We start from the raw sequence: 137,533 nt of genomic DNA on the forward strand, positions 1-137,533 counted from the left end.
AAGCATTCAGACCCTTTGCTATGAGACTCGAAATTGAGCTCCGGTACATCCTGTTTCCATTGATCATCCTTGATGTTTCTACAACTTCATTAGAGTCCATCTGTGGTAAATTCAATTGATTGGACATGATTTGGAATTGCACACACCTGTCTATATAAGGTCCCACAGTTGACAGTGCATGTCAGAGCAAAACCAAGCCATGAGGTCGAAGGAATTGTCTGTAGAGTCCGAGACATGATTGTGCTGAGGCACAGATCTGGGGAAGAGTACCAAAACCTTTCTGCAGCACTGTAGGTCCCCAAGAACACAGTGGCCTCCATCATTCTTAAATGGAAGAAATGTGGAACCACCAAGACTATTCCTAGAGCTGGCCGCCCGGCCAAACTGAGCAATCGAGGGAGAAGGGCCTTGGTCAGGGAGCTCCAGAGTTCCTCTGTGGAGATGGGAGAACCTTCCAGAAGGACAATACGTCTCCAGGCTATAATCGCTGCCAAAAGTGTTCAATAAAGTACTGAATAAAGGGTCTGAATACTTATGTAAATGTGGTGTTTTTTGTTTTTTTTACATACATTTGCAAAAATGTCTAAAAACCTGGTTTTGCTTTGTCATTATGGGGTATTGTGTGTAGATTGATGAGGGGAAAAAAACAATTTAATTAATTTTAGAATAAGGCTGTAACTTAACAAAATGTGGAAAAAGTGAATGCACTGTATATACAAAAGTATGTGGATTCAGCTATTTCAGACACACCCGTTGCTGACAGGTGTATAAAATCGAGCACACAGCCATGCAATCACCATAGACAAACATTGTCAGTTGAATGGCCTTACTGAAGAGCTCAGTGACTTTCAACGTGGCACCGTCATAGGATGCCACCTTTCCAACAAGTCAGTATGTCACATTTCTGCCCTGCTAGAGATGCCCCGGTCAACTGTAAGTTCTGTAATTGTGAAGTGGAAATGTCTAGGAGCAACAACGGCTCAGCAGCAAAGTGGTAGGCCACACAAGCTCACTGAACAGGACCGCCGAGTGCTGAAGCACGTAGCGCGTAAAAATCGCCTGTCCTCAGTTGCAACACTCGCTACCGAGTTGCAAACTGCCTCTGGAAGCAACGTCAGCACAATAACTGTTCGTCGGGAGCTTCATGAAATGGGTTTCCATGGCCGAGCAGCCGCACACAAGCCAAAGATCACCATGTGCAATGCCAAGCGTCAGCTGGTGTGGTGTAAAGCTTGCCGCCAGTGGAAACGCGTTCTCTGGAGTGATGAATCGCGCTTCACCATCTGATAGTCCGATGAACTAATCTGGGTTTGGCGAATGCCAGGAGAATGCTACCTGCCCTAATGCATAGTGCCAACTTGTAAAGTTTGGTGGAGGAGAAATTATGGTCTGGGACGGTTTTTCATGGTTCGGGCTAGGCCTCTTAGTTCCAGTGAAGAGAAATCTTAACGCCTCAGCATACAATGGCATATTAGATGATTCTGTGCTTCCAACTTTGTGGCAACAGTTTGGGGAAGGGCCTTTCCTGTTTCAGCATGACAATGCCCCTGTGCACAATGCGAAGTCCATACAGAAATGGTTTGTCGAGAACGGTGTGGAAGAACTTGACTGGCCTGCACAGCGCCCTGACCTCAACCCCATCAAACACCTTTGAGATTAATTGGAACGCCGACTGCGAGCCAGACCTAATCGCCCAACGTCAGTGCCCGACCTCACTAATGCTCTTGTGGCTGAATGGAAGCAAGTCCCCTCAGCAATGTTCCAACATCTAGTGGCAAGCATTCCCAGAAGAGTGGAGGCTGTTATAGCAGCAAAGGGGAGACCAACTCCATATTAATGCCCATGATTGTGGAATGAGATGTCCACATACTTTTGGTAATGTAGTGTAAGTATTCACACCCCTGAGTCAATACTTTGTAGAAGCACCTTTGGCAACGATTACAGCTGCCTTTCTGAGTATGTCTCTAAGAGCTTTCCACACCTGGATTGTGCAACATTTACCCATTTCTTATTTTCAAAATTCTTCAAGCTCTGTCAAATTTGTTGTTGATCATTGCTAGACAACCATTTTCAGGTCTTGCCATAGATATTCAAGTAGATTAAAGTCAAAACTGTAACTCGGCCACTCTGGAACATTCACCGTCTTCTTGGTAAGCAACTCCAGTGTAGATTTGGCCTTGTGTTTTAGGTTATTGTCCTGCTGAAAGCGAACTCAACCAGGTTTTCCTCTAGGATTTTGCCTGTGTTTAGTTCCATTCCGTTAATTTTTTATCCTGAAGAACTCCCAGGTCCTTAGCGATTACAAGCATACCCATACCCCTAACATTGAAAATATAGAGAGTGGTACTCAGTAATGTTTTGGATTGGATTTGCCCCAAACATCACAAAATATTACTTTAGTGCCTTGTTGCAAAGAAAATGCATATTCATATTCTGTACAGGTTTCCTTCTTTTCACTCTGTCAAATAGGTGAGTATTGTGGAGTAACTACAATGTTGTTGATCCATCCTCAGTTATCTCCTATTACAGCCATTAAACTCTGTTTTAAAGTCACCATTGGCCTCATGGTGAAATCCCTGAGTGGTTTCCTTCCTCTCCGGCAACAGAGTTAGTAAATGGACACCTCTATATTTGTAGTAACTGGGTGTATTTTAAATTTTTTACATTTTACGTCATTTAGCAGACGCTCTTATCCAGAGCGACTTACAGTTAGTGCATACATTATTCTTCTTTATTTTCATACCCCATGGGAATCGAACCCACAACCCTGGCGTTGCAAATGCCATGCTCTACCAACTGAGCTACCTCCCTGCCGGCCATTCCCTCCCCTACCCTGGACGACGCTGGGCCAATTGTGCGCCGCCCCATTGCGCCGCCCCTCCCGGTTGCCGCCGGCTACAGCAGAGCCTGTATTCGAACCAGGATCTAGTGGCACAGCTAGCACTGCAATGCAGTGCCTTGGACCACTGGGCCACTCGGGAGACTTGATTGATACGCCATCCAAAGTGTAATTAATAACTTCACTATGCTCAAAGGGATATTAAATGTCATCTTTTTTTTTACCCATCTACCAATAGGTACCCTTCTTTGCGAGGCATTGGAAAACCTCCCTGGTCTTTGTGGTTGAATCTGTGTTTGAAATTCACCGCTCGACTGAGGTACAATTATCTGTATGTGTGGGGTACAGAGATGAGGTTGTCATTTAAAAATCATGTTAAACACTATTATTGCACACAGAGTGAGTCCATGCAACTTATTATGTGACTTACTCCTCAACTTATTTAGGCTTGCCATAAAAGGGGTTGAAAACTTATTGAATCAAGACATTTCAACATACAGTGTAATTCCACTTTGACATTATGAGGTATTGTGTGTAGGCCGGTGACAAAAAATCTCAATTTAATCTTTTTTAAATTTAGGCTGTAACACAACAAAATATGGAAAAAGTCAAGGGGGGTGAATACTTTCTGAAGGCACTGTAATATAGCTGTGTGCAATTATAGTTTTCTCATATGAATATCACACTCTCATTGCTTTTCACAAAGTAGTTCCACAGTATGTCAAGGGGTGCTGAAGGTGGGTGTGGTGCATGAATCAAGCGCAGGACGCAGAAGCTCAGTCCAAAAGACTTTAGTGCAATATTCACGTAGAAAATAAGCACAATAAGCCCGAAGGCTAAATAACGGCGCACACAGGCGTCAAACAAACGGCGCACTAACATGTGCGAAAAACCTCTCCAAAACACTGGAGGGAAGTACGTAGCTCCAACACGAAACAGAAGAGCAATCACACACAAAGACAAACACACACAACGAGAACTAAATAGGACACTAACAAGACACAGGTGTACAACATCAAGACAAAACCAAACGAACATGAAACATAGATCGGTGGCAGCTAGTACTCCGGGGACGACGACCGCCGAAGCCTGCCCGAACCAGGAGGAGGAGCAGCCTCGGCCGAAACCGTGACAGTACCCCCCCCTTGACGCACGGCCCGCCGACCCCGGCCTCGGGGACGACCAGGAGGACGCGGAGCAGGGCGCGCGGGATGGTCCCGGTGGAACTCCGACAGGAGAGATGGGTCTAGGATGTCCCTCCGCGGCACCCAACACCACTCCTCCGGGCCGTACCCCTCCCACTCCACGAGATACTGGAGACCCCCCATCCGGCGTCTTGAGTCCAAGATGGACCGAACGGTGTACGCCGGAGCCCCCTCGATGTCCAGTGGGGGCGGAGGAGTCTCCCCTATCTCATTGTCCTGGAGTGGACCAGCTACCACCGGCCTGAGAAGAGACACATGGAACGAGGGGTTAATATTCTTATACTCAACAGGTAGATGTAACCTATAACACACCTCGTTCAATCTTCTCAGGACTTTAAAGGGCCCCACAAACCGCCGACCCAGCTTCCGGCAGGGCAGGCGGAGGGGTAGGTTTCTGGTAGAGAGCCAGACTCGATCTCCGGGTGCGTACACCGGCCCCTCACTGCGGTGGAGATCGGCGCTCGCCTTGTGACGAGGACGGCCCGCTGCAGGTGGACGTGGGCAGCGTTCCACGTCTCTTCCGAGCGCCTCATCCAATCATCCACCGCAGGGGCCTCGATCTGGCTCTGCTGCCAAGGTGCCAGAACCGGCTGGTAACCTAACACACATTGGAAGGGGGTTAGGTTGGTGGAGGAGTGGCGGAGAGAGTTCTGGGCCATCTCGGCCCAGGGAATGTACCGTGCCCACTCCTCCGGCCGGCCCTGGCAATACGACCTCAGAAACCTACCCACATCCTGGTTGACACGTTCTACCTGCCCGTTACTCTCCGGGTGGTACCCTGAGGTAAGGCTAACCGAGACCCCCAAACGCTCCAAGAACGCTCTCCAAACACGGGAAGTAAACTGGGGGCCTCGATCAGACACTATATCCTCGGGTACCCCGTAATGCCGGAAGACGTGGGTAAATAGGGCCTCAGCGGTCTGTAGGGCAGTAGGAAGACCCGACATAGGGAGAAGACGACAGGCCTTAGAGAACCGGTCCACAACGACCAGGATGGTGGTATTCCCCTGAGAGAGAGGAAGGTCTGTCACAAAATCCACCGAGAGGTCCTGGTCGTTGTGGAACGGGCAGGGGTTGTAACTTACCCCTGGGCAGATGTCGGGGCGCCTTACACTGGGCGCACACCGAGCAGGAGGAGACATAAACCCTCACATCCCTAGCCAAAGTGGGCCACCAGTATTTAGTGCTAAGGCAATGCACTGTCCGGCCAATACCCGGATGTCCAGAGGAGGGTGACGTGTGAGCCCAGTAAATATGTCGATCCCGAATCTCGAGCGGAACGTACTTCCGACCCTCAGGACACTGTGGAGGGCTGGGGTCGGTACGCAACGCTCGCTCGATTTCGGCATCGACCTCCCACACTACCGGTGCCACAAGGCAAGACTCCGGTAGTATGGGACTAGGCTCAACGGACCTCTCCTCCGTGTCATACCGCCGGGACAGCGCATCTGCCTTACCATTCTGGGACCCAGGGATGTACGTGATTTTAAATACGAACCTGGTGAGAAACATACTCCATCGAGCCTGGCGAGGGTTCAGTCTCCTCGCTGCCCGGATGTACTCCAGGTTCCGATGGTCAGTCAAAATGAGGAAAGGGTGTTAAGCCCCCTCAAGCCAATGCCTCCACACCTTAAGGGCTTGAACTACAGCTAACAGCTCCCTGTCCCCAACGTCATAGTTACGCTCCGCCGGGCTGAGCTTTTTTGAGTAAAAGGCACAGGGGCGGAGTTTAGGTGGCGTGCCGGACCGTTGAGAGAGAACGGCCCCTATACCAGCCTCAGACGTGTCTACCTCAACCTGAAAGGGTAATGCGGGATCCGGATGCGCCAGCACCGGAGCCGACGTAAACAGGTCCTTCAGTCTCCTAAAGGCCCTGTCCGCATCAGCTGACCACTGCAGGCGCACGGACCCCCTTTCAGAAGGGACGTGATGGGAGCTGCCACCTGTCCAAAACCCCGGATAAACCTCCGGTAGTAATTCGCAAAGCCCAAGAACTGCTGCACCTCTTTTACAGTGGTTGGAGTTTGCCAATTACGCACAGCGGACACACGATCCACCTCCATTCTCACCCCCTGACGCGGACAACTGATAACCCAAAAAGGAGACCGACTCCTGGAAAAACAGACATTTCTGTGCCTTGACATATAGGTCGTGCTCCAACAGCCTCCTCAATACACGACGCACCAGGGTTATATGCTCGGCTCGGGTAGACGAGTACACCAGAATGTCATCAATGTACACGACCACCCCTTGTCCCTGCATATCCCGGAAAATGTCATCTACAAAGGATTGGAAGACTGATGGAGCATTCATCAACCCATATGGCATGACGAGATATTCGAAATGACCTGACGTGGTACTAAACGCTGTCTTCCATTCGTCGCCCTCCCTAATGCGCACCAAGTTATACGCGCTCCTGAGATCCAATTTTGTGAAAAACCGCGCTCCATGCAATGACTCTGTCATGGTCGCAATCAGAGGGAGTGGATAACTGTATTTCACAGTAATCTGATTGAGACCACGGTAATCAATGCACGGGCGCAAACCTCCATCTTTCTTCTTCACAAAAGAAACTCGAGGAGGCGGGAGAAGTGGAGGGCCGAATGTATCCCTGTCTCAAAGATTCGGCTATGTAAGTCTCCATAGCTTTTCTCTCCTCTTGAGACAAAGGATACACGTGGCTCCGTGGGAGCGCTGCTCCTGCCTGGAGATCAATCGCACAATCCCCCTGTCTATGAGGAGGCAACTGCGTCGCCCTAGTTTTACTAAACACGAGAGCTAAATCCCCATATTCAGGCGGAATGTGCAGTGCGGGCACTTGGTTTGGACTTTCCACCGAAGTCGCCCCCACGGAAACACCCAGACATCGCCCCTCGCACTGAGCAGACCACCCATCGAGAGCCCTCTGTTGCCACGAAATGGCAGGGTTATGGGTGCTTAACCAGGGAATTCCCAGCACCACTGGGTACGCAGGAGAGTCGATCAGATACAGCTGTATAGTCTCTTCATGACCCCCCTGCGCACACATCCTAAGTGGTGCTGTGATCTCCCTAATCAACCCCGACCCCAACGGGCGGCTATCTAAGGCATGAATGGGAAAAGGTTTGTCAACAGGTAGGAGAGGGATCCCTAAATCTAACCAAAACTTCCGATCAACAAAATTCCCAGCTGCGCCTGAATCTACTAGCGCCTTATGCTGGGAATGAGGTGCAACCTGTGGAAAACACACAGGTATACAAAAGTGCGCAACAGAGAGCTCTGGGTAAGTGGGACGTCTACTCACCTGGGAGGCCCCCCCAGTGCGTGGCCTGTTGTCTTCTCCCCCGGAGAACCCTCCCCAGCTCCTGGCCGCAGTGTGCCCTCCACGACCGCACTTGGTGCAGGAGACAGGCCCCCTCGGGCTCCTCCTCCTCCTTTCTCTAGCGCCGGCACCCCCGAGCTCCATAGGGCTCGGCTCGGAGGTGCCGGAGGGCGGAATGGACGGACCCCCCTCGGGACGTCCACGGGTGGCCAGCAGGGTGTCCAGAAAGATGGACATATCGACCAACTGGTCGAAGGTGAGATGGGTATCCTTGCAGGCCAACTCACGTTGAATGTCCCCCCGTAGGCTACATCGAAAATGGTCGATGAGGGCCCGTTCATTCCACCCTGCGTCCGCCGCTAGAGTCCGGAACTCTAGAGCAAACGCCTGTGCGCTCCTCCTCCCCTGTCTCAGGTGGACTAGACGCTCCCCCGCCGCTTTGCCCTCAGCGTAGGAGATGGTGTTGGCGTCCATCTTCCTCCACTCGGCGTTAGCCCACTCCAACGCCTTGCCCGTGAGACAGGAGATGAGGGCGGAAACGCTCTCGTGTCCCGAGGGCACCGGGTGTACAGTGGCCAGGTAGAGCTCCACCTGCAGGAGGAACCCCTGACACCCGGCAGCTGTTCCGTCATACGCCCTCGGGAGCGAGAGCCGAATCCCCCTGGGTTCCGGACCTGGGACTGGTGGACCGGCCGATGGGGTTGGCAGGGTAGGTGGAGGTGTGGGTACCCCGCTGGCCTCCCATCGGTGCAGGGTGTTGATGACGTCCTGTAGAGCGGTCCCCAGTTGTCGTATCTGGTCATCTTGGCCGCGAACATGCTCCTCGAGCGACTCAGGCGTAACTGCAGATCCTGCTGATTCCATTTTGGTGTGTGATTCTGTCAAGGGGTGCTGAAGGTGGGTGTGGTGCATGACTCAAGCGCAGGACACAGAAGCTCAGTCCAAAAGACTTTAGTGCAATATTCACGTAGAAAATAAGCACAATAAGCCCGAAGGCGAAATAACGGCGCACACAGGCGTCAAACAAACGGCACACTAACATGTGCGAAAAACCTCTCCAAAACACTGGAGGGAAGTACGTAGCTCCAACACGAAACAGAAGAGCAATCACACACAAAGACAAATACACACAACGAGAACTAAATAGGACACTAACGAGGACTAACAAGACACAGGTGTACAACATCAAGACAAAACCAAACGAACATGAAACATAGATCGGTGGCAGCTAGTACTCCGGGGACGACGACCGCCGAAGCCTGCCCGAACCAGGAGGAGGAGCAGCCTCGGCCGAAACTGTGACACAGTATCTGTAGTCTTCTGGACCATAGACCAGGGTTTCTCAACCTTTTCTCTTCCGTGGCCCACTGAAACATAGATGTTTATAAAAAATATACAGTACCAGTCAAAAGTTTGGACACACCTATTCAGGGTTTATCTTTATTTTTACTATTTTTACTATTTTCTACATTGTAGAATAATAGTGAAGACATCAGAACTATGCAATAACACATATGGAATCATGTAGTAACCAACAAAGTGTTAAACAAATCAAAATATATTTTATATTTGAGATTCTTCAAATAGCCACCCTTTGCCTTGATGACAGCTTTGCACACTCTTGGCATTCTCTCAACCAGCTTCACCTGGAATGCTTTTCCAACAGTGTTGAAAGAGTTGCGTTTGAGCCAATTAGTTGTGTTGTGCCAAGTTAGGGTTGGTATACAGAAGTTAGCCCTATTTGGTAAAAGACCAAGTCCATATTATGGCAAGAACAGCTCGAATAAGCAAAGAGAAACGACAGTCCGTCCTCACTTTAATACATGAAGGTCAGTCAATCCGGAAAATTTCAAGAACTTCGAAAGTTTCTTCAAGTGCAGTCGCAAAAACCATCAAGCGCTATGATGAAACTGGCTCTCATTAGGACCGCCACAGGAAAGGAAGACCCAGAGTTACCTCTGCTGCAGAGGATAAGTTCATTAGAGTTACCAGACTCAGAAATTGCAATATTTACCTGGAGCTAACCCTGCAGATAGCACTACTGGGTGATCTGAAAAGTCATAGTCAATCAATCAATAATTTCATAATACTTTTAGCAAAACTGTTTATTTTCAATTTACAATCTGTAGAAACAATGAGAATAGATGGGTTCAGAACTTTTGTGAAACATCACAGTACAGTTGAAAAATATATGGCAAATAGAAATATAATATGGATGGTGTTAAGAGATAGATGGGATGTGTTGAATTTAGTTGAAGAATGGGACTAATACAACTAACAACAACTAATAACAACAAGATAACTAATGTAAAGCATACTGTGTCCATAATAAGTATATAGGTTATAGGGGTTAAGAACTTTTGTGAAAGAGCACAGTTACCGGATGGACATCATGAAAATGATCGGAGAGGTTGAGGGTAGAGGAAGTTCAGGATTAAAAACAAACGAAATATAATTATAGTGAAATTGACTGTGTCCATAAAATGTATATAGTATGTATAAGCTGGAAGTAGAGGCCTAAGTGTTGTTGTTCACTAGTTTACTCCAATTAGGGAAGGGGTGGTGGGGTTGGAAAGTAATAAAGGGAATAATATTTTTTAAAGGATATGTGTATATGTACAGTGGGGAGAACAAGTGGGGAGAACAAGTATTTGATACACTGCCGATTTTGCAGTTTTTCCTACTTACAAAGCATGTAGAGGTCTGTAATTTTTATCATAGGTACACTTCAACTGTGAGAGACGGAATCTAAAACAAAAATCCAGAAAATCACATTGTATGATTTTTAAGTAATTAATTAGCATTTTATTGCATGACATAAGTATTTGATACATCAGAAAAGCAGAACTTAATATTTGGTACAGAAACCTTTGTTTGCAATTACAGAGATCATACGTTTCCTGTAGGTCTTGACCAGGTTTGCACACACTGCAGCAGGGATTTTGGCCCACTCCTCCATACAGACCTTCTCCAGATCCTTCAGGTTTCGGGGCTGTCACTGGGCAATACGGACTTTCAGCTCCCTCCAAAGATTTTCTATTGGGTTCAGTTCTGGAGACTGGCTAGGCCACTCCAGGACCTTGAGATGCTTCTTACGGAGCCACTCCTTAGTTGCCCTGGCTGTGTGTTTCGGGTCGTTGTCATGCTGGAAGACCCAGCCACGACCCATCTTACTGAGGGAAGGAGGTTGTTGGCCAAGATCTCGCGATACATGGCCCCATCCATCCTCCCCTCAATACGGTGTAGTCGTCCTGTCCCCTTTGCAGAAAAGCATCCCCAAAGAATGATGTTTCCACCTCCATGCTTCACGGTTGGGATGGTGTTCTTGGTGTTGTACTAATCCTTCTTCTTCCTCCAAACACGGCGAGTGGAGTTTAGACCAAAAACCTCTATTTTTGTCTCATCAGACCACATGACCTTCTCCCATTCCTCCTCTGGATCATCCAGATGGTCATTGGCAAACTTCAGACGGGCCTGGACATGCGCTGGCTTGAGCAGGGGGACCTTGCGTGCGCTGCAGGATTTTAATCCATGACGGCGTAGTGTGTTACTACTTTGAGACTGTGGTCCCAGCTCTCTTCAGGTCATTGACCAGGTCCTGCCGTGTAGTTCTGGGCTGATCCCTCACCTTCCTCATGATCATTGATGCCCCACGAGGTGAGATCTTGCATGGAGCCCCAGACCGAGGGTGATTGACCGTCATCTTGAACTTCTTCCATTTTCTAATAATTGCGCCAACAGTTGTTGCCTTCTCACCAAGCTGCTTGCCTATTGTCCTGTAGCCCATCCCAGCCTTGTGCAGGTCTACAATTTTATCCCTGATGTCCTTACACAGCTCTCTGGTCTTGGCCATTGTGGAGAGGTTGGAATCTGTTTGATTGAGTGTGTGGACAGGTGTCTTTTATACAGGTAACAAGTTCAAACAGGTGCAGTTAATACAGGTAATGAGTGGAGAACAGGAGGGCTTCTTAAAGAAAAACTAACAGGTCTGTGAGAGCCGGAATTCTTACTGGTTGGTAGGTGATCAAATACTTATGTCATGCAATAAAATGCAAATTAATTACTTAAAAATCATACAATGTGATTTTCTGGATTTTACATATGGGGTAAAAAAACATAAAGTCAAAAATACAACAGAAAATATATATACAGTGGTGCAAATGTAGCAAGTTATGGAGGTAAGGCAATAAATAGGCTATAGTGCAAAATAATTACAATAGTATTAACACTGGAATGCTAGATGTGCAAGAGATTATGTGCAAATAGAGATACTGGGATGCAAAAGAGCAAAATAAATAACAATATAGGGATGAGGTAGTTGGGTGGGCTAATTTCAGATGGGCTGTGTACAGGTGCAGTGATCGGTAAGGTGCTCTGACAACTGATGCTTAAAGTTAGTGAGGGAGATAAGAGTCTCCAGCTTCAGAGATTTTTGCAATTCGTTCCAGTCATTGGCAGCAGAGAACTGGAAGGAATGGCGGCCAAAGGAGGTGTTGGCTTTGGGAATGACCAGTGAGATATACCTGCTGGAGCGCAGACTACGGGTGGGTGCTGCTATGGTGACCAATGAGCTAAGATAAGGCGGGGATTTGCCTAGCAGTGATTTATAGATGGCCTGGAGCCAGTGGGTTTGACGACGAACATGTAGTGAGGACCAGCCAACAAGAGCGTACAGGTCACAGTGGTGGGTAGTGTATGGGGCTTTGGAGACAAAACGGATGGCACTGTGATAGACTACATCCAGTTTGCTGAGTAGAGTGTTGGAGGCTATTTTGTAAATGACATCGCCGAAGTCAAGGATCGGTAGGATAGTCAGTTTTACGAGGGCATGTTTGGCAGCATGAGTGAAGGAGGCTTTGTTGCGAAATAGGAAGCCGATTCTAGATTTAACTTTGGATTGGAGATTCTTAATGTGAGTCTGGAAGGAGAGTTTACAGTCTAACCAGACACCTAGGTATTTGTAGTTGTCCACATACTCTAGGTCAGACCCGTCGAGAGTGGTGATTCTAGTCGGGTGGGCGGGTGCCAGCAGCGTTCGATTGAAAAGCATGCATTTAGTTTTACTAGTGTTTAAGAGCAGTTGGAGGCTACTGAAGGAACCTGTGTGTGTGTGTATATATATATATATATACTGTGTATATATATATATATATATATATATATATATATATATATATATACTGTATATTTGCGGGGGAAAAACATATGGGGGATTGGAAGTGATGCAGACAATTACATTGATGGAAGTTACAATCTATCTGCTAAATTAAAGCTCATCTACCCCATACATTTTTTTTTTAAACGTTACTTTTGTATGAATTATGTTTTATACAATATTTGTATCTAGTTGTCATGTATTCATTATCTTTAACAGGTTAAATGTTTGTAGTTTGCATGTTTCAGTAATGATTAAATAGTCATACATCTCTGCTTGATTTAGCTTTTGGTATATTTGCCATTTCTATACATATTCTGTATTTTCACTGAAGAAAGCAATAATTAATCAACTGTGATGAGTGTGATGAAAGGAGTCAGGCGCAGGAGGGTAATCACCGAATACAGAGTTTATTCCATTGTTGACACACAAATGCGCTCAAATAGCGATCAACGAAACAGGCGCAGGGGAAACTCTCATCCCTGGCAAGTACACTATAACGGTAGAATCCAATAATACATAGGCACAGGGGAAAATCTACCCTGGCAACAAAATGTACGAGTAGCTCCACCGAGCTATACTACTCTCACAACTAACAATCACCCACAAGGACAAGGGGGCAGAGGGAACTCTTATACACAGACTAATGAGGGGATTAGAACCAGGTGTGTGTGATTGACAAGACAAGACAAATGTGATGATGATTGGGACGGCAGTGGTTAGTAAGCCGGTGACGACGAATGCCGAAGCCTGCCCGAACAAGGAGGGGAGGCAGCCGAAGTCGTGACAGTACCCCCCCCCCCCTTGATGCGCAGCTCCAGCAGCGCGCCGACCCCGGCCTCAGGGACGGCCAGGAGGACGCGGAGCAGGGCGAGCCGGATGGCGATGGTGGAAATCCTGCAACAGTGAGGGATTGAGGATATCCCTCACCGGGACCCAGCACCGTTACTCTGGACCGTACCCCTTGATGTCCAGAGGAGGTGGAGGAACCTCCCGCACCTCAAACTCCTGGATCGGACCAACCACCACCAGCCTGAGGAGAGAGACATGAAATGATGGGTTAATATGGTAATCAGGGGGAAGTAATAACCTATACGTGACCTCGTTGATGCTCCTCAGGACTTTGAACGGCCCCACAAACCGCGGGCTCAGCTTCCGGCAGGGCAGGCGGAGGGGCAGATTCCGGGTCGAGAGCCAGACCTGATCCCCCAGTACGAAGACCGGGGCCTCACTGCGGTGACGGTCAGCGTTGGCCTTCTGACGATGCACAGCGCGCTGGAGGTGAACGGGGGCAGCGTCCCACGTCTCCTCCGCGCGCCGAAACCAGTCATCCACCGCAGGAGCCTCGGTCTGGCTCTGTTGCCACAGTGCCAGAACCGGTTGGTAACCTAAAACACATTGGAATGGTGTTAGGTTAGTAGAGGAGTGGCGGAGAGAGTTCTGCGCACATTCTGCCCATGGCAAGAACACCGACCACTCCCCCGGCCGGTTCTGGCAGTAGGATCGCAGGAACCTACCCACATCCTGATTTACCCGTTCCACCTGTCCATTTGCTTGATATATGATATATGATGATACATATGATTGGGGTGGCAGTGGTTAGTAAGCCGGAGATGACGAAAGCCGAAGCCTGCCCGAACAAGGAGGGGAGGCAGCCTCGGCCGAAGTCGTGACATCAACACACTACTGTCAAATACATGGACACTACCTGAATAAAACGGAAATTGCTGTCCGTTAAATGGTGAGAAATGCTCAGTCTGAAGCCATTCAGATTTTTTTTTACAACCTATGGGGTATAGGATTTGGGGAATAAAGGTATAGGAGAGTCTGAAATGAATGAAATACCCTAACCCTAAGCTATGTTCAATGTCAGCAGCAATTTCCAGTGAGAAATGCTCAGTATGAAGCCATTCGGCAATGGGTTTCACAGCCCTATAATAATTATACAAGTTATATCACCTTAAAAAGGGTTTATTTACAACCTCTGGGGTATAACATGTTGGGCAAAGTGGTATTGGAGAGTCTGACATATAACACCTATCTTGAGTTCACTCTAAGCCAATGAGAACCAAGAGTGGCCTAGCTTCGTCCTTCATGACTGGGAAAGGCCTTGATTCTAGGCCATAGGAAATCCTACATCCATCTCATTAGATCAGAACAGGATGGATCAACAGTGATTCAATTACTGGTTTGCCTCCTAAAAAAAGGATAGTTGTGTTTTGCTGCATAACACACTTACATTATTTGTCTACCTATATGATGTGGATCATTGTCAGGTTATTTGATATATAAGCTTCAGTAGCAAAAGAACACCATGGTTGTAATAACACTTTAATTTATAAATAGTTTGTAAAATTGTAGAATGTTTGTTTTGGGTCCACACTGGTAAGTTAACTTATCTAAATTAGACAGTCACAGAGGATTTTCTTCTGAATAACTGGTCAGGGCATAGCACTTTCCATTCAGCTTCAGGCAACTTTGATGTAAGGCTTGATCACACCTGTAGTGATTACTTCTATCCGTCATGCCCATTGTTGCTTATCCAGTGTTCACTAGATATATCAATGTAATTACACCCAACGCATTGTTGAAAAACAGAATGCTTCCCACCACTAGATCACATAGCTAGACGTGAGCTGGATGTGATCCCAACGCTGCCACCAATGTAGCGGAAGAAAGTGAAGGCTGCAACAGGGACTCCAACCAGGGCTCATACGTGGCAAAGTGAGCTCTAACGGCTATTGCCATGAAAGCCTAGTAGGCCTCTGGGACGAGGCAGTAGGTCTACAGTCCTTGTAACAATAGCCTAAGTATATAACATAATTGACATTACCGTAATAGTCATAATGAAACGGCCTTGGAAGTGCCATATATTTAAGCCAACACAATTCATTATTTTACATTAACCTGTCTAACTGCATTGATATGCCTTAATTGATCATAGGTCTTCTGTTTCCCCACATTTATTTATGAATTAATTTCCAAACATGAAAATGTCTCCCCATTCCCCTATAAAATACCTTCATCGATACGACACAAGACACAGACAAATACAGCTTTTTACTCCAATCTGGCAACCCTCATAAAATCCAACATAGCACCAGTATCCCAAAGTATTAAATGAAAACAAGCATAGAAAACAGCATTGGCTTTAATAAAAGTAAAACAATTAACGTAAGTCTACTATTATATCATAAGTAATTCGGTGACAACCTGGTTGATTAACAATATTGGGTTGTTAACACGTTTGTTTTTTTATATAAATAAATGTGGGACAAAAAAAAGGAAAAGTCGAACACCATTGCCCAAAATGCATTGCTCCAATAACTTTCAAAAGATTGTTCCGAAGTTTGCCCCGGAAAAATATATTTCCCTTTGAATGAAGTCGCATTAAAATGCACAATATCTGCTGAAATACTTTTTGCACATATTTGCACTAATTGAGTGTGAGATTGTGTTTTTATCACTACTCTCAAGAAAAAAGGTACTTTCAGGGACTCTGTAACTCCCTGAAAGTTCCTCGAGGGGCCCCAAAATCCCAATTTCTGGCCAATTCTGGTCTGGCTCACACGTGGTGGGATACAAATCCGACTTCAACGGGGCTTGATGTTGTGTAGGCCTATATTAAGATAGCCACAATAAGGATTAGCCACAATAGGGAATAACCACAAAAATAAAAGTCCTTCATTGAAAATGAACCAAATGGTTACAAATAGTGGAATCATGCCCTACTGTGAAGCATGGTGGTGGCAGCATTATTTATTTCAGCGGCAGGGACTGGGAGACTCTTCAGGATCAAGTGAAAGATAAACGGAGCAAAGTACAGAGAGATCCTTGATGAAAACCTGCTCCAGAGGGTTCAGGACCTCAGACTGGGGCGAAGGTTCACCTTCCAACAGGACAATGACCCTAAGCACACAGCCAAGACAACACAGGAGTGGCATCGGGACAAGTCTCTGAATGTCCTTGAGTGGCCCAGCCAGAGCCCGGACTTGAACCCGATCTAACATCTTTGGAGAGACCTGAAAATAGCTGTGCAGCGACGCTCCCCATCCAACTTGACAGAGCTTGAGAGGATCTGCAGAGAAGAATGGGAGAAACTCCCCAAATACAGGAGTGCCAAGCTTGTAGCGTCATACCCAAGAAGACTCGAGGCTGTAATCGCTGCCAAGGGTGCTTCAACAAAGTACTGAGTAAAGGGTCTGAATGCTTGTGTAAATGTGATATTTCCTGGGGGTTTTTAAAAATACATTTGCTAAAATTTCAAATAAACTGGTTTTGCTTTGTCTATTATGGGGTATTGTTTGTAGATTAATAAGAAAAAAAGCAATTTAATCCATTTTAGAATAAGGCTTTAACGTAACAAAATGTGGAAAAGTCAAGGGATCTGAATACTTTCTGAATGCACTGTATAATGTGAATGTGTAGAAGTATAGTGATAGGTTTTTTTAACCTGAGACATTTAATTTTTTGGGATACTGGAATATGGAATGGGAAGATTTAAAGCTACAATAGAATTGTAATGCATAATTTATTTTGACAACAAAAAAATATGAAGAAAATATAATATTTTAATCAATCTTGGAGAATGCCTACTACTGAACACCACTAACGTTTCTCCGTCTCATCATTTTATCCTGTTAATTCAGGTTTATTATCTGCTGACCACGTCTCAGTCCGAGGCATGTAACATTTGTTACATAGACCACTGCGCCACTCCGGAGACGAAGGCACTGCATCGCAGTGTTAGCTGTGCCACTAGATCCTGGTTCGAATCCAGGCTCTGTCGTAGCCGGCCGCGACCGGGAGACCCATGGAGCGGCGCACAATTAGCCAGCGTCGTCCAGAGTAGGGAAGGGAATGGCCGGCAGGGATGTAGCTCAGTTGGTAGAGCATGGCGTTTGCAATGCCAGGGTTGTGGGTTCAATTCCCACGGGGGGCCAGTATGAAAATTAAAATAATGTATGCACTCACTAACTGTAAGTCGCTCTGGATAAGAGCGTCTGCTAAATGACTAAAATGTAAATGTAAAATTTGTCAGCTAGCTAGCCAGCCAGCTTCAGAGGAATGATTCCATACATTTTTCAAATTAACTGCCTAAATGCCAACATTCCATTCAAACAATGCAGTCAATCCACAGCCATACACTGGCTGAAATCAGTAGATGATAGGACTTGGAGAAGTTGTAAATGCAACAAGTACTGATATTGTATCATATAATAGCACTCTCAGCTTTCCAAGTAAACTAAAAAAAATTGAGACATGGTCTGTTACATATATTTTAGAGGCTATTTTTTTTTTTACAGAAAATCGGTATAAAACCTGTATAAATTGTGTTTATAGACTGGTTTGGAATTCTCCCTGACCAATATGGCTGCCATTTTCAGCCCATTCTGGTACTTTGAGGGTTTATGACACAGCCCCTGCAGTAATTTAATAAGATCTCTAACTTTAAAACAGCTACATTTTCTCTCAACCTCATCGCAAAATGTGTAGAATAGCATGAGATTAGCTATAAAACTGAACATTTTTCTCTTTGCCCCATGGCAAAATGTGTAGAATTGTAGTAAGTTAGCTATTTCCCCAGAAAATAGTAGGTTGACTGGTAAGACTGGTAAGATTGTGATTTATTTCACAGTGGTTTCAGAGTCCCGCAATAAGAGCTACGACGCTAATATTTGTGTAAACTCTTAACAGTTGTGTTCTGTAGGTGTCACTGAGTAGACTGATACCCCATTTCATTGAGCCACAATCCATAGGTAAGGCTGTACAGTGAAATATAAGTATGCCACCAATGCAATTCTGAAGTCTAATACAGCCACAGTGCGATTTGTTTTGTCAAATTGACTAATCATCTTTTTTTTATTGACATAACAACACTCCAACCTTGTTTAGCATATTCTAGTCCAATTATGGCATGATTCCACTTTTTGTAAACATTTGCATGACGTTCAATTAGTGACTTTTACTTTGAAGGAAAACCGCAAATTCCACTATTGTGGCCAGTCCTTATTGTGACTAGCTCACATAGGTGTCTCGACTCCCACACGGCTGTTGCGTTTGGTGTTCCTACTAGCTGTCATTTCCATAAAGACAGAGGGCAACGCGACAGAGTAGAGGTGGGTGAGCCGCTGAATTAGCGTCATTCACGGCAGTGATTTAAATCTTTAAACGACTGGATATTGAAAGTAAGTGCTTTTGTGGAGTTTATACAATACTTCTTGTTGCTTGAACGAGGAACATTGTAGGTCCAGTACAGTAGTCGCAGCCAAAAAGTACGTTAGCTTAACTAGGGTTTCTCGAGGAGTTGGCTAGCTAGCTAACGTTAGCCTCGTGTTTGCTAGCTATAGCTAAACTAGCTAGACATATTTTTTTCCCCACTGTCCAATTATATCTTTTAATTAGAAACATTCACACGTTGTGTTTTGTGGTCAGTAATAGAAGATAACTTACTAATAGGTAGTGGCTAAAGTTAGCTAGGTAACGACTTTGGTTAGCTAGCGTAGTAGCTGGATAGCTAGCTATCTGGTGTGAGTGAGAATGTCATTGAAGCAGGTCCATCGCCTTTGTTAGATAACTTAAACTATTATATAGTAGACTATGTAACTTGACTAACGTTAACTCATATGAAGGTACAGACCAACAGTTGTGAGAATTCAACATTTGCTAGCTTGTTAGTTAGCTAGAAAATTGTGTTTTGCCAGTCAGGAAATGTTTCTGGAAACCCATGTCTATTAAAGGATAAAATGATTGACATTTTGCAGGACGACTGGTTCATCGTCTGATCCTATTTTTAACCGGGATTTCGTTTAGAGAACCAGTGGGCTCCTTAGAAAAGCATTCTTGGGCGGGTTCGCATTGGGCAGTGAAGGGGAGTGTAGAATGTTTCAAGTGTGGTAGGCTATGCGGTCGCCACAAAAACGCTAACATCCGGTTTTCAGGGTTACTGTCAGAGATACCTTTGAGGAGATGGGAAACTCAATTGGAATGGTATTACCGCCCATTGTGTACTTTGCCAATGCGTCTTCAATGGGTCGAGCGGTACATTATGGGAGATTACGAGACAAGGAGAGCTCTCCTTCAAGGAGTAAATTGGGTGTGACATCACGTACTTTTGAGGAAAATGGGCAGGTTTCTCGATTCATACCCTGACTTTGAGAAGGGATTGCGTGACGATTATTTTAGCAACCTAGTGACGCTGGTTGAGGAGTTTAATGTTCCTCCATTCATTGCCCAATGTGATTTCTATCTCCTTTCTTTATATTTCTGAAACAGTATTTATCAACGTAACTTCCGTTTCCCCTGAAAAACGGAAGTAGGGACTCTGCTTAGGCGTCATTCTATGACCTCTGAGAAGCAAGCAAGACCTAGCAAGAATAAGGCTCTGACCTCGGCGATTTCGCTTCAAATTAAAAGTCTTGCAATGAAGATGGTAATAATAATACAAATGGTCGAAATTCGTAACTTTTTTATTAGGAAATGTTAGCAGACTTGGAATGTTGTTTAACAATATCGAAGTGAATAGCCTTAATAGCACAAATAATATTATAGCATTGACAATATTTTTTAACAGCATTAAAAGTAATGATTACTAGATAGTTATAGTAACAACAGTAATACTAATAACAAAACATGATTTATAATGCTACTTTTAATAATAATATTGATATTATAATCAACTTTAGACACATTTAAATCCATATTATTATTTAGCCCATTTGTATTACACTATATCCTTTAGTAGGGGTTTCTTTGCAGCAATTCGACCATGAAGGCCTGATTCACGTAGTACCCACTGAACAGTTGATGTTGAGATGTGTCTGTGACTTGAACTCTGAAGCAATTATTTGGGCTGCAATTTATGAGGCTGGTAACACTAATGAACTTATCCTCTGCAACAGAGGTAACTCTGGGTCTTCCATTCCTGTGGTGGTCCTCATGAGAGGCAGTTTAATCAAAGCGCTTAATGGGTTTTGAGACTGCACTTGAACAAACTTTCAACGTTTTTGAAATGTTCCGAACTGACTGACCTTCATGTCTTAAAGTAATGGTGGACTGTCGTTTCTCTTTGCTTATTTGAGCAGTTATTGCCATAATATGGACTTGGTCTTTTACCAAATAGGGCTATCAAAAGTTTGGACACACCTTCTAATTCAAGGGTTTTCTTTATTTTTACAATTTTCTACATTGTAGAATAATAGTGAAGACATCAAAACTATGAAAGAACACATATGGAATGATGTATTAACCAAAAAAGTGTTAAACAAATCAAAACATATTTTATATTTGAGGTTCTTCAAAATAGCCACCCTTTGCCTTGACTGCTTTGCACACTATTGGCATTCTCTCAACCAGCTTCATGAGGTAGTCACCTGGAATGCTTTTCCAACAGTCTTTAAGGAGTTCCCACATATGCTGAGCACTTGTTGGCTGCTCTTCCTTCACTCTGCGGTCCAACTCATCCCAAACCATCTCAGTTGGGTTGAGGTCGGAGGATTGTGGAGGCCAGGTAATCTGATGCAGCACTCCATCACTCTCCTTCTTGGTCAAATAGCCCTTACACAGCCTGGAGGTGTGTTGGGTCATTGTCCTGTTGAAAAACAAATGATAGTCCCGCTAAGCACAAACCAGATGGGATGGTGTATTGCTGTGGTAGGCATGCTGGTTAAGTGTGCCTTGAATTCTAAATAAATCCTTGCAGCAATTCGACCATGAAGTCCTGATTCACAGTCTCTTCTGAGCAGTTGATGTTGAGATGTGTCTGTTACTTGAACTCTGTGAAGCATTTATTTGGGCTATAATCTGAGGTGCAGTTCATTGCCAATTTCTGAGGCTGTAACTCTAATGAACTTATCCTCTGCAGCAGAGGTAACTCTGGTTCTTCCTTTCCTGTGGCGGTCCTCATGAGAGCCAGTTTCATCATAGCGCTTGATGGATTTTGCGACTTAGTGATAAACGCAAGGAAATGAAGATGGCAGTGGCAGCTGTACAAATAACTCATGCAAAGGGCTTTGACTTCTCAAACACGTCAGAAAGCTAACACTGTGATGCCCCTTCACCTTATTAATTCAGCCACTTACTTATTAGATAGCAAGTCAATTTGTTTTAATTTTTTGAAATATATTTTTTATTGAATATTATAACATACCATCTACCTGCAGTGACGCCGCTCAACATTTACATTACATTCAGTCATCTAACAGACTCCCATCCAGAGCGACCCACAGAAGCAACCAGGATCAAGGGCACGTCAGCAGATCTCCCACCAAGTCAAAACAGGGACCCAAACCAGCGACCTACCGGCCCATGCTCCCAACCGCCAGGCCACCAACCCTCCAAGATCCCCCCACAGTTCCCTGAGAGCTGTCCCTCAACCATCCTATTTATTTGTGCTATTTTATATTCCTCTGCCAGTTTTGATCATTTATAATTGGCAGACAGACCAGTTCCCTACCTCCTCCCGCTGCCACCTCCATTTTTGTGGTAATGTTGTAATCAATTGGTTATCTTGGATTGAGCAGACCTTCCTACACAACTCTAAAATTCCAATTTACAATATCGTTTAAAAAGAGAATACCCTTTTCAAACATGTTTTCCATAAATACAGGTATTATTTCAACCAGCATTTGAGTTCATCCATAATATTTGTTCTATCTTTTCAGGGGGATGAAATTGGAATTGTAACCAGCTCTGCAATACATACTTTGAAAAAGGTTTCATTTTCAATTAATCGAAAATGAGACGTGGCAATCTTGGCAAAAGGGCAGTTTTTAAACAATGGATGAGCTTTTCTTAGTAATGTACTTGAGAACCATTTTGGGTTCAAGTAAGACTTTTGTATAAATGAAGCTTTTAGAGAGAGGTTTAGTGCTTTTATATTTAATAATCTCAACCCACCCAGTTCATATTCATTAGATAGATAGGCAAGCTTTATCTTGTCTGGTTTGCTCATGTGATTTGAAAAACGAATCATTAGGAGTAAGCAGCGTCATAAGTAAGTGAGTAAACTGAGATATGACTAAGGAGTTAATCTATGTAATTTTTCCATAAATAGACAGGTATTTACCTCTTCATGGTTGCAGGATCTTGTCTATTTTTACACGTTTTCTATTGAAAATCATTGTGGAGAGCTCATTTCTATATTTTGTGATATGAATACCAAGTATGTTTACTTCACCGTCAGCCCATTTTTAAAGGTAAACTGCAGGTTAATGTAGATATAAAAAAAATGTAACAATCCAATATGTAATATGGTACGCTTATCATAATTAGGTTTTAGTCCAGAGAGTGCAGAAAAGTTATCTTCAATGAGACATTGCAGGGGTCTAGCTTGCGGACTTAATATAAAACTTGAGTCATCGGCATACATGGACACCTTTTTGTTTTTAGGCCTTGGATTTCTAATCCTCTACAGTTATTTGATCTGATTTTAATAGCTAACATTTCGATTGCCATAAAGAATAGATATGGTGACAACGGACACCCTTGTTTAACTCCTCTTGACAATTCAAAACTCGCTGAGAAGTAGCCGCTATTTACTATTTTACACCTGGGGTTGCTATACATTACTTTTACCCATTGAATAAGAAACTCACCGAAATTGAAAAAATCCAGGCACTTATTTATAAAATCCAGTCTTACTTTATCAAAGGCCTTTTCAAAATCCGCTATAAATACCAGGCCTGGCTTCCTAGATGTTTCATGTTCTATTATTTCTAGTTGTTGTCGTATATTATATTCAATGTATCGTCCATGTAAAAAACCTGTCTGATCAGGATGAACAATACCTGCTAAAACCTTTTTAATTCTAAGTGCTATGCATTTCGCTAGTATTTTTGCATCACAACATTGAAGTGTAAGAGGCCTCCAGTTTTTTAAATGGACTGGATCTTTATATTTGCCATTTAGGTCTTGTTTTAATAATAGTGAAATCAGAGCTTCCTGCGGAGTACCTGACAGACTACCATTTCTATAGGAGTAGTTAAAACATGCTAATAATGGGGCTTTGAGTATATCAAAAAACAGGTATGCCATCAAGCCCTGGGGTGTTTCCAGACTGAAAGGATTTAATAGCCTCAAAAATGTATTCCTCTGTAATTTGGCCTTTGCTCTGATCTTACTGTGCATTTAATATTTATTGAAAGAATTCCTTACAGTAATCGTCATTCAGAGAGGGTGAGGATGAGACTGAAAAGAAAACATCTGCTTAAAATATTTAGCTTCCTCTTTTAAAATATCATTCGGAGAATCATAGATGACTCCGTCTTCAGTGACTTGATTGTGCAAATTATTTTTGGTAGTGTTCCTGTGTTGGAGATTCTGGAAGAATTTTGTGCATTTTTTTCTATATTCCATCCAGTTTGCTTTATTTTTGTAATAGATTACATTAGATCGCCATTGAATACGTTCCTCCTGTTTTTTGTTGTTTTTCCTCTAATTACTACTCTGTAGTACTGTTTTTATTGCTTTCTACCTGCACTATTAGTTTGCTGAACCTATATTGTACTGGGAAAAATTCAGTTATAAATAATTTTGTCTTAGTTAAGAATAAATTGTCCTCCAGTAGACTTTGATTACATTTCCAATATCCCCGTCCACGTGGAAATTCTGTAAGAGTTATGTGAAGGCCAATTAGATGATGATCCAATCGCATTCTGTCTCCTATCAATACTTTTTTAACCTTTGATGCAAGAGAGGAGACAAGAAAGTAGTCAAGAGGACTAGCTTGATTAAGTCTCCATGGTTTTCAAGTTAAACTTAGTGGTTGTGTTAATGCAGAATTCTGTTTTTCATGCAGAAATATCTGGCTGAGTTTTGTAAATGTAGATCTTAAATGTTTTGTCATTTCTGCTCGGCATCAGACAAATGTTGTGCTTCAGTTGCACTTCTAAACTCGGACAATTCACGAACTTGCATTCTGTCAGCGCTCTGCATGATGTTTAGCTACTTTTCTCCGATACTTTTCTCGGTGTAGCCAGCCTATTGTTCTCTGGTAAAATGCAAGATTAACTTAAGCAAAACATCAGGAAATGTAGCTTTCTATGATAGGCCTAAACATTAAAAATGTGATAGCCATGCATAATTTTTTGCTAAAAAATACCTTGCTTTTTCATTGTAAGCTCATTTGACTTACCAGCCAAATATCGTTGCACTTCTGTTGTCATCTGATGAAAATGAAGCTTTTTTTCTGCCGAATGTGTTGCATTAATGTATTTTCTTTGAAGGAAAAACTATAGTTGCACGTCCCTGATCTCACTATTGAAGCAAAGAAACACTTAGTTCTCTGCCCGTCTGCTCCTCCCCCCTCTTCTCAGAGCAGGCAGGCCCACTGCCCTAGCAACTCCAGACTCCACAAAGACACAACTTGTAGACCTGCTGTACTGTTCTTGCTTCAGACAAGCATGCATCAAAACGTTGTTCATTTGCACAGTGTCTCTCGTTCACATTCGCTTGTAAATGTCCAAACTCACCACAAATGACGTGGTAGCTCCTACATATATATAGGTATAATTTTATGAGCAGGATTGCCTGTTTTTGCTATTTGTTTATTTTTGTTTGCGCTTATTAGCATATTTAGCTAACAGCCTCCTTTGAAATTCGCTATTACTTGTGCTAAAGTCATAGTATAAAATATATCGATAATTGTGCACATTTTCACCCTAATTATTCATATACAAAGTACACAGGTCAGGAATTTTATCTGAAGGATTCCAGAAATCTGTGACCCTGAAGTACTTAGTTATTCTAGCCTGCTTCACAGTGTTTCTGCTACGTTAGGTTACAGGTATGGATACGTTCAAAACATAGGTGTAGTGGCAGGAAGGGATACATGTTTTTGTAGCTACAGGAGGACCACAAATATTGTTAAAATGGATTCTTAACTACCTTTTTGTTTACGGATAACATGTTCTCTCCAGCTATCTCCATACTAGCTAGTATGATATCTAACTTGCCAAGAAGTAGCTAGCTAAGCATGCAGCTAACTTTGGCTAGCCTGTCGCTCATGCAAGCAGGTTCCTGTATTTAGTTTGAGGTGGGTATAGCTACCTCAATATTTCGATGAAAATAAGCAGACATATTTGTTTTACACTGACTGATTACCCTTCCATCAATTTATCCTGCTAATGACCATAAGACAAACATGTCAGTTACTTTCTAGAATAACACACCTTAGCTATCAGAGAAACATAAGAATCCCCATCCCTGTGTCCTTCACAGCCCATCCACACATTACTATTTTTACACAACTCACTGCTTATATTGGCCATGTATCATTGCAAATGCACAACAGTTCACATACAGCTGCACCTGCATAGTTGAGCCCAACCTGTGTATGTCCAAACCTGTGTATGTAGTCATGAGTAATGGAGAGAAGATTCTGATGCTGCACAACACATACTAGATTAATATTGCCAACACCCACCATTATTAAACAGAGCGCGCAGTCATCTCTTTGACCAGTAAAGCAAACATAACAGTTCAACATTGTACATGCAGTATTCACATCCCAGTTTACACTGGAGGATCAGTGATGACACTCATTAAACAGTACTTTCATGCCCTTAAAACCACTAATGCAATTTAATATTGACAGTTTTCATTACTCTGTGTATACGCTTGTGCTGGCTATGACATCAAAGTTTGCTTTGCCCTGTTTTTTTAATGTATCAGGCTGTCCCTTTCCTTACTCTGCTAACTCATTAAACATTGCCTATATAATCACACAACCTCAATCTTTTGCAGGTCAGGAAAGAAAGACCGCTGACAAGTGAAAACCGAAGGCCCTCTGGAGAAATAGGATTCCTGTGGATCATTTGACTGCAGTGTGGTTAAAGTGAAAGGAGTCTCCATCCCCCTCTGTGGTTGTTTTGGAGAGCTAGGCGAGTTGTGTGTGCTAAAGGACTGCGATGCACCGCTTAAGGACTTGTGCTGCACGGTTGCGGCCGCTAACAGCCTCTCAGACTGCTCAGAACTTTTCACAACAGAGGCGTGCGGCCGTACTAAGGACGTTTCAGCCAGTCAGGTGCTACACGGCACCTGTGGCTGCTGAGCCTTTCCTCAATGGAACAAGCTCCAATTACGTGGAGGAGATGTACTATTCATGGCTAGAGGACCCCAAGAGTGTTCATAAGGTAAGGCCCTTTACCCCCGGAGGAATGGGGTGCTGGAAGGACATCCAGCTCCTATAGAGGGAGATGTTCTTGCCCTTTCTGTCTCGGGGGGGTCTTTTCCGCGGTGTGAAAGTCATGGGCGGATGTTGCGTTGTTAACACGTCTACAATAATTAGCCCAGCATATATGATTCAGAGGATGTTGTTTTTTTATGGCATTTTTAAAACTGCTTGCAATACCAAGCAACAAAATATTTGTAGGCTACATTCCCAAATGTGCCCATTCCACATATGTATTACAAGGGTTTTTAATGTTTTGTTAAAGGCCCCAGTGCAGTCAACGTGATCTTCCTGTGTTTTTATATATATATTTTCACACTATGAGGTTGGAATAATACTGTGAAATTGTGAAGATGATGATGCCTTTTTAGTGTAAGAGCTGTTCGAATAGACTGCCTGAAATTTCTGCCTATTTTGGTGGAATGGAGTTTTGGCCTGACTGGTGACATCACCATGCAGTAAATTAGTTAAAGGTGAATTTTACCCTGGCTCTGCCGCGGCGTATAGTCATTACTAAATTAACAACATTACGTTTTTGTCATTAACATCAACATTATCCAAACCACAAGCTAGAATGAGCGCATTTTAATTTCACTGGTAGAATCGGGAAGTTTTGACTTCCTGTGTATTCGTCTGCTCATAGTGAACCACAAAGTCCAGCATTCATAGAAACGGCGTTGTTTACTTAAACGGCCAACACACAATATCAGAACTTCTCTAGGCATTTTATTTTATTTGTAAAAAAGAAATGTTACCCCCCTAATTTCGTGATATCCAATTAGTAGTTAGTCTTGTCCCATCGTTGCAACTCCCGTACAGACTCGGGAGAGGCGAAGGTCGAGAACCATGCGTCCCCCAAAGCACTGCTCGCTTAACCCAGAAGCCAGCCGCACCAATGTGTCGGAGGAAACACCGTACAACTGGCGACCGTGTCAGCTTGCATGCGCCCGGCCCGCCACAGGAGTCGCTAGAGTGTGATGGGACAAGGACATCCCGGCCGGCCAAACCCTCCCCTAACCCGGATGACGATGGGCCAATTGTGCGCTGCCTCATAGGTCTCCCGGTCGCGGCCGGCTGCGACACAGCCCGGGATCGAACCCGGGTCTGTAGTGACTCCTCGAGCACTACGATGCAGTGCCTTAGACCGCTGCACCACTCGGGAGGCCCTTCTCTAGGCAATTTTTGTAGAAAATATTTGTTCTGTCTGGCTGTGCTAATTACAAACAAGCGCGAAAATGAATTACCTTTCACCGATCTACCTACCAGAGATTTACCCCGATGCTGCCAGTGGTTTGCGGCTATCAAGAATTATGCTTAATGTGACCAAAGATCATCAGAGGAATTTTCAGGCTGAACGGATGGGGAATCCATTTAGACGACAGCTGAGAAGTGATGTGATACAATAGTTTTCTCCCTTCACAACAAAACAGAAGATTCTCAATTACAGTGGCGGTAACGTAACGTTAGCTGGACTAGGTAAATTCGCTAGCTAACGTTACAGTCCTGAAAGCCATCAGCTAAATCATATAGCTAGCTATCTTTTGAATACACACAGTCAATCAATTTCACGTATGCCATGGTAGTAACGTCTAGACTGGTATCTAGCTACCTTCAGTAGAGTAAACATGTTTGTTCGTTCTACCTTTTGACTAACATTCTTTAACGTAAGCTAGCTAACGTTAGGGAATAAGAGTAACTCAATCTGGTAGTCATCTATTCCACCCTTGTCTGGAAAACGCTCTGTTACTAAAAATAGAATTGTCAATATAGCTAACACACTCTGTGTGTTGGTATTAATGATGAATAGCTATGGGTGGTTAGTCGGTTCTCAGCTGGCTAGCAATCTTTCTGCCAATTTAGTGATGCTAACTAGCTAATAGCAAGCTGATAATATTGAAATGTCCATGTTAGGTGTCCTAAACTAGTTAATCTAATAGAGATTAATACAATTAGTGGCTTGGTTGAATGATGTATTGTGTGTTTTTGTTGTAGGTGGTACATAATCTGATTCCACCAGCCTGTGTTTCCAGCCCCTAGCTCTGCACAAGGTGAAAGTAAATTGGTAAAAATATTTACAAGCTGACGGCTAAGATAGCTCAATTTACAGTAAGCATGGCATAAACATTAATTGGTAAGCGTTTGTGTTGTGGGGTTACAGGTGTTAAGATGTTGCCTGAAGACCACAGAGTACCTTCCAGACCAATTTAGCCTACCCCGTTTCTCTTTTTACCTTTTCTCTGTGTAAAACTCAGGTTATCTGGAGTCCTTCCACAGGCACAGCTGAAAAATGCCACAAAGCTGCGGCATTTTGCGTACATGAGTATGAGGGAGGGGACACACCTTGCGGTTATGGAGCACAACAAGATTGTGGGACAAAAACGAGAAAGGGACACTGAAAGATGTAAAATCAAGACTACATCAGTAATAATACAACCACTTAATTCTTCTCTCTGCAGATTGTCAAAACACAATACAAAGACACGTCTACAAAAATCCCCTGCTACTATCTGTCAAAGTCAGTGGGCTGGGAGAGGTTTACAGATTGGTCTTTGAGATGAGGAAGGGGGTTTTGGTTGTGCATAGAGACAGTAAATGTATTGTTGTGTATGAGAACGATTGAAAGGTGCCATTTCTCCTCAATCTCCCATACACAACAATACATTAAACTGCTTTAATGTTGCTGGACCCCAGGAAGAGTAGCTGCTGCCTTGGCAGGAACTAATGGGGATCCTTAATAAATACAAAATACATACTGTGTAAGAACTGCCCTACTAAGACTTCACACCTTCTGCAGCCCCCCAGCCCATTCACTTTGTTGAATGATCTTTCCACTCAAAAGCAGCTCCCAATGTCCCTCATTGTCCCTAAACAACACACCAGTCTGTCTCTAAACACTTAGGTCCCAATCGGATGACGCCTTCACCAACAATGGCGTGTTGCCCTACGTCCCATCCACAAAAAGTGTAAAATGGTAACACCACAACCATGTCTTTCCAGGAGACGTGCATTACCAGCAAATCTTCTGCAAGAGGTCAAAACAGTTTGTGGTTAAGGTCTACGAGCCCTAAACCACTTCCGGCAGTCTTATCCAGCTGGTTGTACACCACAGACGGAACAAGACCATTCGCCCCAAGCACTCTGCTTCCACAGCCCACCATGCCAAACACCATTGCCAGTGTACCGAAGCCAGATAAAGGACCATAAAATAAATATGGATATTTTTGATCAATCCTCAAAATGTGTCTGCTTTTATGGATTCACAGAAGCTATTTATGTAAGCTGTACAGGGCTCTGTAGCATCAAATAGATGTTAGATTCAGATATTTCCAAGTAATGTGTATTTGTCAATCGAAAATACAGGGGAGTGTATAATATTTTATGATGACTCAAAAATACTGGGAGTTACAAGATAGGCTCTGTCTGGTGTAAAACAGAGAATTGTCTACCAACCTTAGCTTGGCGATGCGGTCTTTTATCCTCGATTCGTGGAAAAGGGAGTCTCACAATGTCTGTGTCCAGTTTCAGGGGGTACATTTGAATTTAGAAAATGCTCAGTTATTAAAATAAATAATTTTTTGCTGCTCCATTAAGTAATCCATCAGTGTACACTGAGGATGAAGACGCCATCGCCAAGCTAAGGTTGGTAGAAAATTCTCCCAGTGATGCATACCACAAATCTTTGGTTAAATCTCATTATCTGGTGTAACAATCTGTAGCTAAGAGAACTGGTGATCAGCAGATGATGGGAGAGGTGGTCATGATGAAATTGCAATTCCAAAGAAACACAGTAAGTTCAGGGAACACTTGTAAAGCTGTGGGAGGAGTTGTCATGATCAAACTGCCATTCAGCTCATCATGAGTCATCTGCTTGAAATCTAGCTTCATGTCTAATCTCTCTAGAGGGATAAAGTTTACGGGATACAGTTCTGCTACAATTACACGCGCAGGCAAAGGAATTCTGTTTCTCTCAAAGAATCCACTCCAGAAAGAATTCCAGGCACCACACATTGTCTGTAAGACTGTGCCAGCATAACAACATTAGGGTAGACTAGTTGAACATGCATACATGTGCATAGGCACAGAGATGACATTTTAGAACAATATCTAGCCTAATAGAAATAAATATGGCATAACCCTCAACCTTTGCACAGTGACCAGACCGTGCAAATGTACCTAGGTAGGGAGACAGACATGGCTGTAGCTAGATACTAACAGGAAAATGTTTTTTATAGTAGTACCAGCTTATCAGTTTTAGAGTTGTATTATTATTTCTCCTCACTCACTGTTAGCTACTAAACCTAACTTACCGGATAGCCAATAATTGTTATTTACATCTGTTTGGAATCCTATCTTGCGTCATGCCTATAATTTTGTGATTTTGAAATGCATCCATGGTCATAATCATAACCTATGTATTTAGCAATGAGTATGCTGATAGGAACATCGCTGAAAGACGTCCAACGGCTCTATCAAACAAGGACAACCATATCTACACGCACAAAAACATAGTGTGATCAGTATCACATAGAGCCTAAACGGAACCCCCCCCCACCCAATCAATAGCTGTCATAGGGTGTATCATTCAGCATGCAAAGCCCAGACCTGCCTTCTTCCTGGGCAGTGGCGATTTTAGCATGTAAATCTTGGTGCAAGCTCAACCAATTCTTTTAGATGCATGCCAGCAAAGACACAACACTAAACAATACATTAATTGCACTATAACGGTGACAAACGGTGCCCACAAACTGTTAAGGCCTACATAAAGCTGTCCTGACAGCAGAGCTTTCCTTTCAGCCACATGGAGTGAATCCTTATGACCGCTACATCAGCGGAGCCTCGTCTGGCAGCAAAAAAGTTAATTCAGCCTAATTTACCACCTTTAAAAAAACCATGGCTGACTTGCTTAAATAAATATGGTTTCTACAGACTCCTTTTGGATTTGTGTAACGTGATAAGAACTGCATTCTCCTTCAATAATAACGAATGCAGACATGAGTTTTGACCTTTGAACCATACACAAACATTATTATGTTTATGTTCAGTAAATTCAAAATGTTTGATCTTATATCATTAACACTTACGTTTAACATTTACGTCATTTAGCAGATGCTCTTATCCAGAGCGACTTACAAATTGGTGCATTCAATTTAGGATAGCCAGTGGGACAACCACCACTGGGGGAGGGGGGGGGGGGTGTAGAAGGATTACTGTTAGACTATTCCAGGCATTCCTTAAAGAGGTAGGGTTTCAAGTGTCTCCAGAAGGTGGTCAGTGACTTCGCTGTCCTGGTGTCGTCACTTATCTCTAAGTATAAGCAAGTGCAAGAAAACGAGCTGCAACAAGGTAGGCCTTTGTTCAGCACTTGCACACTGACAGAAATTCAGAGATGGTAGTTCAGATAAATTGAGCAAGATGTTGAGGCCTTAACTTACTGTTCTTTAAGTCACCACACAGAGAGACTGAGACATGGTTAGCCTACCATTTTGAAGTATTTTATTAGGCTTATGTGGTCTAAAAAGGAAGGAAAATACAATCAAGAGGATCCACTTTTATAGACCATAGGCCTATACAGACGCACAGACAGCACATTGCGCAAACAAAACTCTCTGGAATGGGTCTATTACTGAACTTTCACTGGCAAACATTATAGTATCCCCTCGTGGAGAAAAGCACATGAGCTAATTATAATACACAAAGTACGCAAAACAGTGAAATGCATCATTCCAACATTGCCTAAAATGATTAAGATACTGAGACCTATATAAGCAATATAACAATTGAGATGTGCAAACTATGGCATAAGAGAACAATGAGTGGATAAGAGGTAAGCCGTAATTTTGATTAAGACATTAATGAGCGAGCTAAGACGGACAATAAGCCTATTTGTTCAGCACTTTTGAAAAGGACAGCAACAACATGGGCCGTTCTTACAGTATTCTTCCTGTACACCAAGTCAGAACCATAGGATAAATAATGGGGGCATATAAGCAGACAATGAAAGCTCTTACAATATTAGATTACATTTCTCTAAAACTGACTAAAGGTAGGGTAAGTTCTGAAGGGGAGAGGGGCCAAATTCTTAGGGTAAGACACATTGGTTACTAACAGCTTGCTACACAACATACACTTAGTATTACTTTCTTAGCTACAGTATACATATATCCCTGGCTTATTACATCATTTATGCAGAAGCATACAAGACAGGCCTATTTTTGGACTCACCGTTTTGCTGTGCTCACTTGAACAGGAAGGTGGCGCGGCGGGGGGGAAAAAGGTTGAATCATGACGTCAGTGATCTTCAGGTCGGAAAGTCGGAGCTCTAGAAAGAGACCTGAGTTTCCCGACTTGGAATTCCAAGTTGGATGACCGTTCAAAATGTATTTAGTCATTTAGTTCAGTTACCTTACATTCTTGGGTACAGGAACAATGGTGGCCATCTTGAAGCATGTGGGGACAGCAGACTGGGATAGGGAGAGGTTGAATATGTCCGTAAACACACCAGCCAGTTGGTCTGCGCATGATTTGAGGACATGGCTAGGAATGCCGTCTGGGCCGGCAGCCTTGCGAGGGTTAACACGTTTAAATGTCTTACTCACGTCGGCCACGGAGAAGGAGAGGCCACTGTCCTTGGTAGCTGGCCGTGTCGGTGGCACTGTTATCCTCAAAGCGGGCGAAGAAGGTGTTTAGCTTGCCTGGCAGCAAGACGTCGGTGTCCGCGACGTGGCTGGTTTTCCTATTGTAGTCCGTGATTGTCTGTAGACCCTGCCACATACGTCTCGTGTCTGAGTCCACTTTATCTCTTGATGTTTTGCCTACTTGATTTCCTTGCGGAGGGAATGACCACACTGTTTGTATTCTGCCATATTCGCCGTCAGCTTGTCATGGTTAAATGCGGTGGTTCGAGCTTTCAGTTTTTCGTGAATGCTGCCATCGATCCACAATTTCTGGTTAGGGTAGGTTTTAATAGTCACAGTGGGTACAACATCTCCTATACAGTTCCCTATAAACCCACTCACTGAATCAGCGTATATGTCTATATTATTCTCAGAGGCTACCCGGAACATATCCCAGTCCGCGTGATCAAAACAATCTTGAAGCGTGGATTCCGATTGGTCAGACCAGCGTTGAATAGTACTAAGCACGGGTGCTTCCTGTTTTGAGTTTCTGCCTATAGGAAGGGACGCAGCAAAATGGAGTCGTGGTCAGATTTGCCGAAAGGAGGGCGGGGGAGGGCGTTGTATGCATAGCGGAAATGAGTGTAACAATGGTCCTGCGTTTTTCCAGCGCGAGTGCTACAGTCAATATGCTGATAGTTTAGGTAGCCTTTTTTCTCAAATTTGCTTTGTTAAATCCCCAGCTACAATAAATGCAGCCTCAGGATATATGGTTTCCAGTTTGCATAAAGTCCAGTGAAGTTCCTTGAGGGCCGTCGTGGTATCTGCTTGAGGGGGGGATATACACAGCTGTAACAATAGAAAAATACATTAAAAAAACAAAATACTGCAACGTTTCCTAAGGACTAGAAGCGAGGCAGCCCTCTGTCGGCGCCATCTTCAGGAGCATCTTCATAGACTTGGACCACACAGCCTCCACTGAATAGCAGGCAGGTGAAGCAAAATAGTGATTTCTTTGCAATGCTAGCAGTTTGTTTATGGCCGATGAGCACCGATACATTTTATCTGTAATTCTCTTCATATGACAAGGATTGAAAAGGATTTTCCAGTAAATTGTGGATGTGATTCATGATGACTGCTTGTCTAGCTAGCTTGCTAACTAAGATTTTGAAAGTATGATGTTGACATTATCAGTCCAATCAAAGCTACAATAGATATAACTTGATTTGACGTCATTTAATCTGTGGCCAATGACCTTGAGCCTTCTTGGATGGGCACTTCTAATGTAAATCTATGGCAGCAGCCAATGGGTCTAGAACTGCCTTGTAGATTCTGCGGTGATGTTGTGTCCCCACGAGTAACAGAACACTGAGCCAATCACGACACAACTAGAGATTACCAACGCCTATGCTCTGTGCTTTTGCTGGCTGCCCCTCCACTACAGAAAGCACTGAGCTAGGCTGAAACACCTGCATTTTAGAAAAAGACCATGTTTGTATGCAGCTTTATTAACTCAAGGATTTATTTTTATTTTTCTTATTGTTTGCAAACTGATATGTAACACAAATGAATGCAAAAAAAGCCTTATATTTTAGCTTTACAAGCAGGGCTCAAACCAGGTGGGTCTGAATGACTGATTGCCACTGCTCCTGGGCAATTATGTGTGAAACGCATCTCACTGACCTAGAAATGGCTCGGGGTTGATGAAAACAAGGCCAGATTCCCCCAGGGTGAAATTCCCCTTTTAATAGACCAATAAGAGTTCCCAACCTCTCTGGCCTTGTTCTGTTTTCCCCTCCTCACTCAAATCAGTCCTAGCAAAATTATTTTTTGAGAAATTGCCCTATGCTAATAAACTATTAAAATTGAAAACAATCACAGTAAGGTACTTAATTGTTACACAGAAACGATTTGATATCGACATAAAACCCCTTCATTTGACTTTCATATAAAAAGTAAAAAGCACCAAATTAAAAAAAAAAACACTGTCCTCAACCAGTACTGCCTATGAAAGCCCATCATTCTCAGTTCTCTAACGTTACAATCCGGTGGCATACGCCATTTCTACAGAATAGGTTCTGCTTCCATGTAACTTCCTCTTCTGTGCACACACCAATTATAGCATTGATTTATTGTTTGATGGATTTAGCCATTACCAGTTTGCATAATACACTGAATTTAGGAAAGCCAGGCCAGGTGAATTATGTATGGCGGCATAGGCACCTGTTTGAAATAAGATAATCTTTGAGAACTAACAACCACCAGAATAAAAACTAGAGTCAGGGAAAATCTACAATTCCCAAAATGTCATAGTATGGGGCCCCATTTTGATTTTGTTATGTTTGAGTCAGTCAGATAGCATAAGGCAGGCAAAATCAAATCACATTTTAGCAGATGTTATTGCGGGTGTAGCGAAATGCTTGTGTTCCTAGCTCCAACAGTGCAGTAGTATCTAACAATTCACAACAAGACACACAGATCTAAAAGTAAAATAATGGAATTAAGAAATATATAAATATTAGGACGAGCAATGTCGGAGTGGCATTGACTAAAATACAGTAGAATAGAATACAGTATATACAGTGCACTCTGAAAGTATTCAGACCCCCCCCCCCCCCAAATCTACACACAATAACCCATAACGACAAAGCAAAAACAGGTTTTTAGAATTTTCTGCACATTTATTAAAAACTGAAATCACATTTACGTAAGTATTCAGACCCTTTACTCAGTACTTTTTTGAAGCACATTTGGCAGCGATTACAGCCTCAATTCTTATTGGGTATGACGCTACAAGCTTGGCACACCTGTATTTGGGAAGTTTCTCCCATTCTTCTCTGCAGATCCTCTCAAGCTTTGTCAGATTGGATGGGGAGTGTCGCTGCACTGCTATTTTCAGATCTCTCCAGAGATGTTCGATTCGGTTCAAGTCCGGGCTCTGGCTGGGCCACTCAAGGACATTCAGAGACTTGTCCTGAAGCCACTCCTGCGTTGTCTTGGCTTAGGGTCGTTGTCCTGTTGGAAGGTGAACCTTCACTCCAGTCTGAGGTCCTGAGTGCTCTGGAGCAGGTTTACATCAAGGATCTCTCTGTACTTTGCTCCGTTCATCTTTGCCTCGATCCTGACTAGTCTCCCAGTCCCTGCTGCTGAAAAACATCCCCACCGCATGATGCTGCCACCACCATGCTTCACCGTAGGGGTGGTGCCAGTTTCCTCCAGACATGACGCTTGGCATTCAGGCCAAAGAGTTCAATCTTGGTTTCATCAGACCAGAGAATCTCGTTTCTCATGGTCTGAGTGTCCTTTAGGTGCCTTTTGGCAAACATGTGCCTTTTACTGAGGAGTGGCTTCCGTCTGGCCACTCTACCATAAAGGCCTAATTGGTGGAGTGCTGCAGAGATGGTTGTCCTTCTGGAAGGTTCTCCCATCTCCACAGAGGAACTCTAGAGCTCTGTCAGAGTGACCGTCGGATTCTTGGTCACCTCCCTGACCAAGGCCCTTCTCCCCCGATTGCTCAGTTTGGCCGGGCGGCCAGCTCTAGGAAGAGTCTTGATGGTTCCAAACTTCTTCCATTTAAGAAGGATGGAGGCCACTGTGTTCTTGGGGACCTTCAATGCTGCATAATTTTTTTGGTACCCTTCCCCAGATCTGTGCCTCGACACAATCCTGTGTCGGAGCTCTACGGGAAATTCCTTCGACCTCATTGCTTGGTTTTTGCTCTGACATGCACTGTCAACGGTGGGACCTTTATATAGACAGGTGTGTGCCTTTCCAAATCATGTCCAATCAATTGAATTTACCACAGGTGGACTCCAATCAAGTTGTAGAAACATCTCAAGGATGATCAATGGAAACAGGATGCACCTGAGCTCAATTTCGAGTGTCATAGCAAAGGTTCTGAATACTTATGTAAAGTTTTTTTTCTTTATAAATTTGCAAACATTTATAAAAAACAGTTTTCGCTTTGTCAGTATGGGTTGTATTGTGTGTAGATTGATGAGGAAATAAATACATTTAATCCATTTTAGAATAAGGCTGTTATATAATAAAATGTGGAAAAAGTCAAGGGGAATGAATACTTCATGAATGCGCTGTAGATTTAAGTTGTCTGAATGGACAAGTAAAGGAAATCACCATCAAACATTTACACCGATCAGAATTGGGTCAGAGGCCAACATTGGAATAATATTCAAATCTATTTTCCATGTACATTTAAAAAGTCAACATGTCAAAGTATAGCCTAGGTAATATACCTAGGCTACATATGGTGCCTTCCTCATGTCAGCATCGGTTTGGACATGAGGCTGTAGCCAATATGTACAGTGGGGAAAAAAAGTATTTAGTCAGCCACCAATTGTGCAAGTTCTCCCACTTAAAAAGATGAGAGAGGCCTGTAATTGTCATTATAGGTACACGTCAACTATGACAGACAAATTGAGAAAAAAAAATCCAGAAAATCACATTGTAGGATTTTTTATGAATTTATTTGCAAATTATGGTAGAAAATAAGTATTTGGTCAATAATAAAAGTTTCTCAATACTTTGTTATATACCCTTTGTTGGCAATGACACAGGTCAAACGTTTTCTGTAAGTCTTCACAAGGTTTTCACACACTGTTGCTGGTATTTTGGCCCATTCCTCCATGCAGATCTCCTCTAGAGCAGTGATGTTTTGGGGCTGTCGCTGGGCAACACGGACTTTCAACTCCCCTCCAAAGATTTTCTATGGGGTTGAGATCTGGAGACTGGCTAGGCCACTCCAGGACCTTGAAATGCTTCTTACGAAGCCACTCCTTCGTTGCCCGGGCGGTGTGTTTGGGATCATTGTCATGCTGAAAGACCCAGCCACGTTTCATCTTCAATGCCCTTGCTGATGGAAGGAGGTTTTCACTCAAAATCTCAAGATACATGGCCCCATTCATTCTTTCCTTTACACGGATCAGTCGTCCTGGTCCCTTTGCAGAAAAACAGCCCCAAAGCATGATGTTTCCACCCCCATGCTTCACAGTAGGTATGGTGTTCTTTGGATGCAACTCAGCATTCTTTGTCCTCCAAACACGACGAGTTGAGTTTTGACCAAAAAGTTATATTTTGGTGTCATCTGACCATATGACATTCTCCCAATCCTCTTCTGGATCATCCAAATGCACTCTAGCAAACTTCAGACGGGCCTGGACATGTACTGGCTTAAGCAGGGGGACACGTCTGGCACTGCAGGATTTGAGTCCCTGGCGGCGTAGTGTGTTACTGATGGTATGCTTTGTTACTTTGGTCCCAGCTCTCTGCAGGTCATTCACTAAGTCCCCCTGTGTGGTTCTGGGATTTTTGCTCACCGTTCTTGTGATCATTTTGACCCCACGGGGTGAGATCTTGCGTGGAGCCCCAGATCGAGGGAGATTATCAGTGGTCTTGTATGTCTTCCATTTCCTAATAATTGCTCCCACAGTTGATTTCTTCAAACCAAGCTGCTTACCTATTGCAGATTCAGTCTTCCCAGCCTGGTGCAGGTCTACAATTTTGTTTCTGGTGTCCTTTGACAGCTCTTTGGTCTTGGCCATAGTGGAGTTTGGAGTGTGACTGTTTGAGGTTGTGGACAGGTGTCTTTTATACTGATAACAAGTTCAAACAGGTGCCATTAATACAGGTAACGAGTGGAGGACAGAGGAGCCTCTTAAAGAAGTTGTTACAGGTCTGTGAGAGCCAGAAATCTTGCTTGTTTGTAGGTGACCAAATACTTATTTTCCACCATAGTTCGCAAATAAATTCATAAAAAATCATACAATGTGATTTTCTGGATTTTGTTTTCTCATTTTGTCTGTCATAGTTGACGTGTACCTATGATGAAAATTACAGGCCTCATCTTTTTAAGTGGGAAAACTTGCACAATTGGTGGCTGACTAAATACTTTTTTTCCCCACTATGTCTTTGAGTTTTCACAAAAAATGTTTTTACACCCCCCCCCCAATAGGTGGCCCGTAAAAAAGCTTAGGATGCCCGCCCAAGCCTTCTCTATGCAGAAAAAACCTGGCAATAGTTTTAACGATATACTAGAATCGGGAATAGCGGATGGTCAGTTGGCCTATTATCTGGAAAAAGAGGAATATGAATATCATGGGTGCGTCCCAAATGGCACCCTATTCCCTTATGGGCCCTGATCAAAGTATTGCACTATATAGGGAACAGGGTGTCATTTGGGTCGCAGATCTTGGCTCTTAGGTAGCCTAAATGTAGCAACACAAAGTAGGCAAATGTGTGTGTGATGTCACCAACACCCACTGTTTCTTGTCTCCAACTTCAAAACTCTAATTCAGTTTGATTCATGCACAGCTTGTAAAGCCCTTACACGGTTCCAGCTCATCATGTGTTCTTAAACTCAAGCCACTTGAGTGGAAATGTATGTAGAATACTGAATGAAACTGAGGCTGTGACGCTTACCCTATACGATTCCCCCAGGGAATCTTTTCGCCTGATATGCTATCACTTCACGTTTGCACACGCCACAGCTGACCATTAATCACACTGGTATAAATTGTTTCGACCAGGTGGGTAAAAATTCAGGTGCCGGGAGCTGGGATTGTCGTACCTGCATCTCTGCAATGTAAATCTAGATTTACTATGAAGGATCTTGTGACTAGCGTTAGTTTCAAGTATCCCTTTGGTATGAAGTCAATAACTTCAAAATAAACTAATCCCAGAGAACGGCAGTGTGTTTTGGTTTTCATATTGAGGAATAAGTGAGGGCTTTACTAGTTTTGTCAGTTTACCATATAACATTTAAGTAGATTTTCCCCAAGAAAACAGTTGGCTGCTTAAAATATAAGACATTTTTAGAATGACCAAATCAGTTGGAGAACAGCTCTGACAGGAATGTGTGGAATTTGCCTTCCGTTGTTGTTTTGAATGGCATAAGATTAATCACACAGGTTGTTTTCATCACAAAGGGAAAATGGAAACAGTAACATTGGGTTACTTTTATTTAATATTTCTAGCATAGGCAAAGGTCATGAAGCTATACCACCTTATACAATTTAAATTTGACATTTGTTGGCGATCTCCTTTCATACCACTGTTCATTAATCCCAATTCTTATTTCTCCTCTCTTTCCTGCAGTCTTGGGATGTTTTCTTCCGCAATGCCAATGCAGGTGCTCCCCCGGGCATGGCCCACCAGAGCCCTCTGAGCCTGGCCGGTCTGCCCCTAGCCCAGTCTCTGGCGGGGGCTCAGCCCAACGTGGAGAAGCTGGTGGAGGATCACCTGGCTGTCCAATCCCTCATCCGTGCCTACCAGGTCAGACCAGTCAGCCACCACACGCTCTACAAAATTAGAAAACAAGGACGACCATGTCTATAAGGTCTTAGTAAGCATGCCAAGTAGTTTGACCATTTACAAAACAGTCAGCAGCCAGAAAGCTGTAACTGTTTCACAAAAATATTTTGTCAAATGCGTCTAGAACGGTGGCACACAAGATCAGAACATAAAGTTGAGTAATCTCTACCTGTGAGTTTGAGGTTTAAAATAGATCATCTTTGTTGTCTGTGAGCATAGCTAATTATTTCCACAAAGTTCACTGTCTAAGTTAATGATACCAACTATGCTGATAATGGACTAACATTTTAGTGGTATACAGTACCTGTGCTGAAATGTTTGACATTTGAAAGCTGGGACAAAGGTGAGCTGTCTGTTTTTATATCATAAAGAACTGTGACCTCATGATGTTAACTGAAATGCCTATTATGATGTACACTTGAATGTTTCCTATTTCTGTTTTGTTGTATTGTTGTGGTGTTAATTGAATACCTTGTTTTACCATGTGACTAATGTTACCTTATTTCCAGTTGAATGGCCATCACAACGCAGAACTCGATCCTCTTGGCATCAGTTGTATTAATTTTGATGATGCCCCAGTACCTACTGGGGTTCAGAATGTCGGTGAGAAATGTTCCCTCACAGCTGTGTGAGACGATAATGAGCTTGTTTGTGTTAATGTTGCTTTCCCATTTCCTCCCTCCTTTTTCTCTTCTCTCTTTATTTTTCTTTCAAATCCCTTTCAACACTTCTATGTCTCTCTACACTCACGCCCCTCCCCCCTCTCACCCCCACCTGTCGGATGTTTTGTTCCATTTCCCCTCGGACCTGTTTCTTTAGATCCGTGGGCACCATGTTGCTCAGCTGGACCCTCTGGGGATTATGGATGCCGATCTGGACTCTCACGTCCCCAATGACATTATAACGTCCTCGGATAAACTCGGTGAGGAGAATAAGCTACTCACTACAGATCCTCTGGGCGGCTGGGTAGATGAGCAAGCTCTGTCTGGCATGACATGCTGGTCTATGTATGGCCTACACTGGCCTTCTCTGTAAACATGTGCCCATTTGTCCCTGAAAGGGCTCCTTTCCCCTTGTTTTCCTGAAATGCCACATATTTGCGTTGATGCTTTTTTACTTACTTGACTTAAATCTCTTTGCCCCCTTTGGGAGTATAGGGTGTCCACCATTGGGAGGATCTGGTTCAGTTTCTGTAATCATTTTTTAAACCGTTGGATGGGTGATAAGCCCAGACAGCTGTGACCACTTATCTTGTTGCTCAGCTGTACCCTCTGGGGATTATGGATGCCGATCTGGACTCTCACGTCCCCATTTACATTATAACGTCCTCGGATAAACTTGGTGAGGAGAATGAGCAACTCACTACAGATCCTCTGTCGACTGGGTAGCTGAGCAAGCTCTGTTTGGCATGACATGCTGGTTTTTGGATGGCCTATGCCGGCCTTCTCTGTATAAAGCTATATAAAAATGGTGCTGTACTGTATGGCCACCGTTTTGCGAGCTCCGGCCCAACTTTGCTATTTTCCACATCGACAGGGCTGCAGTAGAGCTGGTCGAGAGCTTAAAGTTCCTCGGTGTCAAAATCACTAAGGACTTAAAATGGTCCACACACACTCCTTGGGAGGTTGAAAAGGTTTGGCATGGGCCATCAAAGTTCTACAGCTGTACCATTGAGAGGACCTTGACTGGTTGCATCACTGCTTGGTATGGCAACAGCATCGCCCTCAATCTCATGGCACTACAAAGGGTGGTGCGGACAGCCCAGTACATCCAGGACCTCTATATCAGGAAGGTCCAGAAAATCGTTTTAAGACTCCAGCCACCCAAGCCATAGACTGTTCTCTCTGCTTCCGCACGGCAAGCGGTACCGTTGCATCAAGTCTGACACCAACAGGCTCCTGAACAGCTTCTATCCCCAAACCATAAGACTGCTAAACAGCTAACAAAATGGCTACACGGACGATCTGAGTTGATCCTTGTATTTATATTTTTGCACCGTCTCTATGCACACTCACAGGACTCTACACACTCACACACACTGATACTCCAACACACACACACACCCTCACTTCATTTGCTCACACACATAACATGCACATACACTATATATACAAAAGTACAGTGGCTTACAAAAGTATTCACCCCCCTTGGCATTTCTCCTATTTTGTTGCCTTACAACCTGGAATTAAAATGGATTTTTTGGGGGGATTGTATAATTTCATTTACACAACATGCCTACCACTTTGAAGATGTAAAATATGTTTTCTTGTGAAACAAACAAGAAATAAGACAAAAAAACAGAATTTGAGCACGAATAACTATTCACCCCACCCCCCCAAAGTCAATACTTTGTAGAGCCACCTTTTGCAGCAATTTCAGCTGCAAGTCTTTTGGGGTATGTCTCTATAAGCTTGGCACATCTAGCCACTGGGATTTTTGCCCATTCTTCAAGGCAAAACTGCTCCAGCTCCTTCAAGTTGGATGGGTTCCGCTGGTGTACAGCAATCTTTGTCTTACCACAGATTCACAATTGGATTGAGGTCTGGGCTTTGACTAGGCCATTCCAAGACATTTAAATGTTTCCCCTTAAACCTCTCGAGTGTTGCTTTAGCAGTATGCTTAGGGTCATTGTCCTGCTGGAAGGTGAACCGCCGTCCCAGTCTCAAATCTCTGGAAGACTGAAACAGGTTTCCCTCAAGAATCTCCCTGTATTTAGCGCCATCTATCATCCCTTCAATTCTGACCAGTTTCCCAGTCCCTGCCGATGGAAAAACATCCCCACAGCATGATGCTGCCACCACCATGCTTCACTGTGGGGATGGTGTTCTCAGAGTGATGAGAGGTGTTGGGTTTGCGCCAGACATAGCGTTTTCCTTGATGGACAAAAAGCTCAATTTTAGTCTCATCTGATCCATATGTTTGGGGAGTCTCTCACATGCCTTTTGGCGAAGACAAACGTGTTTGCTTATTTTTTTCTTTAAGCAATGGCTTTTTTCTGCCCACTTTTCTGTAAAGCCCAGCTCTGTGGAGTGTACGGCTTAAAGTGATCCTATGGACAGATACTCCAATCTCCGCTGTGGCGCTTCGCAGCTCCTTCAGGGTTATCTTTGGTCTCTTTTGTTGCCTCTCTGATTAATGCCCTTCTTGCCTGGTCCGTGAGTTTTGGTGGGCAGCCCTTTCTTGGCAGGTTTGTTGTGGTGCCATATTCTTTCAATTTTTTTAATAATGGATTTAATGGTGCTCCGTGGGATGTTCAAAGTTTCAGATTTGTTTTTATAACCCAACCCTGATCTGTACTTCTCCACAACTTTGTCCCTGACCTGTTTGGAGAGCTCATTGGTCTTCATGGTGCCGCTTTCTTGGTGGTGCCCCTTGCTTAGTGGTATTGCAGACTCTGGGGCCTTTCAGAACAGGTGTGTGTATATATACTGAGATCATGTGACAGATCATGTGACACTTAGATTGCACACAGGTGGACTTTATTTAACTAATTATGTGACTTCTGAAGGTAATTGGTTGCACCAGATCTTATTTAGGTGCTTCATAGCAAAGGGGGTGAATACAATTAATTTTTTTCACTTCACCAATTTGGACTATTTTGTGTGTGTCCAATACATGAAATCCAAATAAAAATCCATGTAAATTACAGGTTGTAATGCAACAAAATAGGAAAAACGCCAAGGGGATGAATACTTTTGCAAGGCACTGTATGTGAACACCCCTTGAAATTGGTGGATTTCAGCCACACCCGTTGCTGACAGGTGTATAAAATCAAGCACACAGCCATGCAAACTCCATAGACAAACATTGTCAGTAGAATGACCTTACTGAAGAGCTCAGTGACTTTCAACGTGGCACCGTCATAGGATGCCACATTTCCAACAAGTCAGTTCGTGAACGTTCTGAGCTACTAGAGCTGCCCCGGTCAACTGTAAGTACTGTTATTGTGAAGTGGAAACGTCTAGGCGCAACAAAGACTCAGCCGCGAAGTGGTAGGCCACACAAGCTCACAGAACGGGACCACCGAGTGCTGAAACGTGTAGCGCATAAAAATTGTCTGTCCTCGGTTGCAACACTCAATACAGAGTTTCAAACTGCCTCTGGAAGCAACGACAGCACAATAACTGTTCGTCGGGAGCTTCATGAAATGGGTTTCCATGGCCGAGCAGCCGCACACAAGCCTAAGATCACCATGCACAATGCCAAGCGTCGACTGGAGTGGTGTAAAGCTCGCCGCCATTGTACTCTGGAGCATTGGAAACGCGTTCTCTGGAGTGATGAATCACGTTTCAACATCTGACAGTCCAATGAACGAATCTGGGTTTGGCGGATGCCAGAAGAACGCTACCTGCCCGAATGCGTAGTGTCAACTGTAAAGTTTGGTAGAGGAGGAATAATGGTCTGGGGCTGTTTGGGCTAGGCCCTTTAGTTCCAGTGAGGGGAAATCTTAATGCTACAGCATACAATGACATTCTAGATGATTCTGTGCTTCCAACTTTGTGGCAACAGTTTGGGGAAGGCCAATTATTTAACCTATTTGAGAATAAGGCTGTAACATAACAAAATGTGGAAAAAGTAAATGGGTCTGAATACTTTCCGAATGCACTGTGTGTGTGTGTGTGTGTGTATATATATATATATATATATATATATATATATACACACGGACGGACGGACGGACAAAAAAGTATTTGATCCCCTGCTGATTTTGTACGTTTGCCCACTGACAAAAAAATTATCAGTCTATAATTTTAATGGTAGGTTTATTTGAACAGTGAGAGACAGAATAACAACAAAAACGCATGTCAAAAACGTTATAAATTGATTTGCATTTTAATGAGGGAAATAAGTATTTGACCCCCTCTCAATCAGAAAGATTTCTGGCTCCCAGGTGTCTTTTTTATACAGGTAACGAGCTGAGATTAGGAGCACACTCTTAAAGGGAGTGCTCCTAATCTCAGTTTGTTACCTGTATAAAAAGACACCTGTCCACAGAAGCAATCAATCAATCAGATTCCACTCCTGGAGTCACCTAGCCAGTCTCCAGACCTTAATCCCATAGAAAATCTGTGGAGGGAGCTGAAGGTTCGAGTTGCCAAACGTCAGCCTCAACCTTAATGACTTGGAGAAGATCTGCAAAGAGGAGTGGGACAAAATCCCTCCTGAGATGTGTGCAAACCTGGTGGCCAACTACAAGAAACGTCTGACCTCTGTGATTGCCAACAAGGGTTTTGCCACCAAGTACTAAGTCATGTTTTGCAGAGGGGTCAAATACTTATTTCCCACCATTAAAATGCAAATCAATTTATAACATTTTGACATGCATTTTTCTGGATTTTTTTGTTGTTATTCTGTCTCTCACTGTTCAAATAAACCCACCATTAAAATTCGAATACTTTTTTCCCTCACTGTACATACATACATACACGCGCACACACACACTACCGTTCAAAAATTTGGGGTCACAAAAAAAAAGAAGCAATTTTTTGGTCCATTAAAATAACATCAAATTGATCAGAAATACAGTGTAGACATTGTTAATGTTGTAAATTGCTATTGTAGCTGGAAACCTTTTTACAATTATGTAAGCACAGCTGAAAAATGTTGTGCTGATTTAAAGATGCAATAAAACTGGCCTTCTTGAGACTAGTTGAGTATCTGGAGCATAAGCAATTGTGGGTTCGATTACAGGCTCAAAATGGCCAGAAACAAATAACTTTCTTCTGAAACTCGTCAGTCTATTCTTCTTCTGAGAAATAAAGGCTATTCCATGCGAGAAATCGCCAAGGAATTGAAGATCTCTTACAACGCTGTGTACTACTTCCTTCACAGAACAGCACAAACTGGCTCTAACCAGAATAGAAAGAGGAGTGGGAGGCCCCGGTGCACAACTGAGCAAGAGGACAAATACATTAGTGTCTAGTTTGAGAAACAGGCGCCTCACAGGTCCTCAACTGGCAGCTTCATTAAATAGTACCCGCAAAACACCAGTCTCAACGTCAACAGTGAAGAGGTGACTCCGGGAGGCTGACTTAGGCACAGTTGCAAAGAAAGAGCCATATCTCAGACTGGCCAATAAAAATAAAAGATTAAGATGGGCAAAATAACACATACTGGACAGAGGAAGATTGGAAAAAAGTGTTATGGACAGATAAATCGAAGTTTGAGGTGTTCGCATCACAAAGAATAACATTTGTGAGACGCAGACCAAATGAAAAGATGCTGGAGTTGTGCTTGATGCCATCTCTCAAGCATGGTGGAGGCAATGTGATGGTCTGGGGGTGCTTTGGTGGTGGACGGCACTTGATTGGAGCCAATTTTCTCCTACAACAGGACAATGACTCGAAGCACAGCTCCAAACTATGCAATAACTATTTAGGGAAGAAGCAGTCAGCTGGTATTCTGTCTAATGGAGTGGCCAGCACAGTCCCCGGATCTCAACCCTATTGAGCTGTTGTGGGAGCAACTTGACCGTATGGTACGTAAGAAGTGCCCATCAAGCCAATCCAAATTGTGGGAGGTGCTTCAGGAAGCATGGGGTGAAATCTCTTCAGATTATCTCAACAAATTGACAACTAGAATGCCAAAGGCGTGCAAGGCTGTAATTTGCTGCAAATGGAGGATTCTTTGACGAAAGCAACGTTTGAAAGACACAATTATTATTTCAATTAAAAATCATTATTTTTAACCTTGTCAATGACTACATTTCCTATTCATTTTGCTATATTTCCTATTCAAATTCATTTCATGTATGTTTCTATGTGACCCCAAACTTTTGAGTGGTACTGTAAATGTAATCAAACACACCCACACACACACACACACACACACACACACCCACACACACAGTACCAGTGAAAAGTTTGGACACATCTACTCATTCAAGGGTTTTTCTTTATTTGTACTGTTTTCAACATTGTAGAATAATAGTGAAGACATCAAAACTATGAAATAACACATATGGAATCATGTAGTAACCAAAAAAGTGATAAACTAATCAAAATATATTTTATATTTGAGATTCTTCAAATAGCCATTTAAGATGGTTTGGGATGAGTCGGACGGCAGTGTGAAGGAAAAGCAGCCAACAAGTGCTCAGCATATGTGGGAACTTCTTCAAGACTGTTGGAGAAGCATTCCAGGTGAAGCTGGTTGAGATAATGCCAAGAGTGTGCAAAGCTGTCATCAAGGCAAAGGGTGGATATTTCATAGTTTTGATGTCTTCACTATTATTCTACAATTAAAAAATAAAGAAAAAACATTTCCTGTTTCTGCATGACAATGTGCCCGTGCACAAAGCGAGGTCCATACTGAAATGGTTTGTTGAGATCGGTGTGGAAGAACTTGACTGGCCTGCACAGAGCCCTGACCTCAACTCCATGGAAGCCTTGGTGATGAATTGGAACGCTGACTGCGAGCCAGGCCTAATCGCTCAACATCAGTGCTCTTGTCGCTGAATGTTCCAACATCTTGTGGAAAGCTTTCCCAAAAGAGGGGAGGCTGTTATTGCAGCAAAGCGGGGACCAACTCCAAATTAATGCCCATGATTTTGGAATGAGATGTTCGACGAATAGGTGTCCACATACTTTTGGTCATGTAGTGTACATTTTATACTGACTCTAAACTCACATGCAACCATCATATATACTGCTGCTACTCTGTTTATCATATATCCTGATGCCTAGTCACCTTACGCCTATACATATCTAACTATCACGCCAGTATCCCTGCACATTGTAAATATGGTATTGGAACTGACCCTGTATATAGCTTACTTGCTTTCTTGTGTTTTTATGTGTTTTTGTTCCACCTGTTATTTTTAGTACTACATTGATATTGATTACTGCATTGTTGGGTTTAGAGTTTGCAAGAAAGGCATTTCACTGTACTTGTGCAAGTGACATTAAAACTTGAAACTTATCCGCAGTGGTAGTAGATCATGTTTCTACAATGCTCTATGATCAAGAGGTGGACTGTGCTTTGTCTGACCCCTCGTCCTAGACCTGTCCAGTTTGTTTGGACCTACCGGGAGTTAACTCCCACTGGCATAGCTCTGAGCGGTCGTTGAGGTACACAAGCCCTCTCGCCGCGACAAAAGTGACAGTCCAAAAAGCATCAATACAAATAGCATTTACATTTACATTTTAGTCATTTAGCAGACGCTCTTATCCAGAGCGACTTACAGTTAGTGAATACATATTATTTTTTTATACTGGCCCCCCGTGGGAAACGAACCCACAACCCTGGCGTTGCAAACGCCATGCTCTAGCAGCTTCTTAGGTAGCACTTATTTGTAGGACAGATCTGTACTGTATGTCTTCTCTGGGTGCAGGCAGCCAAGCACAAATTGAAACGAAAGTTAAAAGCCGAAATAACAATATTGTCTGGAGTGCTCCATTTAAGTTCACATACAGTAGCCTTGTTGAGTGACACAGCTAGATCCCCAGTTTGAAGCCAGTGTTGGATCACTGGTTTTAATGACATGATTTAAGTGTCCCATTACACTCCTGTCTATCGGTGGAGGGACATATTTAGACTTCTCCAGATTTTTTGGCTTACCTCCTAGCTCTACTAACCATCTTGCTTGTTTTTAAAACCTTGCTTGACCGGACCACATTCTCCCTCACATTACTCACACCATTTCTTGGGTACGGCCAAGAAAGCCCATCTGAACCTTTAATCTACTTCTTCCCAGCAATTCTTCCCAGCAATTCAACGCATTTGTAGTTTCCTGCTGAAGTACAGTATAAGGGACACAGTTTTTTTCTCTTCTGACAACTATAACTTTTAGGCCTTAGTTCTCACTCACTGTTCACAACAACAGCTACAGTATGACTCCCAACAGTAAGATAGTAACTGTTTGGAAAAGTAAATCACCTTCAATTTGGATTATAAAACAAAAGTGGAGGGAAGGGACATTCCCAAAATAGCCGTTTCTATGCACCAGCATACCCCTAAACCTTGTACCTCTCTTGTTGGTGACTGAATAGTCTAATTAGTGGTACTCTCAAGATCTGTATACTTTCTGCATGTCGGATGGTTATCAGTTCCAGTACAGCACATCTCGGTCTGCATGGGAAGTTTTTCAGTCAGGCTGTGATCTGGGTGTGATGTTTGTATTTGTGCATTCTGCAGCAAGGCAGGTACAGCATTTTCTAGACGTGATTGGCACTTAAAGCTTTGTTTGCCACCCCATGTTGTGGTTGGTGCTGCGCTGTCGCTAGAATTCAGAAGCAGTCAGTCAGTGGTGCTGCTGTGGTGATTGACGGGGGGGATTCTCGCAAACAAATCGAAGTTCTCGCAAACAAATCGAAGTTAAAAGAACAAGCCAGTGGTCTAGCGGTATAAGCCGCTGCGTCCGGCACACGTCTATAGTGTCTGCATAAATTTGAATCCATCCCACTGCCCTTTGACACAACCTCCCCTATCTTTCCTTTCTCTATAAAGTGCTCCAGGTGTTTGCTCACAGCGGAGTGCGCAGTTGAAATTTTACTTTGCATCTGTGGTGGGAGGGTTCCTGGTGGTTTCTGCCTGCAGAAGTCACGATGGTGGCCTTTGGTATGCAGAGACGGTGAAAACATTATCAAACTATCTCTGTGTTACATTCACACAAGCAGTTTTCCATAACTAGGTAGCTAGCTATAGTCTTTCAAGCTAACTTTGTTGTGGTTGTTTGCCACTAGGCATAGCTAGCTAGCTGTCTGTAGTTAGTTGGAAAATGCCCAAATCAGCTTATGGCCGTTTGGAAAACCGTTCACATGAGCTTCCGAGTTGTAAATACAAGTTCGAATCATCTCTGTACCCAGAGTTCTTCAACATGCATGTCATCTACTAAGGAAATTACTTCGGCAGTACTTTAGCGTTCTCAACAAGTTCAAAACGCGTTAATGGACGTATCTCGTTGCGCCGAGTTATACAAGTTGTATTTCGGGAAAACTTACTGGATGTAAACGTGGCATTTGCAAACTAGCTAGCGGCCTAGCTTGTTGTTGGCTACATCTCACAGTAGATTTTTTTTTATCACATTAGCTAACTTTAGCCATAGTTAGCTAGCGTCGTAACGTTCCATAAATGTGCCTACTTAGATTATTTTTCTAGAAGCAAATCCCATGTTTTTAAAAACTAACATTCAACACACCTAGTCCCTTAAAAATGTGTTAATGGCAAGATATCAATTAAATAGTACCAAGTCATAGCAAAGTTAGCTACGTGCTTCCACACATCACCAGCAAGAGGTACGAGCGACGCTAGTAGCGCCATTCACTGTATCTGAGTGTGATAGGCGAGAACTCTGCTTCGCAGAGAGTATAATTAGAGAGAAGGACCTTATTGTCTGCGAGAACCACCCAAAGTTCCACTTCGATTCTTGTTTGCAGACCCCTTCAGTGTGTTTGGTGAGTAGTGGTAGAGATGGCCCCCATGTCCATGATGGAGAATGGGGGCATGGGTCACTAACCTTTTCCGGGTCTCTCTCCCCCTGATTCTTCCTCCAGACCTGGCAATGTTCAAGGACCGTCTCAGTATTCTAACTGTCGGAGGTATGGAAACGCAAGTCTCACTGTAGTTTTGTCCCTCTCTCTGTGCCTGAATATTTGCTTTTTGTATTGTTTGCATAGGAACTTTTGCTTTATCTTTCTCACATCTTTTTCCCTGGCTTTTCAGTGGAATACACTTGATAAACAACTGCTAGTGTTCTCGTTGGAATGTTTGGTTATTTATCACATGATCGGATGCTAAGCCATCAGCCGCCCTGAAATAAAGACGGAGGGAGTTAGAGCCTCTCTCTGTAGCAGCCCCAGTGTGTGGGTGCCAGAGAACACGGACGTCTTCAGACAATAAGTGTACTCCTATAGTGCTTTCCTGTCGTAGTTCTAGCAGAGTAGACACAGTGTTGAAGTACTAGGCAATAGGCTTATTTCAATCTATCTACAAAAGTGTAGTGGTACCTAGTCACATTCCTCTCAAACTGTGTAGATTTTTTTTTTACATTACACCACGCCTGTTTCTCAAACTAGACACTCTAATGTATTTGTCCTCTTGCTCAGTTGTGCACTGGGGCCTCCCACTCCTCTTTCTATTCTGGTTAGAGACAGTTTGCGCTGTTCTGTGAAGGAAGTAGTACACAGCGTTGTACGAGATCTTCAGTTCCTTGGCAATTTCTCGCATGGAATAGCCTTCATTTCTCAGAACAAGAATAGACTGAGTTTCAGAAGAAAGTTATTTGTTTCTGGCCATTTTGAGCCTGTAATCGAACCCACAATTGCTGATGCTCCAGATACTCAACTAGTCTCAAGAAGGCCAGTTTTATTGCTTCTTTAATCAGCACGAAAGTTTTCAGCTGTGCTAACATAATTGCAAAAGGGTTTTCTAATGATCAATTAGCCTTTTAAAATGATAAACTTGGATTGGCAAACACAACGTGCCATTGGAACACAGGACTGATGGTTGCTGATAATGGGCCTTTGTACGCCTATGTAGATATTCCATTAAAAATCTGCCGTTTTCAGCTACAATAGCCATTTACATCATTAACAATGTCAACACTGTATTTCTGATCAATTTGATGTTTTAATGGTAAAAAAAATAGCTTTTCTTTTGAAAACAAGGACATTTCTAAGTGACCCAAACTTTTGAACGGTAGTGTACATACATACATACATACATACATACATACATACATACATACATACATACATACATACATACATACATACATACATACATACATACATACAGTATCAGTCAAAAGTTTGGACACCTACTCATTCAAGTGGTTTTCTTTTATTTTTACTATTTTCTACATTGTAGAATAATAGTGAAGACATCAAAACTATGAAATAACACACATGGAGTCATGTAGTAACCAAAAAAGTGTATTTGAGATTCTTCAAAGTAGCCACCCTTTGCCTTGATGACAGCTTTGCACACGCTTGGCATTCTGCTTTGCACACTCTTGGCATTCTCTCGACCAGCTTCATGAGGTAGTCACCTGGAATGCATTTCAATTAACAGGTGTGCCTTCTTAAAAGTTAATTTGTGGAATTCCTTTCCTTCTTAATGCCTTTGAGCCAATCAGTTGTGTTGTGACAAGGTAGGGGGGGGTATACATAAGATAGCCCTATTTGGTAAAATACCAAGTCCATATTATGGCAAGAACAGCTCAAATAAGCAAAGCAAAATGACAGTCCATCATTATTTTAAGACATGAAGGTCAATACGGAACATTTCAAGAACTTTGAGCGTTTCTTCAAGTGCAGTCGCAAAAATCATCAAGCGCTATGATGAAACTGGCTCTCATGAGGACCGCCACAGGAATGGAAGACCCAGAGTTACCAATGCTGCAGAGGATAAATTCATTAGATTTCCATCCTCAGAAATTGCAGCCCAAATAAATGCTTCACAGAGAGACATATCTCAACATCAGCTGTTCAGAGGGGACTGTGTGAATCAGGCCTTCATGGTCGAATTGCTGCAAAGAAACCACTACTAAAGGACACCAATAAGAAAAAGAGACCTGCTTGTGCCAAGAAACACGAGCAACGGACATTAGACCGGTGGAAATGTGTCCTTTGGTCTGGAGTCCAAATTGGAGATTTTTGGTTCCAATCGCTGTGTCTTTGTGAGACGCGGTGTGGGTGAACGGATGATCTCCGCATGTGTGGTTCCCACCATGAAGCATGGAGGAGGAGGTGTGATGGTGTGGGGGTGCTTTGCTGGTGACACTGTCTGTGATTTATTTAGAATTCAAAGCACGCTTAACCAGCATGGCTACCACAGCATTCTGCAGCGATACACCATCCCATCTAGTTTGGGCTTAGTGGGACTATCATTTGTTTTTCAACAGGACAATGATTCAAAACACACCTCCAGGCTGTGTAAGGGCTATTTTACCAAGAAGGAGAGTGATGGAGTGCTGCATCAGATGACCTGGCCTCCACAGTCACCCGACCTCAACCCCATTGAGATGGTTTGGGATGAGTTGGACCGCAGAGTGAAGGAAAAGCAGCCAACAAGCGCTCAGCATATGTGGGAACTCCTTCAAGACTGTTGGAAAAGCATTCCTCATGAAGCTGGTTGAGAGAAGGCCAAGAGTGTGCAAAGCGGTCATCAAGGCAAAGTATGGCTACTTTGACAAATCTAAAATCTAAAATAGATTTTGATTTGTGTAACACTTTTTTGGTTACTACATGATTCCATATGTGTTATTTCATAGTTTTGATGTCTTCACTATTATTCTACAATGTAGAAAATAGTAAAACATATAGAAAAATCTTAAATGAATAGTTGTATCCAAACTTTTGACTGGTACTATATATATATATATATACACACAGTGGGGAGAACAAGTATTTGATACACTGCCGATTTTGCAGGTTTTCCTACTTACAAAGCATGTAGAGGTCTGTCATTTTTATCATAGGTACACTTCAACTGTGAGAGACGGAATCTAAAACAAAAATCCAGAAAATCACATTGTATGATTTTTAAGTAATTAATTTGCATTTTATTGCATGACATAAGTATTTGATACATCAGAAAAGCAGAACTTAATATTTGGTACAGAAACCTTTGTTTGCAATTACAGAGATCATACGTTTCCTGTAGGTCTTGACCAGGTTTGCACACACTGTAGCAGGGATTTTGGCCCACTCCTCCATACAGACCTTCTCCAGATCCTTCAGGTTTCGGGGCTGTCGCTGGGCAATACGGACTTTCAGCTCCCTCCAAAGATTTTCTATTGGGTTCAGGTCTGGAGACTGGCTAGGCCACTCCAGGACCTTGAGATGCTTCTTACGGAGCCACTCCTTAGTTGCCCTGGCTGTGTGTTTCGGGTCGTTGTCATGCTGGAAGACCCAGCCACAACCCATCTTCAATGCTCTTACTGAGGGAAGGAGGTTGTTGGCCAAGATCTCACGATACATGGCCCCATCCATCCTCCCCTCAATACGGTGCAGTCGTCCTGTCCCCTTTGCAGAAAAGCATCTCCAAAGAATGATGTTTCCACCTCCATGCTTCACGGTTGGGATGGTGTTCTTGGGGATGTACTCATCCTTCTTCTTCCTCCAAACAAGGCGAGTGGAGTTTAGACCAAAAGCTCTATTTTTGTCTCATCAGACCACATGACCTTCTCCCATTCCTCCTCTGGATCATCCAGATGGTCATTGGCAAACTTCAGACGGGCCTGGACATGCGCTGGCTTGAGCAGGGGGACCTTGCATGCGCTGCAGGATTTTAATCCATGACGGCGTAGTGTGTTACTAATGGTTTTCTTTGAGACTGTGGTCCCAGCTCTCTTCAGGTCATTGACCAGGTCCTGCCGTGTAGTTCTGGGCTGATCCCTCACCTTCCTCATGATCATTGATGACCCATGAGGTGAGATCTTGCATGGAGCCCCAGACCAAGGGTGATTGACCGTCATCTTGAACTTCTTCCATGTTCTAATAATTGCACCAACAGTTGTTGCCTTCTCACCAAGCTGCTTGCCTATTGTCCTGTAGCCCATCCCAGCCTTGTGCAGGTCTACAATTTTATCCCTGATGTCTTTACACAGCTCTCTGGTCTTGGCCATTGTGGAGAGGTTGGAGTCTGTTTGATTGAGTGTGTGGACAGGTGTCTTTTATACAGGTAACGAGTTCAAACAGGTGCAGTTAATACAGGTAATGAGTGGAGAACAGGAGTGCTTCTTAAAGAAAAACTAACAGGTCTGTGAGAGCCGGAATTCTTACTGGTTGGTAGGTGATCAAATACTTATGTCATGCAATAAAATGCAAATTAATTACTTAAAAATCATACAATGTGATTTTCTGGATTTTTGTTTTAGATTCGTCTCTCACAGTTGAAGTGTACCTATGATAAAAATGACAGACCTCTACATGCTTTGTAAGTAGGAAAACCTGCAAAATCGGCAGTGTATCAAATACTTGTTCTCCCCACTGTATGTATATATATATATATATATATATATATATATATATATATATATATATATATATACATACATACATACATACATACATACATACATACATACATACATACATACATACATACATACATACATACATACATACATACATACATACGCTACATGACCAAAAGTATGTGGACACCGGTTGGACGTACTGCCAAATTCTCTAAAACGACGTTGGAGGCAGCTTAGGGTATAGAAATATACATTCAATTCTCTGGCAACTGCTCTGGTGGACATTCCTGCAGTCAGCATGCCAATTGCACGTTCCCTCAACTTGGGACATCTGTTACATTGTGATGTGTGACAAAACTGCATATTTGAAGTGGTATTTTATTGTCCCCAGCACTAGGTGCACCTGTGTAATGATCATGCTGTTTAATCAGTTTCTTGATATGTCACACCTGTCAGGTTGATGGATTACCTTGACAAAGGAGAAATGCTCACTAACAGGGGTGTAAACAAATTTGTGCACAACATTTGAGAGAAATGTCTGGGATTTTTTTATTTCAGCTCATGAAACATGGGACCAACACTTTACATGTTTCCTTTATATTTTTGTTCACTGTATAAACAACTCCTTCCTCATAACATGCACACAAATGCTCTTGACTGCTCATTGCCTTACGCTTTGTTTTTGAGAATGGACACTAAAGCTCTTGTACTTTACTGCTTGCACTTGGTGTAAGATAACATACTGTAGAAAGGCAGGATTCTGCCTCTGGATAACGTTTTGCATTTTTAAATTTCATTAATTTAGAAGACGCTCTTATCCAGAGCAACTTACAGGAGCAATTCGGGTCAAGTGCCTTGCTCAAGGGCATCTTTCACCTAGTGGGCTCTGGGATTTGGACCAGTGACCTTTTGGTTACTGGGCCAACGCTCTTAACCGCTAGGATACCTGCCGCCCTGTGACGATGAAATCATCACCGACCCTCGGTGCACCTCGATGATGCTTTTGCACATCTGCATGATTCTTTGGTCCAGTCTAATGCGAGGAGATGGCTTCCAAGAAACCCCCATGATTCACACTGTCTAACACACTGTATATACAGTTGAAGTCGGAAGTTTACATACACCTTAGCCAAAAACACTTAAACTCAGTTTTTCGCAATCCCTGACATTTAATCCTAGTAAAAATTCCCTGTCTTAGTTCAGTTTGGATCACCACTTTATTTTAAGAATGTGAAATGTCAGAATAATAGTAGAGAGACTGATTTATTTCAGCTTTTATTTCTTTCATCACATTCCCAGTGGGTCAGAAGTTTACATACACTCAATTAGTATTTGGTACCATTGCCTTTAAATTGTTTAACTTGGGTCAAACGTTTCGGGTAGCCTTCCACAAGCTTCCCACAATAAGTTGGGTGAATTTTGGCCCATTCCTCCTGACAGAGCTGGTGTAACTGAGTCATGTTTGTAGGCCTCCTTGCTCGCACACGCTTTTTCAGTTCTGCCCACACATTTTCTATAGGATTGAGGTCAGGGCTTTGTGATGGCCACTCCAATACCTTGACTTTGTTGTCCTTAAGCCATTTTGCCACAACTTTGGAAGTATACTTGGGGTCATTGTCCATTTGGAAGACCCATTTGTGACCAAGGTTTAACTTCTTGACTGATGTCTTGAGATGTTGCTTCAATATATCCACATAATTTTCCTTCCTCATGATGCCATCTATTTTGTGAAGTGCACCAGTCCCTCCTGCAGAAAAGCACCCCCACAGCATGATGCTGCCACCCCCGTGCTTCACGGTTGGGATGGTGATCTTCGGCTTGCAAGGTACCCCCTTTTTCCTCCAAACATAAGGATGGTCATTATGGCCAAACAGTTCTATTTTTGTTTCATCAGACCAGAGGACATTTATCCAAAAAGTACGATCTTTGTCCCCATGTGCAGTTGCAAACCGTAGTCTGTCTTTTTTATGGCGGTTTTGGAGCAGTGGCTTCTTCCTTGCTGAGCAGCCTTTCAGGTTATGTCGATATAGGACTTGTTTTACTGTGGATATAGATAATTTTGTACCTGTTTCCTCCAGCATCTTCACAAGGTCCTTTTGCTGTTGTTCTGGGATTGATTTGCACTTTTCGCACCAAAGTACGTTCATCTCTAGGAGACAGAACGTGTCTCCTTCCTGAGAGGTATGACGGCTGCGTGGTCCCATGGTGTTTATACTTGCGTGCTATTGTTTGTTCAGATGAACGTGGTACCTTCAGGCGTTTGGAAATTGCTCCCAAGGATGAACCAGACTTGTGGAGGTCTACCATTTTTGTTTTGAGGTCTTGGCAAATTTATTTGATTTTCCCATGATGTCAAGCAAAGAGCCACTGAGTTTGAAGGTAGGCCTTGAAATACATCCTCAGGTACACCTCCAATTGACTAAAATTATGTCAATTAGCCTATCAGAAGCTTCTAAAGCCATGACATAATTTTCTGGAATTTTCCAAGCTGTTTAAAGGCACAGTCAACTTAGTGTATGTAAACTTCTGACCCACTGGAGTTGTGATACAGTGAATTATAAGTGAAATAATCTGTCTGTAAACAATTGTTGGAAAAATTACTTGTCATGCACAAAGTAGATGTCCTAACCGACTTGCCAAAACTATAGTTTGTTAACAAGAAATGTGTGGAGTGGTTGAAAAACGAGTTTTAATGACTCCAACCTAAGTGTAATTTAAACTTCCGACTTCAACTGTAGATGACGTGTGCTGTCTGGCTGGTGATGGCAATGACCTTGTCATTGGGGAGCCACGTCTCTCCACCATGTAGCGGGAGAGTGTGTATTCCTTGCAGTGTGCTGCTGTCTGTGGCATTTAGGAGCAGCCATATTGTTGCCTTGTAGGCTGGCAGTGTTGAAAGTGAATTTGCTAGTGAGTGTGCAGAGTATGCAAGAAGCCCTTGGAGAAACTCCACTACTGCAAGTCAGGTCAGCTAAATGCTGTTTTATTCTGATGTCACAGCATTATAGGATACCCATAGTTTTTCCTGCCTCGTGTCCAGTCATTTGAAGCTTTGTTCTGTCCCTGAACGGATTCTTCTTTGCGTGGATACTCTTTGATATCACTCAAGTCCCCATCCTTGACACACACGCTTTCAGTAACACACATGAACAAACCCACACACACATTCTTTTAAATCTTTCTCTCTTTTCTTTGAGCTATTCTCTATTCTATTTAATATCATCTCTATTACTGCCAACCTTTTGTAGCTAAAACTATTAACATTATTAAACTCTAATTTCCTATATCACCAATACTCACACATCCATTTCGCTTGCATTTATGCATCAACTAGCCTACTCCATAGTTGTTAATTTTGCGAATGCAACATTATTGCTTTTCTCTTGTTTTCTTGAGGCAATCAAATAAGATTAAATGAAGTGTCTCTTTATCTTAGATTGCCCTGACTTCTATTTCATTACCTTTTTTGGCACCAGCATTTGAACTAAGAACATAAAACAACAAGCAATTAAATTATAGTTATCCTCCTAGCACAGATGTCACACTACAAATTCAGCTCATGAAATCTCATTCTTTCTTGACTGCCTCAAAATATCTCTTTAATTGGCTTTCGTCTCCTGGAGAATTTAGTCCCCATAAAAATATTGGGTGAATCTAAACTGTTAATTTTAAGCAATCCTTGATGTGTGTGGCTGGTTAGGTGTGTTTTTTCCCCCACACTTACATTTTTGGGTAGAGTTTTAACATGTTCATGTTTCCCCTACCAGCTATTGTTTGCCTGGTGAGTGTGTTTTACTAACAACATATTTTCAAAGTGTCTGTACATTTTGTAGGTAAGGTGCTTATCCAGAGTAGGCTTTGAAAAGCAAAATCTAAAATGGATATCTGGTGACCTAAAACTGGGTTAGCCTTCCCTTACTTCATAGACATTCGTGACCAATCTGCGTATTCTAGAGGCTATCACCCTCTCCATACCCTCTCTTTAATATGCTTTCAACTCAAATCAACCTAAATCATGGCCATATACTAGAGAAGCACTGAAACCATAGAGACATGGGCTCAGACTCTCATCACAGGAAATTAGCTTAGCAAATGTTAATCTATTACCAATATTTTCAGAGCATATATAGGCCTACGTGAATCACTGGATCTTAAAGTGTAGAAGAACATTGATCATTTAAATGGTAATTTAGCCTAAGTCATGAGCATTCTGCTAGACCCTGTAAATACCAGTATAGTGACTGTTTACATCTGTGTTATTAAGATCACCATGACTCATCTGTCTGCCACCTCATTTAGTTCAGGAAGGGCAGTTTTCCTGATAATTCCAGTTTAGAATAGATAACATTTATCAGATTGATAATAGAACTAACTCTTGCCTCGATGACATTAATGATATTTTCCTTGTTTGTTTTTTCTTTTTTTTACCCCACAAATATACCTCATTCAACCTCTTGTGCTTGTTTTTACCCACTGCTCCCCACTGCTCATGTCTCACCCCTTCATTAACTATTCCTATCCACGGTGTATCCATTCATGTTGCATGCCTCCACCTCTGTCCTGTTTGTTTGCCTGTGACGCTGCACCACCTTTGATTTTGCTGCATTACCTCCATGTTGCCATTATGGTGCCATCAACCATATTCCTGTGTTTTCATCCATCATCGTTACCCTCCTTTTTCTCCCTAAAACCTAATAACTCATCTGGTTGTTTTTCGATTTTTATTTATTTATTTATTCCATGGTGAATGTCTTTGTGGCCTACATTCTTTCCCCCTGTGTTTCTGTTCGCTTTGTGTTTCCTCCTCTGGACTGACTGTCCCCACATCTGCCACCCTCCTCAACCCCCTCCACCCCCTCCCTCCTGCCACTCCGCCCTTCCGGATGGTCTGCTGCCCCTGCATGCTGAACAGGCTTCTATGGACTGGACGAGTCGGACTTGGACAAAGTGTTCCGCCTGCCTACCACCACCTTCATCGGGGGCACTGAGACTGCCTTGCCCCTGAGGGAGATAATCCGCCGCCTGGAGGTATTCAAACTAAACCACACGCACGCACACACCTGTCTGTCTCTCAAAGAAGTTGGGTACCTGGCAATCGTTTCTCTTGAACGAGTGAAACGTGTACAATACAGGCTCATTAGCATGGTCAAGTGACAAGACACGCTGTCCCATTTTTCAGATGGCCTACTGCCAGCACATCGGGGTGGAGTTCATGTTCATCAATGACCTGGACCAGTGCCAGTGGATCCGGGAGAAGTTTGAGAAGCCCGGCGTCATGCAGTTCACCCTGGAGGAGAAGAGGACCCTGCTGGCCCGCATGGTTCGCTCCACCAGGTTAGAGCCACGCCCAAAAACGTTTCACCCCCTACTTACCCCTCAAACATCATCAATTAATCAAATGCATTTATAAAGCCCTTTTCACGTCAGCAGTTGTCACAAATTGCTTTTACAGTCCACCTTGTCATAGTACTTGTCCAGATTTCAGTCATTACAGGGCTCCAGACTATAGTGGGGTCGATTCCTGGGACACCCATACTTAAAAAATGTATGCACATGACTGTAAGTCGCTTTGGATAAATGCTTCTGCTAAATGGTGTGTGTGTACAGTACCGTTCAAAAGTTTGGGGTCACTTAGAAATGTCCTTGTTTTCGAAAGAAAAGCAATTTTTTTTGTCCATTTAAAATAACATCAAATTGATCAGAAATACAGTGTAGACATTGTTAATGTTGTAAATGGCTATTGTAGCTGGAAACGGCTGATAAATAAAAAAAATGGAATATCTACATAGGTGTACAGAGGCCCATTATCAGCAACCATCAGTCCTGTGTTCCAATGGCACGTTGTGTTTGCTAATCCAAGTTTATCATTTTAAAAGGCTAATTGATCATTAGAAAACCCTTTTGCAATTATGTTAGCACAGCTGAAAACTGTTGTGCTGATTAAAGAAGCAATACATCTGGGCTTCTTGAGACTAGTTGAGTATCTGGAGCATCAGCAATTGTGGGTTCGATTACAGGCTCAAAATGGCCAGAAACAAATAACTTTCTTCTGAAACTCGTCAGTCTATTCTTGTTCTGAGAAATTAAGGCTATTCCATGCGAGAAATTGCCAAGAAACTGAAGATCTCGTACAACGCTGTGTACTACTCCCTTCACAGAACAGCGCAAACTGGCTCTAACCAGAATAGAAAGAGGAGTGGGAGGCCCCGGTGCACAACTGAGCAAGAGGACAAATAATCAGTGTCTAGTTTGAGAAACAGACGCCTCACAGGTCCTCAACTGGCAGCTTCGTTAAATAATACCTGCAAAACACCAGTCTCAACGTGAACAGTGAAGAGGCGACTCCGGGATGCTGACCTTCTAGGCAGAGTTGCAAAGAATAAGTCCAGTGTCTGTGTTCTGTTGCCCATCTTAATCTTTTCTTTTTATTGGCCAGTCTGGGATATGGGATTTCTTTGCAATTCTGCCTAGAAGGTCAGCATCCCGGAGTCGCCTCTTCACTGTTGACGTTGAGACTGGTGTTATGCGGGTACTATTTAATGAAGCTGCCAGTTGAGGACCTGTGAGGCGCTTGTTTTATAAGCCATGAAACGCCCTCTCCCTATCCACTCGCGCTACAAAGTGTATCGATAGACGTTTTTATTAGTGTCTTGTGTCTTTCTAATATCGAGGAGTATTTCACGTTCTTTGGTCATACGAGTAAGGGTACAACATTAATTGGTGCATGAGTCAGAAATAATGAAGTGTGACTCGAGTTTTGCCATCAGCTGGAAGACTGTGTTCCCTTTTTGGTCAGTGAGCAGAGGAAGGAAGAGCTGAAGGACTGTGAAAGGCAGCCTCTCTGCTTCTCACTCGCTCTCTCTCTCATGCTCTTTCTCTCTCTCTCTCATGCTCTTTCTCTCTCCTAATGCTGACCATCAGATGCAGGCACCATCAGTCCAGTAAAATAAAATAAAAACGCAAATGATTGCAATTTATGCCTCACAAGTAATACAACAAATGATCTATTAACATGTGAAGCTTGCTAAGACTAACGTTTGGCAGAGCTAAATATACACAAACCAATAGTATAATACAGAAAACGTGGTTTATATGAAGAACCAAAGTTGAAAGCAGCTTCGTTCTTGTTTCTTGACTGCATGCATTCTTGACTCTAACTGTGCCTGCTTGAGTGACAGTGGGCGGGGCTTGGTGTATGTGTGTGGGGAAAGCTGTGAGGAGAGAGACGTCAAACGGAATAAACTATAAAAACGGACTGAGTAGCACACGTCAATATTGCAATTTCGATTACAATTTGATTCAATGTGCAGCCCTAGCGAAATGCACATCGGCCATTGCGAGTGCAGGCCTAATTTTTTTAGGACATTTACTGTTAGATTAATAAATGGCTACCAGCAGTTGGTATTATGTTTAGAGTTAGCAATCTAGCTAATGTGTTTTGATTTTACTTACTCAGGAGGTGAATTAGCCCCAAATAAATTAGCTATATATTATAATGATAATAATGCAAATAAAGATGTAGGCAAATTAATCTCTATTAAACAACAAATTTAAGAACAATAGCCTAATTGTCAATCCAAAATATATGACAGTCACTGGATTAGGTAGCTCATAAAAATATCGTTGGTCATGTATTCCTGCCTGGATATGTATGAAACAACGTATTTCTTGAATACCATCTTAGTCTATTACACCCCTAATAAAGCACTGTGAATTACTTTATAAGATGATTACACATTATTCTATTGCTTCATGCCACAGTTATTTTTGGTGTGACCAAATCATGGGGTGGCGCCACCAACTGAAAAAGTCAGTGGCACTAGTGCCACCAGGGGATTTTTTTTGTCAGGAGCACTGCATTGGACCAATACTGCAAACTAATATCATAGGAGATTTCTGGAGTCCTTCTCTCCAAAGGGATATGGCCGTGTGCTGACGACGTGCGCTGTGTACCGCAGGTTCGAGGAGTTCCTCCAGAGGAAGTGGTCGTCAGAGAAGCGCTTCGGCCTGGAGGGCTGCGAGTCTCTGATCCCAGCCCTCAAGACCATCATTGACAAGTCCAGCGAGAAGGGTGTGGAGAACGTCGTCATGGGCATGCCACACAGGTGGGGAATAACAAAAGGAAAACAAGGGGAGGGGATGCTTGAGTTTCTGCAATGTGGTTTCACTGTCAGCCTTATCTCCTCTGACACATGCTCCCCATCTCCTAGGGGTCGTCTGAACGTGCTGGCCAACGTCATCCGCAAGGAGCTGGAGCAGATCTTCTGCCAGTTTGACTCCAAGCTGGAGGCTGCCGATGAGGCGAGTCCCATCTAGCCCACCCACTGCAATTATTGACTGTACTAAATGGAACACAACTACTGAATGGTCTGAATGTGTGGCTCTATTGTAGATGTCTAGCTGTGTTCTGCTGCCAGTGTGTTTGACTCTGTTGTTGTTGCAGGGCTCTGGTGATGTCAAGTACCACCTGGGGATGTACCACAGGAGGATCAACCGTGTGACGGACCGCAACATCACCCTGTCCCTCATGGCCAACCCCTCCCACCTGGAGGCTGTGGACCCAGTGGTGCAGGGAAAGACTAAGGCTGAGCAGTTCTACTGCGGAGACACCGAGGGACACAAGGTACGGACTGACTGACCGACACCGCTGGTTTTGAACACGGTTTGAATACCGGCGTATTTCTTTTCTCAACGTGACAAGGGAGTACTTGTAGAGATCATAGTCATTTTTTGTACTGTAGAAATGCACCCTTTCGGTTCGATCCCAGGTTTCGGCACCGACAAAAATACATTTTTCTGCCCTTCACATACACACTGATCTGTACCGGATGAGTGAAACTATGGTTTTCACCAATCCGACTTTATCTGATGCGTTATTACCTCAAGGAAGAATGTATTGTAAATGGTCTGCATTTGATGTTGGATTGTTTGTGTGCCAGGTGATGTCCATCCTGATGCACGGTGACGCTGCCTTCGCCGGCCAGGGCGTCGTGTACGAGACCTTCCACCTCAGCGACCTGCCCTCCTACTCCACCCACGGCACGGTGCACGTGGTCGTCAACAACCAGGTGTGCGCGCACACACGCCAAGCTTAACCACCGACCACACCTGGTCTGGAGAAGATACAAATAGACTTTGTTCCCCGTCGGTTTCAGCCATGCTAGGAAACCAGTGGTTGTGTTGGATGGCTGTCGTGCTAACCCTCTCACCCCCTACCTTCCCCCAGATTGGCTTCACCACTGACCCCCGTATGGCGCGCTCCTCTCCGTACCCCACTGACGTGGCCCGGGTGGTCAACGCTCCCATTTTCCACGTGAACGCTGATGACCCTGAGGCTGTGGTGTACGTGTGCAACGTGGCCGCCGAGTGGAGAGCCACCTTCCACAAGGACGTGGTGGTGGACCTGGTGAGTAGAGTTCCCTAGGTACAGATCTAGGATCAGTTTCCCTTCCCCCAATCCTAACCTTAACCATTAGTGGGGAAAATGCATAACTGACCCAAGATCAGCGTCTAGGGGCAACTTCACCGTACTCCAAAGTTCCCCACTGGTTCATTTCAACCCACTGTCTGCTTAAGTAGCGGTTAGGAGGAAATATATAGGGGAAAAGGGCTTCTTACTCACATACGCAATAGTACCAGTTAGGTTAGCTCCGCCTTATGACGTCCACAGCAGCCAACATCAATACCAGTGTGTTTGTGTGTGCAGACCTGCCAACCTGCACAAATTTTGTGTACCATGCACGTAATTTGAGGTAGAAGTATGTCAGAAAATCCTAGTGAGAGCCCTGATTGTACATTTAAACACATTTTTTAGTTAACTACTGAAGAGCAGCTAATTATCAAGAATCCTACTGAGGCAGTCTTCTGCCAACATCATTATTAGGCAAAACAATGTGCATTTGCCTATGATTTGGGCAGTGTGGGTGTCGCGCACGCCGTCGTGGGGGCGGGGGGGTGCCGCCGCGCTGATGTGGTATTCTTCAAGGTTGGCAGGTCTGTGTGTGTGTGTGTTTATTAAGCAGCAACTATGTTTGTGTGTCGGCAGGTGTGCTACCGGCGGTTGGGACACAATGAGATGGACGAGCCCATGTTCACCCAGCCCCTGATGTACAAGCAGATCAAGAAGCAGAAGGGAGTGATGCAGAAGTATGGCGAGAAACTCATCGCAGAGGGGGCCGTCACGAGACAGGAGTACGAGGTCAGGGCTCAACCACTTCGACCATATCTCACACACACACACTCTCCATAGAGTAGAGCCGAGGAGTCATCCTCTCCACTTCTGCCCTCCATTTCTCTCTCTCTCTCTCTCTCTCTCTCTCTCTATCTCTATCTATCTATCTATCTCTCTCTATCTCTCTCTCTCTATCTCTCTCTCTCTCTTTCTCTCTCTCTCTCTCTCTCTCTCTCTCTCTCGCGCGCTCTCTCTCTCTCTAGGAGGAGATTGCCAAGTATGATAAGATCTGTGAGGAGGCACATGTTCGCTCCAAGGATGAGAAGATCCTCCACATCAAGCACTGGCTGGACTCTCCCTGGCCTGGTGAGTGGGTTAACAGCTCACAGACACACATACACAATGCTGTGTGTGTGTTGTGAATAATGGACCTGTGTGTGTGTAGGTTTTTTCAATCTGGATGGCCAGCCCAAGAGCCTGACCTGCCCGTCCACTGGCCTGACTGAGGAGGAGCTGACCCACATCGGACAGGTGGCCTCCTCAGTGCCAGTCGAAGACTTCACCATCCATGGAGGTGGGGAACCCTACTCTAAACCATAGAATTAAATAGAACATAATAATAACATTATATAATGTATCTCTATGCCTTTTACATTTAAATCCTCTGAGGGAGGGAGAGTCAAAAGTGCTTAAGTGCAGAGTGAAGACATGGCTCTTTTTAATGACTCTGGCTTTAAACACACATTTGACGGCGCCTTTGTTTTCTGTACACACACAGCATGATTTACACCAGTGACGAGTGTCTGGTTTGCGCTCCTCCGCAGGTCTGAGCCGTGTCCTGAAGGCCCGAGGGGAGATGATCAAGAACCGCACGGTGGACTGGGCCTTGGGAGAATACATGGCCTTTGGCTCTCTGCTCAAAGAGGGCATCCACGTTCGCCTCAGCGGCCAGGACGTGGAGAGAGGCACCTTCAGGTGATGAGAGGGAGGGGAGCATGTAATCTTGTGTGTTTCCCAAATGACACCCCAAATTATGGTCTCTGGTCAAAAGTAGTGCACTATATAGGGAATAGGCTGCCATTTGGGACGCAGGTTTTGTCCCTCATTGTCCCTGCTGTGTGTTTCCCTCCCTACCAGTCACCGACACCATGTGCTGCACGACCAGAACGTGGACAAGAGAGTCTGCATCCCCATGAACCACGTGGCCCCCAACCAGGCCCCCTACACCGTCTGCAACAGCTCCCTGTCTGAGTACGGCGTGCTGGGTCAGTCTCTCTCTCCCTCACACACACACTCACTCACTCACTCACATTTACTGTGGAAACATATACTATGGAAACAGAATCTGAGAAACTGGGAAATATCACAGGAACTCTCATTCAAATAATCTCTTACTAGTATCTCCACCCGCTTACTGGGTACTCACACTTGGAGAGATAATCGGGGACCTAGCAACCAGTCATTTTGAATGAAAGGAGACACACAGCGACTTAACTGTCCGCGATGAGAGTGCTAGCGACCAACATTCAACATTTCAAATTTCAGTGACTCGACAGCGAATTGGGAGGGGGCAGCTCTTGCTAGCTTTGACATTGGCTATAACAACAAAACGGACATAATGCATGCCATTTGAACGATACACCAACCCGGAGAGATTTTAACGGCTTGATCTCTGACTATCTCGGCAAGTGAGTCTTGAGTTAGGAACCTCTCTCACTCACACTCTCTCTCGCGTTCTTTCCCTCTGTCTCTGTTGTCAGGTTTCGAGCTGGGCTTTGCCATGGCCAGTCCCAATGCCCTGGTCCTGTGGGAGGCCCAGTTCGGAGACTTCCACAACACAGCCCAGTGCATCATCGACCAGTTCATCTGCCCCGGCCAGGCCAAGTGGGTCCGGCAGAATGGCATAGTTCTGCTGCTGCCACACGGCATGGAGGGCATGGTGAGTACCCCAGAGCTCCAGTTGGAGGGAGGAGATGGCGTTTCAAACAATTGTTCATAATAATTCATTTATACTACATGCTTTTGGGTAAAGTACATCTACTTGAAAATAGTTGATGAAAACATTGTTAATATGATGGTTATTTCATTCACTGTCTTTATCCATTATCATCCGTTTACTGTGCCAGCCCTAGTGACCTCACTGCGCTCCTCTCCTCTCCTCCACTCCACAGGGCCCAGAACATTCCTCTGCTCGTCCAGAGAGATTCCTCCAGATGTGTAACGATGATCCTGACGTGCTCCCGGTAGGTCAACCCCTCACTCTTAATCATTCTGCACTGCCTCTTGTATCCAAAAGGCCGCTCACGTTAATGTATTCTAGTTCATGCCTGACAATGACGTAGCTAGACATTTTCTTCCAAATAGATTTCACTCTATCTCTCTGTGGTTTGCCCACCAGAGATCCCAATGTCCTTGGTAGAGTTTCTGGTCGTAGTGCTGGTTAGAATAGATACTTCAGATGTACCAGCAGTTGTCTGAGAGGGATTGTCCTTCCCACTTCGTGTCTTTTTGTGAAAGTTCTCTAGACGACTATACATGTCAGCTGCAGACTGAAATGATAAGGTCTAGTGCATTGTCTTCTTCTTCACCTCGTGTAGAGGTTGAGAGTTTCAGAGTTTCTCCATTTCAAACGTGTGGACTAACGTCTCACGTTTTCTGGTCTTTCTGGTCTTGTAGAAATTCAACCATTTTACAACGTTTAGCTCACGCTTCACATCTGCTGGTCTGTAGAGTTTCAACCATTTTAAGCTGTGGGTCTTGCTGGTCTGGGTAGAAATTCAACCGTTTGCAACGTTTGGCTCACGCTTCACATCTGCTGGTCTTCCTTTGGTAATGGAGTTGTAGTTTTAAACCATTTTGTAACGTTTAGCTCACAGTCTGTAGAGTTTCAAACATTTGCACGTCGATGCTTTTATTCCTGAGACGGCTGCAGTGCTTGCGGAAGTGTCCGTAGGACAAGAGAAGTTAATCTCAGCTACAGTATCTTATGACTCCAAGGGGGAGTGAAGTTGCTCATTCACAGAGACTGCTGGCTTCAAATCATGAAAGGACTGGTCAATCAGGTTTGCTGATTGAATGTGACGAGATATCGTAATATCTCCTTGGGTCAGATGCTTCACAGAGTTTCGAGACATCTTTTTCGAAAGGGGTTCTTTTGATAGATGCTCTTTGTGGATGACTGTGTCGCAGTCAGTGGTAGGAGACGACTGTATGGTCAGTGGAGATGGCACAGTTGCCTGTGACCACACTTGGTTGGTCTTCCAATCCATCAGTGGTATCAACCGATCCATCAAGTCTACTCCGAGTAGCATGGGTTCACTTTCGAGGCTGGTAACACAGCACAGGGTGAACAAGCGATACGTCTTGGAAGTGTAGTTTCAGCATGAGTCGCATTGTGAGAGGCGAGGTAGTCTGGGTGAAACCTCGAAGTGAAGTATCGCATCGTTCCGTTTTCAACAAACGTTTAGCTGGGTTCAAAGCCCTTTTGAGATCATTGAACAACGTTTGAGAGATGAGCGATATTGTTGATCCAGAATCAATCAGCGCATGACAGGTTAAGCAGTCCTCCAGGACTGTTTCCAGGTATGGGCTGTTTGAGTCGCGTTTTGTGGTCATATTCCCCACAAAGTGGAGTGGTCGTTCGTAACGACATGATGTCTCATTTCTGTTCATGGTGAAAACAGATTGACTTATCGGGTTTCGAGTGGAATTGGCTCTTGCAATGTGTTTGACCTTTTTCTTCGCAACATTTGTATCAGAGACTAGACAAAGCTTGTGGGCTTGTGTCTTGATCGAGCGAGCCTTGAATAGGGTCTTGAGTGAGAGCGGGAGTAATTTGATTGTTAACGTCCTTGCTAAGGGTGTTAATTCTGAAGGACTTGTTGTCCGGCAATTCCACGTCTAGTCATAGTGACTTGTCTTTTTCCTGTTTATCAAATTCTTTCCGGTTCTTTATTTCTCTTAGCAGAGCTAAGAGCTTCTGTCATCATTGAACCCATGTGGACACCCCTTCAAATTAGTGGATTCGGTTATTTCAGTCACACCCGTTGCTGACAGGTGTATAAAATTGAGCACACAGCCATGCAATCGCCATAGACAAACATTGGCAGTAGAATGGCCTTACTGAAGAGCTCAGTGACTTGCATAGGATGCCACCTTTCCAACAAGTCATTTTGTCAAATTTCTGCCCTGCTAGAGCTGTAAGTGATGTTATTGTGAAGTGGAAACGTCTAGGAGCAACAACAGCTCAGCCGCAAAGTGGTAGGTCACACAAGCTCACAGAACGGGACCGCCGAGTGCTGAAGCGCATAGCGCGTAAAAATCATCTGTTATTGGTTGCAACACTCACGAGCCAGGCCTAATCGGCCAACATCAGTGCCTGACCTCACTAATGTTCTTGTGGCTGAATGGAAGCAAGTCCCCGCAGCAATATTCCAACATCTAGTGAAAAGCCTTCCCAGAAGAGTGGAGGCTGTTATAGCAGCAAAGGAGGGACCAACTCCATATTAATGCCCATGATTTTGGAATGAGATGTTCGACGAGCAGGTGTCCACATACATTTGGTCATGTAGTGTAGGTTGTCAGTTTTGCTAGGGTATTGTGGATGGGGGTGGTGGATGGGCATAAGCCTCTGCCTCTGATTCCAAAGGTTGCAAATTCTAATTCAGCAATAGAAAGTAGTTTTTGAGATTTTTGTTTTAAGCCTATCCCAAACCTTAACCCTTACCTTAACCATTTGGAGTTAATGCCTAAACGTATCCCTAACCTTAAAAAAGTGGAGTTAATGCCTAACCTTAACCTTAAACACTTTGAAATTTGACGTTTGCAACAACTTCGAAATTGGACATTTGAGAAACATGAATGAGACTGTGAGTGCTAGTTGCTATGGGCTCTCCAACCGTGTTCCAGGGGTCTTGGGCCTATAGGCTACGTTTGGAGTTATTTGTCCACTTTAGTTGTGATACAAACCTTATCAACACATATAGGCCTATGGGCTAGGCTACATGATGCATGCGACTATGATTTGAAAAAGTCTTAGACTGCACACACTGGGCAACATTCACATGTTATAATATTCTCACCATTAAGATTATTCTCAATTTAATCTTGTCTTTACATATACAAAATAATATATGTGTGAAATTAGTTTTTATTTAGAATGGACCATTATCATGCACCTGTCGGAACAGGTGCATAATTGCAAACACTTGAATAGCAATTGAAGAAAGCTTTTCCCGCAGTTCATGCCAGCCAGGTGGGCTACTCCGCTTGAAAAGCGAAGCAATGTGCTTAATATATAGAAAGTTGAGAAATAAATATAGTAGGCCTAGCTGATGGGATCCTCTTTTCAATAGAGACCAACAACTCTGTTTTCTCATGCAATTGCATAGCCTGTAAAAATGTTGCGCAACAGGAACACTTATTTAATTCCATGCATGAACCAGTTATGAGGAGCTGGCTCTCGCTGCGCAACAGGTGATCCTATTCCACTCAAACTCTGAATGCATGAAGTGTTTGATTTGATTTTTGATTTGCGTCAGAGTGATTAGAGGGGCAATAGAGTGCTGAGTACCGGCCATTAGCGACTGGCCGTTAGCAAGTTTGGTAGGCTACTAATGACCATCAGTGGCATCAAAGCGCAGTTTTGGAGAAGCCTAGTTACTGTGACTCAGCGGTCACGTGGATTTTGACCCATGACTGCCAGTGTGGCGGTAATACGGTCACCATAATAGCCCTAGTCTTTACCCTTTCCTCTCACCCTCCTCCTCCCCACCAGAGCATCACAGAAGACTTTGCAATTCGCCAGCTCCACGACTGCAACTGGATCGTGGTCAACTGTTCCAACCCTGGCAACTTCTTCCATGTGCTGAGGAGGCAGATTCTGGCACCCTTCAGGAAGCCTGTGAGCCCCCGTCAACAACAACAACATGTTTACCCTGAAGCTGCTTACTGGAGCTCATTGTCCTCTGATCTGTCCTCTTTTCTAGCTCATCGTTTTCACCCCCAAATCCCTGCTGCGCCACCCCGAGGCGAGGTCCAACTTTGACGAGATGCTGCCAGGTAAGACTGTGTGTGTGAGGGTGTGTGGCTGGGTGTTTGTGTGTGTGTGGGCGTGTGTATATCTTTGAAGGACAGTGCCGGTGTATATATGCCCACTGGATGTCTGGCAGTCGGTGAGTGTTGCCGTGTTTCCCTGCTGTGCTCCAGGCACAGACTTCCAGCGCCTGATCCCAGATAATGGCCCAGTGGCCCAGAACCCAGCCGGGGTGAAGCGCATCATCTTCTGCACAGGGAAGGTGTACTACGAACTCACCAAGGAACGCAACGCCCACGGCATGGAGGACACCGTCGCCATTGCTCGCATGGAGCAGGTAGCTACACACACTCAACACGTGTGCAGGCGTACATCTCAGGGCTCCCACACAGAGAGGTTTGCACTAGAAAAATGCTCAGCCGAAAGGTGAAAGGAGTTTCACTTTTGCCTGACGTAACGTGTTTGACACATTCTCTGTGTGTACGGCACCCTAAACTCACTGGTGCTCCCTTTGGCTATCTGAGCTACCTTCCTTCATGACATGACGTGGTCCTTGTCTCTCTGTTTGCAGCTGTCCCCCTTCCCATTCGACCTGGTGAAGGCTGAGAGCGAGAAGTACCCCAATGCCGACCTGGTGTGGTGCCAAGAGGAGCACAAGAACCAGGGCTACTACGACTACGTTAAACCCCGCATGCGCACCACCATCGATCGCGCCAAGCCAGTCTGGTAAACAAAACCTTCATCTGCTCTTGTCCTCTCTCCTTAGTGTGTCTGTGTTAAACTCTTATTAAACTCTCTCCCATTACATTTGTGTTCAGGTATGCTGGTCGCCCCCCTGCCGCGGCCCCAGCCACAGGAAACAAGAAGGCCCACCTGGTGGAGCTGAAGAATTTCCTGGACACTGCCTTCGATCTGGACGCCTTCAAGAACCAGATGTAACTCCTCTCTCCTCCCGCTTCCTCTGTCCCAGGATAAGGGGTAGCCTTCACCCTCCACTGCAACCCAGAGGCCCCTCCTCCTCCGTCCTATACGCACATATGCCCACATACCCCCTGGACTTGGCGCTCAGAGCAAGCCTACTCTCCTGGTGGGGGTCTCTGTCTCTAGCTCACAACGGCAACAGTCCTGTTCATTTAAGTCACTGCTATCTTCCCTGACCCAGATCCTCCCTCCTCCACTCCCCCTGGTCCTGTCTGAGCATGCCCCCTCCCTCTCCCACCTCCATCAGACACATGCCTCAAGACCACACATTCAGCAGTAGACAACCAACCAACCAGCCAGCCAGTCAAGGGTCAGGAAAGAGAACCTTTGTACAGTCAGTGATAAGTGATCCTTAGCTTGGTTTTATTTTCTACTTCCTGTTTTTCTCTGGTTAACACTCCACTCACCAACACTATAACCTTCTTGTGTTGGGTTTTGCTTCTTAAGCCCTGTGTGTGTGTAACCAAAGTACATTGTTTATAAAGCTTTATATATTTTTCTGAGAGCCGTACTGGTGATTTTGTTTCATTCTGTTGCTGTCACAATGATGTCATCCTTTTGTAAAAGCAGGGCTCCTTACATAGCCAAAGGACGGGGCAACTGTTGCAACCAGTTTGAGATGTTTACCGCTAGTATTTGGCAAAACACACAACGGTTAGTTCGATGTCCATGATTAGACCACAGAATTTCGAGGAGAACCAGGTGTTCCCCCCCCTCCTGTTCTCTGCTCTGAGCGCACTGCAGCGATGAACTTTTCTTGGTCTCTCCCCCTCTCTCTCTGTTCTCCAGGGCTATATATCCCCTTGGTGAGTGCTACTGACATAACCACCATCTGCAACAGCTTTACATTTTTGTTTGTTTATTGGTTGTATGTGTTTTAGTTGTTTTTTTTGCCGTTCAAATCAACTTTCTCATTCTTGTAATGGCTATTAGAATAAGGTATTGAATAAGGGAAAGGGGATATATTTTGGGATTCACTGTCACACTATTGTGACATTTAACATGACAAATGCTCTTCTTTTCTCCATCTTGTACCGTTTCTCGCGAAAGAGGCTAAGACTTAGATGAGGGAAATTGGAGTGATGATGAACCAGTGAGATGAGTTGGTACCATGAGTTGGTACCATGTTTGCATTTATATTTAAGGAGTGTTGAACTGGTCAAATGAGTTGGTACCATGTTTGCATTTGTATATAAATTCCCATAGGAGAAGTTTGTAAAGGATTGTTCATACAGCAATGTCAGGGCAACTTCTGTCTTTAGATGCATGGCCCTATTGTCCTACTGCAGTACAGGTCAAGCAGGATGGCGCTGATTTCCCCCCTCCCCCTCCCTTACATATAGTCCTCTCATGACTCTGGCTAAACACTGATCTCATCCAGATGACATAACCTACACCTGGCACCCCTAGATGTTTCTCAACAACTCATGTTCTCTTTTTCTCTTGCAACCCCTATATCCTGTGCCAAATTTGTTTTCAAGCATTTAGCATTCGTTTGAGGGTGTGTATGAATGAATTACCAGAGGAGTCTTTTTAGCTGCATAGCTAATTTAAAAAACAGGACATCACCTTTTGTTTGGGTGGCTCCATGAGAAAGCAAATGATTTATTTATTTTCATATAGTGGATTAAGATTCTTTCCATTTTATTATTTTTGCTTCATTCAATAAAGACTATCTTCCCAAATCAGTGAATGGTTGAATTCTTATTTTTATTTTTTTTGACAATTTGTTTTTTACATCACAAACAAAGCGAAACACCCCACATAGCACATTACCCAAGGTGATCAACATATGGTTTCCAAATTTCATTATACACTTCCGGATTTTGTTTAACTTTAGAATATACCAAATCCAACGGGATGTACAGTAGCTAGATAGTTCAGTCCTCCAGTTTGTTATTGAGGGTGAGTGAGGCTTTCCAATTGATGGGTATACATTTTTTTTTTGCAGTAATTAGGCCTAGATGACAAAACTTTCTCTTGATCACCAATATTTATTTACATTTCCCAATGGACATCTTTGTGGAGATAAATTCCTGGACACAATGAAATTATAGCACATACAGTGCCTTCAGAAAGAATTTACACCCCATGACTTTTTCCACATTTTGTTGTGTTACCGCCTGAATTTAAAATGTATTACATTTATATTTTTTGGTCACTGGCCTACAGACAATACCCCATTATTTCAATGTGGAAATATAATTTTTTGACATTTTTACTAATTAATTTTAAATGAAAATATGAAATGTCTTGAGTCAATAAGTATTCAACCACTTTGTTAGAGCAAGCCTAAATAAGTTCAGGAGTAGAATGTGCTTAACAACTCACATGAGTTGCATGAACTGTGTCCAATAATAGTGTTTAACATGATTTTTGAATGACTACCTCATATCTGTACCCCACACATACAATTATCTGTAAGGTCCCTCAATCGAGTAGTGAATTTCAAGCACAGATTCAACCACAAAGACCAGGGAGGTTTTTCAATGCCTCACAAAGGTGTGAAATTTTTAAAAAGCAAATGCTGAATATTCCTTTTGAGCATGGTGAAGTTATTAATTATACTTTGGATAGTATATCAATACTCCCAGTCACTACAAAGATACAGGTGTCCTTCCTAACTCTGTTGCCGGAGAGGACGGAAACTGCTCAAGGATTTCACCATGAGGCCAATGGTGATTTTAAAACAGTTACAGAGTTTAATGGTTGTGATATGAGAAAACTGAGGATGGATCAACAACATTGTAGTTACTCCACAATACTAACCTAAATGGCAGAGTGAAAAGAAGGAAGCCTGTACAGAATGCATCCTGTTTGCAACAAGGCACTTAAGTAATACTGCAAAGAATGTGGCAAAGAAATTAACTTTTTGTCCTGAATACAAAGCGTAACGTTTGGGGCAAATCTAACCCAACACATCACTGAGTCCCACTTCATATTTTCAAGCATGGTGGTGGCTGCATCATGTTATGGGTATGCTTGTCATCGGCAAGGACTAAGGAGTTTTTTTAGGACAAAAATACATGGAATACAACTATAAGCACAGGCAAAATCCTAGAGGAAAACCTGGTTCAGTCTGCTTTCTAACAGATACTGAGAGACAAATTCACCTTTCAGCAGGACAATAACCTAAAACACAAGGCCAAATCTACACTGGAGTTGCTTATAAAGACGACATTGAATTTTCCTGAGTGGCCTAGTTACAATTTTGACTTAAATTGGCTTGAAAATCTATGGCAAGACTTGAAAATGGCTGACTATCAATTATCAACAATCAACTTGATAGAGCTTGAATAATTGTTTAAAGAATAATGGGAAAATATTGTACAATCCAGGTATGAAAAGCTCTCAGACACTTATCCCAAAAGACTCACAGCTGTAATCAGTGGTGTAAAAAGTACCCAATTGTCATACTTGAGTAAAAGTAGATACCTTAATAGAAAATGACTCAAGTAAAAGTGAATGTCACCCAGTAAAATACTACTTGAGTAAAAGTCTAAAAGTATTTGGTTTTAAATATACTTAAGTATCAAAAGTAAATGTAATTGCTAAAATATACTTAAGTATCAAAAGTAAAAGTATAAATAATTTCAAATTCCATATATAAAGCAAACCAGATGGCATCATTTTCTTGTTTTTTAAATTTACGGATAGCCAGGGGCATACTCACACACTCAGACATAATTTACAAACTAAGCATGTGTTTAGTGAGTCTGCCACATCAGTGGCAGCAGGGATGACCAGGGATGTTCTCTTGATAAGTGTGTGAATTAGGCAATTTTCCTGTCCTGCTAAGCGTTCAAAATATAACGAGTACTTTTGGGTGTCAGGGATAATGTATGGAGTAAAAGGTACATAATTTTATTTAGGAATGTAGTGAATTAAAAGTAAAAGTAGTCAAAAAAATTAATAGTACAGATACCCCAAAAAACGACTTAAGTAGTACTTTCAAGTATTTTTACTTAAGTACTTTACACCACTGGCTGGAATCGCCGCCACTGGTGCTTTTACAAAGTATTTACTCAGGGGTAGGAATACTTATGTCATATTTATTTTATTATTAACACATTTGCATAGATTTCTAAAAACATGTTTTTTTCACTTTGTCATTTGTCATTGTGGGGTATTCTGTGTAGATGGGGAGAAAAACAATCTATTTAATCAATTTTCTATTCAGGCTGTAACACCACAAAATGTGAATCACTAGTAAATAGTCACTTGTTATTAGTACATTTGTAACAGCCTAACCATTACGAAACATCTATTCGATCAAATAAACATCACGTAATTCGACACTCTCATAGACCTCAATACAAAAACAGATTTTGGGCGGAGTAAATCCCAGAGATGTGACTCGAGTACTACTCCAGTCGCAAAAAGAAAAAACACTTGTTAGTCGACTTCGACTTGAGCATCTATGACTCGTGACTTAACTTGGACTTGAGCTGTATGACTCGAGACTCGATATGTCATCTCGCGCAATATGTAAGCCTATCTGTCGTATCAGAGTGCTGCAGGTTCTGTGCGTTCAGTTCTGTCTTGGCCAATCAGATTCACGGAAATCACAAAGCATGTCATTAAGCAAAGCGAGCGGCTCGACTGTCCTCTGGTATTTATTTAGAAACGTGATAACACATCACTCCCAACAACCACAAGCAAGAACTCTTCACAGAAATGTTGCAGCAGCCTACCTAAACCGTATGGGAAGAAAACGAGACGATTTCTCAACAAGGATACTGATAACAAGCAGCCCACAGCTGCATAGGCTACATCCGATCCGCCCTGTCCCCTCTTGCCCTCTGGCCAGGGTAATCGAAGTGGTAATGTATGTAGCCTATTTATAGCCCATTTATTTATGTTTAGGAGAAAATGTGAACGTGATCAAATGTGGTTTAAGCTATATTCAAACTTGGGCTGACTGGCTAGGCTACCTTGACCTTTTCAATCCAGAATTATAAACTGAAACAACAACAATCAAACAACACAGTACTGAGGCGGGGCGGCATGTAGCTTAGTGGTTAAGAGCGTTGTGCCAGTAACGAAAGGTCGCTGGTTCTAATCCCCGAGTCGACTAGGTGAAAAATCTGTCGATGTGCCCTTGAGCAAGTCACTTAATCCTAATTTCTCCTGTAAATCGCTCTAGATAAGAGCGTGTGCTAAAATGACTCAAATGTAAATGTAAATTACCTAAACAGACTGCATGAGTTACTTTTGCATAGGCCTATATGATGCAAACCTGCATAAAGCAAGCTCAGCCCTGTGAGTTCTATTATCCAATTGCAGTGGTTGTGTCTGTGTAAAGGAAAGTCTAGTTTTAAAATATAATTCATATTAACAAGTACAAGGTTGCTGCAGTTTGACAGGGTTTTCATCCTCCCTAGGGCCAGGAGTTTTTCCAGAACTTCTTTGAAACCATGTGACCTGTTTAGACAGTATCTGTATACATAGGCAGCAGGTAGCTTAGTGGTTAAGAGCATTGGGTCAGTAACCGAAAGGTCAATGGTAGACCTGCACCAGGCTGGGAAGACTGAATCTGCAATAGGTAAGCAGCTTGGTTTGATGAAATCAACTGTGGGAGCAATTATTAGGAAATGGAAGACATACAAGACCACTGATAATCTCCCTCAATCTGGGGCTCCACGCAAGATCTCACCCCGTGGGGTTAAAATGATCACAAGAACGGTGAGCAAAAATCCCAGAACCACACGGGGGGACCTAGTGAATGACCTGCAGAGAGCTGGGACCAAAGTAACAAAGCCTACCATCAGTAACACACTACGCCGCCAGGGACTCAAATCCTGCAGTGCCAGACGTGTCCCCCCTGCTTAAGCCAGTACATGTCCAGGCCCGTCTGAAGTTTGCTAGAGTGCATTTGGATGATCCAGAAGAGGATTGGGAGAATGTCATATGGTCAGATGAAACCAAAATAGAACTTTTTGGTAAAAACTCAACTCGTCGTGTTTGGAGGACAAAGAATGCTGAGTTGCATCCAAAGAACACCATACCTACTGTGAAGCATGGGGGTGGAAACATCATGCTTTGGGGCTGTTTTTCTGCAAAGGGACCAGGACGACTGATCTGAGTAAAGGAAAGAATGAACGGGGCCATGTATCGTGAGATTTTGAGTGAAAACCTCCTTCCATCAGCAAGGGCATTGAAGATGAAACGTGGCTGGGTCTTTCAGTATGACAATGATCCCAAACACACCGCCCGGGCAACGAAGGAGTGGCTTCGTAAGAAGCATTTCAAGGTCCTGGAGTGGCCTAGCCAGTCTCCAGATCTCAACCCCATAGAAAATCTTTGGAGGGAGTTGAAAGTCCGTGTTGCCCAGCGACAGCCCCAAAACATCACTGCTCTAGAGGAGATCTGCATGGAGGAATGGGCCAAAATACCAGCAACAGTGTGTGAAAACCTTGTGAAGACTTACAGAAAACATTTGACCTGTGTCATTGCCAACAAAGGGTATATAACAAAGTATTGAGAAACTTTTGTTATTGACCAAATACTTATTTTCCACCATAATTTGCAAATAAATTCATTAAAAATCCTACAATGTGATTTTCTGGATTTTGTTTTCTCATTTTGTCTGTCATAGTTGACGTGTACCTATGATGAAAATTACAGGCCTCTCTTATCTTTTTAAGTGGGAGAACTTGCACAATTGGTGGCTGACTAAATACTTTTTTCCCCCACTGTATATACATTTTACGGGCACAATCTATTTTACAATAGTTCAATTTAGTTTGTTTTTAGTCCTGTCCTTCTACCCTCAACCTCTATTAACCACCATCTATTTCTGATGTCCATCCAGTTTGATTTATATTTGCCATATATTTGTAACTGTGCTGTTTCACAAAAGTTCTGAACCTATATACATTTTACAGACACAGTATATTTTACATTCATTATCTTGTTGTTATTAGTCCCACCCTTCAGCTCCATTCAACCCTTCCCATCGATCTCTTAACCTCTTCATCACTAGGCACCTGGCTAAAGTGCCTGCCTCGAAAATACATCCCCAAATTGAATAGAGTATATCTCCAAAACAACAAGGGCTATAAACATAATCTTGGTAGCAAAAGAAAGGTAACACATGTGATATGTATCTTGAAGTTAAATCATTAATGTGTCAGAGTACATGAAGCTAGAACACAGCATAAATTGGGAGGTTTTGATTCCGCCTGAAAGTAACTTCAGGTTTTATAGGGAATGCTTTATTGGACTTATGCAACTGCAGCCCCTAAACACTATTGGACCATAGCCCAATATCTGATGAGTACTTATGTGAAGTTTGATGCCAATAAAGTAAAGTAAACTAAAGTTGTAGGGGTTTTAGTTGAAGTATGTTTAGGCGGATTACCAAATGGAGACATTTGGGTAGATTTGGGCACCATCACATTTACATTTACTTATCCAGAGCGACTTACAAATTGGTGCATTCAACTTATGATAGCCAGTGGGACAACCACCTTTTTTTATGGGGGGTGGGGGAAGAAGGATTACTTTATACTATTCCAGGTATTCCTTAAAGAGGTAGGGTTTCAAGTGTCTCCGGAAGGTGGTCAGTGACTCCGCTGTCCTGGCGTCGTGGGGGAGCTTGTTCCACCATTGGGGTGCCAGAGCAGCAAATAGCTATACTGGGCTGAGCGGGAACTGTGCTTCCGTAGAGGTAGGGGAGCTAGCAGGCCAGAGGTGGATGAACGTAGTGCCCTCGTTTGGGTGTAGGGTCTGATCAGAGCCTGAAGGTAAGGAGGTGCCGTTCCCCTCACAGCTCCGTAGGCAAGCACCATGGTCTTGTAGTAGATGCAAGCCTCAACTGGAAGCCAGTGGAGTGTGCGGAGGAGCGGGGTGACATGAGAGAACTTGGGAAGGTTGAACACCAGACGGGCTGCAGCGTTCTGGATAAGTTGAAGGGGTTTAATGGCACAGGCAGGGAGCCCAGCCAACAGCGAGTTGCAGTAATCCAGACGGGAGATGACAAGTGCCTGGATTAGGACCTGTGCCGCTTTTTGTGTAAGGTAGGGTCGTACTCTGCGAATGTTATAGAGCATGAACCTGCAGGATCGGGTCACCGCTTTGATGTTAGCGGAGAACGACAGGGTATTGTCCAGGGTCACGCCAAGGTTCTTTGCACTCTGGGAGGAGGACACAATGGAGTTGTCAACCGTGATGGCGAGATCATGGAGCGGGCAGTCCTTCCCCGGGAGGAAGAGCAGCTCCGTCTTGCTGAGGTTCAGCTTGAGGTGGTGATCTGACATCCACACTGATATGTCTGCCAGACATGCAGAGATGTGATTCGCCACCTGGTGAAGGGTGAAAGGAGAACATCAGAAGGGTGAAAGGAGAAAATAAATTGTGTGTCGTCTGCGTAGCAATGATAGGAGAGACCATGTGAGGATATGACAGAGCCAAGTGACTTGGTGTATAGAGAGAATAGGAGAGGGCCTGGAACTGAGCCCTGGGGGACACCAGTGGTGAGAGCACGTGGTGCGGAGACAGATTCTCGCCACGCCACCTGGTAGGAGCGACCTGTCAGGTAGGACGCAATCCAAGAGTGAGCAGCGCCGGAGATGCCCAACTCGGAGAGGGTGGAGAGGAGGATCTGATGGTTCATAGTATCAAAGGCAGCGGATAGGTCTAGAAGGATAAGAGCAGAAGAGAGAGAGAGTTAGCTTTAGCAGTGCGGAGAGCAGTCTCAGTTGAATGACCAGTCTTGAAACCTGACTGGTTTGGATCAAGAAGGTAATTCTGAGAGAGATAGCAGGAGAGTTGGCTAGAGACGGCACGCTCAAGAGTTTTGGAGAGAAAAGAAAGAAGGGATACTGGTCTGTAGTTGTTGACATCAGAGGGATCGAGTGTAGGTTTTTTGAGGAGGGGTGCAACTCTCGCTCTCTTGAAGACAGAAGGGACATGGCCAGCGGTCAAGGATGAGTTGATGAGCGAGGTGAGGTAAGGGAGAAGTTCTCCGGAAATGGTCTGGAGAAGAGAGGAGGGGATAGGGTCAAGCGGGCAGGTTGTTGGGCGGCCGGCCGTCACAAGTCGCAAGATTTAATCTGGAGAGAGAGGGGAGAAAGAAGTCAAAGCATAGGGTAGGGCAGTGTGAGCAGGACCAGCGGTGTCATTTGACTTAATAAATGAGGATCGGATGTCGTCAACCTTCTTTTCAAAATGGTTGACGAAGTCATCCACAGAGAGGGATGAGGGAGGGGGAGGAGGAGGGGGATTCAGCAGGGAGGAGAAGGTGGCAAAGAGCTTCCTAGGGTTAGAGGCGGAGGCTTGAAATTTAGAGTGGTAAAAAGTGGCTTTAGCAGCGGAAACAGAGAAAGAGAATGTAGAGGAGGGAGTGAAAAGATGACAGGTCCGCAGGGAGTCTAGTTTTCCTCCATTTCCGCTCGGCTGCCCGGAGCCCTCTTCTGTGAGCTCGCAATGAGTCGTCGAGCCACGGAGCAGGAGGGGAGGACCGAGCCGGCCGGGAGGATAGGGGACATAGAGAGTCAAAAGATGCAGAAAGGGAAGAGAGGAGGGTTGAGGAGGCAGAATCAGGAGATCGGAGGGAGAAGGATTTAGCAGAGGGAAGAGATGATAGGATGGAAGAGGAGAGAGTAGCGGGAGAGAGAGAGCGAAGGTTGCGACGGCACATTACCATCGGAGTAGGGGCAGAGTGAGTAGTGTTGGAGGAGAGCGAGAGAGAAAAGGATACAAAGTCGGAGACTTGGAGGGGAGTTGGAGTGAGATTAGTAGAAGAACAGCATCTAGTAAAGATGAGGTCAAGCGTATTGCCTGCCTTGTGAGTAGGGGGGGACGGTGAGAGGGTGAGGTCAAAAGAGGAAAGGAGTGGAAAGAAGGAGGCAGAGAGAAATGAGTCAAAGGCAGACGTAGGGAGGTTAAAGTCACCCAGAACTGTGAGGGGTGAGCCATCCTCAGGAAAGGAACTTATCAAGGCGTCAAGCTCATTGATGAACTCTCCAAGGGAACCTGGAGGGAGATAAATGACAAGGATGTTAAGCTTGAATGGGCTAGTGACTGTGACAGCATGGAATTCAAATGAGGAGATAGACAGATGGGTCAGGGGAAAAGAGAGAATGTCCACTTGGGAGAGATGAGGATTCCTGTGCCACCGCCGCGCTGACCAGATGCTCTCGGGGTATGCAAGAACACATGGTCAGACGAGGAAAGAGCAGTAGGAGTAGCAGTGTTTTCTGTGGTAATCCATGTTTCCGTCAGCGCCAAGAAGTCGAGGGACTGGAGGGTAGCATAGGCTGAGATGAACTCTGCCTTGTTGGCCGCAGAACGGCAGTTCAAGAGGCTGCCGGAGACCTGGAACTCCATGTGGGTCGTGCGCGCAGGGACCACCAGATTAGAGTGGCAGCAGCCACGCGGTGTGAAGTGTTTGTATGGCCTGTGCAGAGAGGAGAGAACAGGGATAGACAGACACATAGTTGACAGGCTACAGAAAAAGGCTACAATAATGCAAAGGAGATCGGAATGAAATGAACTAAACATCTGGGAAAGCAGGAGAGCGGGGCCTCCCTCACTTACATTTCACTGAAACACTCAAATATAAGTCTCCCAACGTCCACTTTAGAAATTATAATTGTTGTAAACTACAGCGGTTCAATGTTTTCTAGGAATAGACTCTAACTTAGTTTATTCAGCTAGCTAACTTGGTACAGTATTCTTCCGTGAAAACCGTCCAGGGCACCAAATCCTATGACGCCATTGCCAACTAGCATGCCAGCCTCCAATAACATGGTTTAGCACCAATACTCGGTTACAACAACCCAGTGTGTTAACACGCCAAACAGATCATTTCGTGTCCGTGTCTAACGTTGTGTAAAGTCTTGGGTTAGTTTTGACAGTTTGAGTGAGTACGTCGTCAACTTATTCAGCCAGTTAGTTAGCTAGAATAGTTAGCATACTAGCTAGCCATTGCTCTCTGCCAACGAACCACCCCTCCTCCCACGGCACGAAACACACAGAGAGAGCCAAGCTAACGTTAACTAGTCACCCATGTCCCGAATTCCCTTGAACGACTCTTGTTACCAGTATGTAAAAACAAAAAACAAAATATGTAGGTTATAACTTACCCTTAGTAGCTACTGTTAGCCAGTTAAGTGCAAAGCTAGCCACTGAATCGATTCAGCCAGTTCGCGTCTGTCCCAACGGAGAGAAAGCGTCTCCAAATATTACAGCTAGGTCGTTCCAGCTATTGTTTAGTTAGCTATCCAGGTAGCAACAAGCTAGCTACATTTCGAGTACAGTATCTACTAACTACCTAACGTTAACGCTTCAGATAATGAGGTTAGAAAAACAGCTGAATGGTAGGTAGCTAGCTGGCATAATTACAGGTACTCTTAAGCGTGAAATAACATTGGAAACAACTATCCACAGTTGCTAATAGTTACCAGTAGCTACCCGCTAGCTAGCTTTATTGGTCCAGGTAGTGGGTTAGCTAACCTCGTGCTTCACCGGGCTCAGCCGAATACAATACTTACCTACAATAATTACCTACACTAACTACCTAGATAAACTACCTACAATACCTAACTACAATCTAAATACATGGTTTAAGCTTTACTCGACACCAGACCTAGAGAAAACACAACCTCACCTGACCAGACCACAAAGCATCAGTGCCATTTGACTTTTATCAGGTATCAGACAGCAAAAGTAATTTAATTTCACTAACATATCACTATATGTGTACATTCCATCAAAATACAACTGTTTTGATGTTGTTTCCAATGTTCTCCCAGACCTCTATACGTGTTCCCATTAAAATAAACTATACAATGGGAAAGTTTGACTCCAAACTGAGCAGATTTATTAGAAACTATAAACAACAAAATTTAAAAACAAAAAGTCCACACATCCCAAAACTATAAACAATGATATGGTGTCCTTGGGTGGGTTGTCACACAAAATGTAGACCTTTTTTACCCTAGACTTTGCTGTCATGCCAATCCTTGAAACAGTTACACTTTGATGTAATGCACAAAGGGACTTGGCACTTCCTGCAGTACACAGGTGTTTTCACTTTGCCAACATCCAGACATCTCCTACAGTTCTTCCTGTCTTTGCTGGCATCATCACCATAGTATTCTGGCATTCAGGATGTTGTGGTTCAGACTGTTTAGCAAAGCTCACCATTTCTGTGAGTAGCTTTTCCCTGAACTTCTTTTTTTTGTTGTCATTTAGCAGACGCTCTTATCCAGAGCGACTTACATGAGCAATTAGGGTTAAGTGCCTTGCTCAAGGGCACATCGACAGATTTTTCACCTAGTCGGCTCGGGGATTAGAACCAGCAACCTTTCGGTTACTGGCACAACGCTCTTAACCACTAAGCTACCTGCCGCCCTTCTTCTGTGTGTACGGCTTAGTGGGGTGTTCTTATGGAGTTCTTTGTGAAGTAGGAAACTATTTACAACAGCAATATCAACAAAATGAAAAATAAAAGTCTTATACCATTTCATCGTCTTGTGGTGAACACTGTATTATCCAATCAATGCGTCGGATAAAGGAAAGGGGAGACCATGACGCAGTGGTGTCGATTGTGGGGCCTGGGACTCTGGTGGGCATAAACCGGATTGGGTCTGGTCGTTCATCATTCTCTTCTCTATTATGCCACCTATCTTCTTCTTCCTCTTCTTCCTCCCCGACTCTTGGAGTGGCAGGCCTACCTCCACCACGCTGACTTGGATGCGCTGACTTTGAGAAAGCTTTCCCTTTTCTTTTGGGTTGAGGGCTCTTTTACAGGGGACTCAGTGTCCGATGAAGACCGTGGCCGAGGGAGAGGAGTAAAGTGCGTTGTCTAGACAAGCGGCCAGGCTGAGGAAGAGGAGGCTCTGCCTGAGGAAGTGGAAGCTGTGGCTGAGGAGGCAGATGCTCTGGCTGTGGCTCATCACCCCTATAGTCATCTTCCCTGTGCAAACAAGACAAAAGAGAAAATAAAATCATGACTAAAACACACTTGTATTAATTCATTGACAAATCTGACTCAAAACAGTCAGATAAAAAAATAAGTAAAAGTAAAATAAAATAAGTAGTTAGAACTATGAGAATGTTGACTAAAGTGATAATTCAGTGACAATAAATAATACACATAGCATTCTATTGTAAGTAAACTTGCGTGTGGGCCTCTAAGCTAAGCTAGCGCCAACTTACGTTGAGCTTCAGTTACTCAAAGATATATTTTAGAATGTATGTTTTGTACTCATACAATAAATTAGTAATAGTAGTATTAGAAGTAATAAATAACAATGGGATTACATACTCTTCTGATGCTTGAGTAGGGCCCTGGAACCTTCGTTCTCGTCGTTGGGGTCTGGTTCGTCCGGTCTAAGCAGGTCCTCATCGTCCGATTCAGAGTCAATGGGGATACATGGAGTCCAACTTTCATCTGTTACAATTAATAACGCCTCTGTAACTGTATATTTGTTACTAGAGCCTGCCATAATCCGAAATTCAAGTGCTGTTGTGTGCTCTGCGTAACCGTGCATAATGCAGCAAGTCAACTAATATGAGACAATGAGGTGCGCACTTGGATATTTCAACAACCGGTTGGTCGATTTTGACGTGACCCCTCTATCGAAAGCTCTGGATCAGTAGAATTCAATTAGCACAATTGCAAGCCACTGTGATTGCATCATATATCCAGAAGATGGCGACAAAACAGTGCCTGTTGTGATTGAAACAAACTACTGACTTCATCTTCAAACACATTCTTGGCCATGTAAAACAATGGAAACTCATTGAAATCGACTCGGAATGAGAGAGAGATACTAGAGTATCTTTTCAAGTGATTTTATTCGATCAGACACTACTTTTGGTAACAAAAACAACAAAGGTAAGACGCAGTTTGTTGTTGTGATTAAAAAAATGGAAGTTTGTTATTGACGTTCTTTGATTAATAGTTTAGTGAGTGTTGGTCATAGAGGAACACGGCTATCACTGTTGGAATCTGTGAGGTAGCAGCTTTCGAATGTTGTATCATTTGTGTAGATAGATTGAGAAAAATAAGTTATCTGTCTACGAATATACGGGCATGCACGGTTTCAAAATACTGTACTCGTTTTGCTATATGCTTATATATTTGCTTGGAGTCTGAATATTATTTAATTTGGGCAACAACAGTTTAGCTAGATTCACAGTTGAGACGCTTCTCGTTCCAGTAGTGTATAACATTCAGGTATTCACACGTTTAAAAACCGTACTACGTCATTGTTTGAGATTGCGGGAGGAGTACCCCGGATATGGGGAACCTCATGATGAAGAGGTTAACACCATCCATATTGGATTTCTATTTGCCATATATTTTTCAACTGTGCTGTGATGTTTCACAAAAGTTCTGAACCTTTCTATTCTTATAGTTTCTACAGATTGTAAATTAACGATAAACAATTTTGCTAAAAGTATTATATTATTGATCATGACTTTTAAAATTTTAGTAGACGCTCTTATCCAGAGCGACTTACAGTTAGTGAGTGCATACATAATTTTTTATACTGGCCCCCACAACCCTGGTGTTGCAAACGCCATGCTCTACATCCCTGCCGGCCATTCCCTCCCCTACCCTGGACCAATTGTGCGCCGCCCCATGGGTCTCCCGGTCGCGGCCGGCTACGACAGAGCCTGGATTCGAACCAGGATCTCTAGTGGCACAGCTAGCACTGCGATGCAGTGCCTTAGACCACTGCGCCACTCGGGAGGTTATCACCCGATACTGCTATCTGCAGAGTTGGCTCCAGGTAAACGTTGCAATTCTTCAGCTATTCCTGGACCTGTGACCAAAAACAAGCTACATATGGACAGTAAAAAATTATACGTTTTGGTCTTTAATTCAGGGCCGACAGACAAGTTCCTTACTTTTTCCCCCCTTCCACTTGCCTCTTCCATTTTTGCGGTAATGCTGCAATTAGTTGGTTGTAATTTTGGGTAGAGCAGACATTTCCATATATTTTTGTTAGCTGCATGTGTGACATAACTCCACGAGTCTTATTAAGGATATAATTTACAAAGATTATACATTTTTGAAACATTTTATCGAAAAATAGTTTTTTTTTAATGAATTAGAATATTTGAGTTTAACCACAATATTTGTTAAAGTATTTGTTCTGTCTTTTCTGGTGGATTAAACTGAAATTGCAACCAACTTTCTATGGCTTGTTTTAAAAATAGCAATATTTAGAAGATTATTTCATTTTAAAATAACCGAAAGTGAGAGGTTGTTATCAGAATAAAGGGAAAAATGCCATTCTTGAACATGGGGTGAGACATTCTTACTAATTTGCTAGAGAACCAGTTCGGATTTAAGTAAAACTTTTGTATGACTGACGCCTTCAGTGAGAGGTCTAATGCTTTAATATTTAATAATTTCTGCCCCCCCCCCCTGGCTTGCCATTCCAAATACAATTGAATATTTTTTTGCTCATATAATTTTAAAAACAGGTCGCTAGGTGTAGGCAAGACCATAAGGTAAACTGGGATAATACTAAACAGTTAATCAGGGTGATTTTCCATAAATTCCATGGTAGAAAGATCTTATCAATTTTTGCTAACGTTCTATTAAAATGTATTGGAGTGAGATCATTTATTTATTTCGGGATATGTATACCGAGTATGTCCACATCACCGTCAGACCATTTTATTGGTAAACTACACTGTAATGTAAAAGTTAAATTTTTTTAGTGATCCACTTATCATAATTTGGTTGTAATCCAGAGAGGTTAGAAAAAGTATCTAGATCCTCTGAGGCTGTGGAGGGATCCAAATTGTGGATTTAAAAGAAAACCGGAATCATCAGCGTACAATGACACCTTTGTTTTTAAGCCCTGGATTTCTAACCCCTTGATATTATTGTTGGATCTGATTTTAACAGCTAGCATTTCGATGGCAATAATAAATAGATATGCTGATAGTGGACATCCTTGTTTTACTCCTCTTCACAGTTTAAAACTTTCTGAGAAGTAGCCATTATTTACTATTTTACACCTATGGTTACTATACATAACTTTAACCCATTTTATAAGAGATTCTCCAAAATTGAAATATTCCAGGCATTTATACATAAACTCCAGTCGTACTTTATCAAAAGCCTTTTCAAAGTCAGCTATAAATACCAGGCCTGGTTTCCCAGATTCTTTATAGTGTATCGTCCATGTAAAAAAAACTGTCTGATTAGGATGAATAATATCCGACAATACCTTTTTAATTATATGCGCTATGCATTTTGCTAGACTTTTTGCATTATAACACTGAAGTGTAAGAGGCCTACAATTTTTTTAATGGACTGGACCTTTATATTTACTACATAGATCCTGTTTCAGCAATAATGAAATCAGACCTTCTTGTTGAATGTCTGATAATTTACGATTTATATAGGAGTGGTTAAAACATGCTAATAACGGTCCTCTGAGTATATTAAAAAAGGTTTGGTATACCTCCACTGGTATGCCATCCAGCCCTGGAGTTTTCCCGGACTTAAAGGCTTTAATTGCATCAAGAAGTTCCTCCTCTGTAATTTGGCCTTCACATGAGTCTTTCTGTACAGCTATTAATTTTACATTATTAATAGAAAAAAAATCCATACAATTAGCTTCGGTTAGTGGAGATGGAGGAGACTGAAACTAAAACATATGCTTAAAGTACTTTACTTCCTGTTTCAAAATATAGTTTGGTGACTCCATCATTTGTAACAAGTTTCAGTAAATTCTTTTTGGTAGCATTTCTATGTTGAAGATTTAAAAATAATTTGGTGCATTTTTCCCCATATTCCATCCAGTTTGCTTTATTTTTATAATATATTACACTTGGTCTTTCTTGAATAAGTTCCTCTATTTCTTTTTGTTTTTCCTCTAACTTATTCTGAGCCCCTTTTATTGCTATCTATCTGTACTGTTAGTCCTTCCATTTATTTTGTTAATATGGACTCTTTTGACCTAAATTGCTTTTTGTTTTAGAGATGAGTACTGAATTGCATGGCCTCTAAAGGCACATTTAAAAGTGTCCTATACAATAAGGGGATCTGCTGTACCTATCTTATGTTGGGAAAAAGTAAGTTATACATTCTTCTGTCCTAGTTAAAAACAAGTTATCATCCAATAGGCTTAAATTACATTTCCAATACCCTCGCCCACGTGGAAATTCTGTAAGAGTGATATATCTCCCCAGAGAACACTGCTACTCCAGCTGCTCTTTCTTCATCTATGTTTTCTGTCATAGTCCGAGAGCATCTGGTCGTCGCGGTGGTGGCACAGGTCTACTCATTTCTCCTAAATGTAGATTTTCTGTTTTCTCCCTCTCTCACCTGTCCATCTCTTCATTTGAATTCCATGCTGTCACTGTCACTTGTCCACTTAAGCTTAACATTATTGTAATCTATCGCCCACCAGGTGCCCTTGGAGAGTTCCTCAATGAGCTTGACACCTTGATATGCTCATTTCACGACGATGGCTCACCGCTCTTTGTACTAGGCGACTTCAACCTTCCAACGTCTGCCTTCAATTCATTTCTTTCCAACTCTCCCATTCCCCTCCTTGCCTCTTTTGACCTCACCCTTTCCCAATCCCCTCCAACTCACAAGGCAGTCAATACGCTTGACCTCTTTACTAGAGGCTGCTCGCCTACTAATCTAACTGCAACCCCCCTCCAGGTCTCTGATCACTACTTTGTTTTCTGTCTCCCTTTCCTCCAACCCTAACCACTCAGCCCCTACCCAGATGGTCATGCGCCGTCGCAATCTTCGCTCTCTCTCTCCCACTACTCTCTCCTCTTCTATCCTATCATCTCTCCCCTCTGTGTGCCTGGCAGATATCTCAACTTGGATGTCGGCCCACCACCTCAAGCTCAACCTCGACAAGATGTAACTGCTCTTCCTCCCCGGGAAGGCCTGCCTGCTCAAAGACCTCACATTTAACCAGCACTCCCCCCATCCCACCCCCTCTTCTAGTTCTGACTCTACTGACAGCTACGTTATTGAGGAAAAATATACTTTCTATGCCGGTGATATGTGGTTGTCCCACCTAGCTATCTTAAGATGAATGCACTAACTGTAAGTCACTCTGGATAAGAGCGTCTGCTAAATGACTAAAATGTAAATTATTTGATGGTCCGACCGCATTCTGGCCCCTATCAACACTTTTGGTGCCAGAGAGAATGACATAAGAAAGTAGTCAAGACGACTAGGTTGATTGAGCCTCCGCCATGTATATCTCACTAGGTCAGGATATTTAAGCCTCCGTATTTCCGCTAGTTTCAATATATCCATGACATTCGTGATTACCTTAAGTGCATGAGGGTGATAGTTTGTAGAGTGGTTTCCTTTACGGTCCTTAGAGGTATTTAAAACCATATTATAATCTCCCACCATAATAATAGAGTATTGTATTGCTTGTAGGATTGATAAATTATTATATATATTTTCAAAGAAGCGTGGATTATCATTATTTGGACCGTATAGGTTAATGAGCCATATCTGTTTATGGTCCAATAACATATTTAAAATCATCAATCTCCCTTGAGGATCTGTTTGGACAATTTGCACATTCGGATCAAAATTAATATCATCACCCCTTTTGCCCATGGGGGAAATATATTTTGCCTGTAATCTAACCCACAATTGCTGATGCTCCAGAAACTCAACTAGTCTCAAGAAGGCCAATTTTATTGCTTCTTTAATCAGCACAGCAGTTTTCAGCTGTGCTAACATAATTGCAAAAGGGTTTTCTAATGATCAATTAGTCTTTTAAAATGATAAACTTGGATTAGCAAACACAACGTGCCATTGGAACACAGGACTGATGGTTGCTGATAATGGGCCTCTGTACGCCTATGTAGATATTCCATAAAAAATCAGCCGTTTCCAGCTACAATAGCCATTTACAATATTAACAATGTCTACACTGTATTTCTGATCAATTTGATGTTATTTTAATGGACAAAAAAATTGCTTTTCTTTCGGAAACAAGGACATTTCTAAGTGACCCCAAACTTTTGAACGGTAGTGTATGTATTACATTTATACACTTCAACAGTGTTTACCAATCCTGGTCCTGGGACATCAATGGTCACACATTGTAACTATGCAATAGACTACAAACATGATTTAACTAGTTAAAGGCTGATTTGTAATTCATATATACAGAAACAGATTTTTTTTAAACAGTACACTACACTTCCCATGCATCATGTAAATACTCTAAAACCAGTTCATCTCACTACCTAATTTCCTTCATCTGCATTGATCTGAGGACACAGGATAGGTGTAGTATTTCATCAAATGAGACTTAATTTAAACCAGCAGAGAATGTGAAATGCTTTATCGAAAGAAGTTAATTATCCAAGTGTTATAAATACATAATACATGCATTATAAATATTATAATTGTAATATTATATTCTAAATACAAGTTAAATCTGTACTTCAATGCACATCTGGTGTGCATGATAAAAACAGAGGCAGAAAGAGGAGGTGGGGAGAGAGGTGTGAGAAAGAGTGTAAAAGACAGAGGGAGGAACAGGGAAGACCGCATATGATTAATTAATTCTCTTTGTTCATCACAATTACATAATAGTGTCTCTAGCAGTGTCCCTAACCAGCCTTGGGCCCTCAGTTGGCCTGAAGGTTATCTTAAGAGCGGGTGAGGTGGCGATGACAGGACTGGGGGTTGGCACCCTCTCTCACATCAAAACATACCTGCAGACGAGAGACAGTGGAGAGAGATAGCATGATTAAGCCTTGTGTTTTTTTTTATTCTAACACTCAGTCATCATAATCATCAGGAGGTGAAATGCAAAACTGACCTTGTATCATTAACTATGGGACTACTACATCTCTCTGTATTTCAATGTAAAGCATCTCTTTAATAATACTTCCTGTTGACCCGACCAAGTGACCTCTCACCGCTGATCATGCTGTGCCCTCTGTGTGTCAGGCAGTTCAGATGCGGGAGGGTTTCACCGACACAGCTGATATAACCTAGAGGATTTAGGGAGAAGGGGGTAGAGGGATGAAGTGAAGGAGAGAAACTGTTATTGAGAAAATAAGGTAGTTAAAGAGGCAGCGTTCAACAGGAATCTGTGTGTGTGGTCCTACCTGGTGTCCACACTAAGTGGCTGCAGAGTACTTTATACTGAAAAACAAGCACAGACACATGAGGACAAACAATATAGCGTAGTTATATAAATAATGAAGTGTCTTACTATTCTCCATGGTTGGTCCTCTTGCCTATTCTTTGAAGGTGGAAGGAGCCAGTTATACGCCTGAATCTGCTTACTGCACAACACAATCCATCAATCAGATTGATACACAAGTGTGTAGGTGTGGGTTATAGGGTGTCCTATTGTTCTACATTTTTTCAATATGGGTGACTCTTAAAAGAGCCTGTTTTGTTTTTGTACAGACATCACCCTTACCTGAACAGCACCCTCACCTGAGAAGTAGAAATCAAAAGGAGAGAAATTGGGAATTTAATAACTACAGTTGACATAGCTAAGTAAATGGAAGAATACTCTTATTGCAATGTAGATGGTTCTTAAAAGAGCATTTGGTTGTGCATAGTGTAGTCTATGGTGTTGTTAGGGAACAACACCCTCTTCGAAGAAGTAGGAGGTGAAGATCTCCCGCACTTGGATTGCCTCCCGTGCTGCATTGTTGGCCCCCATCCTTGAAACATCCTGCAGAGCAGCAGACCTCTCCTCTGGCAAACGTCGGCGAGCTGCAGATCCCCTCCTGGTCCTCGTGTCCATCCTCATGAACTTCTGCAGAACGCAGGTAGCCTTCACACACGCCTGAATTCCCCCAGGAGGCAGTCCCAGATGGCCCTGGTCACCCAACCTTGCAGTGCCCTACACGGTAACTGTAGGCAATAGTTTTGAAGGAATCTCCAGTTACAAGGTATCTGTAGGAATATGGAAGATAATGTAATTATTAGACTTACATCACCAGGTCATTGTGGATTACTAAAGTATAATATCCCTTATAACAAATCATGATAACATTGGATAGATATGTGCATGTGTAGCATGTGACAATAGCAGGATCATCTCAAGGATAGCGTCACAAATGAATACATAAATACCACTTGAAGCTTGATGATGACTTGATCATTTGAATCAGCTGTGTAGTGCTAAGGCAAAAACAAAAATGTGCACCCCTTTGAGTCCCCAGGACCACGACTGAGAAGCACTTCTCTTCATTGGGACCTCTTCATCTGCATCTGAGGACAGAAAACCACACAAGAAACAGACTAAATTATACTCAAATTAGACAGCACTGAATATTATGTTCTCTGTCCTCACTTCTAGGGACGGGAACTACACAAAAATACCTGCCCTATCCAGAATAGCCTACTCTCTCACTTTGACAGATGGGGCTGCTATCCTTTCACCCTCCTCCATGGCTGTTAGCTAGCCACTCTGGGCGGTTGAAGCGGCACGCGGCAGTTTACCGCGTGCTAGTGTACATGGGGCATAACTTTTTCACCGCCTCCCACGCCACCTTCGCGCTGCCCGAAGGTCCCCCGCCCTCACCGCTTTCCTTCCATTGAAAATGAATGGGAAGCGGTGTTTCTTAATTTCGTACATTTTAAATGCTAGCTTTTGATGACAACTGAGTACGCTGCCCAGCCTTACATCATTACAAAGAGGAGATTCTCCTGATTCAAATGGTGTATGACTTGTAAAAATGTAAATATAAACAATGAGATATTTTGTGAAATAAATAGACATACCTCTATTTCCCCTATAGGAAACAATGGGATGACCTCAGAGTTCCATGAGTAAATTTGGTATTTTTGACGTTAACTTCCAGCAATTGGTCACAGGATAGTACGCTGCCCAAACTTTCATTATTAGAAAAAATAGGTTATCCTGATTAAAATGGTGTAGAACTTCAAAACATCAAAATACATACACTTTGAGATATTTGGCGAAATAGACAGACATGTGTCACGCCCTGGCTCTGGGGACTCTTATATGTTGAGCCAGGGTGTGGATTTTCTATGTGTTATTTTCTATGTTTTGTTCTAGTTCACGTATTTCTATGTTGGCCAGGGTGGTTCCCAATCAGAGGCAGCTGTTGCTTGTTGTCTCTGATTGGGAACCATACTTAGGCAGCCTGTTGGCACTTTTGTTTTGTGGGATCTTGATCCGTAAGGTTTGTTGTTTAACATAGGACTTCACGTATCGTTTGTTTTGGTTCGTGTTGTACATTTAATAAAGTATGTACGCCTATCACGCTGCGCCTTGGTCCGCTTCATCATGTGACGATCGTGACAACATGTCTCTATTTCCCCAAAACAATGGCAGTCTGAAAGTTCTAAGAGCAGTCTTATTGAACCAGTTTAGCGTTGATCTGCTACCATTTGCCTTTTTGTGTTTAAAATTGTGGTTTGAACTAGGCCTCTATGTGAAACCGTGGCAATAACATATTAACTTTTCATTATTCACAGATCTACTCCTCTGATGATATGTTAGACAGGCAGACTCCTCTGATGGCAGGCACACTCCTGAAAACAAACTCCTCAGCAAAGCAAAGGCTCTTTTGAAAGCCACCAGATTTATTTAATAAAGCTAATTTTCTGTGTCCAGTGTCTGTGTTTACATGTTAAGAGGGTGTTACTTTGGCAGATAATGTAACCCATGTAAAGAAATAGTGTTTTTTAATAATTCAATGTATGGTTGTTTTGGTTTATGTGTATGGCCCGTCAGTTGTATTGTTCATTGATATGCTTGCTATAAATGGTTATTTTATGGTTGTAAGTGATAAAATGAACTAGAAAATATTGTATATTTTGCAATTCTGAGTAATTACTACTTCATTAAGGATATACCCTTTAAATCAAATCAAATCAAATCAAATTGTATTTGTCACATACACGTGTTTAGCAGATGTTGTAGCGAAATGCTTGTGCAGTAATATCTAACAATTACACAACATATACCCAATACACACAAAAAAGTCAGGAATGGGATTTAAGAATGTATACATATATGGACAAGCAATGACAGAGCGGCATGGACTAAGATACATAAGAATATTATAGAATAGAATGCAGTATATACATATGAGATGAGTAGTGCAAGATATGTAAACATTATTAAAGTGACTAGTGTTCCATTTCTTAAAGTGGCCAGTGATTTCAATAGCCAGCAGCAGCCTCTACTGTGCTAGTGAGGGCTATTTAACAGTCTGATGGCCTTGAGATAGAAGCAGTTTTTCATTCTCTCGGTCCCAGCTTTGATGCACCTGTACTGACCTCGCCTTCTGGATGATAGTGGGGTGAACAGGCAGTGGCTCGGGTGGTTGATGTCCTTGATGATCTTTTTGGCCTTCCTGTGACATCGGGTGCTGTATGTGTCTTGGAGGGCGGGTAGTTTGCCCCCGGTAATGCGTTCGGCAGACCGCACCACCCTCTGGAGATCCCTGCGGTTGTGGGCGGTGCAGTTGCCGTACCAGGCGGTGATACAGCCCGACAGGATGCTCTCAATTGTGCATCTGTAAAAGTTTGTGAGGGTTTTAGGTGATAAGCCAAATTTCTTCAGCCTCCTGAGGTTGAAGAGGCTCTGTTGTGCCTTCTTCACCACACTGTTTGTGTGGGTGGACCATTTCAGTTTGTCGGTGATGTGTACGCCAAGGAACTTGAAGCTTTCCACCTTCTCCACTGTGGTCCCGTCGATGTGGATAGGGGGTGCACCCTCTGCTGTTTCCTGAAGTCCACGATCATCTCCTTTGTTTTGTTGATGTTGAGTGAGAGGTTATTTTCCTGGCACCACACTCCCAGAGCCCTCACCTCCTCCCTGTAGGCAGTCTCGTCATTGTTGGTAATCAAGCCCACTACTGTTGTGTCGTCTGCAAACTTGATGATTGAGTTGGAGGCGTGCTTGGCCACGCAGTCATGGGTGAACAGGGAGTACAGGAGGGGGCTGAGCACGCACCCTTGTGGGGCCCCAGTGTTGAGGATCAGTGAAGTGGAGATGTTGTTTCCTACCTTCACCACCTGAGGCGGCCTGTCAGGAAGTCCAGGACCCAGTTGCACAGGGCGGGGTTCAGACCCAGGGCCTCAAGCTTAATGATGAGCTTGGAGGGTACTATGGTGTTGAACGCTGAGCTATAGTCAATGAACAGCATTCTTACATAGGTATTCCTCTTGTCCAGATGGGATAGGGCAGAGTGCAGTGGGATGGCAATTGCATCGTCTGTGGATCTATTGGGGCGGTAAGCAAATTGAAGTGGGTCTAGGGTAACAGGTAAGGTAGAGGTGATATGATCCTTAACTAGTCTCTCAAAGCACTTCATGATGACAGAGGTGAGTGCTACAGGGCGATAGTCATTTAGTTCAGTTACCTTTGCTTTCTTGGGTACAGGAACAATGGTGGCCATCTTGAAGCATGTGGGAACAGCGGACTGGGAAAGGGAGAGATTGAATATGTCCATGAACACACCAGCCAGCTGGTCTGCGCATGCTCTGAGGACGCGGCTAGGGATGCCGTCTGGGCCGGCAGCCTTGCGGGGTTTAACATGCTTAAATGTCTTAATCACGTCGGCCATGGAGAAGGAGAGGCCACAGTCCTTGGTAGTGGGCCTTGTCAGTGGCACTCTGTTATCCTCAAAGTGGGCGAAGAAGGTGTTTAGCTTGTCTGGAAGCGAGACGTCGGCGACGTGGCTGGTTTTCTTTTTGTAGTCCGTGATTGTCTGTAGACCCTGCCACATACGTCTTGTGTCTGAGCCGTTGAATTGCGACTCCACTTTGTCTCTATACTGAAGTTCTGCCAGGTTAATTGCCTTGCGGAGTGAGTAGCGACACTGTTTGTATTCTGCCATATTCCCAGTCACCTTGCCACGGTTGAATGCGATGGTTCGCGCTTTCAGATTTGCGCGAATGCTGCCGTCTATCCACGGTTTCTGGTTAGGGTAGGTTTTAATAGTCACAGTGGGCACAACATCACCTATACACTTCCTGATAAACTCCGTCACCGTTTCAGTGTATATGTCTAAATTATTTTCGGAAGCTACCCAGAACATATCCCAGTCCGCGTGATCAAAATAATCTTGAAGCGTGGATTCCGATTGGTCAGACCAGCGTTGAATAGTCCTTAGCACGGGTACTTTCTGTTTGAGTTTCTGCCTATAGGAAGGGAGAAGCAAAATGGAGTCGTGGTCAGATTTGCCGAAAGGAGGGCGGGGGAGGGCCTTATAACCATCCCGGAAGTTTGAATAGCAATGATCGAGGATTTTAGCAGCGCGAGTACAACAGTCGATATGTTGATAGAACTTCGGCAGCCTAGTCCTCAAATTTGCTTTGTTAAAATCCCCGGCTACAATAAATGCAGCCTCAGGATGTGGTTTCCAGTTTGCATAAGGTCCAGTGAAGTTCTTTGAGGGCCGTCATGGTATCGGCTTGAGGGGGGATATACACGGCCGTGACTATAACCGAAGAGAATTCTCTTGGGAGATAATACGGTCTGCATTTGATTGTGAGAAATTCTAGGTCGGGTGAACAGAAGGACTCGAGTTCCTCTATGTTACTACAATTACACCATGAGTCGTTAATCATGAAACACACACCTCCGCCCTTCTGCTTCCCAGAGAGATATTTATTCCTGTCTGAGCGATTAATATGAACTGAGAACCTATCTGGCTGGACCGATTTCGACAGAATATCCCAAGAGAGCCATGTTTCCGTGAAACAGAGTATGTTACAGGCCTTGATGTCTCTCTGGAAAGAAATCCTTGCCCGTAGTTCGTCGACTTTGTTAACCAAAGATTGAAGATTAGCGAGTAGAATACTTGGAAGCGGTGGGTGGCCACTGGAATCAGTTCAGTTGCCCTGGGGAGAGCAAACAAAGGATCTGCTTTGGGAAAGTCGTATTCCTGGCCGTAATGCTGGTGAGTTACCGCCGCTCTGATATCCAATAGTTTTTCCTGGCTGTATGTAATGATGCAAAACACTTTCTGAGCTAATAATGTAAAAAAGAATACATAAAAAAAACAAAATACTGCAACGTTTCCTAAGAGCTAGTCGCGAGGCCGCCATCTTGGTCGGCGACAGGTACAATCGAATCGGCGCCAGGTATTCAGTGTCCTTATGTATAGAAAGTTTGTGTGATTTGATCAACACATTGTTAAAAAAATATGTATGAACTGGAATTGCTAAATAATTCCAATAGATGGCAGCATAAGACCACGAATGACATTTCAGGAGATTAGTTTTCTCCCTGGATACACCACTCCCCCTCACCAGCAGCCAGCTCGCCGTCACAGGAAAACGCCTGCGCATGCTTTTTTCTGTCCGGTTCCACACTTTTTACGCAAGAGGAAGGACAAAAAGTATTTTAACAGATTACTGTGAATCAACATAATGATGATTTATTATTACCTGTTTTCATGCTCATGTTTTGAAATTATAGTTGATGACTATTTCAGTAACGATTGTCAATAATCCCTGAACATTAATTCAGTCACCTCTGGTCGAGAAAAACGTATTTTCCGAGTACATTCATTGTCAAATTCATCAACCAGCATCAAGCCGGTCTGCCTGCTCGCATAGGTAGCCAACTCAACAAGCCCCGCCACAAACTCGTGCCCAGGCAAGGGGCATGTTGAGGTAATTTGCTAACCGCGAGGGTTGCATGATGTAATCTCTTGGCGGGCTGTGGAAGATGCACTCTTTTGTACTCCGAGGCTGTTCACCTGCACTGTCAAATGTGATATTAAGATGTTTCTGAATGCACGCATACTAGGGTTAGCTCATCTCACTAGTAATTATTTGGCAGGGGTTCAATACCTGCAATATAAAAAAATGTGTTTGCTCTCCCAAAACCAACACAGGCCTAATACGATAGCTATATATATATATATAGCTAAATGTAAAGTAATGAGTGGCCATTTTTAGAAATTCATTGGACATTTAATCTTTGGTTGCATGCTATTTTATGTCAATCATATTGCTGCTTGTAGCCTATAATTTATGTTTCGTGGTCTTAAAAGTTATTATTTCACAGCAGACCATAAAGACATTGGAGAGGCAGCTGAGAAATAAAGTGTATTTTTCTTAAGCTAGAGATGTTTTTTTTTGCATGGGCTGCGTCTCAATCCACCACATCCGCCAATATCGCCCTTCTGCATCTTCGGTGAAAGGTGGCAGAGCTAGAGCGGTGTTTGTCAGACCATGAGAAGAAAGACCGGAAGATCTTCTCACAAAAACGTCTGTATTGTCCGAACGGTTTGGCCTACAAACAAATACGATGGTGTTCTGTTTTGCTCTAGGACGCCCAAAGGCCTCACAAGACTTGTCTGAAGGTCCCCGGTACCAAAACAATTAATGTATATATGTATATATGGAAATAGTTTAGTGCCTAAAATAAGGGGATGTTAAAAGAGTTTCCTGATCTTTCTTATATCTCTCAGATATACACTACCAGTCAAAAGTTTTAGAACACATACTCGTTCAAGGATTTTCTTTATTTTTATCATTTTCTACATTGTAGAATAATAGTGAAGACATCAAAACTATGAAATAACACATTGAATCATGTAGTAACCAAAAAAGTGTTAAACAAATCAAAATATATTTTATATTTGAGATTCTTCAAATAGCCACCCTTTGCCTTCATGAGGTAGTCACCTGGAATGCATTTCAATTAACAGGTATGCCTTCTTAAAAGTTCATTTGTGAAATGTATTTCCTTCTTAATGCGTTTGAGCCAATCAGTTGTGTTGTGACAAGCTAGGGTTGGTATGTCCATGGTTTTCCTGAAAATTGGGCTACTTTCAAAACAATGTCGTTTTGTATCGGTTGTAGGCTTTTGGGCTACTTCTAAATTGCACTGCGGTCGCCATGGCAATTTCTTTTAAATATATATTTCACTGTGACCTGCTACTGCAGACTATCAGGCAGTGAGGCAGCCTGTTTCTGAGTGAGAGGTGGGGAGGGCTGGAGGGATGTGTATGTATTGAGACTGATCGCTGCAGCAGGCAGCCGAGTCATGTGGGTGCACAGAGACAGAGCAGCACGAGTGCCCCTCATGACAACTTTTTACCAGTTGTAGGTAGGCTATTTAGATTGTCATTATGGAGACACCTATTTCCAACCCTTTTTCCATAAAACATATTAAACGCGCTAGAATTGATGCACATCAATAAATAACGGTGACAGCACAGGAAAACGACTTTAGGTGCTATATAGATAATTAGATAAAGTCGCTTGGAGGTGGTTTAAACTTGCTTATGGAAAACAAATCGAAGGGTTTTATGCATGCTCAGTTCTTGGGTCTCGAGCGCTGCTGGAGTGGACATTTGAAATTGAAGTTATGGAACTCTCTCACGTGCTTCTGTCATGGGGGAAAAGTCCACAATGAAACTGACATTAAATGTGGAGAATGATACATTTGCATCTGTTGGCCATCAATTAGCCTATACATTTCTATGCCTATGTAGGCTACTGTAGCCTACTATTTTATAGAATAAATATGTTGAAATGACATACTGTATCACTGGAGTCATTGCAAATAAATTTGTGCCACTTGTGTTGCCTACCTGGAGCTGGCAAACAGATTTAATAAATAGCTTATAACTTCAGGTTATTGTTGTTGTAGCCTTGTGTTATTATGCAATTATTAATGGGCATGTTTAGTTAATTAAATTGGAAGTTAGCAATTGTGATCATGGTAACAGTTCTATAGCAATTTCTGATCAGCTGTTGTTAGAATGCATTAGATTGATGGTAACAGTCAGTCAGATTAGGCTACAGGTAAAAACAACAACACTGGATGTTGTTGACAAGCATAGGCCTATTCAGTTCATATCCATATTATTAATATCTGATTCAGTGATTGAAATTACGACCCCATCCTCGGTAGCCTATTCCAGCAGGCTATTGGGCAACGGAAGCACTTCTTATCACGAAATCGCCTCACTATTCATGTTGAATGTCAATTTGAACTATGAAAGCTGCTAAATCTTTAATCTTACATCTTGCCTAGGCTACTGTAGGCTATCTGAAATTAGATGTAGGCCTATCAGGGGCTATAGACTACCTGCATCTAGCTAACCAAACCATGGAAAAGTTGAATTACAATCATAAACTCAGATTTTAGTCAGTACCTACTGTACCTACTGAAGTCAGTTTCCCAAATAGGCCATTTATAACGGTTTGTAGTCTTAACATCTGGCACATAAATAAAGACACAATTGCCAGAAAACAACCTAACATACTTTTTAAAAAGTTTAGTAAGGGCGAATTAACTTTTCTCTTGCAACACATACAAATTCCTTTATTAGTCACAGCTCGCAATAATTATTATTTTGATGGAAAACCGAATTTAGCTTCTTAGGTTGTTAGAAGTTAAGTCGAGATTCCTTCTCAATTTGGTCAATAACGTTATGGAAAAGGAGTTTATTTGATAAATGTGGCAACTCCTCTCTTGCTTCCCCAAACATTTTTTGGGGCTAGTTTTCAGGCCTTGTGGGCAGGTTTTGAGTAGTAATTTGGGCTAGACCAGGCAACCCTGGTGCCACGGTGCTCAATAGAACTAATAGGAACTGGCAGGGTGAAAGATGTCCTAAATAAGGCCAGTTCTTTTTGCAATTACTTCAAAACTACGGCAAGCAGCTGGGACATATGGTAATATTATGAAACTGGGCTCCATGGCCGATGCAATGAACTTATCATAAAAAAGCTGTACAGTCTACAACTAACCAACCATAGACAATTTATACATACAGTGGCTTGCGAAAGTATTCACCCCCCTTGGCATTTTTCCTATTTTGTTGCCTTACAACCTGGAATTGAAATTGATTTTTTGGGGGTTTGTATCATTTGATTTACACAACATGCCTACCACTTTGAAGATGCAAAATATGTTTTACTGTGAAACAAACAAGAAATAAGACAAAAAAACTGAAAACATGAGCGTGCTAACTATTCACCCCCCCCAAAAGTCAATACTTTGTAGAGCCACCTTTTGCAGCAATTACAGCTGCAAGTCTCTTGGGGTATGTATCTATAAGCTTGGCACATCTAGCCACTGGGACTTTTGCACATTCTTCAAGGCAAAACTGCTCCAGCTCCTTCAAGTTGGATGGGTTCCGCTGGTGTACAGCAATCTTTAAGTCATACCACAGATTCTCAATTGGATTGAGGTCTGGCCTTTGACTAGGCCATTCCAAGACATTTAAATGTTTCCCCTTAAACCACTCGTGTGTTGCTTTAGCAGTATGCTTAGGGTCATTGTCCTGCTGGAAGGTGAACCTCCGTCCCAGTCTCAAATCTCTGGAAGACTGAAACAGGTTTCCCTCAAGAATTTCCCTGTATTTAGCGCCATCCATCTTTCCTTCAATTCTGACCAGTTTCCCAGTCCCTGCCAATGAAAAACATCCCCATAGCATGATGCTGCCACCACCATGTTTGCTTATTTTTTTCTTTAAGCAATGGCTTTTTTCTGCCCACTCTTCCGTAAAGCCCAGCTCTGTGGAGTGTATGGCTTAAAGTGGTCCTATGGACAGTTATTCCAATCTCCGCTGTGGAGCTTTGCAGCTCCTTCAGGGTTATCTTTGGTCTCTTTGTTGCCTCTCTGATTAATGCCCTCCTTGCCTGGTCCGTGAGTTTTGGTGGGCGGCCCTCTCTTGGCAGGTTTGTTGTGGTGCCATATTCTTTCCATTTTTTAATAATGGATTTAATGGTGCTCTGTGGGATGTTCAAAGTTTCAGATAATTTTTTATAACGCAACCCTGATCTGTACTTCTCCACAACTTTGTCCCTGACCTGTTTGGAGAGCTCCTTGGTCTTCATGGTGTCGCTTGCTTGGTGGTGCCCCTTGCTTAGTGGTGTTGCAGACTCTGGGGCCTTTCAGAACAGGTGTGTATATATACTGAGATCATGTGACAGATCATGTGACACTTAGATTGCACACAGGTGGACTTTATTTAACTAATTATGTGACTTCTGAAGGTAATTGGTTGCACCAGATCTTATTTAGGGGCTTCATAGCAAAGGGGGTGAAAACATATGCACGGACCTCTTTTCCGTTATTAATTTTTTTGACATTTTTGAAACAAGTTATTTTTTTCATTTCATTTCACCAATTTGGACTATTTTGTGTATGTCCATTACATGAAATCCAAATAAAAATCCATTTAGATTACAGGTTGTAATGCAACAAAATAGGAAAAATGCCAAGGGGGATGAATACTTTTGCAAGGCACTGTATTCATCTACTACCAACACACAGAGAGAGAGTTAGCTATATCGACAATTCTATTTGTAGTAACTGAGTGTTTTACAGACAAGGTGGCTACCAGAGTTACTCTTGTTTGATAACGTTAGCTAGCTTACGTTAGCTGACTTTACTCAAAGATAGAACGAACAGACAAACATGTTTACTCTGCTGAATTTACGGTAGTTACCAGTCTAGCAGTGACTACCATGGCATAGGCGAAATTGATTGACAGTGTGTATTCAAATGATTGCTAACTATATGATTTAGCTGATGGCTTTCAGAGTTCAATATTAGCTAACATAGATAATTTACCTAGTCCAGCTAACGTTACATTACCTCTACTGTAATCGAGAATCTTCCACTTTGTTGTGGGAGAAAACGATGGTATCGCATCCCTTCTCAGCTGTCGTCTAAATGGATTAATGGCTTCCCCATCCATTCAGCCTAAAAATATACGTCTGATAATCTTTGGTTACCATAAGCATAATTCTTGATAGCCTCAAACCACTGGCAGCATCTGGGTAAATCTCTGGTAGGTAGAACGGTGAAAGATAACTCATTTTCGAGCTTATTTGTACTTAGCACAGACAGAACACCAAACGGGCATGATGACAAACGTTAGTGAAAACAAAAGTAAAAATAAAAAAATGCTTAGAGAAGTTCTAAGATTACTGTGTGTTGGTCGTTCTAAGTAAACAACGCCATGAACCAAGTTTGTGGCCACGCCCCCTCTATCTAGCGGGGCTGTATCTGCATTCGCTATGAATGCTGGACTTGGGTCTACTTTGAACAGACGAATACACAGGAAGTCAAAACTTCCCGATTCTACCATTTAAATGAAAATACGCTCGTTCTAGCTTGTGGTTTGGATAATGTTGACATAATGTTATTAATATAGTAACGTCTATATGCCGCGTCAGAGCCAGGGTGAAATTCCCCGTTAAACAAAATACAATAATCTATTAATTTGACATAAAAAAAATTGAAATTCAGTTGAAATCGCACTGTGGATGTATTAGACTTCAGAATTGCATTGGGGGCATACTTATACAATCGATCTTGGGTCAATGAAATGTGGTATAAACCTACTCAGTGACACCTGTATCAATATTGATGTTACTCATATTGATGTTACACAGGAAACGGAAACCAATTCTTACTTATCGTCTTCATGTTCTTGATGTGCTGGTTAACAACATGCATAGTAAAGTTTGCTTAACTAGATATCGTTGTCTGTCGTGACTGCAACACAAAGCATATTGAAACATGGTGGCAGTGGTACTCAAAAGAACCTGGATCTCATCAATTTAAATGAAGAATACATCCCAGGCGGCAGTTTGGAAAAGTGCAGCGTTTACAAGCACGTAAACGCTAGCTGGCTATCGTGAGTGACTCTGTGCTAAAAGCTAACTGGCTATTGGACACAAGCAGATTCGTGAGTAGCTAACATTACATTCTACAAATAAATCGCCATGGAAAATGCACTGAAACCTCCGGGAAAAATAAACTTTGATTGTAATTTAGCACTGACCTGGTAAAGATGGAAAGAGGTATTCAATTTGTACATGGCTCTTACAATGGGAGGAAAACCTGATGACTACAAAGTGAAGCTACTGTATTATCTCATTGGGGAAAAAGGCAGAGAGATTTGTGAGACCCTCCGTGTGGGCAGTACAAAATACAATCTCTTTGTTGAGGAAGTAATTGCAGCACTGGATGCATTTTGTGATCCCAAGAAAAATTTAACAATTGAGAGATATACTTTTTTAATGCGCAGTCAGGGCCAAGAGGAGAGTTTAGACAAATATCTCACTGAATTGAGGACTCTAGTGGCCACCTGCAACTTTGGAGTAATCACAGACTCCCTTATCAGGGACAGGATTGTGTGTGGCATGTGTGACCCACACTTAAGAGAGCGCTTGCTCAGAGAGACTGATCTCAGTTTAGAGAAATGCATACGGATTGGAAGAGCTGCAGAACTGTCCAGACAGAGAGCTAAAGTCATAAATGTGCAGGGCCCTGTAGCAGTGCATGCAGTCACACAGAAAGAGAGACCGAGAGGGAGAGGAGACCCTACAGAGGGACAGAGCATTATACAATGCAGATACTGTGGACGGACACATGAGACAAAAAATGAAAAATGTCCTGCATATGCACAAAAATGTAAATCCTGTGGAAAAAACAATCACTTCTCTACGATTTGCAAAAGTGCTGGGACCAGCAAGAGAAACAAAGTCCTGGCAATGGAAAATGTGTCAGCTGACTCAGAGAGCAGTGAGGATGTTCTCTGCATCACACTAGGGCCAAAATCAGAGAGCATCAACGTGGTACAGGAGAAAACCACATACCCCAGTGCAGCTCTCTTTGCAACCATTTTCAGCTAGATTGTGGTGCTAGTTGTAATGTTATCCCTGTAAACCTCACAAAAGCCAGTCACCTAGAGCCCTGCAGTCAGGTATTGGTGATGTATAACAAGAGTACTCTGACACCACTGGGGAAGTGCACACTTAAAGTGATCAATCCACACAATAAGAAAACCTACAGTTGAGTTCATCGTAGTCAACAAGAACACACAGGCCCATTCTTAGGCAGTAAGGCTATCCAGGCAATGGAGTTGATTACTGTGCAGCATCACAACATCCTGGCCATCAAGAAAACAACAGGATCCTGGACTAAAGAGCAAATAAAACAGGAGTACGCTGATGTATTCCAGGGAGATGGATGCTTACCCAGCAAACTGAAGCTGGAAGTGGATGAACGAGTGAAGCCTGTCCAGCTGCCAAAGAGAAGAGTGCCAGTAGCACTATATAAACCACTCAAAGATGAGCTCGGTGGTCTAGAGAAAAGAAGGATGATAAAAGCAGTTCAAAAAAGCACAGATTGGATTAGCAGCCTGATCGTAGTGCAGAAACCGTCTGGGAAACTATGAGTGTGTATTGATCCAACACCTCTCAACAAGGCGCTCAAGAGGAGCCATTATCCACTTCCCACTATTGAAGATGTGCTGCCAGATCTGAACAGAGCACGCGTGTTCTCTGTTTGTGATGTAAAAAATTGATTTTGGCATGTGGAACTGGAGGAGGAATCCAGCTATCTCACCACATTCTCTACTCCCATGGGACGCTACTGGTGGCTGCGCATACCAATGGAAATCAGTCCAGCCCCAGAGATCTTTCAGAGGAAGTTGAACCAGGCAATGGAAGGTCTTCCAGGAGTCAAAATCATTGCAGATGACATCCTGTATTGTGGGAGTAGGAGACAACGATGTAGCAGCGACTCTGGACCATGACAAGAACCTGAGAATGCTCCTGGACAGATGCAGGAAGCTCAAGATCAAGCTGAGTCTGGAGAAGCTGCAGCTCAGGCTGAAGGAAGTGCCCTACATTGGCCACCTGCTAACATCAGAGGGGTTGAAAGTGGACCCAGGACAAGTGACAGCCATCAGACAGATGCCTAGGCCTACAGATGTGCAGGGGGTGCAGCGCTTCCTGGGCATGGTAAACTACCTAGACAGGTTCTGTAGCCACGCCATGGAGCTCTGCGAGCCACCGCGACAGCTAACTGTGTGAGTGGTCAGAGAGACATGAGCTGTCTTTCAATAAAATCAGACATACCATTGCACAGACCCATGTGCTGAAATACTACAACCCAACAGAGCAGCTTGTACTACAATGTGATGCTTCAGAAAGTGGGTTAGGAGCTGCTTTGATGCAGAGAGGACAACCAATAGCATATGCCAGCAGAGCCCTGACAGAGACTGAAAAAGGGTATGCACAGATAGAGAAGGAGCTGCTTGCAGTGGTGTTTGGCATGGAGAGGTTCCACCAATTCATATAGGGACGAACTGTGGAAGTGCAGTCAGATCACAAGCCTCTAGAGAGCATCATGACAAAGCCTCTCCTCAGCGCACCAAAAAGACTATAACGCATGCTCATGAGACTCCAAAACTACGAGGTCAGTCTCCGATATGTTCCTGGAAAACATGTGGTGCTGGCCGACACCCTGAGCAGGGCGTACCTCACGGAACAAGAAAACAGAGGCCCTGTGGAGGTCGAAGTGGAATCAATCAACATGATACACTACCTGCCTGTGTCAAGCGAGAGACTAAAGGCCATCCAGAGCCACTAAGCTGGGCCGGGAGCTCCAGACACTGAAAAATGTGATCCTGCAGGGGTGGCCTGAAGTGAAAGAACATGTAACCTTGGAAGTAGCCATGTATTTTCACAACAGAGATGAGCTGAGTGTGCAAAATGGAGTTATCTTCAGAGATGAGCGAGCCATTGTGCCTGCTGCCCTCAGGTCAGAGATAATGCAGCGAATCCATTCCTCACACATAGGAATCGAGGGATGTCTGAGAAGAGCTCACGAGTGTTTTCACTGGCCGGGAATGAATGCACAGCTGAGAACATACATAGAGCAATGTAGCACCTGCATTGCATGGGGTGTGAAGCAGCAGAAAGAGACGCTGAGGCCACACAAAGCACCAAAGCGTCCCTGGGAAAAAATAGGGATTGACCTGTTCCAGTTCAACAACAGAGACTACATGGTCACAGTTGATTATCTCTCAAACTTCTGGGAAGTGGACCATTTGGAGAACACACAGTCGAAAACGGTCATTCGAAAACTGAAGACACTTTGCTATGGTATACCTGACATCCTTTACTCAGACAATGGCCCCCAGTACTCTTCAGACGAGTTCCGAAGTTTCAGCAAGGCTTGGGACTTTAAACACAAAACATCGTCTCCAGGATACCCGCAAAGTAATGAGAAAATGAAATACCTCATCCGAGTCTGAGTGGTTCCTCCTTCTGAAAATAATCTGTGGCACAACCTCTTCCAGGTCCAAATAGGCCTACTTATAATAATATGGTTATGTAGCACTATACCGGATCACTCCAATATGGTATCCTTCCGCTCGGCAGGATACATTCCGAGTAAGAATTTCAGATTAGTCCCGTGTACTGGGTAGTGCTGCGGCTGACCCCCTTAAATAGCTGCCGCCGCACTACTCCCACCTCTTCCTTTTCTCGGCTCATTCCAGAGAGGATTCCCTTGGTAAGAGCTCTATGTTAGAGTGTATAAGCGCAGAAGTGTACCCGCAGCTATTCAATAGCTTGGAGCAGCTAGCTAGCTAGCCTCTCCACCTGGGTGCTCTGCTGTCCCCCCACTCAGTTTGGCTTGTGCCATCTCGTTTTGGTTTTGTCCTGGTATTTAATTACTTGTGACAGTGTACCAACTACAGGAGGTTGGTGGCACCTTAATTGGGGAGAACGGGCTTGTGGTAATGACTGGAGTGGAATACGTGGAATGGTATCAAATACATCAAACACAAGTTTTCCAGGTATTTGATGCCATTCCATGTACTCTGTTCCGGACATTATTATAAGCCGTTCCCTCAGCAGCCTCCTGTGGTACCAACCTGGGCAATACTTGGTTTGGTCGGCGCTGAGGGTTTGTCCTAGTTGTCTGTGTCTTGTCTGTCCACCGGAACCTTCCCGGTTAGCCTTCGGGCTCGGGGACCACGCCTAAACCCGCAAGATCGGGACTCTGTGTATGTTTCGCTCCGGCGGGCTTGCAGTTCTCCCCGGAGAGTGAATCGTGTCGCTAGGCGCACCACGCTTATCTCTCACAGGACGCAGCCATCTTGCCTAGACTCTTGTGTGTTCCATGGTGAACAAGCTATGTAGTAGCGATCTTAACGAGAGCAGACCACTGCAGGACTAAGCACACTCCTTACATCCTGCCAACACCCCTACGTATAGTAGAATAAACTATAACGTGGCGTGAGTTACAGCTGACCCACACTTATAAGCTAAGATTGAGCTAACGTGAGTTTGCGTGCTCTGCCTCTCCCCGCACGATCAGGCAGTTCACATCCCGTTCACTTCTCCTCGCCTTCAGATAGTGTATGAGACTAAGGCTGGTACTGTAGGTCTGTAGTATCTGACTAATACAGTATTGCGCAGTGTATACTATAGATACATAGTAATATCACACTGTTGGCTTCACTTTCACAGAGAAACTACATAACTATTATGGTGTTTCATTTTGAGAGATGTGGGGTACCCCTGCCTATGGGGGATGCACACTCTGCCTGCATAACCTGTCTTGAATTGGATCACGCACAGAGAGCAGTTGAGAACCCAATAGTTGTTTGGCCTGCGTCGCCTTTGGAGAACGCATGTGCTTAGCACGGCTGGATGGGATGAGGGTCACAGTACAGTCCTCCCCATCTGATGACCGTATTCCCCCCTCTGGGGTGATGTGTCATCCCGGCAGCACCACTTCGGCCTCCCCCCTCCCCCCCTCCCCCTCCCCCCTCCAACTCAGTATGGCTGAGGAGTTGATCCGCCTCGAACGCCAGGCGGAAAGCCTGTGTGGAGAGATAGGGTGATGACGCCCTCTCTCTCCACGCTGGAGACGAGTTTGAGTTGGGTGACAGTGCTTCAGTGTTCCGAGCACATCAGGGATCGACCCCGTCCCCCCCCCACACACACACACATGCATACACACACAACCCACCCGTCTCTACCTATTGTCGTGGAAATTCTACACATGGGACACTCAAAATCAATCTTAAATGAATCATTGTTTATTAACAGCAAGCTGGAGAGGTCACAGTCAAACTTAGATGCATAAAGTACAGGTCTGAAGTGAGCTCCACCGGGGCAGTCCCGTTAGATCTTTGATATACTGCTTACAGACACATTACATAGGCATGGTTCATAGGGTTGGTTCCGGCATGTGTCTGGCACCGTCTCCTATCTTAACTTATATAACATATTCTGGGCATTCTGCCAGATGGTCCTAAGGAGGGGGTCATGTCGCTCCCCCTCATATCTTCACCAAGCACAGGCAGGAACCAAGGATTATTTATGACACGAAAGACAAGATGAACATTTTCAAGGCTGTCTCTTCACATGATAACATCTTCCATCACACTATGTATGTAACCACGGTTCCTCATGTAAATAAATCTGTGGCGCAACCTTTTCCAGGTCATAATACTTATAATAATATGGTTATTATGTGCTAAAAGAGCAAGGATTTCCTTCTTACTAAAGCCAATTCTAAAGTATAGTTTCACCAGGTCATCTAACTCAGTGTTTCCCAACCATGGTCCTCGAGTACCCCCCAACAGTACACATTTTTATTATAACCCTGGACAAGCACACCTGATTGAACTTGTCAACTAATCATCAAGCCCTCAATGAGATGAATGAAGTGTATTTGTCCAGGGCTACTGTTATGATGAGTTTTCTGGTATCAAGTAATTCAGTATGCAAGAGAATAGTTAAACACTTAGATGGAGAGTTGGTTCAAAGTATTTAATATTACAGTACCGGATTCAGCATAGGTTGGTTGCCCCCAGATAATAGGTTGCCCCTCGTTATCTGAATGATAGGCATACAAAATCTCTCAGTTTATATACAGCTTTGCAAGCTAATTCCATCCAACAGTTGCCAACCATTATTGAGTGTCACTCCCAACAACAATACTATCATCTTGCAACCCAGTCAGCTTGCACCCTAATAAGGCTATTCCATCACGTACTCATTCTAAGATTAACACAAGTGGGCCCCCTAGACCTCCTTGGACCGCATACCTTCTGGCACCCACCAGTGACAGACATAAATACATGGAATGTCCTCATCCTCCAACTCCTATGCAGCTCATAAGATAACATGAACTAATACTGTATAAAATACGAAATATCAGCTACAACTAAAATGTGTACTGTTGGGGGTACTCTAGGACCAGGGTTGGGAAACACTGATCTAACTCAGACATTTCAACGATGGCGTGCACAGCAACAGGGAGCCAGGGAGACATGCACTTAGACAAATCCACTACATTAATCTTGAAATATAACTGAGACTTTGTTCTCAAAATATTGGCACTTTATTCACAAAATTTAATTTAGAGTTTATTCTCGAAATATTGCCACTTTATTCTTGAAATATTGCCACTTTTTTAAAAGTACTATCATGCAAAAAACTATAATCCAAGTACCACCACCTGACGCTTGTAACACCATCTCTACCCTTGTAAAGTACAATCAAACTCACAGTCACAATATGCAAACTTAAAAATATATATATATTATATGACTGGAGACATGCAAAAGGTAACAGCAGATGTGTACAAAAAAACTATTCAAAAATTTGAGTGAAACATATGGTAAGAGCAGCCGTTTCATTTGGAATGGTCTATTTTTGAAAGCATACTAAAGAAGAATTCTCATCTCCATTGTGAGTCATATTTACAGTTATCCAATCACCTCAGCCCAGATCTAACTGATTAGTTATTACCTGTATCCAAGTGCATTGCTGGATAATTCTCACTGCATAACCATCACCATGAAAAAGCATAATCCTTGCCTTCCCCAGTCACGGTTATTCGAGTCTTAATGTGAACAATGGGTCTGGTCACCTCTCTTGGCAAGGGCATCAAAGTCTGGTGTCATCTTTGATGTAGAGATTCTCAGAACAGCTGACAAGTGGTCATTTGTTAAATTTGACCTGTGACGGGATTTGTTGTAATTCATGACTGAGAACGTTTGTTCACACACATATGTGGACCCGAATAAAACAAGCATCCTTTGGGCGTGCTTTTTAATGTTTGGAAACTTTGTTGCATTCAGTGAGCCATAGAACTGGTCTGTTGTTGCTGTTTTGTACTTCTCATTCAAAGCACTGTCACATTGAATGTCGATGAGCTCCAAATGTGTGTCTGGTGGTGCTTTCTCACTGTCAAAAGACAGGGGGCATGATACAAGCTCCAGCTCAGTCTCAATCTTGGTGAAGTCTGAGAAGCGGCGGGAAAACTCAGCATGCAGGTCGATCAAAGTGCTACTGTATGTCTCAGTGCGGCACTGCGATGTGGCCGCGTTCAGTGCGGCCAGTGTCGGAAAATGAGCGAGAGACTGGCTGCTCATTTGTCTGGAGAACAACATAAGTTTGGCCTTGAATGCTTTCATGTTGGAATACAGTTCATGCACAAAAACACTATTTCCCTGCAGTTTCACATTTAGATTGTTCAGATACCCCAATATGTCCACACCGAAAGCAAAGTCGCCCAGCCAGTCTGTGTCTTTCAACTCGGAGAAGTCGTCAGCTTTACCAACCGTATCAAGGAACATACCTATCTCCCCTCTCAGTTCCCACACACGGCGAAATACTTTTCCCAGGCTTAGCCAGTGCACATTTGAATGGTACAACAAGTCCTGGTGCTCTGCCTCTGTGTCATTGAGCAGCTGAATGAACTGACAATGGTTAAGCCCCCTTGCCCGTATAAAGTTGACAAGTTTTACAACCACTTTGACAACATTTTCCAGCTTTAACACACTTTTACACAGGGCTTCCTGGTGAATAATACAGTGAAAAAATATAAATTCCTCTGAGTTAGGGCTTTCTTCTTTTACTTTGTCTTGTAATCTTTTTAGTAGGCCAATGTTTTTACTGGTTAGATTTGGTGATCCATCTGTTGTGACGTTTGTCAGTTTTCTCCATGGTAGATTAATTTTTTCCAAGCAGGCAGACACCCTGTCATATAAGCCCCTGGTTGTTCCCATCATTGATTCCATTGCAAGAAGATCCTCTGTTATTTCAAAGTTCTCATTTATTCCTCTCACAAAAATTTAAAGTTGAGCAGTGGCTCTGATCAATCAATCAATCAATCAATTTTATTTTATATAGCCCTTCTTACATCAGCTAATATCTCGAAGTGCTGTACAGAAACCCAGCCTAAAACCCCAAACAGCTAGTAATGCAGGTGTAGAAGCACGGTGGCTAGGAAAAACTCCCTAGAAAGGCGAAAGCCTAGGAAGAAACCTAGAGAGGAACCAGGCTATGAGGGGTGGCCAGTCCTCTTCTGGCTGTGCCGGGTGGAGATTATAACAGAACCATGCCAAGATGTTCAAAAATGTTCATAAGTGACAAGCATGGTCAAATAATAATCAGGAATAAATCTCAGTTGGCTTTTCATAGCCGATCATTAAGAGTTGAAAACAGCAGGTCTGGGACAGGTAGGGGTTCCATAACCGCAGGCAGAACAGTTGAAACTGGAATAGCAGCAAGGCCAGGCGGACTGGGGACAGCAAGGAGTCACCACGGCCGGTAGTCCCGACGTATGGTCCTAGGGCTCAGGTCTCTCAGTTGGCTTTTCATAGCCGATCATTAAAGAGTTGAAAACAGCAGGTCTGGGACAGGTAGGGGTTTCGTAGCCGCAGGCAGAACAGTTGAAACTGGAATAGCAGCAAGGCCAGGCGGACTGGGGACAGCAAGGTGTCATCATGCCCGGTAGTCTTGACGTATGGTCCTAGGGGCTCAGGTTCTCAGAGAGAAAGAGAGAACGAGAGAATTAGAGAGAGCATACTTAAATTCACACAGGACACTGGATAAGACAGGAGAAGTACTCCAGGTATAACCAACTAACCCCAGCCCCCGACACATAAACTACTGCAGCATAAATACTGGAGGCTGAGACAGGAGCGGTCCGGAGACACTGTGGCCCCATCCGAAGAAACCCCGGACAGGGCCAAACAGGAAGGATATAACCCCACCCACTCCGCCAAAGCACAGCCCCGCACCACTAGAGGGATATCCCCAACCACCAACTTACAATCCTGAGACAAGGCCGAGTATAGCCCACAGAGGTCTCCACCACAGCACAAACCAAGGGGGCGCCAACCCAGACAGGAAGATCACGTCAGTAACTCAACCCACTCAAGTGACGCACCCCTCCCAGGGACGGCATGAAAGAGCACCAGCAAGCCAGTGACTCAGCCCCTGCAACAGGGTTAGAGGCAGAGAACCCCAGTGGAGAGGGGAACCGGCCCGGCAGAGACAGCAAGGGCTGTTCGTTGCTCCAGCCTTTCCGTTCACCTTCACACTCCTGGGCCAGACTACACTCAATCATATGACCTACTGAAGAGATAAGTCTTCAGTAAAGACTTAAAGGTTGAGACCGAGTCTGCGTCTCTCACATGGGTAGGCAGACTGTTCCATAAAAATTGAGATCTATAGGAGAAAGCCCTGCCTCCCGCTGTTTGCTTAGAAATTCTAGGGACAATTAGGAGGCCTGCGTCTTGTGACCGTAGCGTACGTATTGGTATGTACGGCAGGACCAACTCGGAAAGATAGGTAGGAGCAAGCCCATGTAACGCTTTATAGGTTAACAGTAAAACCTTGAAATCAGCCCTTGCCTTAACAGGAAGCCAGTGTAGGGAAGCTAGCACTGGAGTAATATGATCAAATTTCTTGGTTCTAGTCAGGATTCTAGCAGCCGTATTTAGCACTAACTGAAGTTTATTTAGTGCTTTATCCGGGTAGCCGGAAAATAGAGCATTGCAGTAGTCTAACCTAGAAGTAACAAATGCATGGATTAATTTTTCTGCATCATTTTTGGACAGAAAATTTCTGATTTTTGCAATGTTACGTAGATGGAAAAAAGCTGTCCTTGAAACAGTCTTGATATGTTCGTCAAAAGAGAGATCAGGGTCAAGAGTAACACCGAGGTCCTTCACAGTTTTATTTGAGACGACTTTACAACCATCTAGATGAATTGTCAGATTTAACAGAAGATCTCTTTGTTTCTTGGGACCTAGAACAAGCATCTCTGTTTTGTCCGAGTTTAAAAGTAAAAAGTTTTCAGCCATCCACTTCCTTATGTCTGAAACACAGGCTTCTAGCGAGGGCAATTTTGGGGCTTCACCATGTTTCATTGAAATGTACAGCTGTGTGTCATCCGCATAGCAGTGAAAGTTAACATTATGTTTTCGAATAACATCCCCAAGAGGTAAAATATATAGTGAAAACAATAGTGGTCCTAAAACGGAACCTTGAGGAACACCGAAATGTACAGTTGATTTGTCGGAGGACAGACCATTCACAGAGACAAACTGATATCTTTCCGACAGGTAGGATCTAAACCAGGCCAGAACTTGTCCGTGTAGACCAATTTGGGTTTCCAGTCTCTCCAAAAGAATGTGGTGATCGATGGTGTCAAAGGCAGCACTAAGGTCTAGTAGCACGAGGACAGATGCAGAGCCTCGGTCTGACGCCATTAAAAGGTCATTTACCACCTTCACAAGTGCAGTCTCAGTGCTATGATGGGGTCTAAAACCAGACTGAAGCATTTCGTATACATTGTTTGTCTTCAGAAAGGCAGTGAGTTGCTGCGCAACAGCTTTTTCTAAAATTTTTGAGAGGAATGGAAGATTCGATATAGGCCGATAGTTTTTTATATTTTCCGGGTCAAGGTTTGGCTTTTTCAAGAGAGGCTTTATCACTGCCACTTTTAGTGAGTTTGGTACACATCCGGTGGATAGAGAGCTGTTTATTATGTTCAACATAGGAGGGCCAAGCACAGGGAAGCAGCTCCTTCAGCAGTTTAGTAGGAATAGGATCCAGTATGCAGCTTGAAGGTTTAGAGGCCATGATTATTTTCATCATTGTGTCAAGAGATATAGTACTAAAACACTTAAGTGTCTCTCCCGATCCCAGGCCCTCGCAGAGCTGTGCAGATCCAGGACAGCTAAGCCCTGGAGGAATACGCAGATTCAAAGAGGAGTCCGTAATTTGCTTTCTAATGGTCATGATCTTTTCCTCAAAGAAGTTCATGAATTTATCACTGCTGAAGTGAAAGCCATCCTCTCTTGGGGAATGCTGCTTTTAGTTAGCTTTGCAACAGTATCAAAAAGAAATTTTGGATTGTTCTTATTTTCCTCAATTAAGTTGGAAAAGTAGGATGATCGAGCAGCAGTGAGGGCTCTTCGGTACTGCACGGTACTGTCTTTCCAAGCTAGTCGGAAGACTTCCAGTTTGGTGTGGCGCCATTTCCGTTCCAATTTCCTGGAAGCTTGCTTCAAAGCTCGGGTATTTTCTGTATACCAGGGAGCTAGTTTCTTATGACAAATGTTTTTCGTTTTTAGGGGTGCAACTGCATCTAGGGTATTGCGCAAGGTTAAATTGAGTTCCTCAGTTAAGTGGTTAACTGATTTTTGTCCTCTGACGTCCTTGGGTAGGCAGAAGGAGTCTGGAAGGGCATCAATGAATTTTTGTGTTGTTTGAGAATTTATAGCACGACTTTTGATGCTCCTTGGTTGGGGTCTGAGCAGATTATTTGTTGCGATTGCAAATGTAATAAAATGGTGGTCCGATAGTCCAGGATTTTGTGGAAAAACATTAAGATCTACAACATTTATTCCATGGGACAAAACTAGGTCCAGAGTATGACTGTGGCAGTGAGTAGGTCCAGAGACATGTTGGACAAAACCCACTGAGTCGATAATGGCTCCGAAAGACTTTTGGAGTGGGTCTGTGGACTTCTCCATGTGAATATTAAAATCACCAAAAATTAGAATATGATCTGCTATGACTACAAGGTCTGATAGGAATTCAGGAAACTCAGAGAGGAACGCTGTATATGGCCCAGGAGGCCTGTAAACAGTAGCTATAAAAAGTGATTGAGTAGGCTGCATAGATTTCATGACTAGAAGCTCAAAAGATGAAAACGCCATTTTTTTTTTGTAAATTGAAATTTGCTATCGTAAATGTTAGCAACACCTCCGCCTTTGCGGGATGCACGGGGAATATGGTCACTAGTGTAACCAGGAGGTGAGGCCTCATTTAACACAGCAAATTCATCAGGCTTAAGCCATGTTTCAGTCAGGCCAATCACATCGAGATTATGATCAGTGATTAGTTCATTGACTATGACTGCCTTTGAAGTGAGGGATCTAACATTAAGTAACCCTATTTTGAGATGTGAGGTATCACGATCTCTTTCAATAATGGCAGGAATGGAGGAGGTCTTTATCCTAATAAGATTGCTAGGGTGAACACCGCCATGTTTAGTTTTGCCCAACCTAGGTCGAGGCACAGACACAGTCTCAATGGGTATGGCTGAGCTGACTACACTGACTGTGCTATTGGCAGACTCCACTAAGCTGGCAGGTTGGCTAACAGCCTGCTGCCTGGCCTGCACCCTATTTCACTGTGGGGCTAGAGGAGTTAGAGCCCTATCTATGTTGGTAGATAAGAGGAGAGCACCCCTCCAGCTAGGATGGAGTCCGTCACTCCTCAGCAGGTCAGGCTTGGTCCTGTTTGTGGGTGAGTCCCAGAAAGAGGGCCAATTATCCACAAATGTTATCTTTTGGGAGGGGCAGAAAACAGTTTTCAACCAGCGATTAAGTGCTGAGACTCTGCTGTAGAGCTCGTCACTTCCCCTAACTGGGAGGGGGGCCAGAGACAATTACTCGATGCCGACACATCTTTCTAGCTGATTTACAAGCTGAAGCTATGTTGCACTTGGTGACCTCTGACTGTTTCATCCTAACATCGTTGGTGCCGACGTGGATAACAATATCTCTATACTCTCTACACTCGCCAGTTTTAGCTTTAGCCAGCACCATCTTTAGATTAGCCTTAACGTCGGTAGCCCTGCCCCCTGGTAAACAGTGTATGATCGCTGGGTGATTCGTTTTAAGTCTAATACTGCGGGTAATGGAGTCGCCAATGACTAGGGTTTTCAATTTGTCAGAGCTAATGGTGGGAGCCTTCGGCGTCTCAGACCCCGTAACGGGAGGAGTAGAGACTAGAGAAGACTCAGACTCAGACTCCGACTCGCTACATAATGGGGAAAACCGGTTGAAGGTTTCTGTCGGCTGAATGAGCGACACCGGTTGAGTATTCCAACAGTATTTCCCTCCAGAAGCCATGAGAAAGTTGTCCGGCTGCGGGGACTGTGCGGGGGGATTTATACTAACGTTACTGTCTGTACTTACTGGTGGCACAGACGCTGTTTCTTCCTTTCCTACACTGAGATTACCCTTGCCTAACGATTGCGTCTGAAGCTGGGCTTGTAGCACAGCTATTTTCGCCGTAAGGCGATCGTTCTCCTGTATATTATGAGTACAGCGACTGCAATTAGAAGACATCATGTTAATGTTACTACTTAGCTTCGGCTGTTGAAGATGTTGATGAACCATGTCCAGATAAAGCGTCCGGAGTGAAAAAAGTTGAATAAGGGAAAAAAGTTGCGATGGAAAAAAGGAAAATAACGTAAAGTTGGCAGCTAAAACGCACAGGAAAATGACTCTTCTGTCTCGGGATAAACGTCCGGGGTGAAAAAGTTTAACGAAAAAAGATGAGTGAGGACAAAACTAAAAAGTTGGTAAATTTGTTGAACACAAAGATTGATTAAACGTTTATTAAAAGTAAAACGTGAATAGTTTGGCAGGTAGCCAAGTAGCAACAAACAGCACAGCAGTACGGAGACAATGCGGAAGCGAGACGGAAGTCACGTCAAATCTCGTCAAATCTCCTGATGTCAGTACTCTCATCCAGTGCTATAGAAAAAAGATTGTTGCCATCTGCTTTTTTCTTTAACTCGGAGATTAGCTCCTCACCTATCACTTCCACGCGCCTGGTGATGGTTCTGCGTGATAAGCTAATTTTCTCGAATTGGCTTTTACTCTCAGGACAAAGTATACCAGCAGTCTCCACCATACACTCTTTCACAAACTCCCCTTCAGCAAAAGGCTTGCTATGCTTTGTGATTTTATGTGCCACTAGTAGCTTGCCTTAGTTACGGAGTCTTGAGTAGAGCACCATTTAGTAAACGTATTTTGTTGGGCTTTTAAGTTTGTGGCAAGTTTTGAGGCCTTCCTTGCCTTTTCCTGAGAGGACAGATTGCTAGCGTAGTTAGCGTGCTTGCTTGAAAAATGACGATCTTTCTTCGCCAATATTAGTAAAGTATTTTGCTGTCCATTCTTCTTTAAACACACGACATTCAGAGTCCACTTTTCTCATTTTCACAGCACTCATTTTTCACGTCAAAAGTCGTTAAGCAATGAAGTGGCTATGATGACTGAGCACATTCTGAATCTGACTGTAGGCCCAAATACAGAGCGCATTGCCAGGCTACAGCGCCATCTATTGGAAGTTGTTTGTATATCATGGAATGAGTAATTTTAGGCCAAAAATCGTAACTCAAAGATAATAATATTTGGGCCGGATTGAAGTGCCCGGCGGGCCGGATATGGCCCGCGGGCCATTCTTTGTTCTCCCTTGCTCTAGGCCCTCTACTCTTTTCTATTTTTACGAATGACCTGCCACTGGCATTAAACAAAGCATGTGTCCATGTATGCTGATGATACGCATCAGCAACCACAGCTAATGAAGTCACTGAAACCCTTGCAGTCTGTTTTGGAATGGGTGGCCAGTAATAAACTGGTCTTGCACATCTCTAAAACTAAGAGCATTGTATTTGGTACAAATCATTCCTTAAGTTCTAGACCTCAGCTGAATCTGGTAATGAATGGTGTGGCTGTTGAACAAGTTGAGGAGACTAAATTACTTGGCGTTACCTTAGATTGTAAAGTGTCATAGTCAAAACATATACATTCAATGGTTGTAAAGATGGGGAGAGGTCTGTCTGTTATAAAGAAATGCTCTGCTTTTTTGACACCACACTCCAAAAAGTCCTGCAGGCTCTAGTTTTGTCTTATCTTGATTATTGTCCAGTCATGTGGTCGAGTGCTGCAAGGAAAGACCTAGTTAAACTGCAGCTGGCCCAGAACAGAGTGGCACATCTTGCTCTTCATTGTAATCAGAGGGCTGATATAAATACTATGCATGCCAGTCTCTCTTGGCTAAGAGTTGAGAAGAGACTGACTGCATCAATTCTTATTTTTATAAGAAACATTAATGTGTTGAAAATCTCAAAATGTTTGCATAGTCAACTTACACACAGCTCTGACACACGCACTTACCCCACCAGACATGCCACCAGGGGTCTTTTTACAGTCCCCAAATCCAGAACCACTTAAAGAAAACGTACAGTATTATATAGAGCCATTATTGCATGGAACTCCTTTCCATCTCATATTGCTCAAATGAACAGCAAACCTGGTTTAAAAAAACAGAGAAAGTAACACCTCACGGCACAACGCCTCTCCCCTATTTGACCTAGATAGTTTGTGTGTATGTATTGGTACAGTATGTAGGCTATGTGTGCCTTTACTTTATTTATGTATTATGTAGTTCTGTCCTTCAGCTGTTCTTGTCTATTCATGTTCTGTATTATGTCATGTTTCATGTTTTGTGTGGACCCCAGGAAGATTTCTATTTTTGGGGATCCTAATAAAATACCAATACCAATATGAGCAAAGACGCTAATATTTGTGAAAACTCTTCACAGTTGTGTTCTGTGGGTGTCAGTGAGTAGGCTGATTCCCCTTTCATGGACCCAAGATCCATACGTAAAGCTGTACAGTGCAATAGGAATGTCAATATGCACAACAGGCTGAATAGTGAGGTGATTTCCCACAGTTAAAGTTCCTTAATATGAGCTACGATGCTAATTTTTGTATAAACTCTTCAGAATTGTAATCTGTGGGTGTCACTGAGTAGGTTGATACCCCATTTCAGGAACCCAAGATGCATAGGTAAGGCTGTACAGTGCATATACAGTGGGGAAAAAAAGTATTTAGTCAGCCACCAATTGTGCAAGTTCTCCCACTTAAAAAGATGAGAGAGGTCTGTAATTTTCATCATAGGTACACGTCAACTATGACAGACAAAATGAGATTTTTTTTCTCCAGAAAATCACATTGTAGGGTTTTTTATGAATTTATTTGCAAATTATGGTGGAAAATAAGTATTTGGTCAATAACAAAAGTTTCTCAATACTTTGTTATATACCCTTTGTTGGCAATGACACAGGTCAAACGTTTTCTGTAAGTCTTCACACACTGTTGCAGGTATTTTGGCCCATTCCTCCATGCAGATCTCCTCTAGAGCAGTGATGTTTTGGGGCTGTCGCTGGGCAACACAGACTTTCGACTCCCTCCAAAGATTTTCTATGGGGTTGAGATCTGGAGACTGACTAGGCCACTCCAGGACCTTGAAATGCTTCTTACGAAGCCACTCCTTCGTTGCCCGGGCGGTGTGTTTGGGATCATTGTCATGCTGAAAGACCCAGCCATGTTTCATCTTCAATGCCCTTGCTGATGGAAGGAGGTTTTCACTCAAAATCTCACGATACATGGCCCCATTCATTCTTTCCTTTACACGGATCAGTCGTCCTGGTCCCTTTGCAGAAAAACAGCCCCAAAGCATGATGTTTCCACCCCCATGCTTCACAGTAGGTATGGTGTTCTTTGGATGCAACTCAGCATTCTTTGTCCTCCAAACACGACGAGTTGAGTTTTTACCAAAAAGTTATATTTTGGTTTCATCTGACCATATGACATTCTCCCAATCCTCTTCTGGATCATCCAAATGCACTCTAGCAAACTTCAGACGGGCCTGGACATGTACTGGCTTAAGCAGGGGGACACATCTGGTACTGCAGGATTTGAGTCCCTGGCGGCGTAGTGTGTTACTGATGGTAGGCTTTGTTACTTTGGTCCCAGCTCTCTGCAGGTCATTCACTAGGTCCCCCGTGTGGTTCAGGGATTTTTGCTCACTGTTCTTGTGATCATTTTGACCCCACGGGGTGAGATCTTGCGTGGAGCCCCAGATCGAGGGAGATTATCAGTGGTCTTGTATGTCTTCCATTTCCTAATAATTGCTCCCACAGTTGATTTCTTCAAACCAAGCTGCTTACCTATTGCAGATTCAGTCTTCCCAGCCTGGTGCAGGTCTACAATTTTGTTTCTGGTGTCCTTTGACAGCTCTTTGGTCTTGGCCATAGTGGAGTTTGGAGTGTGACTGTTTGAGGTTGTGGACAGGTGTCTTTTATACTGATAACAAGTTCAAACAGGTGCCATTAATACAGGTAACGAGTGGAGGACAGAGGAGCCTCTTAAAGAAGAAGTTACAGGTCTGTGAGAGCCAGAAATCTTGCTTGTTTGTAGGTGACCAAATACTTATTTTCCACCATAATTTGCAAATAAATTCATTAAAAATCCTACAATGTGATTTTCTGGAAAAAAATGTCTCCATTTGTCTGTCATAGTTGACGTGTACCTATGATGAAAATTACAGGCCTCTCTCATCTTTTTAAGTGGGAGAACTTGCACAATTGGTGGCTGACTAAATACTTTTTTTCCCCACTGTACGTATGCCCCCAATGCAATTCTGAAGTGTAATACATCCACAGTGCGATTTCAAATGTTTTTTTCTTTTTTAGTGTCAAATAGGTGACCTTTTATTAGGTGACCTTTTATTTTGAAGGCGAACCGCAAATTCCACTATTATGGCTAATCCTTATTGTGGCTAGCTTCACATAGCTTTAAATACCGAAGTCATTTGCCTCCCGCAGCTGTCAGCAGTATCTATCTAATGTGGCCAGTTGTTTCTACCCCACTTTATTTGTAGAAGGATAGCAGCCTACACGAAAAATAACATGTAATATTGGTAGTAGCAATCTGTCACCGTGACAGTCTACTGCTCAATGGGGGAGTATGCGCTGCAGCAGGGCACAGTGTCACCTGTGTCCCGCAGTACAGTGAGGGAAGTAGCTTGCTAGTGTAGCCAATATCAGGGTAACAGCTAAAGCACAGTTATTGCAGTGATTTTCACCAAAAATGTACAACTACTACTGCATTAACTAATCTTGAATGAATGATTCTGAACCCTTTACCAACTCCCCTGCTGATAAGGCTTACCCTGGCGTGACGTTTTGATAACCATGTAAATCTCTCTTGGACAAGGTGACTTTTATCAATATATTCAGCTGTATTTACTCTCAGATTCAAAAATGCTAATTAGTATCAAAGTAGACATCATGCAAGACTACAAATCCCTGCAAGCTCCTGCACGTCATCTCTAGCTGACACGTTTGCTAACAGGTATTGTCAATTTAAAACTTGCACAAGGCAGTTCACAGAATTGTCGATTTAAATAAATGTAGCCAATTACTAAATTTAGCTAACTTTAGATTCTTACCTTCGACTCGATTCGGCAGTCTCGTCCAGATCATCATGACATTTGTAGTTCTTTATGATAGCCACATTAGCAGCTTATTAGCGTTTCATTTTTGGGGGGTAAATACAGGTGAATACATTGATAAAATTCACATTGTCCTAGAGAGATTTACACGGTTATCAAAACGTCACGCCAGGGTAAGCCTACACAAAACACAGTCCTTATTTGAAGTGTTTCTAAAAATCCCCTATGGGAAAAATTAATGGTGGACAAATGATTGGAACCATTTCCTTGTTTGACCACTAGGTTTTATGGGTATTATGAATCATACTGTGGTACTCTATTGTGTGGATTGAGGTGTAGGGGCGGAGCTTATGATTGAAAGACACTGCTCCTCCTACCTGCGTGACCGTGCACTCCTCATAATGAAAAGCTTATATCTCGAATGGAAGATGCGCGTCACAACATGGAAATGCTAATGCCGAATAGAAGCCGCATAGCTCGAATGTGCTTTCACATGCTCATTAACATTGCTCAATACAAGCATTGAGATTTAAACATTTGAGGTGTGTTTATGTTATTTGTAACTCGACACAGCCCATTATTCATTATACAATGTGTGGATTCTATTGTAGAATTTTTTATAAAAAATGTTCTCCATATTTTTCATTCCTTAGGGAGAGGTCAAAATGTACACAATAGTTACCCGGATTAAAATGGGGGAGGGAGAATTATTATAGTATTTCATGTGTGCTCGATGATGCCCCTCATCCCTGATTCTCTGCTGGGCGCGCAATATTAAGTGTGCCTAGTGTGCTTTCAATAAAATGATCCATAGCCTATACCAGCCTTACGAAAACCTCGGCCCGTGGACCGGCGCCGGTCCGTGGAGGAATGCTTGCTGGTCTGCAGCATATTTGTCTTGAATATGATTTTTTTTTTTTGTGGTCTGCGGCATATTTGACTCAAATAAATACTTGCCATAGGCCTACTTGCGCAATGCGCTGAACTATGCATGCCACAGTAAACAAATTGTGTTGCCATGACTAAGTATAGCCACACCCAACACACACAAGCTAGCCCTGTTGTGCTCTCTCTCTCTCTCTCTCTTTCTCTCTTCCTGGATTTGTTTAAAATAACAGCCTCCCACCAAAACCGGTCTGTGTGATATGTTAGACTTGCCATCGAAAATGCACACAAATTCTGAAACAAAGCATCCACATCTCAAGGATAAACCAGACAATTTATTTTTTACAAAAAAGAGATCAACAACCAAACAAAAATGAGAGTTTACTGAAGACTTCATACTTACTCTCTCATAACATTTCCAAGTGCCAGGCTCCTTTCACTATAGTTGAAAAGCTGGTCATGCTCTCAGTTGTGGATGCTTGCTGAGAAGTTTTAGGCCCAACTGCTGCTACAAAGATCAGTGAAATCCCACTTTCCAATGACACTGTCATGCGTAGAATCCAGGATATGGCAGATGATATTGAATCACATGCAGACTTTAGACAGAGCCCGCACATCAAATTGGTTTGCAATCCAATTAGATGAGAAAACTGACATTTCAAAGAATGCCTCAGAATACAACTGCAGGTGAAATATTATGTGTTCTGATCGAGTACATAACGGGGCATGGATTACAATCGGGCCGTTGTATCGGGATCTGTGACAAGACTGCTGCTGAACCTCTCCATGCAGGGACGCGCAAGTGGCATTTTCCAAGCAAACAATAAAATTGCAGATTTCAAGAAAAGTGGATAGATGCATTTTCAATATGTTCCCCCTATTCTCAACTCTGGCTGATGTGGGTGATGTAGACATGGATCACATGCATACATTGATAGGGACATCTGAGCAAAACTCAAATTCGAGGATTACTTCCCCTCACAATCTGATCCACGCCCGGGAAAGCAGTGGATGGGTAATCCGTTCACCAGTACTGAAGAGACTCACAGCTTGTCACCGGTTCTTGATGATAAACTTTTGGAGCTGTCCTGTGACCAATGCCTGCGTGCTCGTTTGAATGAGATGCACCTGTCCACATCCTGGCTGTTCAGCAGCGGAGAATACCCGCAACTCAGCGAGATGGCAGTGAAGACCTTAATCCTCTTTCATTCTACCTACTTATGTGAGTCCAGCTTCTCCTCTCTTGCTGCAACAAAATAGAAATATCTCAACAGACTGGCTGTTGAAAACATCTTGACACCTCTGGGGTGTCCCTGGCACAAAAAAGTTAGGGAAAGTCTGGCCTATAATATAGGCTATAGGCCTAGGCTATACGAAGAGCATGCTCGGAGAAGCACAGGGCAAAGTTATATTTCTAAGAAAATGTACTTGCCTCCCAAGTTTTCGCGTTGCTGCGATGGTGTATATAAAACTAGGCTACACTGCATTACACTCTGCAATGGATAGGTGTTCCCAATCATAAGCCCCGGCCTGCCCTGCTCTTGCTGATGTAAACCCTTTTGTGCTGCCTAACCAATGACTGTGCTGTGTACGGTGGCACTTCAGGAGGCGAGTCAATTTGTTTGTTTTTTTAAAAGCAATATCTGTGCGCACGGACCAGGCCTACTGATGTCCTATTCAGCTTGAAAGGGAGAGCGTGAAGATGAGAAGGAGGACCGGAGGTAAGCTTGCTATTGCTATAATTGATTTGAATAAAAACTATGTTTCGTCGCCCATAATGAAGCTATTTATCAGAGTTATTGACCTCACAATAAGCCATATTCGAGTAATTTACATACATTACTATGAAGCGGCGGAGATGGACAGCGCATGGGTGCTGAAAGTAGGCTAATTCGAGAAGACCTAATTCATTTAAATAGTCTTCATTTTAATTTGACTTCAGGCTACTAACAACAAGAGGGCTTTGTGTTGGAGACTATTTCTTCCTATTCAAGAAATAAGAGGTAGCCCTACCTGTTTTACAGATGAAATTATAGTCAACTGTCCATAGATTTTGTCTGCCAATTCCTTCAGTCACCATGCACTCCTTACATATCTGTGTCGGTGAAGAGCTTGGTGTGTTTAGTTAAAACCATGGCTCGAATTGAGGGGGTATGTGAAGGTATTGTGGCTTTTGTTAAAGAAAATGGCTAAAGGCATAGGCCTACCCCTTGTAAAATTGTGAAAACATTTCATGGACCTGATTATATAAAGCGATCTGTAATGACTCTTTAGTCCGCAATGCTTTATGCTAGAAATAAGCTGTGAAATGCCGGGGAAAGACTCGATGCATATGGGATATATTTTGTTTGTCTCTATGACATTCAGAGGCTGTGCTACAAACTTCTATAGCCGAGGACGAGGAGACAAATTTTTTTACTTTGCTTGGGAAGTAATGATTCTGTCACTATCAATTGACATTCGACAGGCTATTAAACAACATACTAACTCTATATCAGTCATAATGTTATAATTGATATATTTTCACCCTTGTCCGCGGTGGTCTGCGAATCCACAACCTTCTGGCTACTTCGCCATGTGGTGATTTTAGCATGTAAATCTTGGTGGGGCAAAAAAGAAAAAAAAAATGTATGCATGCCAGCAAAGCCACTACACAACACAACACTAAATAATACATTAATTGCACAATAACGGTGACAAACAGTGCCCACAAACTGTTAGAGCCTACATAAAGCTGTCTCAACAACAGAGTCCCAACACCTTACCACTGCTACACCTGGCTATCAGCGGAGCCTTGTCTGGCAGCGAAACAGTTCATTCAGAATAATTTACTGCCTTAATTTTTTTTAAACATAGCTGATATGGCTGACTTGCTTAAACAAATGTGGTTTCTACTGACAATTGAGATGTACAAACTATGTCATAAAGGGACGACGAGTGGATAACAGGCAATCCGTGATTTTGATTAAGACATTAATGAGCGAGCTAGGACGGACGTAGTCAATATAACTATTTGTTCAGCACTTTTTAAATGTACAGCGACAGAATTCAGAACATGAGCCGTTCTTACAGTATTCTTCCTGTACACCAAGTCAGAACTGTAGGATAAATAAAGGGGGCATATAAGCAGACAATGAAAGCTCTTACAATATTAAATGATGACATTTCTCTAAAACAGGCTATCGGCTACATGTGCACCATCAACAGCTAACAGCTTACTACACAACATACACTTAGTATTACTTTCTTAGCTACAGTGGGGGAAAAAAGTATTTAGTCAGCCACCAATTGTGCAAGTTCTCCCACTTAAAAAGATGAGAGAGGCCTGTAATTTTCATCATAGGTACATGTCAACTATGACAGACAAAATTAGAAAAAAAAATCCTGAAAATCACATTGTAGGATTTTTTATGAATTTATTTGCAAATTATGGTGGAAAATAAGTATTTGGTCAATAACAAAAGTTTCTCAATACTTTGTTATATACCCGTTGTTGGCAATGACACAGGTCAAACGTTTTCTGTAAGTCTTCACAAGGTTTTCACACACTGTTGCTGGTATTTTGGCCCATTCCTCCATGCAGATCTCCTCTAGAGCAGTGATGTTTTGGGGCTGTCGCTGGGCAACACAGACTTTCAACTCCCTCCAAAGATTTTCTATGGGGTTGAGATCTGGAGACTGGCTAGGCCACTCCAGGACCTTGAAATGCTTCTTACGAAGCCACTCCTTCGTTGCCCGGGCGGTGTGTTTGGGATCATTGTCATGCTGAAAGACCCAGCCACGTTTCATCTTCAATGCCCTTGCTGATGGAAGGAGGTTTTCACTCAAAATCTCACGATACATGGCCCCATTCATTCTTTCCTTTACACGGATCAGTCGTCCTGGTCCCTTTGCAGAAAAACAGCCTCAAAGCATGATGTTTCCACCCCCATGCTTCACAGTAGGTATGGTGTTATTTGGATGCAACTCAGCATTCTTTGTTCTCCAAACACGACGAGTTGAGTTTTTACCAAAAAGTTCTATTTTCATATGACATTCTCCCAATCCTCTTCTGGATCATCCAAATGCACTCTAGCAAACTTCAGACGGGCCTGGACATGTACTGGCTTAAGCAGGGGGACACGTCTGGCACTGCAGCATTTGAGTCCCTGGCGGCGTAGTGTGTTACTGATGGTAGGCTTTGTTACTTTGGTCCCAGCTCTCTGCAGGTCATTCACTAGGTCCCCCCGTGTGGTTCTGGGATTTTTGCTCACCGTTCTTGTGATCATTTTGACCCCACGGGGGTGAGATCTTGCGTGGAGCCCCAGATCGAGGGAGATTATCAGTGGTCTTGTATGTCTTCCATTTCCTAATAATTGCTCCCACAGTTGATTTCTTCAAACCAAGCTGCTTACCTATTGCAGATGCAGTCTTCCCAGCCTGGTGCAGGTCTACAATTTTGTTTCTGGTGTCCTTTGACAGCTCTTTGGTCTTGGCCATAGTGGAGTTTGGAGTGTGACTGTTTGAGGTTGTGGACAGGTGTCTTTTATACTGATAACAAGTTCAAACAGGTGCCATTAATACAGGTAACGAGTGGAGGACAGAGGAGCCTCTTAAAGAAGAAGTTACAGGTCTGTGAGAGCCAGAAATCTTGCTTGTTTGTAGGTGACCAAATACTTATTTTCCACCATAATTTGCAAATCAATTCATAAAAAATCCTACAATGTGATTTTCTGGATTTTTTTTCTCTCATTTTGTCTGTCATAGTTGACGTGTACCTATGATGAAAATTACAGGCCTCTCTCATCTTTTTAAGTGGGAGAACTTGCACAATTGGTGGCTGACTAAATACTTTTTTCCCCCACTGTACATATCTCTCTGGCATAGTACATCATTTATGCAGCAGCAAAAAAAAACAACATTTTGGACAAAACGTATCTTCCCAGTCGTAGCTCGTTTTTCTTTCTGAGTTCCCAGTTGTCTTGAACGTACTGTAGTCAGATTTCCCATTTCTGAGTTTCCTGTTGTTTGGAGCGAGGCATAAGTAATGCTTGATTGACAGCATGGCCAATGTTGAATGTTTATCCTTTTAAGCTTGGAAAAGAGACCCTTAAACCCAGAATTGGGACCACACACCCACTCCACTGAATAGCAGGCTAGTGATTGCTTTGCAATGCTTGCAGTTAGCCATTGATTCCTTCCAAACCACTCATTGTTGAATTTGCGATTTCCAACTTGTTGTGTAATGTCCAATGGCCGATGAGAACTGATATGACAAGGATTGAAAAGGATTTGCCAGTAGATTGTCGACTTGATTCATGATTTTGTAAGTACACTGCTCAAAAAAATAAAGGGAACACTAAAATAACACATCCTAGATCTGAATGAATGAAATAATCTTATTAAATACTTTTTTCTTTACATAGTTGAATGTGCTGACAACAAAATCACACAAAAATTATCAATGGAAATCAAATGTATCAACCCATGGAGGTCTGGATTTGGAGTCGCACTCAAAATTAAAGTGGAAAACCACAATACAGGCTAATCCAACTTTGATGTAATGTCCTTAAAACAAGTCAAAATGAGACTCAGTAGTGTGTGTGGCCTCCACGGGCATGCTCCTGATGAGGTGGCGGATGGTCTCCTGAGGGATCTCCTCCCAGACCTTGACTAAAGCATCCGCCAACTCCTGGACAGTCTGTGGTGCAACGTGGCGTTGGTGGATGGAGCGAGACATGATGTCCCAGATGTGCTCAATTGGATTCAGGTCTGGGGAACGGGCGGGCCAGTCCATAGCATCAATGCCTTCCTCTTGCAGGAACTGCTGACACACTCCAGCCACATGAGGTCTAGCATTGTCTTGCATTAGGAGGAACCCAGGGCCAACCGCACCAGCATATGGTCTCACAAGGGGGTCTGAGGATCTCATCTCGGTACCTAATGGCAGTCAGGCTACCTCTGGCGAGCACATGGAGGGCTGTGCGGCCCCCCAAAGAAATGCCACCCCACACCATGACTGACCCACCGCCAAACCGGTCATGCTGGAGGATGTTGCAGGCAGCAGAACGTTCTCCACGGCGTCTCCAGACTCTGTCACGTCTGTCACATGTGCTCAGTATGAACCTGCTTTCATCTGTGAAGAGCACAGGGCGCCAGTGGCGAATTTGCCAATCTTGGTGTTCTCTGGCAAATGCCAAACGTCCTGCACAGTGTTGGGCTGTAAGCACAACCCCCACCTGTGGACGTTGGGCCCTCATGGAGTCTGTTTCTGACCGTTTGAGCAGACACATGCACATTTGTGGCCTGCTGGAGGTCATTTTGCAGGGCTCTGGCAGGGCTCCTCCTGCTCCTCCTTGCACAAAGGCAGAGGTAGCGGTCCTGCTGCTGGGTTGTTGCCCTCCTACGGCCTCCTCCACGTCTCCTGATGTACTGGCCTGTCTCCTGGTAGCGCCTCCATGTTCTGGACACTACGCTGACAGACACAGCAAACCTTCTTGCCACAGCTCGCATTGATGTGCTATCCTGGATGAGCTGCACTACCTGAGCCACTTGTGTGGGTTGTAGACTCCGTCTCTCATGCTACCACTAGAGTGAAAGCACCGCCAGCATTCAAAAGTGAACAAATCATCAGCCAGGAAGCATAGGAACTGAAAAGTGGTCTGTGGTCACCACCTGCAAAACCACTCCTTTATTGGGGGTGTCTTGCTAATTGCCTATAATTTCCACCTGTTGTCTATTCCATTTGCACAACAGCATGTGAAATGTATTGTCAATCAGTGTTGCTTCCTAAGTGGACAGTTTGATTTCACAGAAGTGTGATTGACTTGGAGTTACATTGTGTTGTTTAAGTGTTCCCTTAATTTTTTTGAGCAGTGTATGATGTTGACATGATCAGTACAATCAAAGCTACTGTAGATATAACGTCATTTGACATCATTTTATTTGTGGCCAATGACCTTGAGCCTTCTTGGATGGGCACTTCTAATGTAACTCTATGGCAGCACCCAAGGGGCTTGGATTTTCGAGCTCTACCCTTAGATTTTGCGATGAGGTAGTGTCCCCATGAGTGACAGAACACTAAGCCAATCACGGCGCAACTAGAGAACATTACCAACCCCTACGCTCCGTATTTTCCGCTTGCTGCCCCCCCACCACAGAAAGCACTGAGCTAGGCTGAAACACATGCATTTTGGAGCTGCCTTACTCAGGAAAGCAAAAATGAGACCATGTTTGTATGCGGCTTTATTAACTCAATGATGATTATTTATTTATTTATTTGCATTGTTTGCAAACTGATATGTGACACGTATTAATGCCAAAATAACATGCAAAACAGTGTGTTCATTGTCATAGTGACAACTGCAAATAATACTTCAATGTAGGCTACATGTAGCCTAATCAAAAATACAATATAGAAACTCGTATTTAAATTAAATGTAGATAGGTTATTCAACAACAAACATGGTTTAGCCTAGGCATCTTTTACATCATGTCATTGTTTGCCTCATTGCTCAAGTGGTTTGCAAGTGTCAATTAGTTTGGATCTTCTTTTTCACTGTGCTCAACACTGTCTGTCCTGTGCAACCATTTAATACATCAGTGCAACAATGTTATCATCACTGGCGGCCAGTGATGCACTCTCTACGCAACTTTCCCCGACAGTTCATTTGGCCTATGCCTATTTTACATTCAGCAATTAGCAAGAGCAAACCGATTACACTAGTATAAAAAAATTAATCTCCTATAGATTTTGTAGCCTATAGTTTTTCCTGGGATTTCAGGAGAAGAGGAATAACAGAGAGTCTTGCGTCCATATAGCCCATGTCAGTGGATGCTGTAGGTGGGTGTGGTGCAGGAATCAGGCGCAGGACGCAGAAAATTAGTCCACAAGACTTTAGTGAAAGCACACTCAATACACGAGCCAAAAAGCCCGGAGGCGAGAAAATACGCACACAGGCGTAAACCAAAATGCGCACTAACATGTGCGAAATTACCCTCCTAAACAGAGGAGGAAAACCACGAAGAGCAGACGGGCAACAGTAGCGCACAAACACGACAGTGAAACAATCACACACAACACCTGACAAACACAACGAGAACTTATAGGACACTAATGAGCGCTAAACGAAAACAGGTGTACAACATAAAGACAAAACCAAACGACATAGAAACATTCAACGGTGGCAGCTAGTACTCCGGAGACGACGACCGCCGAAGCCTGCCCGAGCAAGGACGAGAGGCAGCCTCGGCCGAAACCGTGACAGCCCATATATGCGCACGGGAATAGCTGGAAGAGAGAGGCTACAGTTGTGTAGCCGAAGCTAGATATTAGGCCGCTCAATAGCTAAATATTACGGCCTATAAATATTTACCTGTCAATCAAAAAAGTTTGATTATGAAATGGCAGATCTGTGCATTCCTCCGCTCTGCAGCAGTCGGGCACAGCAAAGCTCCACTATTGATTAGGCCTAAACAATAACATTATCCTACCTAGGCTACAACAACACAGTGCAATGAGGAAAGTATTATTGTTATCAAGTGAGTACACAATCATTGGCTCGGGCTGTAAGCTGCAGTGATGTAGGCTAATTTGAATTTTGGTATATGTTTTTGTTTTTTTATTAGGATCCCCATTAGCTGTGATGATTGTAGCAGCTACTCTTCCTTGGGTCCACACAAACCATGAAACATTACATAATACAGAACATTATTTGGAACAATTTGGAATTTAACACATTTGCTTCTTATATTAAAACAAAAAGTGATGCAGTCAGTCTCTCCTTTACTTTTAGTCAAGAGAGACTGGCATGCGTAGTATTGATATTAGCCCTCTGATTACAGTGAAGAGCAAAACAATAACCGCTCAAGAATCCCTTTTTGAATGCTTCATGCTGAAATAACTGCATAAAATCACATTGTATTTGTCACATGCGCCGAATATAACTGTAGACTTTAGCATGAAATGCTTGCTTATGAGCCATTCCCTACAATGCAGAGTTGAACAATAATACAAATAAAAAGTTACACGAGGAATCAAATAAAATACACAAGAATGGCGCTATACACAAGGAGTACCATATCCAACTATTTGGATCACTTATGGGTCTATTTTCGACAGTTTACGCGGTCCAGAAAGGTACATTGGCAGGCTACTCAGGGTGTCTTTTGATCACACCATCGCATGCGCTCTCGCTCTCCTTCCAGCCAGGGGCGTTTTCATTACGGAAACCGTTTACCGTTTCTAACCAACCGGAAGCAAACAGAGCATAACGAGAGTTTATATTGGACAAATTCAGGTAGGTCCCGCCCCCTTTCGTTCGCATCCGTTTAAGAAACATTTTGCAGAAGTGTCGGCGTAATGAATACGCCCCAGTTCTTTTGTTTTCTGTATTTTGTACTGCATTTAGACGAGGGACGCAAAAACCGTCATACCAGTCAGCATAGCTGGACAAGAAAGCAAGAAAGACGGTGAAGGCAAAAGCAAGCCAGCACGAAGGTATACGTTACTATGGTGACAACACTAATACTGCGTTTAGATGCCACGAAGTAGACAACCGTATTTTGTTGTTTTCAATGAGAGAACAACGGTAAATGCCATTGAGCCTGGGGGTGAATGCAGTCAGCGCCACAAGTAGACGGAGCTTGCCGCCAGAGTTACAATATTTCAACTTTGGCCCTCTGCTGTAGCATTGTTTTCTACCGGATATTGATTTGCACTATTTGTTTACTGAAATCACCATACCAACGCATACCTCGTGCTGGCTTGCTTTTGCCTCAGTGTTTTTCTTGCGTTCTTGTCCCGCTATGCCGACTGGCATGACGGTTTTTGTGTCCCTCGTCTAATGCAGCATAAGGCAAACACAAAAGTTGCAATATCTTAACTCTGGCGGCCAGTCCCCTCAACCGTGGCGGCTGACGACGTCAATGACGCGTTCACCGCTTGCCTCAATAGCATTTACCATCGTGCTCTCATTGAAAACAATGACATCCAGTTTGCCGTCTACCTCCTACCATCTAAACGCAGCATTACGTTCTGCAAGCAAGAGAAAGCTGTTGTAGTAAATAAAATGTGTACAACAAGCTATTGTAGTCCTAGTCTGGCTTTTCCTGGGCCTCCAAAAACTAAAGAGGAATTATTAGGAATAATACTGCAGTAATAGGCTTACCAATGAATTTACAAGGTGAAATCAGATTTTTATGAAATGACAGGCAGCCTAGGATAAACATATCGCTCAAAACGACTCATAGGCATACATATAGTCCAGCCATCCACATGGACTGTTGTCCTCCCCATTTGGTAGCAACTCCCCCAACACCCGATTTAATCCATTCACTTTTTTCCGCATTGAGGAACCATCTCCTTTCAACTCCAAAATTCCATTGAACTTTTCGGGACTCTCTTCAGTGGACAGAGACTAAAAGAAACCCTTAAATTATTGTGAAGATAACTTTTCACAAGCTGTGGTCCTTACGTAATTGTGTTACGCCATGCTTGTTGTTGTGATAAAACATGTTTTTTGTGCTTTCAAGACAACTGGGAACTCGAAGAAGAAGAAAAAACTAGGTCAAATCATGACAGTGATCTTCAGGTCGAAAAGTTGGAGCTTTAGAAAGATGCCAGAGTTTCCGACTATGAATTCAGAGTTGGATTATTTTCCCAGTTGGAGTTCGTTTGTTTCCTGAGTTCTTAGTTGTCTTGAACGCACTGAAGTCGGAAGTCAGAGATCCCAGTTGTTTTAAATGCAGCATTTCTGCTAGCTCGCTACATCATCACTACAAGCACTATTTTATTCGCCAGATACTCTACATGCCCATGTTCTGGATACGTCAAGCACAAAGAGGGACTGATCAAACAGCCAATGGAAAGTCAAAAGTGAAATGCCCACCCAGCCGTGCTCGGCAAGGACTATGAGAGAGAATACAGGGTTCTACACCAAAGTTACACATATAGTCAAATTCAATATGTAAATTCCCAAATGCTGACATTTAATCGAAAACATATTACATGACCCTCCCCTGGATAAAATTTAAAAAAGACGTAAACCCTCCCCCTAAGTGAAATATAAAAAGCATGACCCTCCCCCATTTCCCACCAGGTAATAATTGCATACATTTCGACCGGTCCCTAAATGTCTCCTCCAAGGCTAGCTATCTGGCCACTGTAGCTATTATAATTAAATCACAATGGATTTGTTTCCATGAAGCAGCTGCCTGTAGCTGGCTGCTGAGCCAGCTAGCTAAACATATATCTATGGGCTATATGGTATTATGGAGAGTGAATTAAATTGTTTATTTGTCATCTTGTTAGCTAGTTATTTAGCTGTGGCCATCTGGCTAGTATCAACAAGTGCTTTCTACAACAATAGCAACATTAGGGCAGAAATTGGCTATCTAGACCATAAAGCAACAGACACGGACATGTATTGCCAACAACGCTACTGCCACCTTCTGGTTTGGAGTATTTTAACAAGGCTGAGGGGCTGAAGCCTTCAAGGTCTTTGCTGTGTGAACACAAAAGAGATTGACTGCTGACACTCAGGCAGGCAAACGTTTGACAATCCTACCGGTGTGTCTGAGCATTAAGATTTACCAGAGAGGATATTTTCCATTATTGTAAGATAAGATCAAGGATGCTATCAGTCTCCAGTGCAAGATAATAGCGATTCAGAACATGTACTGGTCAGCTGGTCAGATTCAGCTTGTGGTGAGTCTACCAATATGTTCTACAGACACAGAGAAAACCTAACTGTTATGTGTTGACTGTGGGCAGATATGTTATAATAATAATATGCCATTTAGCAGACGCTTTTATCCAAAGCGACTTACAGTGTGTGCATACATTTTTACGTATGGGTGGTCCCGGGGATCGAACCCACTACCCTGGCGTTACAAGCGCCATGCTCTACTAATTGAGCTACAGAGGACCATGTTCAGGATAGGTGTTGGCCAAACGTGCAGCTCCTTATTGCTTGCTCGTGGGCAGGTTTTTCAACCCCCCATTTCATTTATGATAACCCCACCATGTCCCCTGAGACTCCTGCGTGGTGCCTGGCTGTACCCCTCCCCCACGGGCGGGGATCACCTCTGGTGACAGGAACAACCGCTTGTTTTAAATGAGAAAGGCTCCCTCATTGTGTCAGATGGCTCTTCCTCAGGGCAAAGTCCTCTGCTCTTTGGCACGTCACATGGTTTAAGCCTGTCCCTGCACGCGATCATCATTGGCTGAAGCCGGATTGTTCACGACGCCAGGGCTGCTCAATATCTATTATCTTGTATGCCACATCCCACCTCCATGGGCTCAAAAAACTAATTGCCATAACAATGCCATATAATAAAACCCGTTGCTCTAACCTTGACCCAGCTCCAACAATATCGCACCACCCATAATAACAGAAACCGACTGCCATGCCTATAATGTAGCTGACTTATTGTGGAATTGATTATATTTAGGTATATATTTAAGTATTGCCTTTGAGATACATATTATTATAAATCATAACAATGTACTTAGAATAACGTAAACATGCCTCACATCACTATGTGACTATAATTGAGCTCTTGTAGTGTTTTAATTCCATAGCTGTGTGTGTCATAATCGTAGGACACCGACATACTCCTGGAGGGGACTCACAGCAGGATGTAGCACTCCCTGTGGACTTTCCTCCACTATCCTGGGACAAAGGCTGCATCAAAAATGGCACCCTATTCCCTACATAGCGCACTACTTTTGACCAGGGTCTATAGGGCTCTAGTCAAAAGTTGTGCACTATGTAGGGTATAGGGTGCCATTTGGGATATAGCGAAACTGTTATTGACAGTCAGCAACTTT

General features: G+C 43.3%; 1 protein-coding gene and 1 long non-coding RNA gene across 6 annotated transcripts; one reads left to right on the forward strand and one right to left on the reverse strand.

Moving 5' to 3' along the window:
- The first annotated feature begins 18,535 nt into the window (after positions 1 to 18,535).
- On the forward strand, positions 18,536 to 74,407 carry ogdha (oxoglutarate dehydrogenase a). 5 transcript variants are annotated; one of them, XM_041900584.2, is made up of 24 exons: positions 18,545 to 18,688; positions 26,244 to 26,632; positions 40,395 to 40,571; positions 41,430 to 41,532; positions 51,104 to 51,148; positions 60,446 to 60,561; positions 60,713 to 60,867; positions 63,492 to 63,638; positions 63,744 to 63,834; positions 63,977 to 64,156; positions 64,473 to 64,601; positions 64,760 to 64,939; positions 65,579 to 65,731; positions 65,968 to 66,070; positions 66,150 to 66,278; positions 66,529 to 66,679; positions 66,842 to 66,969; positions 67,465 to 67,643; positions 67,876 to 67,947; positions 71,481 to 71,606; positions 71,692 to 71,764; positions 71,912 to 72,075; positions 72,310 to 72,464; positions 72,557 to 74,407. In XM_041900584.2, exons 2-24 carry the CDS (start codon positions 26,408 to 26,410, stop codon positions 72,675 to 72,677), a joined length of 3,102 nt encoding a protein of 1,033 aa, XP_041756518.1. In that variant the 5' UTR covers positions 18,545 to 18,688; positions 26,244 to 26,407; the 3' UTR covers positions 72,678 to 74,407. The 5 variants fall into 5 exon arrangements, 4 of the variants coding, with proteins under 4 accessions (XP_041756515.1, XP_041756518.1, XP_041756516.1 ...); XM_041900581.2 differs by lacking the exon at positions 51,104 to 51,148 and having other exon boundaries at positions 18,536 to 18,619; XM_041900582.2 differs by lacking the exons at positions 41,430 to 41,532; positions 51,104 to 51,148 and adding an exon at positions 41,120 to 41,213.
- A 17,711-nt stretch (positions 74,408 to 92,118) lies between these two features.
- On the reverse strand, positions 92,119 to 93,834 carry LOC121584085. The gene is made up of 3 exons (XR_006658215.1): positions 93,799 to 93,834; positions 92,622 to 93,618; positions 92,119 to 92,414 (listed from the first exon to the last, which is right to left on the reverse strand). It is a non-coding gene; the product is annotated as an uncharacterized LOC121584085 (long non-coding RNA).
- Positions 93,835 to 137,533: the final 43,699 nt, after the last annotated feature.

This window comes from Coregonus clupeaformis, unplaced genomic scaffold, assembly GCF_020615455.1.
Source record: "Coregonus clupeaformis isolate EN_2021a unplaced genomic scaffold, ASM2061545v1 scaf0098, whole genome shotgun sequence".
NCBI classification, from domain to species: Eukaryota; Metazoa; Chordata; class Actinopteri; order Salmoniformes; family Salmonidae; genus Coregonus; species Coregonus clupeaformis.

Coding starts and splice junctions, on each gene's coding strand:
- ogdha (XM_041900584.2), top strand. CDS start 26,408: ATGCACCGCTTAAGGACTTGTGCTGCACGGTTGCGGCCGCTAACAGCC. Junction 66,071..66,149: donor GCTGGACTCTCCCTGGCCTG/GTGAGTGGGTTA, acceptor GTGTGTGTGTAG/GTTTTTTCAATCTGGATGGC. Junction 66,970..67,464: donor GTCTGAGTACGGCGTGCTGG/GTCAGTCTCTCT, acceptor CTCTGTTGTCAG/GTTTCGAGCTGGGCTTTGCC.